The sequence below is a fragment of the Oreochromis niloticus genome, linkage group LG23 (genome assembly GCF_001858045.2).
Source record: "Oreochromis niloticus isolate F11D_XX linkage group LG23, O_niloticus_UMD_NMBU, whole genome shotgun sequence".
NCBI lineage: Eukaryota > Metazoa > Chordata > Actinopteri > Cichliformes > Cichlidae > Oreochromis > Oreochromis niloticus.
The window spans coordinates 28,575,678-28,694,175 of NC_031986.2; the positions used below are offsets into that span (position 1 = coordinate 28,575,678).

At 39.4% G+C, this 118,498-nt stretch overlaps 4 protein-coding genes, 1 long non-coding RNA gene and 1 pseudogene across 18 annotated transcripts; 2 read left to right on the forward strand and 4 right to left on the reverse strand.

Moving 5' to 3' along the window:
• Nucleotides 1-2,069: 2,069 nt before the first annotated feature.
• LOC106098149 (NACHT, LRR and PYD domains-containing protein 3) lies at nucleotides 2,070-23,145 on the forward strand (the record flags this gene model as incomplete). Its single annotated transcript, XM_025902888.1, has 11 exons — nucleotides 2,070-2,125; nucleotides 2,210-2,308; nucleotides 3,351-3,476; nucleotides 7,041-7,116; nucleotides 8,361-8,589; nucleotides 8,753-10,547; nucleotides 12,991-13,164; nucleotides 13,409-13,582; nucleotides 15,371-15,541; nucleotides 21,518-21,564; nucleotides 21,732-23,145. Coding segments are annotated over 11 exons (3,474 nt in total), but the record flags the coding sequence as incomplete, so codon positions are not given.
• Nucleotides 23,146-24,083: 938 nt separating this feature from the next.
• On the reverse strand, nucleotides 24,084-25,488 carry LOC102081432 (uncharacterized). Its single transcript, XR_266052.3, has 2 exons — nucleotides 25,369-25,488; nucleotides 24,084-24,361 (listed from the first exon to the last, which is right to left on the reverse strand). It is a non-coding gene; the product is annotated as an uncharacterized LOC102081432 (long non-coding RNA).
• A 130-nt stretch (nucleotides 25,489-25,618) lies between these two features.
• On the forward strand, nucleotides 25,619-50,617 carry lrrfip1b (leucine rich repeat (in FLII) interacting protein 1b). 9 transcript variants are annotated; one of them, XM_013270764.3, is made up of 19 exons: nucleotides 25,648-26,549; nucleotides 32,785-32,868; nucleotides 33,738-33,755; nucleotides 33,974-34,021; nucleotides 35,631-35,675; nucleotides 38,372-38,422; nucleotides 39,303-39,380; nucleotides 39,511-39,546; nucleotides 39,736-39,861; nucleotides 40,077-40,247; nucleotides 41,478-41,570; nucleotides 42,052-42,144; nucleotides 42,300-42,392; nucleotides 44,520-44,658; nucleotides 48,397-48,446; nucleotides 48,558-48,675; nucleotides 48,896-48,975; nucleotides 49,659-49,763; nucleotides 49,898-50,617. In XM_013270764.3, the coding sequence occupies exons 1-19, from the start codon at nucleotides 26,460-26,462 to the stop codon at nucleotides 50,006-50,008; spliced, it is 1,629 nt and encodes a 542-aa protein (XP_013126218.1). In that variant the 5' UTR covers nucleotides 25,648-26,459; the 3' UTR covers nucleotides 50,009-50,617. The 9 variants fall into 9 exon arrangements, with proteins under 9 accessions (XP_013126214.1, XP_013126216.1, XP_025758677.1 ...); XM_025902893.1 differs by lacking the exons at nucleotides 48,896-48,975; nucleotides 49,659-49,763; nucleotides 49,898-50,617 and adding an exon at nucleotides 45,757-46,037 and having other exon boundaries at nucleotides 25,637-26,549; nucleotides 48,558-48,674; XM_019351731.2 differs by lacking the exons at nucleotides 48,397-48,446; nucleotides 48,558-48,675; nucleotides 48,896-48,975; nucleotides 49,659-49,763; nucleotides 49,898-50,617 and adding an exon at nucleotides 45,757-48,390 and having other exon boundaries at nucleotides 25,622-26,549.
• A 5,422-nt stretch (nucleotides 50,618-56,039) lies between these two features.
• Nucleotides 56,040-74,616, reverse strand: LOC100700998 (NLR family CARD domain-containing protein 3). Of its 3 annotated transcripts, XM_019351661.1 has the most exons (15): nucleotides 74,518-74,616; nucleotides 73,656-73,750; nucleotides 72,875-73,018; nucleotides 72,690-72,791; nucleotides 71,253-71,366; nucleotides 70,075-70,191; nucleotides 64,920-64,998; nucleotides 64,532-64,757; nucleotides 62,592-64,395; nucleotides 61,397-61,570; nucleotides 60,728-60,901; nucleotides 60,278-60,451; nucleotides 58,218-58,391; nucleotides 57,643-57,689; nucleotides 56,040-57,467 (listed from the first exon to the last, which is right to left on the reverse strand). In XM_019351661.1, the coding sequence occupies exons 3-15, from the start codon at nucleotides 72,961-72,963 to the stop codon at nucleotides 56,899-56,901; spliced, it is 3,843 nt and encodes a 1,280-aa protein (XP_019207206.1). In that variant the 5' UTR covers nucleotides 72,964-73,018; nucleotides 73,656-73,750; nucleotides 74,518-74,616; the 3' UTR covers nucleotides 56,040-56,898. The 3 variants fall into 3 exon arrangements, with proteins under 3 accessions (XP_019207206.1, XP_019207207.1, XP_019207208.1); XM_019351662.1 differs by lacking the exon at nucleotides 71,253-71,366; XM_019351663.1 differs by lacking the exons at nucleotides 60,278-60,451; nucleotides 60,728-60,901; nucleotides 61,397-61,570.
• Nucleotides 74,617-85,959: 11,343 nt separating this feature from the next.
• LOC102081490 (protein NLRC3-like) lies at nucleotides 85,960-96,658 on the reverse strand (annotated as a pseudogene).
• A 2,114-nt stretch (nucleotides 96,659-98,772) lies between these two features.
• LOC112843811 (protein NLRC3) lies at nucleotides 98,773-117,712 on the reverse strand. 4 transcript variants are annotated; one of them, XM_025902885.1, is made up of 11 exons: nucleotides 117,392-117,556; nucleotides 116,560-116,672; nucleotides 114,069-115,388; nucleotides 112,461-112,598; nucleotides 109,081-109,159; nucleotides 108,690-108,918; nucleotides 106,704-108,528; nucleotides 105,852-106,025; nucleotides 103,615-103,788; nucleotides 101,042-101,088; nucleotides 98,773-100,866 (listed from the first exon to the last, which is right to left on the reverse strand). In XM_025902885.1, the coding sequence occupies exons 4-11, from the start codon at nucleotides 112,547-112,549 to the stop codon at nucleotides 100,334-100,336; spliced, it is 3,150 nt and encodes a 1,049-aa protein (XP_025758670.1). In that variant the 5' UTR covers nucleotides 112,550-112,598; nucleotides 114,069-115,388; nucleotides 116,560-116,672; nucleotides 117,392-117,556; the 3' UTR covers nucleotides 98,773-100,333. The 4 variants fall into 4 exon arrangements, with proteins under 4 accessions (XP_025758670.1, XP_025758671.1, XP_025758672.1 ...); XM_025902886.1 differs by lacking the exon at nucleotides 114,069-115,388 and having other exon boundaries at nucleotides 116,560-116,618; XM_025902887.1 differs by lacking the exons at nucleotides 114,069-115,388; nucleotides 116,560-116,672; nucleotides 117,392-117,556 and adding an exon at nucleotides 117,563-117,712.
• Between the last annotated feature and the right edge of the window lie 786 nt (nucleotides 117,713-118,498).

Here is a 118,498-nt window from a genome sequence, read left to right on the forward strand (position 1 = left end):
AGAGCCTTTTAAACAGAGTTTGCAGGTAGAGATTTGTTTTCCTCACATCACATCAGACTAACAGTCTGTGTGGGTATCTTCATGAGGAACGTTGTTGGTACCGACCTGCAGCACAAGTTGGTACCTCACATATCTGCCACTGTTTGATCCTCTTTGACAGAGGAAGTGCGTGATGTGTAGTCACACTCAGTGTTCATGTGGACTCTGAATAGGCTCACAGTCAAACTATCAAACTGGAGTACTGATATGGGAACCTGCTTCAGATGCTGACTCTGATGTTCAAATTTTTTTCTTTTGTTTTTTTTTTTAATGAAGGATCAGAGTTCACGTTTGTCTGTTAAATATTCTCCAGAATTCATGGAGAATATTTAAAAGCACTCAGTGAGCGCCCCCTGCTGGTTCCTTCTGAGTGCTGCTGTTATTCTTCAATGATCCTGTAGGATGGATTTATGGATGCTTTGAGGGATTCGCTGCAGTCCTGCTGTAGTTAACGTTATCTCATAAGTAATACAGAATAGTAATACAAAAATAACTCAACTCTATCCTTAACTTATCCGTACATGATTTTAACACAATATAAACATAAGAAATCAACAATACAAAATAACACAAAACACTGGGTCACAGACCCTGACACCAAGTCTGTCAGTCTGACCCTGTTTCATAATGGGACATCATAATGCTGGATAATGTCTGTGTGGTAGTGTGTGGCTCCACTGCAGAGCAGGGGTTGTGGCAGTACCCCCAAAGTTACTCTTCCACTCATATGTCATGTATCTTGTGTAAGACACCTATTTGTAACTGAGGTTGAGTCAGCTGCTGCTTAAATTTTCTTAAGCTCATTCTTGGTTTTGATGATAGTGCTTATTGTTCTTTGCTGATTATTGTTTATGTCTGTGATGCCAGAGAAAAGACCACTTTGTAATGAATTATTTTCATATTTAAACATACCTAATGTATTTCAGTATGACTACAATTGTGCCTTTTAATCTCATGCTTAGGTGTGTGAGAGAGACTGATTGTGATTGTACCCTTTCTTTCCATGCCTGTATCTCAGGAGTTAGAGCAGGTCACCTGCTAATCAAAAGGTTGGTGGTTTGATCCATGTCTCCTCCAATCTGCATGCCAGATGTCCTTGGGCAAGATACTAATACCATGTTGCTCTCTGATGTGTCCATCCGAGTATGAATGTTAGATAAAAAGTACTTACATGGAAAAAAGGGCTTGGGTGAATTAGGAAAGTTGTGTAAAGTGCTTTGAGTGCTCAGAGCAAAACATTTGTTATAAGAACTAGTCCATTTACCATTTACTTCTCATGGTTACACACAGAAGGTAGTATGTGCTAAAATAATCTAGCAAGGTTATAAAATAAATGAAAAACAAAAAGCAAAATAGAAAAGTTCTGCCTGCTCTGGTAATGAAACTGTAGGCCAGTAGACCGAGAAAGGCTCTTAAAATCAAAGGCTTATAAATAGCAGTTTTTCCAGGAGCCCTCCACAAAGTGGATTCTTCAGTTATGGTCAAGAGTAAATCTAACCTGGAGATGATTTATCAAACGGCCTCTTGATAAGTCCAGCAGTTGTCTTCAACTGCTGGACTTGAATTGAGCTCTCAGCAAACGGCTATGGGTGGAGAGAGAGGGGTTATCATGTGCCATGCAGTGTAAATGCACACATTCATATTTTAAACAGACAAAAAAAAAAGACAGGTTGGGGCCACAAGAAAGTGTGAAGATGGTGGTAGGATGGCAGTCAAAACTTATCAAAAAAGATCAAAGCTTAGTACAAATCATTTTGACAGATTAAAGCCAACCTCATTCCATAAAATAATTAGGTCACAAATAATCACATTTTGATACTTAGTCTCTTATTTGCTCTTCTGACACTGAGATAAAGCAGAAAAGAAAAGCTGATATTTGGACAGCACACATGATGGAAAGGAGGATTTGAGTTGATGTGCACATGAATGATTTGTGTTTCCTCTGCAGGTGAAGGTAGAAAGTGTGTGTGAGCTGATGTGGATGTGAATTCAGCAGCATGGATCAGTGTGAGGACAGAGAGGAGGGAGTCCCTCCCTCTAAAACCACTCTGTGTGGGGACCATGAGAGCCAGACCAAAGCTCAGAGGTGAGATGATCATCTCTAACTGTCCATGATTCTTCTCCATGTCACAGCTCAGCACTCACATCACTGCTCCATCATTATACACAGGAAGAAACCTGGACCTCAACCCAGCTGTCTGTCCTTAAAGAGTGAACAGTCTAAAAAACGCTTGATTGAATTTAAGGAACAACCCTCTGCTGCAGAGAGGTGAGCTGACAGGAACGTTAACTTTTTGATAGCTAAAAATTTGAAGTCTGATTTAAATGAACTACTTGATGGTGTTTAATGGTTGCCAAAGTGCTTGCTCCTGGGGGGCCATATGATTGTTGGGGTTTCTTTATGTTATTTGACACTATATAAATAAAATTGAATGGTTCTGTAGGTTCATAAAGTATTACTAGTCTGTATATGAAGTATAATTAATTTGATGTTGCTGTAATTGCATAATGAGAGGGGCTAACTGGGGGGTATTTCCTATTTTCTTTTTCCTCCTTTAGCTGATGCTAAGTTCCCTAGTTCGTTTTTTTATTTTGCTGGAGATACTTACATTGATTTATATAAACATGTAAAAATAATGTAAATACAGTATGCAAGGCAAAACAGAGTTTGTATAATTGTACTGACCATTTCTAATGAGATTTCGTCTCATTAGAAATGGTCTATGTTGGAGTTTTTGCTATTAAGAACATGACTTTCAGATTCTGATAATTTCCTGTAGATTGTGTTTAAATCTCTTGTTTATTGGTTTGTTTTCAATTTTTCAGCTAATACCTCTTCAAGAATCACTTCGTTGGTGCATAAATGCTATTTTATGTCTGTCAAACTGTGTTATCTCTGACAGTTCCATAGATTCAACTAAAGAAATGGGAACAAATGTGTTCTTACACCAGATCATTATGTGTAAACAGAACCCATGCAAACATGGAACATGCAAACTCCACACAGAAACGCCGCAGCCAGAATAAGTCATAGCTCCAGTTTTAAGAAGCTTAACAAACAAAAACATTATTCTGAAAATAATCAGATTCAGGTTCAGAGTGAACTGACAATGACTGACAAAGCAGCCTGTACCCAAATAAAAACTGTGAAAGACCTTCAGAAAGCCTGGAGAAATATTGTTCAGGACCAGTTAAAACAAAATAAGACAAGATTGTCTGGTTCTTTGAAAGGAAAAAGACTTGAATTTTACACAGAGCTGTATGTTATTACTGTTAATATACTCATATCACTGCTCAATCATTATTCACAGGAAAAAACATGGAATTAAACGCAAACAGCATCCTGGATCTGAACCCAGCTTAGTGTCCTTTAAGAGTGACCAGTCTAAAAAACGCTTGATTGAATTTAAGGAGCAACAACCCTCTGCTGCGGAGAGGTAAGCTGATAGTAACATGAACTCTTTGATACCTGTCAATTTGGTGTCTGATTTAAATGAACTACTTGATGGTGTTTTATGGTCACCAAAGTGCTTGCTCATAAGGGGTCATATGATTGTAAAGATTTCTCTGCATTAATGTGGGGTCTTTATCTTACAATACAAAGTGCCTTGAGGTGACTGTTGTTATGCTTTGATGCTTTATAAATTAAACTGAATTGAATTTGATTTGTCAGTAGCTCGCATCTCTCTTTAGGAGATCAAGTAGTCAAAGTTCTTAAAGTGTTTCTGGTCAGTATATGAAGTATAATAATTTAACATTAAGCTAAAGCTTAATGTTAAGCCTGCTTAATCCATTCCCAAACCATGTTTAATGTGTATTTGTTCCTGGGTTATTTCCATACATCCTAACCAATTTCCTTCAATCTGAGGGTGACCATCTGGGACTTCTTCCAGACCTTGGCACAGGGCTGACACATGATGATAACTTGTACTTATTTACAATTGCAAAGAACTGAAAGATTTTGGAATCTGCAGTGTTTTGAAATGGTTCCAGGAGACCATCCCAGTATAAATCTATAGTTCTTCTTAGATCTTCACTGAGTTCTTTGGACATTCCTGTTGTGCAGAGTATTGGTGAATCTAATGAGTGCTTTAAAACAAATCCTTTTTATGCTGCCAAAGACAAACTATCACAAATGTTCAGTTGTACCTGGCTGCAACAATGTGTTGGCTGTTTTAAAATCAAGGATATACTGTTCAGTTTCATACCGGTCTGTTCGGCAGTAAGTGGTTCCTTCTTGTTTGGCTAGATGCACTCCTACAGGAAATCCAGCTGTTAGCTGTAATATTCAGGTTTGTAAAGCACTTTAAAAATGAGGCCTTGCATTCACTTTGCTTTTCCTCACTTCTGATCCAACCTAATATCATGACAAAGCATGTAATAGCCATGCACTGTGTCCATTTTATGCTTTGCCTCTCAAAACATGAAATATACAGGCACGTAGAAGTTGCAATAAATTGCAGTAACAGCAGAATGGGATATTTTATCTCAAGCCAACATGAAAATTATATGCGGGAAAGTTTTTAAACAGACAATATAACACATTTACATGTATATACATAATAGCCCACTAGCTTAATTGATTCTGATGATTAAGGACCATGCAATGTACTCAATATGTTTTTTGCTGACTACCAACTTCGTGGCTTTAAATATATTATCTCCCCATGCTTCTTCATGCATGTCTATTTCATGTTTTGGAGAGGCAAAGCCACAAATGGACATGTTTACAACATGTTTGATACTGGGTTTGATACAGTGATACTGAGTTGTCTAATATGAAGTATTAGACAGTCAGTGAGATGACATGAAGAAAAAAAGGTCTCCAAAAAGTGTAGCACCTTTCATTCTTCTTGTCTTTAATAGTAAGTGGCTAGCTGGACTCAGTCAGAAAAAGCCAGCTGTTAGCTGTAATGTTCGGGTTTGTAAAGCACTTTATAAATGAGGATAGTGTGGAGGAGAGCCTGTTTAAGTAAAGTAAGAGGTGTTTCACCGGAGTCAAAAACTTGTTTGTTTCCTCCTCTGGTCGGTTGTACCGAGCTGTGCTTTCAGCAGCAATCAGTATTCTCCCTTTTCCAAAGCACATCCAAACTACAAAACTAGGTTTCTTAGCAAAGCACGAATGGGAATCCCATCACTACTATGTCTCCAAAAAAGCCAAAACAATTCAGAGACTCAGAGAAATAGATGCCACACTTTTTGGAGACCTTACTTTTCTCCTGTCATCTCACTGACTGGACTCCATAATATTATTTCATAGTACTTCCAAATCTAAGTGAAGGAGATTTTAATGTGGAGATTTCTTTTTTCTTTTTGCTGCAGATGTGCTGATGATAGGATTTCCAATTGTCTTCAGTAACAACAGTTATGTTTTCGGTGTGATATGCATGTAGTAACATGTTATGTAGTAAACTGTTTCATTGTGCTTGGGAAAGGTGAGAATATTTTTTTGCATAAAGTAGTGCTGATCGCATCGTGCAAATGTCTGCTTTCTCAAGTGATTGCATGGCCCAGTACAACTGGCCTGGCAGTCTGATGACTCAAACAGGCTCCACTGAGTCCTCATTTATAAAGTGCTTTATAAATGAGTCAATTTAGCTAAACAACAGAGAAAGATTTACTCCTGAAGAGACAGACAGTGAAAGTGGAGAGTACATCCTAGATCTCTTAACATAAAACTCTTGGAAAAGACTGTTGCAGCCAGGAACAGGCCAAAATTGATCTCCTTAAACGTTCTTAAAAATTAAAATTTGAAAAAAATTCAAATAGATGTAACAATGTTACATCTATTTGAATTTTTTTTAAAGCTGTGCTCCATCATGTAAATGAGCTTTTGTATGTGCATTGTTTTACATCCTCTTTAATTACTAAGCTAATATACTTCAACAAAGTTACCTTGGCTCATTTTGCTCAGTGGTTTTTAATCCAGCAAGGCGGACAGATAAGAGGAGGGAAAGGCAGGATCTCCTGCTTTCTGATTGGTTGAGCTCTTCCCCTACTCCCTCCACGCCTCCTCCAACTCTCCTGTCTCACATCATAGCTACAAGTGTACATGTGTTAGTTTTGTAACACATTTGCAACAAGCAAAACATACAAATTAACAAACTTGTGATTAGAGTGGCTGTAATTGAGCAGTTGTATTAACTGACTTGAGAGATTGTAATCACAGAATTGTGGTTGTAAGAAGTACCAAAATAAAGTAAAATTTGACTTACTAGATTTTTCTATACATTCTTATTCTTAGTCTACAAGTTCTCACTCATCTAAAAGCTGTTACATTTTGCAACATGTGAATTTGAAGATTCCCAAATGGATTCTAACATCGTGTTCTTAGAGTGACAAAGATCATTATAAGGCTCTGGTGGCTCTGGAGAATTTGGCTGATAATTCATTCATTTTAATTGTCTCACAGAAACTGCTTCATTTGTTTTCAGTATGTGAGACATTTACACAGGAATGAGCCAATCAAATCATGCTTTAAAAATCAGCCAAATTATTTTAACATTCAAAACATCAGTAAAGGGACTGTAAAACGGGCATAATGTGTTCTTTCCTTCTGCTCCTAGTGAGCACCCTCAATGCACAGCTATGGATCAGTTGTTGATTCATCACATACTGTAGGCCACGTAGCAAAATATTGCTGCAGTCAAGTCTGTACATTAGTTTCTCAGAGAGAAAAGACTTAAGGTGATTACAAATCATATGTAATGACAGACAACAAATTAACCCTGGGCTTAAAATATGAGTCAAGGACCACTCCCAGGTTTGTCGCTTGATGACTTGGGTTCAAGATAGCTGAGCACTGTGATGATATTGCTCTTGTCTGAGCTGCTTTTTTTTTGTCCAGATTTTAATATCTGGACAAATATTAATATCATTTTAATAAAAATGCACACATTTTTATTTATAGTATGTTGTTAAAGGTATTTGGATAGACAACAAAAACCTGGCCAAATGTTTTGTCTGTATTATTTTTACTCTTCTTCATGATTCCTCCACAGAGTGGACCAGAGCTCAGAGGCTCCCAGCGGTCAGTCTGCCCAGCAGCAACAAATACATCTGGACTCCATATTTATGGTCTGTACACGTACAACAATTATTTTATATTTATTCTGTTCACAGTCATGTTCGTGCTGGGTATGGGGTTGTAGCTCAGGAGGGAATTGGTAGTCTCTCATGTAGAAGGTTGATGGTCAGATCTCCACCTCCTTCCATCTACATGTCATAGTGTGATACATGTAGTTATTTTTATACCCCTTTCCACCAGTGACAAGGAGGGAGTTCATGCAAGACATTTACCTAAATAAAACGTAACCTAAACAAGACGCAAAGATCACCAATAAATTGATGTTGGATTGCATGAAAGACCTTGGCCACCTTTTATGAGGCTATACTCAAACTCAGTTGAACTTAGATAAGCATTTAGCAAACCACAAAATAAGTTGAAAATTAATACTGACTAATATCTTAAACAAGCCCCTTTGAGCCAGTTTGTTACAAACTGGCCCAAAGTAGGTGACAAGGAGGGAGTTTACACAAAAAGTTTACATAAATATAAAATCATTTATTAACCATAACCTAACCAAGACAAAAAGGTCACCAATAATTTGATGTCAGGTGCAGTGGAAGACCTAGGTCAGCTTTTATAGGCCATTGCTTTCACGAGTGTGAGAAGGTCATAACAGAGAGGAGCTGTTATATAGAAATATGTCTCAATTCCTTTAAATAGGCAACGGTTTGAATTTCATGGAGGGACCTAGTTCTTACTGCAAACAGAGTGATTTAATAATGTTCAACCCTGTGTTTGAAACTGGGATCACGGTATCTTATTTCTTCTTATCTCAAAAAAGCATGCTTCTCCCAGACTGCAGGCTTACTTCTGGTTCTTAGAGCTTTTAAAAGTAGAATGGGAGGAAGAACCTTCAACTGCAAGGCCCATCTTGTGTAGAACCAGCTCCCAGTTTGGTTTCAGAAAACAGAGACACTCTCTGGTTTTAGGATTAGACATTTAGTGTTACTTTGTGATAATGTTTTGAGTTAGGGCTTGATCATGTGAGCCTGAACCATCCCATAGTTATTTTGCTATAGGCTCAGGTTGCTGGGGGAATTTCATGATGCACTGAGTACTTCTCGACTCCCTGTTTTTACTGCCCAGGTATACACTACTGTATGTCATTAAACGTTGTCTTGTCTCACCTGTAGATAGTGTATTGTTCTGTTTGTTGCTTCTGGGTGTGTCTTTTCCTTCTGCTCTCCTCTTTACCCAGCACCCTATAGAGATTAAGGGGTGATTAGATCATTAATGCAGTAATGTTTTCCAGATGCTGGACGACCACATCATTACTTTTGTGAAGAATGAATTGAAGAAGATCCACAAGGTTTTGCGTCAAGATTACCCAGAATGGGCAGAGAGACAAATGGAAGATGAGGAAGTATTAGCAGGTGAGGATGAAGAGCGGAGGAGAAGCAGCAGAGATGCAGTTTTGAAGATCACATTGGACTTCCTCAGGGGAATGAAGCAGGAGGAGCTGGCTGACCGACTGCAGAGCAGTAAGAGGATTTTTCTAAAGATTTAAGCTAGATGAAAAAAACATTTACTAATGTGTCAAGAGATCTACAAAAATGTATTCAAAAACCTGTTTGTTGTAGAAATAAGTGGTATCTCTAGTTTATTAATACTTACTTGATATTTTTTGCCCTTTTGTGCCTTTAGGAACTCCCACTGTAGTTTGTCAGAACCAAAAATCTGTTTTAAAAAAGAAGTTCCAGCGTGTGTTTGAGGGGATTGCTAAAGCAGGAAATCCAGCACTTCTGAATCAGATCTACACAGAGCTCTACATCACAGAGGGAGGGACTGCAGAGGTCAATGATGAACATGAGGTCAGACAGATTGAAACAACATCCAGGAAACCAGAGAGACCAGAAAAAACAATCAGACAAGAAGACATCTTTAAAGCCTCACCTGGAAGAGATGAACCAATCAGAACAGTGCTGACAAAGGGAGTGGCTGGCATTGGGAAAACAGTCTTAACACAGAAATACACCCTCGACTGGGCTGAAGACAAAGCCAACCAGGACATCCAGTTCATATTTCCATTCACTTTCAGAGAGCTGAATGTGCTGAAAGAGGAAAAGTTCAGCTTGGTGGAACTTGTTCATCACTTCTTTACTGAAACCAAAGAAGCAGGAATCCGTAGCTTTGAAAACTTCCAGGTTGTGTTCATCTTTGATGGTCTGGATGAGTGTCGACTTCCTCTGGACTTCAACAAAACTGAGAACCTGACTGATGTTACGGTGTCCACCTCAGTGGATGTGCTGCTGATAAATCTCATCAGGGGGAAACTGCTTCCCTCTGCTCACCTCTGGATAACCACACGACCTGCAGCAGCTAATCAGATCCCTGCAGAATGCATTGACAGGGTAACAGAGATTAGAGGGTTCCCTGATACACAGAAGGAGGAGTACTTCAGAAAGAGATTCAGAAGTTGGTGGAAGGCACACAATATCATCTCCCACATCAGGACATCACCTAGCCTCCGCATCATGTGCCACATCCCAGTCTTCTGCTGGATCACTGCTACAGTTCTGGAGCATGTGCTGAAAACCAGAAAGTGGAACACAATGCCCAAGACCCTGACTGAGATGTACATCCACTTCCTGGTGGTTCAGGCCAAAGTGAAGAAGGTCAAGTATGATGGAGGAGCTGAGACAGATCCACACTGGTGTCCAGAGAGCAGGAAGATGATTGAGTCACTGGGAAAACTGGCTTTTGATCAGCTGCAGAAAGGAAACCTGATCTTCTATGAATCAGACCTGAGAGAGTGTGGCATCGATATCACAGCAGCCTCAGTGTACTCAGGAGTGTTCACACAGATCTTTAAAGAGGAGAGAGGACTGTACCAGGACAAGGTGTTCTGCTTCATCCATCTGAGTGTTCAGGAGTTTCTGGCTGCTCTTCATGTCCACCTGACCTTCATCGACTCTGAAGTCAATCTGCTGGAAGAGCAACAGACAGCCTCCAGGAAATTTGAAACAAGAGAATCTAACGAGAAATACTTCTACCAGACTGCTGTGGACAAGGCCTTAAAGAGTCCAAACGGACACCTGGACTTGTTCCTCCGCTTCCTCGTGGGTCTTTCACTGCAGACCAATCAGAATCTACTACAAGGTCTGCTGACACACACAGGAAGTAGCTCACAGACCAACCAAGAAACAGTCCAGTACATTAAAGTGAAAATTAGTGAGAGTCTGTCTGCAGAGAAAAGCATCAATCTGTTCCACTGTCTGAATGAACTGAATGATCGTTCGCTAGTGGAGGAGATCCAACAGTTCCTGAGTTCAGGAAGTCTCTTGACAAATAATCTGTCTCCTGCTCAGTGGTCAGCTCTGGTCTTCATCTTATTGGCATCGGAAGAAGATCTGGATGTGTTTGACTTGAAGAAATTCTCAGCTTCAGAGGAGGCTCTTCTGAGACTGCTACCAGTGATCAAAGCCTCCAACAAAGCTCTGTACGTAAATATGTGCTCACTTCTCTAATTTTAAAATGCTGATTATAGTTAACAAAATAGCAAATGCTCAATTGAAAGAAAAAACCCACAATATTTTAATAGGTTCTAGCCTCTAATAGAAACTCTTATAGAAACTCTAAAGCTATTGAATGTAATTTTCATCAGCATTCAGCATCCACGGTTAAGTATAATATACTTTCAATATATCACAGCATTAGAAAGTGTCAGAGTTTCTAAAACATTTGTAGGTGTAACACTTATCAGATGGAAGAAAAATGTCAGAATCAATATAAATTCTTGGCTGTTAAGAATTTCAGTGCTCGTCCCCTATGGCAGAACACTGGTTTACTAGTCTCAGTGGTCTGTGCTCTCCATTTCTAATTCATATTTTTTAGTCAGCAGACTTTAACTACATCATCTTCTTTTGTCAGTAATCATAGCTGAGATTTTACCTCACCTTCAGCACAGAAACTGTAGCAGAGCAGTATAAATCAAGTCCTACCGGACAAGAGCTCCTTTACAATTACATTTTCTCATACCTTTGCTTCCAGAGCACAAAAAATTTCATTTGAAGTCGGCATTTCAGTTCATTTCCATGTAAACTTTTTAACAGGGATACTGTTTTGTACTGCACTGTCTGAAAGACAAAATCCAGCATTATGTTCCACCGGTAAAAGCGTATAATAAGAAACATGCCCTCCTGTAATCTTTGTGCAGCATGTGATAAAGGTCATTTTAAAATGAAACACAGACGTAAAATGCTATATATTTTTCTGATATAACTTTTTTAGTTATCCATAAATTTTAGTCAAACACCTAGATATTTCCTTTTTGTCTGTTCCAACAAGTAAAATAATTTCTTGTGTGAACTCCATCCTTGTCACTGGTGGACAGGGATATAAGAATAACTACATGTATCACACTATGGCATGTAGACAGAAAGAAGTGGAGATCTGACCATCAACCTTCTACATGAGAGACAACCAGTTCCCTCCTGAGCTACAACCCCCATTCCCAGCATGAACATGACTGTGAACAGAATAAATATAAAACTAGTTGTTGTATGTGTACAGACCAAAAATAGTCCAGATGTGTTTGTTGCTGCTGGGCAGACTGACCGCTGGGAGCCTCTGAGATCTCCTGGTCCACTCTGTGGAGGAATCATGAAGAAGAGTAAAAATAATACAGACAAAACACTTGGCCAGGTTTTTGTTGTCTATCCAAATACCTTTAACAACATACTATAAATAAAAATGTGTGCACAGCTAAACAATGTGTGCACAGTGCAAGTTTATATATTAAAATCTGGACAAAAATAAAAAAAAAAAGCAGCTCAGACAAGAGAGATATCATCACAGTGCTCAGTTATGTTGAACCCAAGTCATCAAGCGACAAACCTGAGAGTGGTCCTTGACTCATATTTTAAGCACAGGGTTAATTTGTTGTCTGCCATTACATATGATTTGTAATCACCTTAAATCTTTTCTCTCTGAGAAACTAATGTACAGACTTGACTGCAGCAATGTTTTGCTATGTGGCCTACAGTATGTGATGAATCAACAAATGATCCATAACTGTGCATTCAGAGTGCTAACTAGGAGCAGAAGGAAAGAACACATTATGTTTCTCCAAAAGTTGAATCTGTTCATCTGGACATAGCGTTTTCAGTGGGAGAAACATTTTGTCACTCATCCAAGTGACTTCTTCGGTCTCAGCTGACTACAGATTACCCCAATCTTATAAACAGTACATTTGCATAATGACTGAAACCAGCCCACTGAAGGAACAATGGGCTGGGAAATTTACTTACCTGGATGACTGAACGTGCATCAACACATTATGGTTCTTTTACAGTCCCTGTACTGGTGTTTTGAATGTTAAAATAATTTTGATGATTTTTAAAGCATGATTTGATTAGGCTCATTCTGGTTATTTTTCAGTAGAACCAACCACAAAGAAAACTAACAAAACCTAGATCAAAACTGGGAAATCTAAACACAAAACACTATATGAAACAAAAAACTTAAAAACATGGAAAAAGAAACCTGAAACCTGGAAACAACAGGAAGAGAAGCAGACAAACTGAAAATAGACAGAGGAAAACAGAAGGTTAAATACACAAAAGGTCAATGAGGGAATGGGAACCAGGAGGGAAATACAGCTGGGACTAATCACACACACACACACACGATAATGGGATGAAGCGAAGCAGAATAGACTAACACAGGACACAGTAAAACAGGAAATAAACAAACAGAAAAAATGATGACTAGATGTAACACAAGGAACACAGGGGAGGCACAGTAACAAAACCTAAAGGCTAGAAACTATCAAATATATAACCAGAAATGAACTAAATCAAAGGATATTAATAATCAAAAACATAAATACTGGGTCATTAGACCCAGGACCATGACAAATAGAACTTTATTTTCTTTCCTAGACTAAGTGTCTGTAACCTTTCGGAGAGAAGCTGTCAAGCTCTGTCATCAGTTCTCACATCCCAGGCCTCTAGTTTGAAAGAGTTGGACCTAAGTAACAACAACCTGGGGGATTCAGGAGTGATTCTTCTGTCTGCCGCACTGACGAGTCCACATTGTGAACTGGATACTCTCAGGTCAGATCAAACAATATTGTTTTTCTCTTAAGTGACAGAATAAATTAGTTTAAAATTTTAAGAATAAAAGTCAACTTTTTCCATATGTTACTGTATAATAATGTTTTTCAGTATTTGAGAGTCACATTAAACATTAAGGATTTATTCAAGGCTAAGTATTGCTAAATCTAGTATATCTAGTAATTCCATAATGACAAATTAATATCAGTATTGTTATTGTCTGTGTTTGTTTATAATTTTTCAGACTGAGTGTCTGTAACCTCTCAGAGAAGAGCTGTGAAGCTTTATCCTCAGTTCTTGGCTCACAGTCCTCTAGTTTGAAAGAGCTGGACCTGAGTGACAACGATCTAAAGGATTCAGGAGTGAAGCATTTGTCTGTTTGCGTGAAGAGTTCCTATTGTAAACTGGAAACACTCAGGTCAGGATTAAGACTTTTCACTGACTGCCTTTAAAATGTGTAATTATACTATTGCAGAAACACCTAGTCCCAACATTTACCCTTTATTTACATTTGTCCCAAAAAATTATCATAATAAGATTCATAATTTATATATAAAATTTATTGTATATGTTTTATGTTATATATATATATTTTTTTAAACACACGGGTCAGTTTAGAGTTTTACAATTTGAACAATAACAATTTTCAAGAAAATGCCCCAAACACAAGTTTAATATAATTTAATGTATTTAATTAGGTACAGTATCATGTTATGGTACGGTATCTCTTCCTATTATCTCTGTAGTCCATTTCATTAAAACCCTTGGAAAACATCTTATTTCATTATGTAATCTGCAGCTCTCTTTTGGATCACCTGTTGATAGGGTTCATTCATTTGTTTTTAGGGAATTGCTAGCTTAGCTTAGCTCATAGCCAACTAGCTAGCAAACTGGCATGGACTTCACCTATCTCTCCTGAACTTTCTTGCTCAGTATGTCAGATGTTTAGTTATACCTCACCCTCCTTTAGTAATAATCGTAGTTATAATAAATGTAGCCCATATGCAACTATAGAGCTATGTGCAAGGAGAAGGATTTTTAATTCAATTCTAGATTTTTCTAGAGCATGTGCACCAAAATAAACTATTTCCAACAGTGCAATTTAAGTTCTAAGTGTCCCATTACCTACTCAGAAAGTCATAAAGTCAAAAAAATCTGCTTCCCACTTCTGGTTCTCGGAGGTAATGGTAGACATGTGGTAGTTCTTGCTGACAACATGATGACTTGTATTCCAACGTAGGAAGTGCTATGAACAGCTATGATCAGATTGGCAAAGTATGTTGCTGGATTATAATGTTTTGTTGTTTTGTGCGCTTTTTTATGCAATTTTTGCAAAGTCATTAGTGGAAGGAAACTGCAGCATAGAACAGGCTGAATGCATGATGCATGCAAGTATGAATCCTCCAGTTTCATAATCAGAAAAAAAAATATTGCTGTACTTTATTTGGTAGCAATTCTTCTGGGATTTAAAAATAATTACGTAAATGGGATAGCGGACACTCCTGTGGGTTTAGAAGGGAGAAAGCCCACACTGACTTTTGGATTCCAGTCAAAAACCTACAATTTCAAGAGAAAGTGCAGCTAAACATGTCACTCTTGGTCCATTGGGGAGGGGAGCAGAGAAAACTATAGAGTCCGACATTGTTTTGGGAAACATACAGACTGATTCAAAATTAATTTTAGTCATCTCCAATCTACATAACCGGGTGTCTTTACTGATGATATGAATTATAATTTTACCAAATCTAAATTTATCCTTAGCCGGTAGTTTCTTGTTTCCTTCAATGTTGCCTGCTTTGACCATGAAAGACAATTGACGATGGATGCTGGTGTGTCTACTTGAAGATGTTTAAAAACATAATCACCAGTAACCAGAGTTTGTTCCATGACAGTTGTTGTTGAGTAGGGAGAATGTTCTTTTCCTTCAGCTATCTTGGATGGCCCTGCTTTAAGCAGTTTCCATTGGAAGTATCTTTTTGGGATAAAGTAATTGTTCGTAGGACATCATCTGATTTCTGGGGTATTCGAAGAGGTCTTGTGTTGCTGGAGGTCCTATTGTCTGTTTGAAATAATCTCTTTATAAATAAAAGGGAAATTGAATTTAATAGATGAAAAGTATAGATGTAATTGTATCTGAAATAAGAAAAAAAAAAAAAGAAAGAAAAACCTCCAGTAACTTATGAATTGTTGTTTTATGTGTCTGCAGTCTGTCAGGCTGTCTGATCACAGAGGAAGGCTGTACTTCTCTGGCCTCAGCCTTGAGTTCCAACTCTCATATAAGAGAGTTGGACCTCAGCTACAACCATCCAGGAGACTCGGGAATAAAGCTGCTTTCGGCTGGAGTGAAGGATACAGGCCGGAAATTGGACACTCTCAGGTATGGAGAAAATGTCTAATAGAAAAATGTATTAAAAACGGACCAAATCACCAAATCAAAATAGATGTGTCATTAACAGACTAAAAGCACTAAATAATCTGCATATTAAAAATTTGCTATAAATTAGATGTGAAAAGATATCTTTAGTACTGTTACATCTGGGATAATAAAATCCAGCTCTAGCTGGGTTGTAAAACATTTAAAGTAAAGTTCTAGAGTAAGGATTTTCTAATTTTGTTAAACACCTCAGAACAAAAATAATTTATTTTATAAAACTAAAAACAGAATTTTTATTTTTTGCAAATCTCATAATCCCACATTTTATTCACAGTGGAACATAGAAAACAGAGGTGAGAAGTAACAAAGAACATGTTACGGTTCTGGGTCCGTTGGACCCAGTATTTTGAGTTTATTATGTTTTGGTTTACTTTTTGCATCATGGATTATTCTTTATGTTTCTCTGGTACTGTGTTTCAGTTATCTTGGTGTTTTGGTGATGGTGATGATGATTATTGTTATTAGAGTTTGAGGGGTCTGACTCAACTTCTCCCTCTTCGGCTACTTCCTCTTCATCGCCGTCCTCCTCTTCATCACTCCAGGAGACCTCGTCCTCTATTTTGTCCTTTGACCTGCCCTTAAGTATTGTCCGCCTCACCATTTCCAATGTGCTGAACACTTTCAGCAGTGCCTCAGGCTCCTCATACATACAACCATGCACTTCTCCTTCCCAGCGTTGCCCGTCTGGCGTTTTTTCTGCTCCACCCGATCTCCTCATCTGGGCCTGTCCTTCCTTCTGCGGACCTGGCGATCCCTTGTGCTTGGGCCGGGCTCCCAGCTCCGTCGTGGGCCGCCCATCCTCTCTGGTGGGCGTCCCCTCCACCTGTCTGTCCTGTCTGGGCTGTTCTATCAGGCGTTCCTCGGTCGGCGTCAGCTCATCACTCATGAGCCCCCTTTGTGGCGAGGTTGGGCCTTCATCTGCAGCTGAGGCCTCCAGTCTCCCACCTTCACTAAAGAGCTGACGCACCCCTGCTCTTACTTCTTCCTCCTGACTCCCTATGTGCCCACTAGTGTAATCAACATTCACCACTCCCCCCAGGACTGTTCCTCTTTGTCCTTCGGGCCCACGAACCTGTCCTCCATCCAGGGTCATCACCGGCATGACATAGGGTGGAGGTGGAGCACTTGGCGTTAAAGTGGCCCATGGGTATATTTTGGGTGTGGAGAGTCTAGCAGTTTCCTCTGTTTTTGTGGTCAAGTTCCTCATTTGATCCTCCAACTTCTTATTTTCCTCTTTCAGTTGTTTTACTGAGGCCATTATACTCACCATGTCCCCTGCTCTGGCCGTGTCATCCTCCTTCATCCAAGATTTTGCAGCATTCCACAAAAACAGCCACTTAGAGCACTTGTCATGCACTTCTCTGAGATCTTTCATTGCTGCTTTGGTCTTTCTATTCACTGAGTGACCCGCAGACTCCTCTTCCAGTTGCTTCAGTTGTCCTTCACATCTTTCTCCTTCAGTTTGGAACACCAAGCTCAGAGCTATTTCATCACTCAGTTTCTTTTGTTGAGATGTGATGAGCTTACTTACCTCAAGCTCCATAACCTGACATTCTCTTTCGGCCGCTTTTAATGCTGGGGCATGAACTCATGTTTTGTGTGAGTTCAGGTTCCATGTGTCATTCTGTCTGTCTCTCAGTGTCAGGTCTGCGTCTTGGTGTAGTGTGCTTGTTTCCTGTTTTATTGTGAAAGTCTGCGTCTCATGTGAGTGTGTTCAGTTTTACCTCTTGTCTCGTCTCATTAATTACTCCCAGCTGTGTCCACCACCTGTGTGCAATCTCCTTGTGTTTCTCTGTGTATTTAAGTCACGTCTTTAGTCATTGTAGTTGCTGGTCTGTCTGTGTATCCACCATGTCTCATCCGTGTGTTTCCCTGCTGCCAACCGTCATCTGTTTTCTGCTCGCTGTTATTCGTGTTCAGGTTTGTGTTCTTGTTCAGGCTCAGTATTTAGTTAACCCAGTATAGTTTAGTTCTCCGTTTGCTGTTTTGTCCATTTCTTTTGTGTTTAATAAACCACCCTCTCACCTGTACAAGTGCCTGCGTTTGGATCCTCCTTTATTTTCCACACGGCTCCCCTCACTCGCCGTGACAGAACAAATACTTTGTTGTACTTAAGTAGAATTTTTCAGGTATCTGTACTTTACTTCGACTTTTTTACTTTTACTCCCTACATTTTTAAGCAAATATTGTACTTTCTACTCACATTTTTAAGACTGACTTATTACTTTTGGTTTAACTTTTTTTTTTTTTTTTTGTGGAATTATTATTTCATCATTGCAAGACTCCAAACATCAAATGGGTTTGAGCCTAAATAGAAACACATCAAAGGCAATCCTGTCCTATTAATCACCAGCAGATGTCACATGTGGCAAAGTCTGGGGTTAAAGTGGGTGGGTGGTTTTTTTGTTTGTTGGTTTTTTGGCACACACCAGAATTGTATCGAGGTGCATAAACAATCTGAAACTCATCTCCAAAGTGACATCTGCTGGCCAATTTGGCTATCACCACATCTTGATAATGCTTTTCTTTGAAACAATGACGCAGACAAGCCCTGCACGATTCCAAATAAAACTACTTATTATACCAGACTGTTTGTAATAGGGATCAGCACATCTTTTAGAGAACTCTCTTTTCAAACAAGAAAAAGTATTGAGACTGTACTGTAATAACTACACAGGTTTATTGCTCTTTTGGGGCTTAGTCAACTTTGTTTTTTTTCTCACAGCCATCAAAGTTTGGGTGCGTTTGGTTGTTTTTTGGAGGCTCCTGTAATCAGGTTTGTTCTATGCACTGTTCAGCAATGCTAGAAGCTGGTATAGCATTAGCTTTGATTTTTAATCAGTTTAAAAATATATATTCAAATGGAAAAAAAAGACTAAAGGTGTTTTCCTTGTTTATAAAAAAAAAGGTAACATTTATTATATTTATATGGACTAAATCTGACCAATCGTAACAGTCAGTTTCACATACTTTGACCTTTACACCTTATAATCATCATCTGAACCATAAGGAAACTTTCCTGAACTTTAAACTGCTGTAAATGTTTTATCTTTCAACATGTTGTTTTACTGAGTCTGGAGTTTTGGTTATCGGGAACTTTCAGATATTTTAATAAGTTTGAAACAAGAGAGTGAATGGAGCTCACAGAGCAGTATCTCTCTTTCTCATCTATATGGCAGTAATCATTCGAATAACATATTTATATATTAATGCAATATTTTTTTGATTACAGTTTCGAGTCCAGTTTTAAGTGGTTGCATAGTCTATGTTGGTCTTCACAATATACAGCAAAAAAGAGTGTGTATTGTTTTCTTTTACACATGTGCATGTAATTAGCTCAGTGGTGTTTGATAAACTGGAAATGCGCAGTGGCTGTGGTTTCATGGTCAGATTAAAGTCATATTAAGCGTGACATCAGAATCAGAATACTTTATTAATCCCGAAGGAAATTAGGGTTATAGCAGGCAGCAGGCTAATGGCGCATGCGCACTTACAAAGGAACCTTCTGACCAAACTTACACAAACAACACATGTCAGAGAAGTAGGCTGATAGGAAAAGAACAACGAAAATACATAACATGAGGTGAGAGGAGGAGAAAAAAAAACACTCAGACTGAGCTCCTAATGGGAGAACAGTTTGAGAACAGAAAAAAACACCTCAGCACAAAAAGCACATGACTATCAATACACCATAGAAACACAAGACAAGCAACAGGGGCGGGTAAAAGGGTAAGAGAGAGCCGTTGTAGACAGCGCATCCGGTCCTGCAGCATGTCTGCGCTGGTCCAGTCGACCGCCATCTTCCCCGGGAGGGGACAAGCATTGAAGGCGTTTGGAAAGGGAGGGGGGATGAGTGTGTATCAGTGTATGTGTGTGTGTGTGTGTGTGTGTGTGTGTGTGTGTGTGTTCAGAGTTCAGCTGAGACAGTGTCCTTCGCCCTGCCAGGCTAAGTAAACAGTCTTCCAGCCAACCCAGGTGGCCTTGCGTAGGATAGGAAGAACAATCTAAGCACAGTCTGTTATCAGGGTGTTGTTGTTCAGCTCCAGCCTTGAAATCACAGCTGGTGCCGAAGTGGTATCCGCATGAAGTGATGGTGGTTTTTACTTTAGTGCGAACAACTCATGTGAATTTCAAAGCTGTTCTAACAGTCCGACACTGGTCTCTCAATCTCCTGTTGGAGAGCCGTGAGCTTCTCCATGATGTTATCAAACTTACGCTCCGTGATGTTGTCCTTCTTGTGCTCAAAGAGCAGATTCTGAGAACTCACGACCGCAGTGAGCTTCTCCAAGATATAATCAGTTTTCACTCAGAGGTCTTATTCTGAGTGCTTCTCCAAGATGTAATCCAATTTTCGCTCAGAGGTCTTATTCTGAGTGTTAACGGCAGCCGTAAGCTTCTCCAAGATCTTATCTGTGCTGCGCTCAATGAGCCCATTTTGAGAACTCACCACTTGTCCCATCGATTCGATCCCAGGGGGCAGCCTTGCGGGGTTTTGAACAGCCGATTCCGCTTTCTTTAATCTTCGATAAGCCAGGGCCAAGCCAGCTCCGATCAGCAAGAACCCTGTTATCATGGTTCCGAATAGGTAGATACCTTCAACACTCAGGCTCACCCGAGAAAAGGGTGTCAATTGTATTCAGGGACCAGTTGATCAAATCCATAATTCCTCTTTAGGTTTTAGAGAACAGACTGTGAGAGAGTGTTCCAGGGAAAAGTAATACAAAAATACATGAGACTAGACAAGGACACAAGAGGCTAAGCAGGGAAGATAAGGGGGAGAGGAGAGGAGAACAAGTGCGACCGCCTTTGCCAAGAGCCAAAGTGACAGAGCTCTATGTTACTGTTAAGTTATAATAGTTAGATTCATTCACTGAATTCCACCTTTATACCACCTTTAAACCATCTAGAAAAAAGACAGCATAAACTGGCATTCACTGTTGATTTTCACCTATTTCCCTTGCACATAGAGATTTCTCCAGATTCACAATCATTTTATGGTACTATGTATAGTAAATGATAAGACATTCAAAGTCTTCATAAATGAATATTGACCAATATTCTGAAACAGTTCCACAGTTTTTAGAAAGTTTTTTCCACCTTTTTATTGTGGTACCACTTACTTTTTGAGGTAATTTTGATTCTTAACCCAGCTTTTTTGAGGTGTGTTGCTATCAAAGTGAAAATGAGCTAAATTTGTTTTTCCTAAATTGGGGCACTTTTTTAGACTATAAATTTGATATGTTTTCTATGTTCCATTGTGATTAAAATATAGATCTATAAAAGTTATTAATTATTACATCGCTTTATTTCTATTTTAAAAAACTTTAAAGCTTTTTGGACAATCCAGTGTTTACTGCCAACTTACCATATAATTTCACACTGGCCTTTTATAAGCACACATCTACCCCACCTGAATGTCTACATTTTTGATCGGTAACTTTTTTTTTTTTTTTTTTTTTTAGAGGAACCCGATAAACATGTTTATTCTTAACGCCATTTCCATTGTAAATCTCAGTTAAAATAAGGGGGGGTAGTAACGTGCAGATTGGAGTTAAGTCGTAACATCATCAAGTATTTTTTCTTCCTCATTTTGTGTTGTCCAGTCAGGGGAAAGGATCATGATGATGACACAATATTTTCCCAATTTAAAAGGTTCTTATATGAATGCACCAATTATTACAATGGTGGACCCATGATTTGACTTTATGGATTTATCCAACAGCTGCTTCAAAGGACTGACAGATTCAGGATCAGTCCAAATCATCAGCACTTTGATCCACATATGGATTGAAGTGTATTTGAGAAAATGTTGGACTGTCCCTTTATCAGTGTCTAACAGTATGTGTATGAGAGCGATGTAATGTCCATGTGTGCATGCTGAAAGAGACTGTGCTGGTCTGACCCCCCTCCTCCTTTCAGGGTGGAGCCTGCTGGAGTCCGATGGTTGACACCAGGTCTGAGGAAGTGTAAGTGTGTTTTTAATGTGATTCATGAAAATACACATTCAACCATCTTCACATTGTCAAATCACTCATTCACATCTCTCATGTCAAGTGTCATCATTCAAGTGTCAATCAATGAACAGGTGATGGATCAATAACTGCAGCTGGATTGTGTTTTTTCTCTCCATCAGATTCCTGTAAACTCATAATCGACACAAACACAGTAAACAGAAAACTCCAACTGTCTGACAACAACAGGAAGGTGACACATGTGGAGGAGGTTCAGTCATATCCTGATCATCCAGACAGATTTGATGTTTGGTTTCAGCTGCTGTGTAGAGATGATCTGACTGGTCGCTGTTACTGGGAGGTCGAGTGGAGTGGAGAGGTTTGGATAACAGTGAGTTACAGACAAATCAGCAGGAAAGGAGGCAGTTATGACTCTGCATTTGGACACAACACTCAGTCCTGGAGTCTGCAGTGCACTAGCAATGGTCCTCATTTTGCCTGGCACAATGACAAAACAATATCCTCCTACTCAACCTCCTCTGTCTCTAACAGAGTAGCAGTGTATGTGGACTGTCCTGCTGGCACTCTGTCATTTTACAGAGTCTCCTCTGACACTCTGATCCATCTCCACACCTTCAACACCACATTCACTGACCGTCTCTATCCTGGATTTGGAATCTGTGCTGCTTCCTCAGTCTCCCTGTGTTGATTTTAGCATTGAGGTTTTGCAGAGACATAACATTAACCCAAAGATCTAAGGAACAGGTCAATAAGGCCCCAATCACAAGGCTTAGAAATTGGTTTGTGACCATCTGGCAGCTACCAATCAAGAACAAATTACTATTTGAGTTAGGAGTAGTTTCTGGAAGTTGACAGTTGCTGGGAAAATTATTGCTTGTGCCCCAGTCACACAAGCTTAGAGACCAGTCTTTGATCCCCCTTTGTAACCACCTGTCAGTAGGCAAAAACGTGTATTGCCTAACCGGTTGCTTTAATAACACATTGCTGTGGTTGTGGTTTTGAATGTGTCAGGTGTGGTGAATCTGGACACAGTTATTTTCTGTTATACTTAGGGTAGTAATGTGGGAACTTCAACATTTTGTGCTATTTGGATTAGACTGCCTACTGACATTTTTGTTTTTGTGGTGCATCCTGTCATATTTGTGCATTCCAACATGAAAGTTGAATGAAAATGGCATTTTAATCATTTTTGTGACTAAAACTTTTTGTTAAAAAGTATTCTATGTAACAGGAGTGCTCTGCTTTTTAAAAAAATTCTTTTTAAATCATATTTTTAATTAGCTGATATTTTGACCATTTTTGATGTGTTTGACCCAAATTTCAGATTCAGATTCATCTTGATTGTAAAAAAAACCAGGTTTTTTTTTATATATATATTAATGTTCAAACCTTGCTTCATATTTCAATGTGTGAAAAAAGGGCCTTATTGTGGCTAGTCGACCATTTGAAAAATATATATAAATCTTTAAAGAAATCTTCAAAAGTATTTGATATATGTAGCTAAAAATGTAAGCAATGATTGTAAATGTTAAAATCCTGCAGAATAAAATTTGTATACAAATCAGATAGCTGAGAGGATATGTTGTAAAAATTGACTGATTTCAGACGAAGTTACACTAAAAGATTCTACAACAGGACACCTAAACTGCTGACATGTCAAATCTGCATATAGACTAAGCCTTTAAATTCTGTTTGTACATTTAATCGTTACTCCCAGTCACCGCTGTGGCTGTAGCTAAGAGAAGAAGAGATAAAACCTGCACTTTATGCATTAATGAAGTACTCAATTGTAATCCATAGATTATTTCATGTTGCAATGATAGTTATGTCTAACTGACTAAACCCCTTAAATCACACACTTCTAACACTATATTACTCTACAGTGTTTTACCTTTCACACACACTCATACCTCTGCTTCACCTGTAGGAGTTGTGTTGATGAAGCTTGTGCGTAAGTTCAGTGAGGAAGCTCTGTGCTCACACATCTGGTTCCCAGGTGTTTGGTGGCTAATCTAAGATTTATATCATTTCCCCTTTCCCATGCTGTCAAACTCATTGTCACGATGGGCTAGTCCAATCATCTTTATGCCGGCTTTCTTCAGTTAACTTAAATTGTTCTCTGATGCATCCATCAGAGTATGAATGCGTGTGAATGTTAGTACGTACTTAAAAATCACTTAAAGCACTTAACTGATTGGATCAGTAAAGTGCTTTAAGTGCTCTGGGAGAGTAGAAAAGCACTATATAAGAATCAGCCCATTTAGTTGGTGCTCCCTTCCTTGGCCTAAGAAAAAGCATGGGATTAGTATGAATTATATTTATCTGGCAGTTTCCAATTTGGCAGTATCAGGCTGCTCTCCTTTGTCACCACTTCCCAGTTAATGAGGCGAGCCTGAACCATCCCTTAGATAGGCTGTTATAGATTTGGGCTTTCTTATGCACTGAGCATTTTTTTTACTTCACTTCTCACTTTCCATGCATTTACACACTACTACTGCATGTCACTCCTGAGCTTCATTCATCTTTCTCTGTATTCCTCTCACTTTTCTCCCAGTTGTCGTTCCTGGTCTCTCCACTTTTGTCTCTTCTTTTTTCCTCACCCTTTATCCATTCAAGGCAGATGTCTGCCCTTCCTTTAGCTTCTTTCTGTTGGAGATGTCTTGCTGTTCATAGTATAGTGGTTTGTCATAAGAAGTCTGGACGCTGGTGGTGGTGAAGATGAAGACTATACCTTGAATATAGCTCTGGCTGAGTTGGAGATGGGGAGGAGGTGGGATGCATGAAGGAGAGTCTTAAAGAAAGAATGATGGAAATCACAGATTTAAACCATGCAAAGTGAAGGCTAATTGGTTCAAAGAAGGCAGGCAAGAAGATGATTGGACTACAGTAATTCTAGGAACACATACAACTATTTAAAGATAAAAGTGTAAATCAATTGATTTTATTTTGAAAATCAGAGTTTGCTGAAGCTGTTTCCACTGTTTAAACTGACATCATGCAGTTTTTCTTCTCACCAGCAGAGGGCCACAAATCACCACCAATGAAGTTCAAGGGGACATTAGTGACATCAGAGCTGTACATCGGGGTAACATTGTGGTGAACATTGGGGCGGGGGTGTCAAGATCTCTGTCTAAATAAATAAATAAATCTGGGTAAATTCCCAGATGATTAAACATGCAACTATTTTGCTGGTAATGCCTGAAATGAGTAAAGAAAATCAACAGCCTATTTATGCAAGATAATGCATAATTTTATTGGGGGGGTTATATTGGTTGGGTCTGATGAATGGGGGGGGGGGGGGGGGGGGGTCATAACCCACCTAACCCCCCTGGAAATTACACCCCTGGAGCTGTACATATTGATCTCATCAACATGGAAGTTCATGCCTCTTTAATTGGATCAGTTTTTAAAAGCAGCTGTTTTTATAGAATGGCAGAAACATGAGAAATGCTGAATATCTTTAATATTTTATACACTGAGTACTATTGGGTGTCTGCTTATTCAGTCATGGAGCATCCAAGCATCCTGTCTGTTCTCAGGATTTGACAGCAAATTAAAGCAAAAACCATTCAAATGTGCTCTTAATATGAAAATCTGTTCCTATTGAGAGCGTCTTTCCTGTCCTGCTTAAATTAAACAGTTAGAGCATGTGGTGAGGTTGGAAAAATCGGTGTGGAAAAATGACGGTCTCAGATGTGTTTACACTGTGAGGTCTGAGCTGAACACTTCCTGTTTGTTAAACCTGATTTAAATACATTCCGATCACTTATCAATGGGAACATTTATAGAATCAATCACCTGTCAACGCTGCTTCCTGGAGTCCCTTTCTTTCATGCTTCCATGGTTTCGCTCAGTATCCCAGACTCTCCCTGCCTCCCCAAAAACTGAGGTCGGACTTTAAAGTCGTCATGATCACTGTCACCATGGAAACGTCACTTCTGAAAACACATAAAGCTGACTGATCGTTCATCAGCTTTTATTTTCTAGGGTCTCTTCCGGCGATGCGTAAATATGCATGTTTGATTCCTCCACAATAAAAGCCTCCTCCCTGTCACACTGCGGCGTGTCGTGATGCGTTCACTGTTAGGGAACGGCCCACCTGCGGCTCACCTGCCAGCCCGTCCCGTGCGTACATCAGGGTCCCGGAGTTAGCAGCGCCTTCTCCTCCTCGGGAGCTCCGATAAGATGGCGGATTAACGAGTTGACGTTTATGTCACCGACGCTGCAGTGACGGTTTGTCCCCGCGGAGGGGTGCGGGATCAGATGCGGGATATTTACGGTTTTCCGGCTGAGGTTTTCCGGTGGTGACGCCGGCCGAAGGCTAACTTCAGCTCTCTGCTGCGGCATCTCGGCCGAAGCCGCTCCGCACGTCCTCTGACCGCAAAACCGCAGGGGCAGGATCCCGGTTTTGACACCGACCCGGGTTTATCTGGGGTTTTATTGGTTCTAACTGTCAGGTGGGTGCACCGAGGACTAAAGGGGCCCTTTTTGGATAATTCGGCCGCAGGTATACCTCTGAGTGATGCGTACTGCGGGACTCTGATCCCGGAGAGTCTAACTGTAGAATCACATTACAATCGTCTTTTTTCTTTGAAGATAAATCGGTTTATTTTGGATCATCTCATTCTAAGCTTGAAGTGGGTAGATTCAGGACTAACGGGGACCTTTGTGGATAATTCGGCTCCAGGTAAAATCCTCCTGGGCTATGGAGACATGAGATACGGGCCGGACCAGGACCCCGACCCGAGAGAAGCGGAGCCTGTAGCGGAGCCTAGCATCAGGAAAATCAGTTTTTAGTCTCCATCCGGCTTATTCGGGATTTTTTTCAGCCGCAGATTTTGAGCCGCATGTCCCGGACCACGGGGGGTCTCTGAGGATCATCCGGAACTATGGGGACGCAGGGACCGGGCCGGAAGAGGATCCCGAACCGGGAGAAGCTGACCGGAGAGGACGATACTCTGAACCAGATCGCCCGGGAGGTGAGGATGTTTATTAATAGACCCGCTGGTGTCGATTTGATCGATCAGGAGGAGAAATTTACATCAGAGAAACGTTTCTGTGAGTCCCAGCTGGTCCCAGCTGTTTAGAGCCCAGGGCCGCACACTGCTCAGGGGCCCCTCTGGACCCCAGCCAAGACTTTATTTCACAGCAGAAGATCAGAAGCATTAAATTATTACAGTAAAATATTCATAGATCTGAATAAGGTCTAAAAAATTAACATTTTAAAATGTGTTTACATCAAAATATTAGGAACAAATCTTTAATTTTTTACTCAAATTTGAAAGTGAAATGATAAAATTAGAGTATAATTTGTGTTCCTATAGTTTGATACTTTAGAATATTATACAGTTTTACTTTCAGTATGTCACAGATCTGTAGCGGCGGATGTGGCTGCTCACTAACTGCTGATCTTTGGTTCCTCATATTTTCCATCTGACTGTGACGCCAGTCGATGGTGTATGGAGTCTAAATCGAGATTAAATCAGGAGATCTGCTGCAGGTCACGTTTGGTGTCACATCTGAGCGGTTTGTGGTAAAGACCTGATGATGATGATGATGATGATGATCGGGAGGAAAAAAAGTGTGTCATCCTGGGTGCTCAAGCTGGAAACTCAGACTGATGTTGTAGATTGACTGCTTTCTAACTCTGAGCCCTGACTATCATCTGTTTTTAGTAAACTGTCTGTTTCAGGTGATAGAACCTGGTACCAGACACTTTTTTAGTACCTACTTGACCTGGGTTTATAGTGACCAGAGGTGATCTGAAAATTACAGACTGCATATCACCGATTGGCTGCACAGTAACGTCACTTGATGAGTCATGAGAGCGCCTCCTTAACAAAAATCAAAACTGCCATTTTTGAAAGAAAGGACTTCACTGGAAGTCATTTGATGTAACAACTCGATTATAATGGAACAACGCCTGTAGTTCAGGGGTATCAAACGTAAGGCCTGGGGACCAGACTTGGCCCAGCGAGGACTCTAATCTGGCCAGTTGGATGAATTTGGAAGATGTGAAGGACAAAATGTTGGATTGGTAACTGTATTTTTTTTTTTTTAGTGCTGTCACAGTTAATCTTGTTAAAATGACGTTGGACGGCGGTAACGCATTAATGAGCTAACCGCGCTGACGTGTTGATGCCGTGCAGCCCCACGTACAGGACGATCCGCGATAACTCACTAACGGAAATTTGCCGCGTTAATGCGGTTATGGCATTAACGTCATTTTAACGAGACTAACCCTGACAGCACTAGTTTTTTTTATGATAAATTTGAAGTGTGGCAGCTGAAGTAGGAATGGTATGGATTTTCTTTCTCATTAAAGTGAGAAGTAGGGTCTGGAAATGAAAAGCTACATAGTCTCATCCATGTGTGTTAGTTTGTTTCGTTATGTTAGTAATTCCGTTAATATTCACTGTGTATGTACTGCAAACTTTAAAACACAGTGCAGGGTGTGTAGTTACAAATGTAACACATTTTTGGTTTTAGAAAAGAGAAGATGAATGGAAATGAAGACAACTAAAAACTGTGTGCAAGTGATCACCATCGTGACTGGTGATCTCACTAGTCTGTTGCAGCACTTGGATCCCATCACATTACAGGAAAACAGCATCTCTGCATATCTGCAGTACAAACCAGTTTAACTATGAGGGCAAGAACTCGTAAGTCATGATGTAGGTGAGATCCTGATTTGCTGTCATTGCCCGGTTCTGGTCAGAAGCTTTCATGGATGTGGAGTAAACATCCTTTCATCCAACTCAACACTCATCAGATTCAATGAAAACCCCCAGCATGTGTCACACCTCACTGTGGAGCTTGTTTTTGTTGTTGGTGCTGTTGCTCGGTGATAACACACAGACAGACAGGCTGATTTTCCTGTTCAGGTCGGGTCTTTAGCGACCTGAACTGTGCCAGCTCTCCTTTATAATCACTGCACATGTGAAGCCTGAGCTAACAGAGCCGGTCAACAACATCAGTCTAACCTTGCTGATTCCCCGCGTGCAGGGGAACGCTGAAGGGAGGCTTTTGGGGCGTCGGTCGAGCTGGCTCCGGTTGTGGTTCTTCTCTCAGCGGGTGGTGGCACTAGCTGTGGAGCCTCACCCTGAAACTGGTTTGGCCACATTCAGTGAGCCTGAAGCGTGCGCACGCACACACACACACACACACACACACACACACACACAGCCTTTAGGCTGTGCCTTTAGGCTGTGTGTGTGTGTGTGTTTCTAATCAGCAGTGTGGACACTGTTAAATCAGGGGGTTTTTTTCACTGGAGTCTGGTGTGACACAAATACCAACGTTTTCCCTCCCACTGACCTACTGGGAGAACAAACAAACACTCTGTACGTGTGTGTGTTTGTGTGTATATGTGCAACCTCTCTTAATCCCCTGCTGAAGCACAAACATTAATCTGCATTTCAGCAGTCACAACATGACGAGCCCACTCATCTTCATCACCAGCAGACTCATCATCACTGCAGCGTAAAGACAAAAAATCTTGTACATGTTTAACTATACCGTCAAATTCATGTTTGATAAAGTAAAATGTTTTTTAAAACCAGTAGAAGTGTAATATTCAGGAGTTTATAAGTACAAAAAACAAACTGGTGGTACTTTTTATTCTTTAAACACTAAACTAGTTTTTTTATTATTTAAAAAAAAATTAAAAAGATGAATTCAAATTATGAAAAATCTTTCAAAAAAATTAGGTACGTTTACAATAATGAATGTATAATATAATAAAATAACTGCATTAAAATATAAATATTAAAATTAGTTTGAAGTATTTAAAATTGTTTTTAAATTTGTTAAATTTGATGTTTTCAAATTGAAATAAAATCAGATGTGATGTCAGAGTTGAGTAGAGCTGCCACGATTCGTCGACTAGTCACGATTATAGTCGATGCATCGTTTGAAGCTTTGTAAGATCCTGAAAGACGCAGGAATAAATAGTAGGATTTAAGAGTATAGTAACTGACTGAAACAGAAGATGGGAGCAATGTATCTACAAGGATGCCAGCTGCCGTTAAACACCGAAGAAGAAGCAGTCTCCAGTATCGTAGCTGTGTCCAAATTCAGGGGCCGCATTTGTAGGCCAATTAACAACATGACAAAGGCTGTCCAAACTCGAAGACTTCTCCAAATGCGGCTGACAAATGCGTCCTTAATTTCCCCAGATTTGAAGGATGGGTCAGGTGTAGGGTTGCCGCAATTAGTCAACTAGTCACGATTATGTCGACTATCAAACTCGTCGATGACTAGTTTAATTGTTGATGCGTCGTTTGAAGCTTTGTAAGATCCCAAAAGACGCAGGAATAAGTAGTAGGATTTAAGAGTGTAATAACGGACGGAAACAGAAGATGGCAGCACTGCATGTACAAGGATGCCAGCTGCCGTTAAACCCAGAAGAAGAAGAAGCTGTGTCCGGTATCGTAGCTGTGTCCAAATTCAGGAACCGCATCCTTCTGTGCCCGCATTTGTCGGCCGATTACGTTACAGCGACACGACGAAGACTGTCCAAATTCGAAGACTCCGACAAATGCGGCCGACAAATGCACCCCTCATTTCCCCAGATTTGAAGGATGGGTCGATTCGTGGCCTAACCTATCCCAGAATTCATAGCGCGACCCTGCTCAGTTTCCAATAATGGCGGCAGCTAGTTAGTTTTAATATAACTCTTATTATTCTTTCTGGGTCACAAAACAAATGTTTAACATATTTTCAGGCAAGAATGTAGCTGTGTAAACTTCAAATATCAGTTTATCAAGATACCACATATTTTCAAAAGCGCTCCGACGTTTTGGGAGACGTCTGTTACCCACCAGCCCGATAGCTAGCCGGGGTTCAAGGTTCACTAGAGCCAGCGAGAACACCAGACTCCCGGCAAATCGTTTCCAAACCCACCACCGTCTTTCAGTATTTTATTTGTTCTTGAGTAAATCGGTTTGGCTGAGATTAAAGTTATAGTTTTTACACAGCTGAATAAACGTCAAGCAGACAACTGATTATCAGAAGTGTGAGATGCTCGAGAATATACTCCGGTGTCCTGTTATATTTTAGATAGCAAGGAGCAGACGGCTGAGTTTATTAAACTCCACCAAGACAATCTGCAAATTTCATTAAAAATTTAATAAACTATCATCTTATCTTTATTTTTGGTTATCACATACCTTAAACACTTCAAGCTGTAAGCTAATGATAGTTATATAAGAGCAGATGCATGCTGGTGCAATAAGCTGTATGTTTTACGTCCAATAGATACATGATCTGATTAGTTGACTAATTGCAAAAATAATCGGTGACTAGTCGACTATCAAAATAATCATTTGTGGCTCAGGTGGGTGCTGACAGTTAGATGGAGGGAGTGTCTCAGGTATGAAGAGAGGTGGATGAACCACATTCCTCCTGCAGTGACAGAACACACACAGCTTAAATGTTGACAGGTGTTTGCACACTCAGGTGTTTGCATACTCGGGTGTATTGTCCTTTTAAGTGGTGTCCTGGAAACAGCAGTTTTTCTTCTCTGGTAATTTAAGTCATTTCTGATGTTGTCACAAGTGTGGACACCTTTTCTTTTTAGACATACCTGAGCTGAGGTGTGTGTTATCAGGTGATTTGTGGCAGCCAATCACGTGACACTAGGGCTGTTCGATATAACGATATATATCGGCTGACGATATAAAAACATCTATTGTTTCATTTTACACTATCGTTTGTTTCATATTTTTTCATCGTTTTGATGGTCACTGTAGTGGCTATATTAATTCCTTAAAGTTCTCTCTTTCTCTTATATTTAATATAACCACACTACAGACGGACAAGCGCCTGTTTTTATGCGTTGTCTTTAGCAACAACGACGGTAAAACCATCGCATGTCCGCTTGTTTATTTTCCACATAAACCTTTCACAATAAAGCTCAAGATCCTGTTGAGACTTTTCAAAACAAACTGAATCACGTGAAAGAGTATGCAGAGTATTTATGGATGAGAAGCAAAAAAGAGCCGTCAGGTGCTAAAAAATAAACCTTAGACTCAAACGTTAGAACAGGCTTTTCCCCTCAGCACGCCGTGTAATAAATACTCACAATGAAAACGGCGGCCGTTACAACTTGTGTCTAAAAAATGTATAGTTTCATGCATCGATTAAAACACTCGACTCCAGGTACATGATGCCCAGCTGGAAACACTTCACGCAAGTCGAGCTGCCCGAGATTCACAGAATTTACAGAAAATGTTCAATTTTTGTGATTTATATCGTTATTGGGACGATAGATGTCTTATATCGGGATATGAGATTTTGGTCATATCGCACAGCCCTACGTGACACCTATAGATTGATTCAGTAATTAAGACGATGTCTCCTGTGGAGTAATTGATCAACTGGTGTCTGACTGTGATCACCTGTACTTTATAATAATGCTGTTGTTGTGCTGATAAATCTTTTTGAATTAACCTGAGAGACACACAGATGCCCCCTGCTGGACTCACCTGAGACTCACCTAAAGAATCAGACCTCAAACATTTACATCAGTTTCACACCAATATATTTACTGTTTTACATTTGCACAGTATTTTAGATTATTATTGCAAGTAAGATGTTGTTTTTAATAATTTTATTTTTTTCAGATAAAATATTTTTAGTTTACAAACTTTTTTTACTTGTATTTACATAATTATTTAATGCTTAAAATAAAAATGAAAGATTGTAAATAAGAAGTGTAAAAAAAAAAATGTTTCAAAACAAGCAACAAACTGTTTATTAAAATGTAATTTTCATGACATTTTTTTTATTTATTTTGGTGTGAATTTTTTTTTTTTTTAATTTAAGCTTTACTGTCATTACTTTTTATCAGCTTTAGTTTTACATTTAGAATTTAATTTAATAAAAGCGGGAAGTGGTTCAGGTTTATGGTCTCTAACAGTGACTGATGACATCACTGAGTGTATTGATTAAAACTGAGAGGAGTTTGATCAAGTTATTGATCAATGACGAACAGATGGCTGAATGAGGCTTTTATTTATTTATTTTATTTTAACTTACATTCTTATTAAAATTACATAACATTCATGTTTTATTATCAACCCTTTTTAAAAAAAAAAAAATTTTATTATAATTTTTTTTATTGCTGACTCTTAGCATTTGAAACCTGTGACCCGGTAATTGGTTATTAATCACAAAATTTTGGCTGATGTATTGATCTCCGTGTGTGTTCAGGCAGAGGCGCGGCTGGCAGCTAAGCGGGCCGCGAGAGCCGAGGCCCGAGAAATCCGCATGAAGGAGCTGGAGCGACAGAAAGAGGTTAGCAGACTTTTATTTTTTCACAGGGAAACAGTTTATTTTACAAGCTTGTGACAACAGTTTGATGCAAGGAGGAAAAACTGACTTCTTCAGGTATGTTTTAAAACCACGTAAATAAGAACAGTTAAATTTAAAAAAGCAGGCCATCTTATTGTTAATTCATTCATTCTAATGACCTTTGACCTCAGTAAACACTGTTCCTGTCCTCAAGTCTTATCTTATAAAATTTCAGGCTGTGCAGCAGGGCTGCATGCCGTAAAAAAAACTCAGTTTACTAAAGAGTAAGAATAAACAAAGACAGGAAGTCATCAAATTGTGTTTGTGTGAGGTCAAAGGCCAGTCTGACTGAGCCTTTAGTCACCGCTCGGTCTGAAGTATGGAGGTAACCCGGCCTCGTCCTGCTGTGGTGAGTCTCAGAACAACTTTATTAACAACAAATTATTACAGTGTGTCTGTTTACTGATTGTTTGTAATGATTAGTTTGTTTTCATCAGGTCTTCTGATTTTGCTTCTTATTCCAAAGATATAAAAAATAAGAAAGGGCTTTGAATGACGGGTCATTAATCAGTGATTGACTGATGAATGAGATTCAGAAAAGAGCTGAGCATCTTCAGCCTCTGACAAAGTAAAAAACTGCTTTTGCTGTGAAAGTCAGACAAGAAGTTAAATAGTTACATTTCTATAAATGTGTAGTTACTTTGAAATTGTTGGAGAAGCAGACTCTGGGTTTAAAGTCTCAGCTATTATCTCCCACTGAGCTGCAGTCTGTTTGTGTCCTCTGTCTTCATTATCTGACCCTGGACGCCCCTTTGACCTTTGACCTCTGGCTTCTCTGACCTGTTTTTTCTCTCCTCTCGTTCTTCCTTTAGCTGTTTCACAGTCATAAGGTATGAATAAGTCCTCCATTCAACCTTAACTCATTCTTTCTTTTAGTTTTATCTTTTTGGGGGCACCAGCTGGGTGGGGCTTTGCACTAACTCCACCCAGCTGGTGTCCCCAGAAGGACAAAGCAAACAGATTTCATATTTTGTCTTTGAATAGTTGAAACTTTGTCCTTTCCGCCTTTTGATCTTCTCCTCTTCCTCCTCTTCGTCCTCCTCTACAGAAGTATTACGGTGTGGATAATAAGTGGGGTCACATTGAGCAGTGGATGGTAGGACTCTGTGCGAGTGTCAGGCTGACACATGAAAGCTCCAGTGGACATAAAAGGCCGTTTCATCATATTACCTGTGCAACAGCTCGTAGTCAATCATATGACTCTAAAACAAGACTCGAGTAATAATAAAACACGGTCTAATAAAAAATACCCGTCGTGTAAGTACATAATGATTACATTTAGATAACAGTGTAGCATATTACATGAGCTGTATATGCAAAATGCAATCAATGCAATGCATCATTAGAAATGAAACAATGTACAGTGTAACAGAAATGAATTTAAATAGGCGTTGTATTAGAAGTCATTAAAAAATAGAAAAAAAAGAAAGAAAAAGTATCTGATTTTAGAGTTTTATAATTATAATCAATATTTTGAACAATGTAACAGAACCTGTTTTCTTTGTAACATAAAATAAACCAGCCCTTTGAAGCCTCCCATGTGACTCTAGGCTGTACACATTAACATGAGTTACATTTAAGAGTGTCACAGTTTGAAATAAAATACTAATAATGTCATTTGTTTGATATAAATATAAAAGAAAGAAAAATAAAATTGTATTGCAAATGCCATAATTTTATATTAAATGTTGAGTTCATATTACAGGACAGAGATCGTGACGATAATACATCAAATATTGAATTTAATTTTGTTAACACAATGTGATTCAACATAAATTAAAGTTGAATAAAAGTTTAAACTTTAATGCGATTTAATGGAACATGATGTAAGTAAAAGCAACACTGAGGTATCTTTTATATCATGTAACACAGCAGCATATTAAAATGTAATGAATATAAAAAATTAAAAAAAAAATAAAACAGTATTACCTTAATGTAAGCTACATGTATATGAGCACAGTTTAACGTTATGTTAAAAGTCAAATAAAACTGAGCCTGAATCCAGATGTTTGAGTGAAACCAGCTGATTTTTTGTCTCTGTTCAATCCTAAAGCCTGACCCCATTTACCCAGCTCTTTTTTTAAAAGCGCGTAACAGCAGGAGTTTTCATGTGTCAGCAGGACGCCACTGTCTGTTGTTGTTGTTGTTGTTGTCTGTTCTGCACGTGCTCAGACAGGCTCAGATTAACGGCCTGTTTAATCCTGTCTGATAGATTATCAGTTATCATCCTCCCAGTTACCATTCCTGCTCGCACGTCTCTGCAGCTGCCGCTGTTTCACACCTGCGTCTGATTTCTGTTTAATTCTAATTAATATTAATTTTTATATTTGTGTCAATTTTCATTTATTTTTAAATTAATAGAACATTACTTTTAACTGCTTTTTGTGTATCCACATTTTTTATTATTGTATTTATACTTTTACACTGTGTTTGACTCCCCTAAACAGACCTCTTTTATTATTTTTCTTTTCTTTTTCTTTTTTTAAAATAAGAACTACAAAATTTTTGTAGTATTTTGACAGGCTATGGTCTGTCATTTCTCCCCCCATGCTTCTTGTCTGCATGCAGCAGCCTTCATGTGTTTGTGCTTTATTAGACCGTGCCAATCATGCAATAACCTGCTGTTTAGCGTGTTCAGAGGACACCTGCCGCCTTATTCTTTGGTTTCAATCTTTTAACCTGCTTTCTACTTTGTGGCCTTTCAGGAGGATAGTGAGCGGTATTCTCGCCACTCTCGGAGGCACGCGTCGGTCTGTACCTCTTTCCTGTCATTTTCCTGTTTTTCTGTTTCTTTATTTCTTTAACAAATTAAAAATCACGCGTGTTACCTGTCCACTCTGAATATCACACCTCCAGTTACGACCTGTGTGGAAAGTTGTATTTGGGACACTATGACATCATTGTAGGCATGGTTAGTTTCCACTAACTCACCAGGAGGTCTAAGTGTTTGGTCCCCTAAAATTTAAACACAAAGCAACATCCTAAGGCTGGATCAACTTCTAAAGAACATTAGATCATCCAGTGAGCTCTGGATAGTTTACACTCAGGTCTAACTAGGGCTGCACAATTAATTGTTAGAAAATCGCAATCTCAATTCAGACTTATGTGCGATCTCATTTCCAAATGACAACGATTTAAAAAAAAATAAAAAATGAGATGACGATAGTATCGCATTTTGATCCGGGACATAATCTGCATAAAAACAAGCGCTCACTCTTCCTGCTCAATAAATGACAAGGGCGGAGCCTTATACCACGTGATACAGAAGCCAGCTGGCTGCTAAAATTGGCAGGGAAAAAACAACGGAGAGCACATGAGAGATGACGAAGCTGTAAAGGCCAAGAAAGTGACAGGAGAAAATCCGTCCCGGTCAACCACCCAAACATCAATAACGGGAACCTTATACAGCGCTTCCCCATACCCGTCGAACTCGCGCAGGCACAAAGAAATTACGGAGGCTATCACTTATCACCTGGCTAAAGATATGGCTCCCATCAACACTGTGCAAAACAAGGGATTTAGGAAAATGATCAACACCCTAGACAAACGCTACACAGTGCCATCCCGCAACTATTTTTCAAATGTTGCACTACCTGCTCTATACACGCAGTGTCGAGCAACGGTGGAGACGGAATTACAAGCAGTACAACATTTTGCAGCAACGACAAAATGTGAGACATTTATTGTTTTTATGTTCATTTATTGTTTTTATGTTCAGTCTCAACTGTTACGAAGTTGATGTGCAGTTAATAAGTGCAATAAATATTTATACTGGAAAAGAAAATCGTGGGAGAATCGTGATCTCAATTCTAAGCAAAAAAATCGTGATTCTCATTTTATGCAAAATCGTGCAGCCCTAGGTCTAACTCAGGTCTAGTAAACTGAATGGTTTTCTCAGACCGTTTGAGTGTTGTTGTGAAGATTTTTCAGCCTGGGGATGTCATTGGTTCAATTCAACTCAATTCATTTTAATTGGTTTTTATTTATATACCAAGGCTCGCAAAATTTCAAAATCTCTGGTAGCCCTTCGGGCAGGCACTCTTCAGTTTTTGGTAGCCCAAAATAAATTTAAGTAGCCCGAATAAAAAATAGAGCAATTTTTTAATGTTTTGTTTCCTTTACAATATTATACATTAAAGTATAATATTGTAACGGAAACAAAAATTAATCAGAAAGTTGTTAAAATACAAATCACAACAACTGTATAAAAATTACAATCATCAACTCAAATACTTGGTTCTAATTGAACAGAAATTTCTATGAACTTGTAAGAACTGTGTAGAACATGAATCAGTCTGTGTCAGATCCTGAATCTGAAATTTCCACTGAAGTCAAGGGTAAGAGGTAAGGGGAACCAAGATCGAGGCCATTTGCTTTTTGAAGTTTGCAAAGACTGCTAAATTTTGACAATGGTAGTTCACTCTTTGCAACATAGTACGCTTTTGAAAGATTTTTCAGGACTTCTTCTTGTGCTTGGTTTATTTTTAGTATGTTTTTTGCAATTGCTGTTTGTTCTTGGAAAGATATTGCAGACTAAGCAATAATGCATTTCTTGCATTTCTCGTGGGTTCTGATGGGGTCTTTCTTAAAATTACTGGTCCCAGTTACAAAGGCGCTTGTGGACTCAAATGAAATGAAACTCACAACACACCTGGCAGACCATGATGTTATTTAGCTTGTCATATTCCAGCCACAGAAATTCTTTTGTCCATGAAACCAAAAAAGCTGAGCTTTCTTTTTGCCTCATAGTCTGATTTGTCATAACTTTTCCGTTTTGTGGTAGGCTTTTATTTGGCTGCCCCTTCTTCACCCTGATCTGTCTTATTTGGCTCAGCAGAACTAATATACCGGCGTAAATCCTGCTGCTTTTACACACATACTTACATAACGGTCAGCGATTCTCTGCGCAATCAACCTCTCACATGTTTAAGCTTGCTGTGGGAGATTTCACTTGTCACGTTTGAATAGTAAGCTAATGAGTGATAAGACGATGTCAGAGGAATTGGTGCGCAATTAATCGTCACTCACCAATCAGTACTGTCGCTCTCTACACACCGTTCGCGCGATCGCAAAGTGAAAGTGAAAGCAAAAAACCAGGCACAAATTCAAACGCGATTTCAATATGTCACATATTGACAGTGGCTCATCGATGCCAATGAGATAATTACTCAGCTACATTTTCAAAAGAATGCAAAAGCATTGACATATATTTTCCCTTCCTATGATAGCCCGACGGGCAGGGCTGAGATAGATTTTGGTAGCCCGACTGGAAAAATCGCTAGCCCCGGGACGTCGGGCTAGCGATTTTGCGAGCCCTGTATAGCACCAAACCACAGCAGCAGTCACCTCACGATGCTTTATGTTGTAAGGTAAAGCCTGTGCAACGACAGAATCAGTGACGTGAAGAACTGTGCTGTCTGTTGATGCTCTGCTTGTTTGATTGCAGATCTCTGACGATGAGGAAAGGATGTCAGTGGGGAGTCGAGGCAGCCTCAGGGTGAGTTCACATCTCAGCATTTTAACCACAGAAGAGTTTACTCCATAAAAACTGGGTTTTTATGGACACTGCTCAGGTTCTGCTAATGGACTGCGGCTCGTTAAGCTGCTGTATGAAGCATTTTGATGGTAAATGACAGAGGTTGAACGTGAAGAGTAGATATGAGCAGCTCGTTCAGAGCTGCAGAGCTTCATGCTGATTACTGCAGGTTATGTATACACAGGGAAGCTGCTGCGGCAGCTGTAAGCAGGAAAGGGACAGGAGGCCGATTAATAATCACAGCAGGAGGTTGAGTCACATTGTGAGCTTGCTCATTGTGAGGTCACTTCTTGTGAAAATAAAGAGTCTGGTCATCTCCTCCTGTCTGCAGCCTTCAGCGTTTTTCTGTGATGCTCCTCGCTGCCACGGCTATAGGGTCTGACTCTCTGACATCACTTCCTGTGGTTGTGTGTAGCTCAGTAGAAGATCAAACTGAGTAGCAGTGAAGTTAGAGCAAACCTGTCTTATGATCAAACTCATTATTGACCTGCATGTTGATTCCATCCTGATTAATCAAAACATTTAAGTTCCATTGATCATTAATGAGTTTGATCAGTTTTCTAAAGATTTATTTTTACATCTTGATAAAGTGATAAACAACTGATGACACCAACTCTTTTCTTTCTTCTTTCCTTCCCTCTCTACCTCCTTCCTGTGTCTCCTTCACATTTAATTTTTGATCCTCATTTTCTCTCATCTCCTTTCTTTCTTCCTTCAATCCTAATTTTTCTCCCTCCATCCTTTTTCTCTCCTTTCTCTTATTTCCTTTTCACCTGCGTTCATTCCTTTTCACCCTTCCTCTTTTCCTACTTCCTCTGCACCCTCCTCCTCCTATGTCCAGCCTTCGGACTACAGCGGGTTTCTGGGTTCTGGTTCTCGGGCCTCTTCCAGGGCCAGTTCAGCTCGGGCAAGCCCAGTGGTGAGCTCTCATCTCTGGATGTCTAAGTCTGACTCTGTGGCTCCCCCTGCTGGCTGCTCGCAGCCTCACTCATTGAAGTTTACAGTAAAACTCAATCAGTCATATCAATAATCAGTGTTTCTGTGTTCAGGTGGAGGAGAGGACAGACAGAGAGTTCCCAGATAAAGTGAGCCCACTCTTGATTTTATTTTATCTTTTTAAAAACATCATATGTTTTTTAAACTTGTGTAAAATTTATGTTTAATTTTTATTTTTTAAAAACTAAAATGCTGTAATTTTACCAAGTAAATAAATTTTTTGTTATTAATTTATTTTAAAAGATCTGATATAAATTTGGTAATCATCTTTGTGTCAGGGCTCTAGGACGGCGTCGACGCTGTCAGCAGCCACTCTGGCCTCGCTGGGTGGAGCCTCATCTCGCAGAGGAAGCTGTGACACGTCGTTCTCCGTAGAAACCGAAGCGTCCATCAGAGAGATGAAGGTCACGTTTAAAAAACCATAAAACAGTTTCTTTAGTGTTTGAAACAAGTTGAATTCATTAAGACTTTAATAAATCTGTCTCAAGCACTCACCAGTTTTAGTGCTCATGTTGAATAATGAATTAATGAATAATAAATAATTAAATGTACAAAGTTTGTTTCGAGGGCTTTACTGTGATAAATATGAAAAAAATAAAAACCTATTTTGTGACTGTAGGACTCTCTGGCAGAGACGGAGGAGAAGTACCGTAAAGCGATGGTTTCTAACGCTCAACTGCACAATGAGAAGTCGACTCTGATGTATCAGGTGGAGACGCTGAGGGAGGAGCTCAACGACATGGAGGAGCTGCTGTGGGAGACGCGGCGCCGCTGCGACGATGCACACAAGGTCACATATTTGTATATATTTATATTTGCAACCACGTTTGATATGAATACAGTCAAAGAAAAAGAAAGTGTGTATCATCATTATATATCATCACTGTGTCTCATTTATTTGACAAAAACTGAACCCAAATATAGAACCACAAGTGTCTCAGTCGGGCTGAGGTTTGTACGTTTGCGGCACCTTGTTTCTAACGGAGATTTGCTGCCGTGCTTTGGATCATCGTGCTATTACCCAGTTTCAGCTGTGACACTAACGGCCTCAGATTTAACTCAAACTTTCAGTTCACTTTCTTGTCACAAGAAAGGAAAGTTGTTCAGTGCAGCAGCTTATATGATTTTGATTACAGCAGTGAAAAACATAAACATGAAATAAATACAAAAACCGAATTATTACAAAAAAAATTAAATATACCTAAAATTTCATCTGTGAAGGTTCTCAGTCATCCAGGTCATCGTAGTTATGGATCTTGGAAAGCAAAACGTCTGTGCTTCTTTAAGTTTCTTGAAGACGTTTTGTTTTTTTCTTTGAGAGCTTTAACCTCAAATGTAAAGGCTGAAATTCTTCTTACAGGCTGTGATACATTCAGCTTTCTGAAGCACCAACACCTCTGAGATTACAGCGTTCTCAGAGTATCTTACTTCCTTGTTTCACAGCAATCTGTAACCCAGAACGCACATTTCACAACATGTAATCAGTAAAAAGGATTCAATAAAAAAACATTATCATTTCTCTGAGACTTGCATGGTGTGATCTCGGGGTGAGTTTGGTGGGACGTCCTCTCCTGCGTTGAAGGTTTTCCACTTGTGAATAATCTCTCTCACCGTAGAATGATGGACCTCAGATTGTTTGAAATGAACTCATAACCTTTCCCAGATTGACACGAAGCAGCAGTTGCTTCTCTAAGATCATTGATTATGTCTTCCTTACCTCCATGTTAACAAACCTGAAACTTCAGAACTGCTCAAAATGCACCTTGGTGTTACCGACCCTCGTAGTTCCTTTGGAAGCAGTGAGGCTGGAGTTTGTTCTTCACGAACAGTTAAATAATGTGAAATAAAGACACGGTGTAATATTAGATGTGTATTACGTTTGGTACATAAAGCATAAGCAATTAAAGAGGGTCTTCTTTTTTTTTACCATGTCTGTAATTATCTTAACTGCAGATTTGAGGATTTATTTTTTTTCGTCTGCTGTTGTTGTTTATCAGTGTGTGTTCGTGTGTGTTTTCAGGAGTGGGAGCGTGAGCGTCATGCTCACAGCTTACTGCAGTTTCACTTCAAAGACATGAAAGAAACTCTGAGACAGACTGAGGAGCTGCTCACGGTTGGTTAACACGCACACACACACACTATATTACTTTTAATTACAGCGACGACATGTAGCAGAAACAGCTGAGCACACGAAGTCCAAAAAGTGAAGCGAAAAACAGAGATAGATATGACACCAAACAAACAAATCGGTTTGTAATTCATTTGACATTTTTGTAACAGTATATAAGGAAATTATCTGAAAACTTTGTACACCAGTGAATTCATACACTGCATAAAAAAAGGCTTACAGTATAAATAGGCAACATGTCTTTGACATCCCTACAATAATATGTATTTACATATATATATTTATAAGCCTGCTCATTAGAAAACTCGTATGACGGTTTGTGTTGACGGTTGACTGGGACGTCCAGGTGCTTGTATGGGCCGTGTGGCCATCCTATTCCTCCTCTTTTTCCTTCCTTCCTCCTTCTTCTGCTCTTTACTCATTTTTACTGCTTTCTGCTGCCCTCGTCTGGGTCTGTGGTGAACAGGAAGTGACTGACCTGCGTTTGAAGAGCAGCAGTTACTGTCAGGAAGTTTCTGACCTGCAGGAAGCGCTGCAGTGGAAAGACAAAAAAATCGGGGTATGGTTTCATTCAGTGCTTTACGATTTTCAAACTTAAGTCTGAAGCTTCACTTCTTCTTTCTTAGGGTTTTACTTTTCTTTCCTTCACTAACTCTTTTCTTTCTTCCTTACTTGCTTACTTCTTTCCTCTCCTCCCCGCTCGTTGTCGCTCAGGCGTTGGAACGGCACAGAGAAATCTCGGACATTGTTTGCATTGAGCGTGACCGGCTCAGAGACGAGGTGGTTCGACTGCGAGATTTACTAAAGGTATCAAACTCTGAAGAGCAGCAGGAAGAGCTCAGAGTTTAGACTACATCTGATTTCATCAGTTTATCATTTTAAAACTGAACATTAGTTCCATAAACTAACAACATATAAAAACCTTCTTTAAAAAACAATCTGAAAAACCTTTGAGTTTCATTTCACCTAAAATCTCATGCATTGCACTTACACAGGATTAATTGTTAAATTTTGTTCTTATTCTAATGAACCTTGTGTCAATTTAAAATTAACTTTTTTAGGTATGTAAACCCGTTAAAAAAGACTTAAATTTGGCCTTTTTTGTCAAATTACAGCTTTATTACACAAATTAACTTTTTAGATCCCTCATGTTTTATATTTTTATTACTGTTATTTCCCTGTATGTCCTATTTATTCACCACAGAACAGAGTTCCAATGAACTAATGAAACTTTTAATTTCCAGTGGGTTTTTTTTTTTTTTTTTTTTTTGCAAAATTGCTTCTTTACTCCTTTAAAACTATTTTTTAATTGATCAAATTGTTTAATGTTTCAAAAAAAAATTATCTAAATAAATGTAAGTGAATACATATATTTACATGAAAATGAAAAGCTTTCATCTAAATAGCCATAGTCCATTTTAGCATAAATTATATTGTTAAAATTAAAGTTAATTAAAATTAAAGTTAATTAAGTTTATAACTTTCTTAACATTTCGATTTGTGCCTCTAAATCATAGCTGGACTGGCCAGCGGGCCGATGACTTATTTATTTATTTATTTTGTAACGGCATGAACAATGAGAGGTGGTGTTGGCCAGATGCTGGCTGATGTGTAAAAATAACTCAGTTGTCCGAGTATCAGGTGAACTGAATTTCAGGTAAGAAGTTATGACCTGCAGTCTATCTGGGTCGGATATAAACTAAGTTTAGGTGTAGTTTATTTTCGTTGTGCTGACTTTTTACAGTCAGTTACAGTAACTCATACTGCGTGCGAGCTAGCATGACGGAGTTTCTACACAGCTGGGCGGGTGCTATGATGTTACTGATAGAGATATGATATCGGTTTGGTTATGTGGTGAGAGGGAAACATTAGGATGAAACCAGGAGATGTCCTTACTGAATCATCAGAGCTGAACAGGTGATGGAGAAACAGGTTTACCTTTTAGGTGACATGAATGAGTTGAAGGGAAGTTATGAACTGTTTCTGAGAGACTAATAACACCAGGATCCTTTTCTAAGTAGCTGACAGCTGGTAACTGTGCAGAGTCTAGCAAAGTTTTGCCAGGGGGCCAGGTAGGGCATTAACAGGGAAAGGGGGGCACAAAGAAGTACTTTTCTTTCTTATTCTCATTTAAAATGTCTAGCTTTTATTAAATAATTATCTGAATCTTACGACCAACATTTTTATCTGACGTAAAATGTATAGAAATCATACATATACCAACAAGACAGTGTACATCACTGTCACAAAAGCATTTCTTTTCATTCAAAGGCTTTATGTCTTTAATACCTGGTGGGCCGGTCTCTAGTCAAAATGCCCAGGCCGGTTTTTTGTCCCAGTCCAGCCCTGCTCTAAATGTGAAAGTTTATTTTGAAACATGTTTTGCTAAATTACAGATTATTCTCTCTGCACTTTAACCACTTAAATTTATACTTGCAAAAAAGTTTCTTTTAGGGTTTTTTTGTTTATTTGTTTGCTTTTCTTTTGTAGGCACTCATTCCTTTTGAAACTGTGTCAGTATCTAAACTCTTTTTCAACATTTTTCAGCATCTTTAAACTAACTTTTTGAAAAATTAAACTAATTCAGAATTTATTCTCTAAAACTTTCATTACTTTCTTTAGTAAAATTACGATGTTCCTTTTAAAGCATTTAAAAGAGGGGTTTATGTTATTAGAATATTTATTTTAGTTTGCTGTTTTTAAATTTTATGGCAAGCTTATAAAAATAATTTCTAAATCTTATGCAAATACATCGTGACATCTGTTAACTGTCACAGGACAGTTAATGTGAACATCTGTGCAGCTGTTTAAGATTTTTAAAAAGAACTGTAGGCTTTCTGTCTAAATACAAGAACCAACGTTCACACACAGAGGGCGACTGGTATTGATCATGTTGCTGACTGATTACTGATTTTATGAATTTCTGCTGGACAGAAAAACGGGGTGGCCATCTCTCCTGACATTACCACCAATGGGGATGCAGAACTCGGTGGGAACGAGGACGATATAAGTGCAGAATCTGCCTCTCGACTTGCTCAGGAGTCTCCTCAAGGTGGCAGAGAGAGCATGCTTGGTAGGACCCAAATAAACCTTTCATAAGAATTAGTGCTGTGAGCGTTAATCTCGTTAAAATGATGTTAACGCCATAACCGCATTAATGCAGCAAATCCATGTTAGCGAGTTACCGCAGATCGCCCTGTGCGTGGGGCTGGACAGCGTCAACACGTTAACGAGCTAATCATGCTAATGCGTTGACACCGTGCAGCCCCATGCAGTTCTTTTAATTATTTACACATTTATTATAAATATTAACTATTTTTTTGTTATTGTTTTTATTATTTTATTTTTTTTGCTGTATGTCCAACTTATAATTTATGATTATGCAAGTGTACATGTAGAAGAATAGGTGCTAACTTTACAGTAGTTAATGTGAATGCAAATAAAGCATTAACTTATCAACACCATATTATAGTTTTAATACCAAAACATTTATTTTTAATGTTAACATTTTGAAATTACAATTGTCGGAATTGCTACGATGTTTTAAAAGGTGTAATTCAGTGTGTTCATTTTTAAAATCAAGAGTACATATTTTTATTCAGGATATTAGTTTGTAAATTACAATTTTGACTTTTAAAGTCAAACAAATTGTAACTTTTAAAAGTTGTTATATTTTAAGTCATTATTGTTAGTTACACAAGTTTGAGGCAGGAATATGACATATGAAATTTAGAGATATGTTAGCATAAAACTGGAGTAGTTTATTTTCACTTGGCATTGGTAATTTCATTTTTGTAATGTTTCATCTCCTTTTACTTTACTGAACCATTTTCTTTTTTGTTTGTTTTTGTTTCCCTTTTTTTAAAATATTGCATGATGTGCATGTCTGAATGAGTCTCTAACAAAAACATGCTTGTGTAATCTTTCTTTAATTTTGATAAAAATCTCAAATGGTTTCAATCGCTTCAGCATCGTATCTGGATTTTTAAAATCAGCTCTTCGATTTCTTGCTACAGAAGATTAATTCAAGAATCGACGTTTAATCCCTCTGATCGCCTCCTTCCTTCATCACCACAAGCCAGTTAATTCTCTTCTAGACAGTTAATTTATGTTTTACTTCTCTAAGAGTCAGCTGTGTTTGGTCCTCCAATGTTTCTTCCTGGTCTTTCAGGAAAAACTAAAGAGTGGGAGAGAAAAGAAGGCAACAGACCACCTGAGAACAACAAGAAAAACTACCTCTGGAAGGTTCTTAAACGGTCAAAGTCATTAAATGACATTTCCACCATCAGCAAAAGCAAGTCGATCAAACAGCCCATAAAAAGACGAAACACAGCTGACAAACATCTAGGAGGAAACAAGACTGCAAGAACCAAGCAACCAAGACCCAAGACAATCAAGAAAATGCAGAGCAGGCAACATGGACGTCTTCTGCATAGAAAGAAAGGAGCCAAAGTACGTATGAATAAAGAAAGGCCAGGGGCTGCTTGTAAGATATATGAACCAAAAATTGCAACCAAAGCTAAAAATGAATTTGGGCTGGTTTCAACAGCACCAGCAAACCAGGATCCAACAGAAGAGACACACTCCTTTAGTGAACAGATCAGCAAAACTAGGAACAAGGAAAATTCAGAAAAATGCCCCAAGGTTGTTTCACCTGTTCTCAAATCAAAACTTTTTCATCATCCTACTGAACATGTCATTCAGGATAGCAAAGTGGTCCTGCTTAATGTATCAAGTCAAAAGTGTGATATTTCTGGTAGACTGGAAGAGATTCAGGTGGATAAAGACACATTTCACGAAAGAGCTCGATCACCCAAAGAACTTAAAGACCAGAGGATTCATGAACCAGCTAGACAAAGTTCCTCCGAATGTGCAGAACGTAACATTCAAACATCAACATCATTTGCCCCGCTGGACATCTGTGCTGGTTTGGAAAAGATGACTCAAAATATCCACCAAGGATTTGCTGGAAATCAAGTTTTTCTAGTTGAAATCTCGCAAATCTTCTCAGAAATCCTGGGATCTCTTCAAAAGTGGACTTCAGATGTGGAAAATATATTAAAGAACAAGCCTAGTCAGCACAACAAAGAGCAAACTGGCCACATGATGGATCCTACACTCAATAAACATGTGGCAAAATGTCTGACCCGACCTTTAGGCCTACTGAGAGACCATTCAGCTTCAAGGATGTTGGAAGTAGCCTCCACAAGTAAACTGTATGCAGATACTCTGGGTCCTATGAATGCTGACCAAAAGGCACAAAGGACCATGTCTAAAACCCATGAGATGGAAGTGGTAGAATTGTTTGTAGGAAATCCTGCTGATATAGATGAAACAACTGTAACAAGCTGCTCGGAGCCTTTTGTTTTTATCGACTCCTACTTCACTAAACCTCAAGAGGCCACAGGAAAGGTGTCTGGGTCAAATCTTGGTTCGTCAACAAGTTCAAAGAGATTCAAGAGTCAAAGCTGTCACGTAGTAGCTGCCAAAAATTCAAAGGAGTTGGCTGGAGACACTGACAGTTGTGAGGAGATCAACGAGGAGCGGGATGACCAGCAGATGGAGATGGAGACTCTTGCTGAAGATGGAAAGTTTATTTCTGTGGCGACTAGCATGAAATACGGCAGAAGACAAAGAGAGTCATGTTCAGGCTGCAGGAAAAATAAAAAATCTGAGTGCAGCATTTCTTAAATCACAAGAATGAAGGAAATGATGATTTAGTAGTCACAGTGTTGGAGCTTTAGATTCTAAATTATTAGACTGAAATATCAATGAAGCATCAGTACTGTTATCAGTACTTAAGTATTTGAACTGATCAAATAAATAAAGTGAATATTTAATTCATTCACCTATAAATCTGTTCTTTACTGACATGTTTTTATAAGCTGACTGCTTGAAAATTGTTTTCTTGACAGTTAATTGCAACACTGTGCAAGGGTAAGCAGCTGTAAACTTTAACTGCCTGACTTATAAGTGATGTTTCAAAATATGTAATCAGTCTCCTTCTATCATTTGAGGAAATTTTACCAGTTAGATATGTTAATAATGGTAATTGTGTGTGTGTGTGTGTGTGTGTGTGTGTGTGTGTGTGTGTGTGTGTGTGTGTGTCAAATTGTGGGAAATAATTCGGTGTACCATTCAGGTCTTATTTTTGTGAGTAAACTTGTTTTGTTTTGTTTTTTGTCCTAATAAAATGAATTTGGAATCAAAACAATTACATGAAATCAATTCTTTATTTCTGTTAAATGGGTTGATGGTATTTTTTCAGATTAATAAAACGCACTTGTTTGAAAAGAATATTTGTCTGTATTTTACATTTGACATTTTCCATAATGAATAAATTAAAAGTTTTATTAAGTAATTTTTGACTTGAGGAAGCAGAAAGGCTTCAAATTGGTGCCCAGTACACTTAAAGAACTTAAAGAACTGATAACTTCAGAGTTAGAGTTTTAGATTAGTTTTTCAAGGATCTACATTGGGTCCTTTTATATTTTCTATCATGTTTCAGCTGCTCAGACACAACACATGCAAAGTGTGTTTGAAAAACCACAACTAGTCAAAGGACTTTACTTAATGGAGCTTTCAACTTCCATGTACAGGATTTATTATTATTCTCACATAATGCATCACTCATAATGTTCTCAGGAAGGATCGGCACAGATCTTTTCCAACACGATTAAAGGGGCACTGTACTCACAATCAATAAAGCTATAATGAAAGGCAGATGTACCGAATCAGTGTTAAACCATAAAAAGATTCAGGCTACAATAATATGACTGTTTCCTGGACTTATTTTTTTCTGCTGTTTCAGAGTTTCGGCTGAAAAAACTTTTTGAAGAAAGAGAGAGTTTACAGGATCAGGTGAGTTGCCTGTATTATAAAATTGGCTCTCATGGAAATCACCTCCACTGCAGATTTGTTTAATCAGATGTTAGCCAAGTATATGAAATGTGCTTCTGAATGTGTGAACAGGTGAGGCTACTGCAGTCTCAGCTGGATCAGAGACAGAAGATCGTCACAGAAGGAGTTCAGAATACAGAGAACGATGGTCTGGAGAACGGGATGGACTCTCATCTGCTAGAACTGCAGAGTGAGTCTTGATCATTTTCGGCCTTTTTAATCTTTCATCCTGTTTAATCTTCCTCATCTACCCCTTGCAATTCTTCAGTTTCATTTTTTCTGTTTATTTTTGTTGTTGTAGTATTCACAAATGGATTTGTGAAAATTCTGTGAATTTGTTGTCAGTAAAGTTGCATAATAATTAAAATGATCATTAAGTTTCTTTGGTCGTTTGATTTTCTTTTCTGTAGGAGATGCCAACAGACAAATCAGTGACCTTAAATTCAAATTAGTGAAATCTGAACAGGAAGTCACCACGCTTGAACAAAATGTAAGTACTGACATGCTTAAGTGTTTCCCTCCCAAATTGGTTCAATCTCAGAAATATTCAAACAAGATAAATCTTTGGAGCGCCTTTATCATAGGTGCACTGCATTGACAGAAGTGTTTGACCACACCAACTGTAAATCCCTGTTTATCTAGGCCTCTCAGTTCCACTGAAGGAAAATGTTCATGCTTCAGCTTACTGTCACATTTTGGAAAATTCTCTACTTCCAGCTTTGCGCAAACCGTTTTGGGGAAGGTTCTTTTCTCTTCTAGCAATCTGTGCCACTGTGCACAAAGCGAGGTCCATAAAGGCTAGAATGAATGAGTTTGCTGTGGAAGAAATTAACCGCCCTGCACACAGCCCTAATATCTGCTCCATCACATACCTTTGATATGAAGTAAAATGGAGACTGCAAATGTCAAAACATCATTGTCTGACCATAAGCCTTCCCAGAAGAGCAGGAGCTGTTTTAGCTGCAATGAGGGGATCAGTCAAGATGTGTGGGATGTCATAAAAGCTCCTGTAGGTCTTTCTTGTAGCTTGGCCAGAAAACACAACAAAACTTTCAATCTGTTTAGTTGTACTCGCTCCCTCCCTAAAAGTCCACTTTCATCTGACTTCATCAAGAAGTTTGAAACTTTATCTGCCTTAAATAAGACGGTTCATGTTGCTGTTGATGTCCTCAGGTAATCCGTCTGGAGGGTCAGGTGAGTCGCTATAAAGGGGCGTCGGAGAACGCAGAGAAGATCGAAGATGAGCTGAAGGTAGAGAAACGAAAGCTGCAGAGAGAGGTGAGAGCACCACCTTGTTTCTGGGACATGACTTTCCCTGCTTTGTGTTTTCTGGTTTCTTGGGCATGTATTCTGTTTTCACTGTTTTCTATGTGAGCACTAAGGAACATTTGTTGTTTCCATGTTTCTCGCAGCTCCGCTCAGCACTGGATCGGATTGATGAGCTGGAGGCCAGTAACAGCCACCTCTCCAAGCGCCTGGAGAAGATGAAGGCCAACCGTAATGCTCTGCTGGCCCAGCAGTGATTGCTCTTCCCATCTTCATCTCCAGAGACAATCAGACTTGAACAGAATGTCTTTGCAAGTGCTTGATTTTACTCTAAATAAGCACCAGATATGTGGAGTTTGCTGAGTCAGTGAAAACAAACCAAAACCAGAATCTGAGAAAATGAAATGTGATCTTTAATGTAGCTCTGTGAACACATGCCATCCATAGTCATGGCAGGATTTACCACATCGGACTTCAGACTGTAGCATTGTCCATCCATCAAGCCTCAGAGGACAAAAAAACAGAGCATATCGAGGCAGGAGACACAAAAACCTCCACTGCATTAAAGCAATGTATTCTAGTTCAACATCCACATATTTTAGTTCCAGAGGTTGGAGCAAAAATCAGCATGTTGGCTCAACACTCTTTACGCCCCAGCAGAAGCTATGAAATTCTGGTTCCACTCAGTATGTCTTTACTAGAGCCATTTGTAGAAGCTTCATAGTACATCCATGGTTATCTTTAGGGATGGGTATCATTTAGGTTTTATCCGATACCGGTGCCAAACCGGTACTTTTGAAACGGTGCCGGTGCTTAAACGGTGCTCAAACCGGTGCTTAAAGAATGGAGAATACAAAATTGTCCAAAAACCTCTCATGTTCAGCTGTTTTTTTTTGTAAAAAGATAACAATGTTAGCCTTTTCTGCAGCTATAGGGCATATATGGTCTCACTCTTGGCTGGAAGCAGTGCTTAAACAATGGAAAAAACACAAACTTTGTCCAAAAACCTCTCATGTTTAACTGTTTTCCACTTTTTCTTTGGTCATTTTAGCCTTTTTGGCCAGGGTGAAGGGAGTATCTGCCATCAAACAAGAAGACAGCCGCATGTAACTACAACGGTGTTTGCTAGTTCACCTTACATGCATTAATGTAATAATGTGGTTAGCGTACTCAACGTTAATTACACACGAACAACATGAAGCTACTCACGCAGAGGAGAACGGCTGCTGCTGCCATCATCATCCGTCATCATTTCTGCTACGCTGACAGGGCTAGGGGCCAGGACTCTCCTCTTCGGGTTTTTGGGGGATGTTGCTAACTCCGGGTCCGATAACAGGCACCACACCCACAGTAGATGTGCACGGTGTGAGGTCTCGCAGCAAGCTATCAAACACGGCGCATTTCTCGGCTTTAAAAAAACCCGCTATGCGTCGCCAGGTGTTTCATCAGATTTGAGGAGTTACCTCCTTTGACAGTATCAGCTTAAAGCACTTGTTGCAGGCTGCTGAGTTTGCATCTTTTGCTGTGAAGTACAGCCAGACTTTTGACCGCTTCGCCTTGGGCATTTTTAATCTGTAGCTCTGCTCTAAAAGAACGTACGTACCTGGCCCCGCCTACTATCCTCGGAAACATAAAATGATTGGCTAGAATTGGCTCAGGAAAAAAAAGGCACCGAAATAAAGCACCGAAATGTGCGCTGCTTTTCGGTCTGGTTACTACCGTTTATGTCAGAACCGGGGCCATCATGGCACCGGACACCGGTACCCATCCCTAGTTATCTTGCTTAAACAATCCAATATCGAGCATTATCTGTGGACATGGAAGTCCATATCCAGGCCATCTTTCTTGTAGAAGCTTTACAGTCTTTCATCAAATAGTTTACACATGATAGGTGATGAAAAAGGAGTGATCACTTCTTAATGCTTGTGGCCAGTTTAGTCAGTGACTGGAAGTGATTTATTTGGTCACCAGCCTCACTGTGCTTTTATCAATCCCTAAAGGCCGAGCGATGCTACCTGTACTCTGTATTTTATTGTTTTTCCTTTTCTTTTTAGAAAAGCCTCAACCTTAAGCAGCCTCAAATGGATATACATGAATAGTTGTGGCTTTTGAAAAATGTTCTTGTTCATGTTAGTGAGATCTGTTGGAACAAAACCAAACCAAATATATTTATGCGGCATGACTGCAGCACGTTTTCTCACACTATATAGGTTGCCTTGAAGACAATATGTTTCAGTAGTCCATATATCATAGGGTAAAGGTTTCATGAGCATTTTTAAACAAGAGCTGAAGCAGGAAAGTGCCTATGAAATCACCCCAAATTCAGTGTTCTATCATCATATCCAACCTCTCCCCTGATTTTGTATTTATTTAGCTATTATCCAATTATGCACATTACAGAATGTGCAGATTTAAAAACGAAACTAAGCTAACAGAATGTAACCATTTCTCTGTGTTTTTACCCTCTGACGCTCCTAATGCACATTAAAAACCATCAGAGCTGCAGTCGTGGTGTCCCAGTGTGGGTAAACATCGCCCACCTGGCCCTCCAGGTGTGTTAAAACAAACTCTACATCTGCCTCATCAGCATCCATCTGTGTGCAGTGTGGCACTACCTCTTCACCAACACTTGGGGGCGCAGTTTCCCTCAGAGACTTGACCGGTTTTGGTCAGATTGATAGAAATTATATTTTTATTTTTTTTATTTTGTTGGTAATGGATTTCTTTTCTTTCTTTCTGTTTTCAGATAGCACCAGACTCCTTGTTTGGTCTTTGTAATATCTTAAGTCAGATTTTTTTTGTTCAGTTTGGTGGGGCCAGATGGTGTTGGACAGGAACCTGACCCAGGTAGCAGTGCCCAGCCCCACCCAGTATGTTTTATTGATGGAACCAGGTAACAGAAGGAGGTGTGGCCATAGTGGAGGAGGTCATCTTGTGTCTCTGTGTTGGATTTTGGGACTTTTCTTGGCACTTGGGATGTTAAATCACCAGCTTGTAAATGTAATTAATCAATGAATGAATGAATGGATGAAGAGTTTGAATTGCTGTTTTGATCAGGTGAAAGGGATTTTCTAAGGCAGCACCTATGTTTGTCTCTCTGGGTGTTGAAGGATGTTTGGATCAAACTCTTCAAGTGTTAATCTGATAATCAATAATCTCTGATGTTTTTGTGAATGTACGGGTCGCTGCCTGCTGAGCAGAAATCATCAATACAAGCTGATCCTGTTCATTCAGTGTGCAATATTGTATCTCATGTTTGGGGAAACTTTCATCTATTTTATTGTATCGACTGTCCTATTGATTAGGATGAGGGGTGTCAATATATCAGTCCGTGGGGTTTTATTGATTTTATTGATCAGTGTGATGGAGTATTCAATTAAACTCATGCAATATCTCATTGTGTTTGTGGTTTCTCTGAATGAACAAGCCTTCTCAGTTAAAATCCACCATCCAATTGCCTGTAGTACTAAACTGGATCGGCTTGAGGGACGTGACCTTCTGCTGTTTGTCATCTCACTGTAAGGTGACTCATAACACTAATGGACAGGTCGCTTCCAGGCCGCTGACTGGACTTCTTTGCCGGCGCAAACGGCCTCCGGACCGGTTTTGTCGACGCCGCTGCCTTCCCCACAGCTGGCCTCCGGACCCGTTCTGTCTCTGTCGTCGGCCTCCGGGTCGGCCACCTGAACTGCTCAGACTTGTGTGTTGTTGGCCCCCGGGTCGGCCTCCTGAACTGTCTCAGTGGAGTCTGTTTTGGGTATGCTTCGATAAAATTCAGTTAAAATGACTAACAGTCTAATGGGAACAGTTGCATGTTATGGACTTGCGCATCAGAAGCGCATGAGCAAACATGTTTACATTCTTATTTCTAAAGCTGCGTCCACAAGAAGCGATTTGGTCATTGCACATCACTTTGCAGCTGATAACTGGTTACTTGCAGACATGACAGGTGACTCTCTAAAATATTTACCAGAGCCATTGAATGGAGAGTCGCACCATGTAAATGGACTTGTTCTTATATAGCGCTTTTCTACTCTGTCTGAGCACTCAAAGCGCTTACACAATTAATTCATTCACACCAGCACTTCTTCTAAGCTCTTAAGTGCTAAGTATCTAACATTCATGCACATTCACACTCCGATGGTTAGTATTTTGCCCAAGGATACTTGGCATGCAGACTGGAGCAGCCTGGGATCAAACCACCGACCTTCTGGTTAGTGGTTGACCTGCTCTGCCACCTGAGCTACAGCCGCCCCATTCACACCAATGGACATTTCTTTTCTTTTTTTTATAGAGATGGGGTATGACATAGCCTGGCAATACTTCCAGGAAGTTAGCAGCAGACACAAAAATTTGAGATGCACTTTTAAATGGAAAGGTTTTAAAGAACTATATGTTATCAACACAGAGAAATCAGAATGACTTGTAAAATAGATTATAGAGTTATTCACCCATCAATTGGTAGAATTTTGACATGCTAACAGAAAACATAATCTTAACCAGGAACAACAATATAAATTACTTTATATTTGTTATTTCATGCGACATTATGAAATCAGAAGAAAATATATGTTTTACTGGACTGAGTGAAATATTATGAACATTATGAAGTTGTCTGCTCTGCGTAAACGTATTTATCCAGTGATATATATGACCTGCCATGTTATAGGATGTAGGATTATAACGGCACAAAAATTAATGATAAAGCTTCTACTTATGTGAAACATGGCTATAAATAAAGATTCAAGCATATCTGATAAGTTTCATTAACAGTTTTGAGTCTTTGTGCCATGCTGACAGTTAACATCTGTGTTACGTCACAGCTCAGCTGATGGCAGAGGACTCAAAGTGAGACTAAAAATATAGGGTTAATTTAAAATTTAACACCAGCTCTGAAAACATAATCACCCAAGATTAAATGGGGAACTATACTAAATACTTTTTATGCTTTATTTAGCTGTGTTAACAAAACTAATCCTGTTTCTTTATTACACACACTGATAGGAAACAATGACAGACTTTATATAACATCAGCAATTAATTGATTTAAGAAGGCTAATAAAAACATAAAAATCAGTTTAATGTCTCGATGCATTTACCTGTCTAGTTTAAGATGACTTCTGGTATGAATTAGTGTCAGATTATTGTTTGACAACTTAAGGAAGAAGAATTGACAACACTGTTCCTTGAATATTTTACTTATATTTACACAAAAGATTATGCTACATGCACGGAGGTATAAAAACTATTGTAGATCAATACATTTATTAACTAGTAATGTCTAAAAAACACAGCTCTGTCTCCCTATGCTCAAATATTCCAGATGTCCTTGATGTCTACATAAACCACGTGACTATCCCACTTTCTGGTGTTTACTACTCTAAACACAGCGTTTTAATCTGCCATTGAATTAATATTTGAATCTAATTATAACCCCAGTGTACTGCTGAGTTCAGCCACTTTCAGTAATCTGAAAGACAGAGTGTTTTCCTTCGTAAGGACCACATTATATTATTATCGTATTACTCTCTTTTAGTTTTAACATGATTTTATCTGTAATTTAAAAAAAAAAAAACGTGGACAATTTATTTATTTGCAGATGGTGGCCTGTATATTCCTTTCATAGCGGAGGATTTGTGGGCTGAGAGTGTTAATCTGAGGCCTGTGCATCCTATTAATAAACAACCACCGGATTTGTTTCCAGCTCAGACTGTTTCTGGCATAGAGAGTCACACCTGGCACCAACCACCTGTTCTGACTCATCTGAACATTTTATAGCAGCTGGAGAGTTTTCATAGAGGGATAAGTCTAATTGTCCTATAAAGTTCAATTTTTTAAAGGATTTTGGAGATGTTCAACTTATAGATGTGTGCTTATTTGTTTAAGTGTTTAAATGTCCACCAAATAACCTGCTGGATTCAGCTCGAGTAGCCCACAAACGATGGAACTGGTTCAGTATTACTCAAACTTTTAATTGTTGTTGTTTCAACACTATAAGGTTAATCTTGTGGTTTTACTTGGAGCATGATTATGGACACACTGTGACCAAGCTGGAGTCCACCTGCATGGCAGAATGAATCCAAAACAGATAAGGATCACAGAAAACAAAATTAAACCCCCCCAAAACTGACATCATGTAGTTCATCTTCTCACCAGCAGAGGGTGATAAAAACTCTGAGGAGTTATTGATATCAGAACTGTATATATTGATCTGATCAGTACGGAAGTTCATGTTTCTTTGACTGGATCAGTTTTTAAAGGAGATATTTTTATAGAACAACAGAAACATGAGAGATGCTGAATGTCTTTAATGATTTATACACTGAGTACTATTGTATGTCCACTTATTCAGTCGTGGAGCATCCATCCAGTCTCTCTGTTCTTAGGATTTGACAGTAAATGAAAGCAAGAACCATGCAAATGTGCTCTTAATATGAAAATCTGTTCCTGTTGAGAGCTTCCTTCCTGTCCTACTTCCATCACAGCTTCCAAAAATGAGTGGAACAGTAAAAGCATGTGGAGAGGTTGGAAAAATCACATTAAGAGAAATCAAACATTTGGATTCATTTTAACAAGCTCAGACTTGTTGAAAATACAGAGGAGCTGGTTGTGAACTGTGCTTCAAAGAAACACAACATACTGGTTGCGGTGGAGGTGTGGTCCCTGGCTCAGCTGCAGGGGAGGAGTGGTGCAGTGAGCTGAAGAGGGCGGTGCCACGGAGGCAGGTGAGAACACAGCGTGTGGCATTTGGACTGATGACGGCCTTTTCCCTTCTTAGTGATAGAAGAGAGATAAAAAAGCTGAGACCAGCGCTGGCCAGAGTGTGTGGTAAATAAACCTGACATGTGTGAGCACACCCATTGTGTGCGTGGAGTCCATTCAACACTGTGATACTCACTGTGAAGCTTTAAAGGGAAAAAATACAGAAAAACAAAACGTGGATCCTGGAATAATCATAGCTTCCATCTTTAAAAGCACTGGAGAGGAAGAAGTTTGCAAGGAATCATTTAGAAAAGTTTAAAACATCAACTGATTGAATCCATGAATCTGAAAACGTGTTTCTGAGTGAGAGAGACAGACATGTACAGACTGAACTGTTCAACAGTCAGAGTGTTTCTCTAACAGGAGGACACTCTTTACACTCAACTCAGCACAAAGACACTGAGGAACCACGGTAGTATGAAAATCCCCACGAATCATCCATGAGCCCTGCGCCAAACCCAGGATAAAGAGTTTCATTGAATGTGGTGTTGAAGGTGTGGAGGTGGATCAGAGTGTCAGAGGAGACTCTGTAGAAGGACAGAGTGCCAGCAGGACAGTCCACATACACTGCTACTCTTGTAGAGGGGGAGGAAGAGGAGGAGATGGTTGGTATTTGGCTTTTATTGTGCCAGACAGAAAGAGGATCATCATCCGTGCACTTCAGACTCCAGGACTGATCATTCCATCCAAACACACAGTCATTAACCTTTCCTTTCCTTCTGATTCCTCTGTAACTCACTGATATCCAAACCTTTCCACTCCACTCGACTTCCCAGTAACAGCGACCACTCAGACCATCTCTACACAGCAGCTGAGGACACCGGTCAATAAATCTGTCCATATGATCAGGATATGATTGAACCTTTTCCAACACATATGTCACCTTCCTGTTGTCGTCAGACAGTTTGAGGTTTTTATTTACTGTGTTTGTGTCGATTGTGAGTTGACAGGAATCTGATGGAGAGAACAAACACAATCCAGTTGCAGTTATTGATCCATCATCTATTTATTGATTGACACTTTGATGATGACTCCTGACATCAGAGATGTGAATCAGTGATGTGACAGTTTGAAGATGGTTGAATGTGTGCTGCTTTGTTTTCATGAATCACATTAAAAACACACTTACACTTCCTCAGACCTGGTGTCAACCATCGGACTCCAGCAGGCTCCACCCTGAAAGGAGGAGGGGGGTCAGACCAGCACAGTTTCTTTCAGCATGCACACATGGACATTACATGTTATCATGTTATCGCTATGGCTGAAACTGCTGATCATTTGGACTGATCCTGGCTCTGCCAGTTTTTTGAATCAGTTGTTGGATTGGTTGTCACAGCAATACATTTATATAGTGAAAGCATGGCTCCACCATTTTACTGATTGGTGTATTGATAATAAGAAGAGTGCTTCAAGTGAAGAGAATATAAATGATTCTCTTCATGAGCCCTTGTTTTATAGTAGGAGAAGTTTTCTTTGGGAGAGAGAGAGAGGTTTCTTTCTGATATATATTCTATGAATTTATTGTAAAACAGCTGTCTGACATCATTTTAAAAAACTTGTAAATTCTACAGTAAACCCATCAATTTCTGCTGTTTTCACTTTAGACACAGAGAGCTGTGTCATTGTTCATCTCAGAGTCACACAAACAGGCAAGAAGCAAAGTGTTTTCAGCTCTTCCTCCTCTATCAGGCATTCTCTCCATACCTGAGAGTGTCCAGTCTCCATTGTGGATCCTTCAGTCCAGCTGAGAGCATCTTCATTCCTGAGTCTCCTGGATGATTGTAGCTCAGATCCAACTCCTTCAAATGAGACGGGTTAGAGCTCAGAGCTGAAGCCAGAGAAGTACAACCTTCCTCTGTGATCAGACAGCCTGACAGCCTGTGAACACACAAAACAGAAATTAATCTGTGAACTGTTCCCTGAAGGTTTTATTTTTAAATATTGAGATACAATGTCATCCATAAGCCACAATCCACAAGAGATGAAAACAGTAGCCTAAAATTGATTTATAAAGCAAAATCCTACAATATTAAGCATTGACTTTCAACATTTACATAGTCCCCTGTGAGCAGCACTTGATGACAGTGAAGAACACCCTTTAGGACATGACTTTCAACAGAACCAGACTGAGGGACGGGCAGCTATCTGCTTTGACCAGTTGTAGAGTAATTAGAAAGGAGAAAAGAAAGAAAGAAGTCTTGAGAGATCAAAAATAACAAACAGGACAAAACACAAGCTACAGGAGAGGACAAAGTTCTTTCTAGTTTAGTATCAACAATTTCAAGATTCACAGTGTTACTGTAATGTTGATTTAATGTCATCCAAAGGAAGTATCTGGTGAGACGCCATGTTTCTAAGATTTTCATTGTTGAGTACAATAACCTCCGTTGTAACTATATTTAGAACCAGCTATTAGAGGTCATCAAGGTGTTTATGTCCTTAAGACATCCCTGCAGTTTAATTAACTGGTGTGTGGCATTTGGCTCAGTGGATATATAAAGTTGGGTATCATCTCCAAAGCAATTAAAATGTATGCTATGCCTTCTAATAATATTGCCAAAAGGAAAGATGTATAAATTAAAACTGGCTCCAGTATGCAACCCTGTGGAACTACATACTTTCACAGGGTTCAAACCATTTCTGTTAATACCAGTGATGTATTCTATGTGTCTGTAGTAAAATGTAATGATCAAGGGCACTAAATGCTGCACTTTGGTATAGCAAGACAAACACAGTAAAGGTTATTATCTGAGGCCATAAGAAGATCAATAGTAACCTTCAATAGTGCTGTTTCTGTGCAATTATGAACTATAAATCCACACCCATTTTACAGCATCTCTTATAATCATAGAAAACAAGTTGTGATTTGTTGCAAATAGTGCAAATTATCTAACTTATATAATTATAACAAAATAATTGTCTATAATTGTTTATAACTGGGAATAGGTGTCATTTGAATTTTTACAATATTGAAATTCTGAGAAATGGATTCTGTAAGGTGAAATTGATTAACATTTTTCCAGCTATACCAAAGTCATTAACTCTTTATTACATACACAATCAAGAAGTTGCACAAAGGTTGTTCATATTCTTAAATGGCTCTATTTGTTGTTATTTAATCCAATAATCCTACAAGTGTAATTGTATTGTTTAATGGAGTGTAGAATGTGGAAAAGGCAGACACTAAAACAGACATTCACAGTAGTGAAGTGCCAGTGAGTAGTGAGGCCATTTTCTAGGGCTCTGGTGGTGTTAATCTTGATCTTCCTTGCACAAAGGAAGGTTCCTAGTCCTGGTGGAATTGGGCTTCTATTGGGTTAATTTGAAAAAAAAAAAAAAGACATCACTTGATTGGAAATGACAGGGAATAAAAGGAAAAGACCATATTTCACCCATATTGTCTCCCTGTGAAATCCATAAATGATTTTAAAATCCTTCTCTTTACACATGACACTGCCCACTTCTCTCTTTGACAGCAGACTTATTTTCTAGAGTTTCTGAAAGTAGAAGAGGAGGCACACCCTCTCTCAGTTATGCTGTAATAGGGTTAGGATCCTAGGAGCTTTTCATGATGTACTAATCCTCTTCTTTACTCAATCCATTTTATGCTCTGTGAACAGCTCTATAACATTTAATTATTAGTAAACATTTAAAAAATGGTTTTCTCTTGCCAAGTGTGTCTTTGTCCCCACTCTCTCTGCTCTCTTCTTCTTTCCCCTTTTCATATGTGAAATGATCATCAGTTGAAAAGTCTGAATCCTGACCTGAGAGTTTCCACAGTACAATCTGGACTCTCCAGTCCAGCAGATAGAAGCTTCAGCCCTGAATCCTGCAGGTCATTGTTACTTAGGTCCAGTTGTCTCAGGCTAGAGAACTGGGAACTGCGAAATAAGGACAGCACTTCACAGGTTCTCTCGGACAGATTACATATATTCAGTCTGAAAAATTATGAACAAGAACATAATAGCACTGGTGTTAAAGCATATTCAAGGTACAACAAGAAGACAATAGATTTGGCAATATTTCAGGACCAGCTGAAATCTTCATTGCCTTATGTTAAAATAAACAGAAATGTGGCAGTTTTCTGTGACTTAAAAAAAAATACTAAAACTGCAAAGCCACAAGAGAAGATAGGTTAAGTTCAATAATTTAGCCACAATAACTATTGGCAATTTTGGTCTGTTGATGAAAAACAAAATGTCTCTTGATGTGACCTGAGAGTTTCCAGCATACAGTGTGGACTCTTTAGTCCAGCGGACAGAAGCTTCACTCCTGAATCCTGCAGGTCATTGTTACTCAGGTCCAGCTCTCTCAGGCTACAGGACTGTGAGTTGAAAACTGAGGAGAGAGCTTCACAGCTTTTCTCTGTGAGGTTACAGCCTCTCAATCTGAAAAATTATACAAAAGAAGGCTTTAATTAAAGTGTGTCTATGGTAGCCAAAAGAGTTACTATATTTAGCAATATTTATTCTGTTTTGTTTTGTCAGTGGGGTTAGATTAATTGGTAATTCTACATTGTGAATGTGAGTGTGAATGGTTGTCTATATGTGTTTGTCCTGTGACAGACTGGTGACCAGTATAGGGTGTATTCTGCCTCTTGCTCTATGGTAGCTGGAATAGGCTCCAACACCCCCTGACAAGTATAATCAGAAGAGAATGAATGGATGGATGGATGGATGGATATTTTGTTTTAGGACTAAGTGAAATCCTTATTGTCTTGTGGCCTTATGTTAAATAAGTTAGAAATCTTAAGTGTGAAATTGATCCTGACCTAGACTGAAATGCTAAAAATATAAAGATGCAAAAATATGTAAGTTAAACTTAATTAGCTATGTTTAATATTGTATATTTTTCTCCCATAAAAACAAATCACCTGAGCTAACCTGATAGTTTCTAGTTTACAGTGTGGACTCTCCATTCCAACAGACAGAAGCTTTACACCAGAATCCATTAGGTTATTGTTACTCATGTCCAACTCTGTCAAACTAGAGGACTGGGATCTGAGAACTAAGGACAGAGCTTCACAGCCTTTCTCTGAGAGGTTACACACACTCAGTCTACAAAAAAGAAGAGAAAGAACATCTGATTAGATAAATTCAAATGATGAATACAGATGAGCCAAACAGCACAATTCGCCAGTTAATTAAATGCTATCCTGGGACAAATCTTAAATAATTTGAATTTGTTTAGAGAAAACTAAATTCTTTCTTTCTGTCTAAATGGAAACCATTGAGTGAAAGATACATTTATTGATATTAGTTCAGCACCAAATGGCAAAGGCATACAGCCCTGTCATTGGTGTTTAAAGGACTGGAACCATGTTTTTTTTGGGGAACATTTATGTAGTAGGTGCTTGTTGTTCACATTCAAATTGTTTTTGAGAGACTAAAGAGGGATAGAATTTCTCCTGTGAGAACCGCAATGATTAAGTTTCTCAACAAATTGTCTAACAAATGTATACTAATATGACTAAGTAAAGATACAAAGATCGCCAGAAGAGCTTTTGCTACATTCAGGCAATGTAAACGCACAAGCAATGTAAACACTGTGATTCAGTTTTAAGCTTGTTTGTTTTTGTCTTCATTTTCCTGATATTTAAGTAAATTAATATTTTAAAAAAACTGAGATTAAATCATTTGTTGGATTTTTTAATGTTGCTAATATCACAGTTAGGCATGCATAGACTCAACCTCAAAGTGTGTGGACAAACCAGTGGCTACAACTTGAGGAAGAACATTTTGGAGAATTGAGCAGAGACTCCCGTGTTAGTAGGATTTTCTTGTGCTCAGGTTTAGTGTGTTGGAAGTAGGTTGTTGTGTCCAAATGTGTTGAGCTCCTTAAATGTTTTTCTTTTTTCTTCAAAGGTAATAGAGGATTTAGTATATGTTTATCAGAGTAAAACTCAAATTTTAGTGTCCACAATAATAAAAAGCTTATCAAAAATACATAAACGACTTCAGGCTGTACCAAAATTAATAAAAGTAATTTGATAATATGGTAGGATATGGACTTGTGATGAAAGAAATCACTGACTCAACCATATTTTGTAACAAAAGGGATGAGCACAAATATACTTACAGAGCTTTGTTGGACGCTTTTACCACTGGAAGCAGCTTCAGAAGAGCCTCCTCTGAAGCAGAGTATTTCTTCAAGTCAAACATGTCCAGATCTTTTTCTGATGACAGTAAGATGAAGGCCAGAGCTGACCACTGTGCAGGAGACAGTTTATCTGTGGAGAGACGCCCTGATTTCAGGGACTGTTGGATCTCCTCCACTAGAGAACAATCATTCAGTTCATTCAGACAGTGGAAAAGATTGATGCTTTTCTCTGCAGACAGATTCTTTCTAATTTTCTTCTTGATGTACTGGACTGTTACCTGATTGTTTGACCACTTACTTCCTGCTTCTGTCAACAGACCTCGTAGAAGAGTCTGATTGGTCTGCAGTGAAAGACCCAGGAGGAAGCGGAGGAACAAGTCCAGGTGTCCATTTGGACTCTGTAAGGCCTTCTCCACAGCACTCTGGTGGATATACTGGAGTTTTGGTTTGCTAAATAATTTAGACAACATGGTTGTTGTTGGTTGTTCCTCTTCCAGCAGATTGACTCCAGAGTTGATGAAGGTCAGATGGACATGAAGAGCAGCCAGAAACTCCTGAACGCTCAGATGGATGAAGCAGTACACCTTGTACTGGTACAGTCCTCTCTCCTCTTTAAAGATCTGTGTGAACACTCCTGAGTACACTGAGGCTGCTCTGATATTGATGCCACACTCTGTCAGGTCTGATTCATAGAAGATCAGGTTTCCTTTCTGCAGCTGATCAAAAGCCAGTTTTCCCAGAGACTCAATCATCTTCCTGCTCTCTGGACTCCAGTGTGGATCTGTCTCAGCTCCTCCGTCATACTTGACATTCTTCACTTTGGCCTGAACCACCAGGAAGTGGATGTACATCTCAGTCAGGGTTGTGGGTAGCTCTCCTCCCTCTCTGGTTTTCAGCACATCCTCCAGAACTGTAGCAGTGATCCAGCAGAAGACTGGGATGTGGCACATGATGTGGAGGCTTCTTGATGTCTTGATGTGGGAAATGATCCTGCTGGCTTGCTCCTCATCACTGAATCTCTTCCTGAAGTACTCCTCCTTCTGTGGATCAGTAAACCCTCTGACCTCTGTCACCAAATCAACACATTGTGGAGGGATCTGATTGGCTGCTGCAGGTCGTGTGGTTATCCAGAGGCGAGCAGAGGGAAGCAGATTCCCCCTGATGAGGTTTATCAGCAGCACATCCACTGAGGTGGACTTTCTAGGGTCACTCAGAAGTTTATTTTTGTTGAAGTCCAGAGGAGGTCGACACTCATCCAGACCATCAAAGATGAACACAACCTGGAAGTCTTCAAAGCTGCAGATTCCTGATTCTTTGGTTTCTGTAAAGAAGTGATGAACAAGCTCCACCAAGCTGAACTTTTCCTCTTTCAGCACATTCAGCTCTCTGAAAGTGAATGGAAATATGAACTGGATATCCTGGTTGGCTTTGTCTTCAGCCCAGTCTAGAGTGAACTTCTGTGTTAAGATTGTTTTCCCAATGCCAGCCACTCCCTTTGTCAGCACTGTTCTTACTGTTTGATTACTTGCAGTTGAGGCTTTAAATATGTCTTCTTGTCTGATTGTTGTTTCTGGTCTGTCTGATTTCCTGGATGCTGTTTCAATCTGTCTGACCTCATGCTCATCACTGACCTCTGCAGTCCCTCCCTCTGTGATGAAGAGCTCTGTGTAGATCTGATTCAGAAGGGTTGGGTTTCCTGCTTTAGCGATCCCCTCAAACACACACTGGAACTTCTTCTTCAGGTTCAATTTAAGCTCACATTCACAAAGTGGAGAAAGCACTTCTGAAAAAATACAAGTAATAAATTCAAGTAACGAGTTGTGCATAACTATCCAAAAATTCCAATTGCCTGAAGACTAAGTATAAATGTTCTATTTATCCACCGAAATTTTTTGAAATTTTAAGAGAAATCCCCTTACGATTCCATAGACGCTCAGCTAGATCCTCCTGCTTCATTTTCTTCAGGAACTGCACTGCAATCTTCAGAATAGCCCCTCTCCCACTCCTCATCTGCTCTTCATCTTTACTGTCCAAGGTCCCATCTCCCTGCTGTTTCACTGAACATTCTGGGTTATCTGGACTCAAAAGTCTCTGGATTTTCTTCAGCTCCATCTTCACAAAAGTGATGATGTTGTCCTCCAGCCGCTGTAACAGAATACTATACAAATGACCCAATCAGACCCAATCATGGAGCCAAAAAGCAGAGCTATGTTGAAGATTTAGGATAATCCAGAAATCCACAAAGAGCAGCATGGTGATATCTGTGACCAGCATAGCTGTAAAAGTAGTTGTTATATATGTACAGACCATAAATATATTTTCCAGACATGTTTGATGCTGCTGGGCAGACTGACCACTGGGAACCTCTGAGCTCTCCCAGTCCACTCTGTGGAGAAATCACGAAAAATTAGATCAAGCACTGAATTAAGGTCCAGGAAATTCCACTTTGACAAAGACAGTTATCCAGAGGACTCCTGTAATTGTAAAAGTTTACTACTCTTGCTGATGCGACTAAGAAGCAACAGCTCAGTTTAGTGTTTTTCTTTGAGTTTAAGTTCTTGCAGTGTTCTGATAAGCTTTAATGCTCAGCAAAGTTCAAGTTTGAAACGTTAAACTGTATGTCAGATTCTGGAAATATCAGTCAATCTTGGTTTTAATCTTGTTCAATCTTGTTTAAATCCTTACTCTTGTCCAAGAAGTTGAGTCTTTTCCTTGAATTTAAAGTACCACTTACAGGGAGTGCAGAATTATTAGGCAAGTTGTATTTTTGAGGAATAATTTTATTATTGAACAACAACCATGTTCTCAATGAACCCAAAAAACTCATTAATATCAAAGCTGAATGTTTTTGGAAGTAGTTTTTAGTTTGTTTTTAGTTTTAGCTATTTTAGGGGGATATCTGTGTGTGCGGGTGACTATTACTGTGCATAATTATTAGGCAACTTAACAAAAAACAAATATATACCCATTTCAATTATTTATTTTTACCAGTGAAACCAATATAACATCTCCACATTCACAAATATACATTTCTGACATTCAAAAACAAAACAAAAACAAATCAGCGACCAATATAGCCACCTTTCTTTGCAAGGACACTCAAAAGCCTGCCATCCATGGATTCTGTCAGTGTTTTGATCTGTTCACCATCAACATTGCGTGCAGCAGCAACCACAGCCTCCCAGACACTGTTCAGAGAGGTGTACTGTTTTCCCTCCTTGTAAATCTCACGTTTGATGATGGACCACAGGTTCTCAATGGGGTTCAGATCAGGTGAACAAGGAGGCCATGTCATTAGTTTTTCTTCTTTTATACTCTTTCTTGCCAGCCATGCTGTGGAGTACTTGGATGCGTGTGATGGAGCATTGTCCTGCATGAAAATCATGTTTTTCTTGAAGGATGCAGACTTCTTCCTGTACCACTGCTCGAAGAAGGTGTCTTCCAGAAACTGGCAGTAGGACTGGGAGTTGAGCTTGACTCCATCCTCAACCCGAAAAGGCCCCACAAGCTCATCTTTGATGATACCAGCCCAAACCAGTACTCCACCTCCACCTTGCTGGCGTCTGAGTCAGACTGGAGCTCTCTGCCCTTTACCAATCCAGCCACGGGCCCATCCATCTGGCCCATCAAGACTCACTCTCATTTCATCAGTCCATAAAACCTTAGAAAAATCAGTCTTGAGATATTTCTTGGCCCAGTCTTGACGTTTCAGCTTGTGTGTCTTGTTCAGTGGTGGTCGTCTTTCAGCCTTTCTTACCTTGGCCATGTCTCTGAGTATTGCACACCTTGTGCTTTTGGGCACTCCAGTGATGTTGCAGCTCTGAAATATGGCCAAACTGGTGGCAAGTGGCATCTTGGCAGCTGCACGCTTGACTTTTCTCAGTTCATGGGCAGTTATTTTGCGTCTTGGTTTTTCCACACGCTTCTTGCGACCCTGTTGACTATTTTGAATGAAACGCTTGATTGTTCGATGATCACGTTTCAGAAGCTTTGCAATTTTAAGACTGCTGCATCCCTCTGCAAGATATCTCACTATTTTTGACTTTTCTGAGCCTGTCAAGTCCTTCTTTTGAGCCATTTTGCCAAAGGAAAGGAAGTTGCCTAATAATTATGCACACCTGATATAGGGTGTTGATGTCATTAGACCACACCCCTTCTCATTACAGAGATGCACATCACCTAATATGCTCAATTGGTAGTAGGCTTTCGAGCCTATACAGCTTGGAGTAAGACAACATGCATGAAGAGGATGATGTGGACAAAATACTCATTTGCCTAATAATTCTGCACTCCCTGTAGAGATTGATCCTTAATTCTAGTCAGAATATAATCAAATAAAGGTCTAATCAATATGATGAATAAGAAAAAAATGGCCAACCATTGAAATGATTCCAATACCTGACTTTTAACTGAGATTTTGTGCGGAGTGGTATGTTTAGTACTAATGCTGATATTGGTCTCAGAGAGTCTCTTTGTGTAAGGGGTGATAGGAATGAGAGGGAGGAATAAGTGAGACACTAAGAAGGCTGAAGAATCTCAGAGAATCTCTTATTTTACAATGTATGATTTAAAAAACAAGTCATTGAGAGAAAAAGTATTCCTATATAACTGAAATAAAAAGGGATAATGTTGAAATCATAAAGAGTGATGATATGCATGTGTGACTGAGCTAATGAGAAATTATGTTGAAGTACCCTCAGCATGTTGGGGCTTTCTCTGTATTCTTGTAGGGTTTATTACCTCACAATATGAAGCAGCAGAGTAAATAAAACTGAATTGAAATTATTATTATAATAACTAGTGAAAACAGTCCACAATACTGTTTTCACAGATCAAAAAAGACTTCTGTAGAGACTATGGCATTGTTAATGTCAAATGAAGTCTACACAACCCCCAAGGAAATGTTGTTGCAAAGCATGCTTTTCAGATTGACAAACTTATTCTGATAAAAAGAGGATCCACTGCTAGAACTGATATGCTACAGAGCAACAGCTATAATACCTACTGGCAATAACCCGGCTGAACTATTCATGGGACTTAAAATCTATCTACTCTCCTGTCACACAAAGGGAACCTGATTCCAAAATGGCCAGATAAAACTCTAATCAGATGCAGAAATTATGATACAAAACAACAAGCATTTTAATTCAACAGGAGACATGGAGTGAAAGACCTGCCTCCACTTCACTTCTCAGCAAGAAATTAGACATAACAACAGAGTTCTTGTCAGAAACACTTTAGGATCGGTGATGGACATAACAAAACACTTCAAGGAAATAGAATAATCTGTAAACCTGGTGTCAGATCTTTATGTTACAGTCATTTTTATAAGAAGTTACTGTTTTTTAAAACAGAAAAGTTTAACTAATTAAGGTTACACATTAATATCAGAATGCTACTGTTTAGTAAATGATAACTCAGTTTTGTATAAGTAACTCAGGTCAGTTTAAAGGGAGTCAAGGAGGCACATAAAAGAGTTAGAGTTAATCATGCATGTGAATAAGATGTGCATAGAACTAATAAAGTGAGGTAGTGAGTACAAAAAACTATATTATTCTCTTTTCCTTTTTTCTGTTTTTTTAGCAACTTCACAGGTCCTTTTTGCTTGTATGCTTGAAGTCTGTATGGACATCCTTATCTAGAACTATTGTACAGATTAGAGATGGCACGATACCACGATACCACTTTTTTATGTCCGATACCAATATCATAAATTTGGATATCTGCCGATACCGATATGAATCCGATATAGTGTGTTTTTTAATCAATAAAACTGTTTTTTTAATATCTTGCTGCATTTTGTATAAGTTCATACTCAAGTTTAAATAAACAACAACACTAAAGCTATTTTGTTATACTTGTATGTAAAAAATACACTGCGCCCAAAATATTTCATAGTTCAGCAATACTGATCAGTCTAATAAACTTAAACCTACTCCATCCTCCCTATTCTGGTATTTTAAAGAGTACTTAGCAGAAATATTAAGCAACCTAACTAATAGGGTTGCAAACTCCCAGCAAAAAAAAATAGGGAACCACCCCCCACCCTCCACCTCATGATGCTTAATCGATGTAATCAACTTTAATTTGATGCAGGGTGAAAAAAAATGCACAGAAATAAATTATTTTTCAAGAATAATTAAATAGATTCAACATCTTTCTTCAACAGAATTGCAGAATTCACAGATGGTACCTTCCCAAAGGAAAAAGTAGTATAGCTTACTAGGGTATATTAGACTTAACAGTTACTATATACAGTAATGGACTTCTATACATTTTACATCAGATTAAAACTTTGGGTGTAAGATTCAGATAATTATTTATTAAAAGCTAGACATTTTAAATGAGAATAAGAAAGAAAAGTATGTCTTTGTGCCCCCTTTTCCCTGTTCATGCCCTATCGGCCCCCCTGGCTAAACTTTGCTAGATCCGCCCCTGCACAGTTACCAGCCCTCAGCTACGTAGAAAAGGATCCTGGTGTAGAAAGTAATATTAAATAAATTCTAACAACAGCTTATCAAGCGTAAAGGTGCTGCTGTTGTTCAGCCGCTGGTTTCCTCTTTCTGGTGCAAAGTGGGCCAAAAACAAAGAAGAGAGACAGACTCCCGACAGAAAAGCCGATCAGCTGATCATTAAGCAGTTTCACGATTGAAGTAGCGGCAGGAGAGGGAGGGAGAGGCAGTCGCTCTATATATCGGTTGTTAAGCTTAACATGGGAACGCTTTACAAACATTCAGAGATGAACTTACACACTTGCTTTACTTCTCTCTGGGATAACTTCCTCGGAGATGAAATGCCGGATTGCTCGAGGCTACAAATACACACAGCCGCTCTATCACGTGAGGCATACTGCTCTGACGTGCTACGGTTACACCATGTCGCAAGTTTTGTGAGGTGTCTTTCTGATATTTAATGGATCGGATTACATTTTTTATTTCTCGCCGATATCCGATCCAGTAATTTAGGTCAGTATCGGACCGATACCGATACATAATATCGGATCGGTCCATCTCTAGTACAGATACAGTAGTTCTTTTTCAGATACAGTAGCAATTTGTATGAAAACTAGATTTCAGTGGATACTTCTTGATAGTTCAGGGTAAAATCAATAAGGATATCTTACATTATACAGTATACAACACAACATAAATTATAGAAGAAAAAATGAGGATAAACATTATTCTATGTTTGCTGAAGTGGAATTTCAGTTAACAAAAGCTTTTAAGAGACGATTTATATGGTATTAGAGAGAATGATGTGTTTGGACTAAAATTTGTATACGATAACAATGACAGGAGTTTATGTGTACATGTTAGACATGGTTATTAAAATAAAAGAATCCCTTGCTCACTGACTTCCATTGAGATGTAGTTTAGAGACCATGACACAACATCACACAGTTTATTCAAATCAGAAAACCAAACTGGAGTTCATTAAAGAGTTCATGTAGCTAACAGATTACCTCTCTGCAGCAGATGGTTGATGTCCTTTAAAGTGAATGAGGCGCTCTTCAGACCAGTCACTCTTTAAAGACACACAGCTGGGTTCAGCTCCAGGTTCAGCAGGTCTCCCATAGATCCTGTTAAACAGAGAAGAAAAGTATACTTTTCTTTTCCTGCTATAGAAGCTGATGAAGACTTAGAAAACCTTCATCATCCAAAAGAAACAATGATTTGCAGGCTGAGCATGAGGAGAAGGGAACTCCAAACTAGTGTTGACAGTGTAACAATAGGACAACAGGTGACAGACAAATAGTCATTTACAGTATGCAGAATAATTGATAATCTTACTACGAGCAGTTTGAGTTTAAATATAAAGTGTGTAAAATCTGGCTGCTGTTCACTTCTCCAGTGATAATGATACTGAAATGAGTTGTTGAGGGTATCCAACTTTTCTGTTGGTTAGTGCTGATGGTTTTGCCTAGTTTGCTCTTAGCCAGTGTTAGTGAAACTTTTTTTTTAAGTAGATCTAACATTCTTGGATTCTGAAACTTGGCGAAGAAAATCTGATAGCTCATGAGACTATTATTAAAATGTTTATCAGAGGGAAATTGTGATGTGTTCAAAACTCGAGCCTAACATTAGCTGACATAACAAGTTGGCTTATAACAAGTAGCTGTCGCTTAGCTGGCTCATGGTCAACTGTCCAGAGAAAAGAGGGTTGCATGTTTAATCTGTTCATACATATTTTTGTTTATTAGAGCCCTAACTTCAGTTCAGGAGATGAGAGTTGATGTCAGGAGGAAGAGGATGGCATTTTATCCAAATGCAAGTTGCACCGTCTTTGTCCTTCACATTTCTGCTTCTTTGGTGAATGGGACACCTCCTCAGATGATAAAATATAGGTGTGATCCATCATATCTTGAGTCTGAAGATGCAGACACAAGTTAAAATGTGTCTCCATGGCATATGAATGCCTTTAAATTCTCTTAAATTCTCTCTGTCTCTGTCTATTAAATAACATAAAAAATGACTGTCTGGACCTTTAAATGTACATGTTGAACATGGTCTATGGAATTAAGGAATTACTCACTCATTAACTTCCATTGAAATGCAATTTAGAGACCAAAACAACATCTAGACGTTCATTTAAATCAGGAAACCAAACTGACAGGTATCAAAGAGTTCATGTTACTGACACCTCTCTTCAGCAGATGGTTGGTGTTCTTTAAAGTGAATGAGGCGCTCTTCAGACCAGTCACTCTTTAAAGACACACAGCTGGGTTCAGCTCTGGATTCAGGTCTCTCATAGATCCTGTTAAACAGAGAAGAAAGGAGTCTTTTTTAAATTTCCTGTTACAGAAACTGATGAAGACTGAGAATACCTTCATCATCTCAAAAACTGATTTAGATGTTGAGCATGAGCAGAAGGAAACTCCAAACTAGTGTTGGCAGTGTAACAGAGTGTTACCCACAGTAAACACCACCATTTGCACAATTGCAGAACTACTGATGGTCTTACTATAAGCAGCGCAATTTCAAAGTTATAGTTTTTATAACTTTCCCACCACATGTCAGTAGATTGCACATTAATGTCAACTGATTTCTGTTTTTTTACATCTCAAAATCGTACACGTGCATGATCCTAAGTATGGTGGCAGCTGTTGGGCAAACAACTCCGGCTGCCATTCATCTGTACGTAGGCTGCTTGTAGGCTGTTAGTCTGCTGTTTATCTCATCCACGTATATTTACTCAGATACGAGTCAATGAGTCAGTGAAGGTCACTTCTGTCCAATGACAGTGATGCTGAGGTGAATTAAGGGTATTCTTAAAATTCCTATTGGTAAATGCTGCTGTTTTTGCTGCTGTTAGCCAGCATTGGTGGAACTTTCTTTAAAGTGAATATTACTGTTGCTGTTAAATGTAGCACCATGGTCTTGGAGAAACACCGTCTCGTTTCACTTTATACTGTGCCCACTGTTTAGGTTGAAATGACAATAAAGCCACTTGACTTAACTTGAGTTGACAAATATTGTTGAATTTAGGCTCTTATTGAATAAACTGTCAAATGATGTGAGAATGTAAACTGCTTATCAGAAGTGGGACCTTTAGGACACTGAAGCCTAACATTAGCTGGCATAACATTAGATTATAGCTAACTTTTTTTGTTGTTTCCCAGCCTGTTGTCCGCTATACAGAGATGGAAGGGTTGATGGAAGGAATAAATGAGCATGTTTGTGCTGTTTCTTGTGTGTTAGAACCTGATATCTGTTCAGGAATTTTATTTAGATGTCACTAACATCTTACTAAAATGTTTTGCTTTTCCTTCTCACCTTAGTTCTCATCTCCTGAACTGACGTCAGGGCTCTAACACGCCTTCATGTTTTCATTTCTAATTCTAATTACTTCTAAGTTTATGAGAATGCATTACTTTTTCATAAGAACTAATAACACACAAATCAATGTATATTTTTGAGTACAATAGTCTGTTTTTATATTAACTGGAAAAGACTAACTAGACATTTAAAGCACATGTTATACGTGTACATATTGGACACGTTTTATAGAATAAAGCGATTCCTCGTTCAGTGACTTCCTTTGAGCTATCAAAGAATTCATGTTACTAACAGCTCTCACCTCTCTGCAGCAGACCGCTGGTTTCCTTTAAAATGAATGAGGCGCTCTTCAGACCAGTCACTCCTTAAGGACACACAGCTGGGTTCAGGTCCAGGTTGGTTCCTGTGAATAATGATGGATCAGGGATGTGAGTGCTGAGCTGTGACATGGAGAAGAGTCATGGACAGTTAGAGATGTCATCTCACCTCTGAGCTTTGGTCTGGCGCTCATGTTCCACACACAGAGTGGTTTTAGAGGGAGGGCCTCCCTCCTCTCTGTCCTCACACTGATCCATGCTGCTGAATTCACATCCACATCACCCGAGGTGGCAAAAGTACAAACTTTCTTTACTAAAAGTAGAAGTACAGATACCTGGGTTAAAAAATACTCCAGTAAATGTTGAAGCACTGAAGCAGCTCCATCAAGGACAATCCTATTAACATTTTTTTGTACAAAGGTAACTGAACCTTGTGCTGTGTCAATATGATAATAAGCTCATATTTGTACAAAAGAATACATACATTAATCCAAATAAATCCAAATTAAGTATAATGAATATACTTAGCTTGAATCTGTTATTCAGGACACCTGCAGTGAAAAAGGTTTAAAAAAACCAAACTAACAAACAAACAAACAAACAAAAAGAAACAATATGTATGCTATATTTATGCAATTAAGTGAATAAATCTAAGCATCATCAGCTTAAATGCAAATTCATCTCTACTACACTGGATGCAACGTAACTTTAACACTGAGCACCAAAGGCCACCATGCACCAGTCCAACGCAGTGCTTTACTAAAAATTCACCACATTAATGTGAGCTAACCTGTTTGTTCTGCACAAAACTAGGACTTTCATGCAACATCTGAATAACAAAAGTTCGTATAGCTTTGTTTGTTTTGCAGGACATATTCCCAAATGAAAATACATAATTCATCAAAACATATTGTAAGCATTAAATCTGCAGTTTATCAAGCAGTCCTTACCTTTAAATATAACCTTCTTTCTTCCTCTTCTGTCCTGTATTTTCTTACATCTTTCTCCATTTCTGAGTGAAGTTATCTTGTACTCTTTTCTCTTCCTGTGAAATACAGCAGCTAGACCTTTAGCTAGCAACACACTGTGCGACAAACTGCACACAAACAGTTTTTGTGTTTGCTGATGTTTGTTCATCTGATAGAAAATTTGAATTTGAAATGAGCTGCCACTAAAAAATGTACTGTTCTTCCATCCAGTAACGTTCAGGATTAATGTGAACATCTAACCACAGATGCTACTGAACATTGGTTACATCAGCTAGCTTCCAATTAGCATCTAGATTTATTGTTTTTCCATCAAGTATCAGTTAGAAGCTCCAGCAGCTAAAGGTCCTATCATGAAAAACAAAGAAATCTATCAAACCCTTACAGCAGATATTTTCACAATGATACTTTAAAACAGAAATGATCACTAATTACCTGAATATTTAGGATTTGTTTAGTGTTACTCAATTATTCAGTTTATAACACATTACAACTAACATTTATTTTATTTTGTTTTGAAAGGACTGAAGGTAAAACAGCAGCACACTGCTGTGTGTGACTTTAATGGAGAGACAACAGTTTTCTTCCAGGAAACAAAAACACACAGAGTTTGTTTTGTGACGAAATGAATCAAACATCAGCTGTTCATCAAACTGTTTGATTCCAGTCAATCAATATATATCTATAATCATGTGGCTTAGTCTTCAAATACAAGAGTGATCCAAAGTCTGCCCTGAAATAAGAGCTAAACAAACATTAAAGAGCAGAAACAAACAGTAAAGTTCCTAAAGACAAACTGTTAAAGGAGGAAACAAAGCAAACTTACAATTTCTTCAAATAGAGACACGAACAAGAAGCTTCTGGACACTAAACACGAAGAGATAGGTGAGATGCTTCCTGGAAGGAGTTGGGACTCCACCTGAAGCTCAGGTATGCATGTGTGTGCATGTATTGATTTTTAAATCCCTCCTCCTGTCTGAACTTGAGATTTTGTCGTTTGCTGTCAGTTGCGCAATATTATAAATGTTTGTTCGCTATCAGTTTTACTGATGATGCATCAGGAATGTCCTCACGAGCCCAGACTTGTTACAATAATGAACACAATACATGGAGTGAGGAAAAATACAGCACAGATAGAAATAATACTATATAGTTGGGAGGAAACCAGAGTTAGCAATGTTGCCAAGAATATTTCTCTAGAGCAGAGGTTCCCAAAGTGTGGGGCCCGCCCCCTAGGGGGGCGCAGAGCCATTGCAGGGGGGGGCGCGGTATGAAAAGAAAAAAAAATAAAAGAGCGCTTGGACACTGTGGACAGGTTTTTGACGGGGCTCCCACACAAACGCAAAGCAGGAGATGAAGCATCGCCAAATATGTTTCCAAACCAACTTCCTTCCAAGCCAAAGACAGGAAAATATGGTGAAGCATATCTTCCCTTTGGCTTCACCTGCACAAGTGCCAAGGTAGGTCTCCCCTGCAAAATTAGTTTCCCTGCGTCGGGAGCAGCGCTGGGCTCTCCAAATCACGGACAAACAGTATCCCACATTCTTGATTTTTAGTTCACAAACACTTCTTGTAATAACTACTCCTGACATTTTGGAGATGTTAGCTCTTTATACAGTAAAGTTACAGTGGGATACAAATAATATCAGGCTGATCCTGCCGTAATTTGTTCCCCCTGTTCAAATCACGGACAAACAGTATCCCACAGCTGTTTATGTGTTTAAACTCATTTTGCACAGAGAGGCATTTTTTGAAAAATGTATTGATAGCAATGTTGAATATTATTACACAGGGAAAAAAAACAACTAAATGGAGGGAAAGTAACTGCGTGTGTGTAATGTAAGCGTGTAAAACCTGAAGATAGTCAGATTAACAGTAACAGTATTTTGTCTCTATCTGCCATTCTGCAATTCATCTCATGTAAACAATAACGTGGCGCACAGCGTGACGTGAAAAGAGGCACATACCTTTGACGTTGCGTGATGAACTCTGTAATCCTCGTCCACACGTAAACGCAAAAAAGGAGTTTTAAATAATCTCCGTTTTCGGTGAATCGCAACGCCGTTTACGTGTTGACGAAAAGCCCAAACGCATAGAAACAGCTGAAAACTCGAGTTTTCAAAAATACCCGTGTAGGTGTGGACGTAGCGTAAAAGAGTTAGTAGTACTACTACCTGTAATTTATTGCCGTTTACTTGTATTTGCTTAATTGTTTACTAAATGTTTGAGGTGTGAAATAAACCGCAATGGAGTTTGTAAACAAAATATGGGTGTGTGTGTTTGGAGGATGTGTTTGTGCGGGGGGGGGGGGGGCGCGAACATTTTTCTTGTAAAAAAGGCAAAAAAAGTTTGGGAACCACTGCTCTAGAGTTTAGATTTTTGTTTAATCCTGTAATGCCCTTTGAATCATATTTGATACAAGAGTTTCTAAAATTAACATTGCTGTTAACAAAAAGTTGCAAAAAACGACCAATGGATCAAATGCTATACAAAAAAATATATAATAAATATATAATTAAAATATATCATACACAACACGATATAGCAAAAAACAAATCTGTGGATTTTGTTATAGGGGTTAATAAACATCTCAGTTCCAAAAAATCATAATTTTCTGACTATTTTTTTGATGGGTTGGGTCTTACAGGATTAAGCTGAATGTGAAAAATAAATAAAATTATAAAAATAAATTAATGAGGAGCTCTAAATCCAAAAAGTACTTGAAAGAGAACTAAAATAAAACTGATGAGAAAATGGCCAGGTCGACTTTGCACAGTTACAGAAATTCTTGCCTCTTGTTGGAAGAAAGCTGCCCCTCTGTGTTTCATGTCTGTGACACCTGAACAGCATCTGTTCAGTAGTCAGTCTTTTAGTTCAGCCACCCTTTGGACTCTGTACTCTGTGTTGGTGGTTGTGAAATTAAGACACTGTGATGATGATGTGCACACATTTAATGTTTTGTGAGTGACGTCTTGATGCATTCTTAACCATCCAGGTAAGTAAATCTTCCGTCACTTGTCTAAGTGACTTCTTTAGTCTCAGCTGATCACCTTTATCATAATTATGCAAATTCTCATGACCAATTCTCAGTGGTCTTTAATCTGTGGGCCTTGATCAGTGGTTGTTGATCAATGGTCATGAGAATTTGCATAATTATGATAAAGGTGATCTCCCGGCCCATTGTTCCTTCAGTGGGCTGGTTTCAGTCATTATGAAAATGTACTGTTTCTAAGATTGGGGAAACCTGCAGTCAGCTGAGACTGAAGAAGTCACTTGGATGAGTGACGAAAAGTTTCTCCCACTGAAAACGCTACGTCCAGATGAACAGAGTTTTGTGAGTGAGTGAGAGGGATGTTACGTGTAGTTTCAGACATTTGTGTGCACACAAAGGTATTTGAAATAGAAAATGATCTGATTTGTAAAGCTGAACTTAATAAATTTTGTATAAATAATTACTATCTTTTCCTATTTGGATGCAAAATAGGATTGTAAAATAGTTTTACGTGTGGTCAAATTGTTTTCTAATTGTGCATGGACTGGAGCACACATTTGTGAGTCCTCAAAAGTTACAAATCATTTCATTTGTAAATCTTCTTTACTCTTGAAATGTGTCTCTTTGAGACACATTTCTCTCCATATGTTAGCATCTAATCTAGTTATCTAGCAATGGCAGAAATAATTAAAATAAATTCTCTGTTTTAAAAAAGTGGTTGCTAAATTTTATCAGTGGAGTGAAGTTTTCCTGGATAATTATTTAAACAATGAAATGGTCATAAACTACAGCAAAAATATATTTATATTTGACTTGAGTGCAGATTATTTCTGTATTGGTAGCTAGTATCACAGGTCCTACAGTAATTTGAGTCTGATTTTCACTGTATCTTCTGTAACACACAGAACCTCTTGCCAAATAATTTCAGGCACAATAAAGATTCCTGTCAAACCAGCTCCCAATGATAACAATTATTACATTTAAGAGACAAAAGAAACTTGTTTTTCTTCAAATTAGCTGATCTGAGGAGCCAAACAACGTCCCCCAAATCTGACACTTGATTCATCTTTATTTCACCTTTTCAAAGTCAAACTCCCTCAAATCTGCAGCTGTATTCATGAATGTGAATATTTCATGGGTTTCTCAGACTTCAGTGACAGGAAATGCTTGATTGCTGGGACAAAAATTAATCTGTGACAACATCAGTGAACTCTGGGAAACTGAGTTTTGACACTTAGATATTAAAGTCATGAACGCTTCATTTAAAGAGCTGTGAAAACATCACAGTGAGTCTGTGATTTCAGTCTATTTTTGATCCTTATTGTGTGGAGCTGAACTAAACAGCGGGTAAGTTTTATCCCACACTAAGTTTTCATTTCAATTTCTTTGACGTTTCACTTTGGATTGTTTTAAATTGATTATCATGTCTCACTGTTTGTTTGAGAACAGTTTGTTATGTCTTATGGGAGTGTTAGTGATCTGTGGAGCACTCTGAACCTGCATGAAAGCTGCTATTGAATTATATTACTGATGCACACTGGAACAAATTTGATCATCAGGTTTAATTATATTTATATTTTTGACTGAAACACAGTGTGAAAGGCTGTGTACCCCCTGGTCTGTAATCTCATACAAAGAACAACTAACAGTTTCTGATTTGTGATGGAGACTGAAAGCAGCAGTGTGTTTAGTAAGAAGCTGGGATAGTTCGTTTGGAGCATGCTGTTTAGTGCTCTGTATGTGAGGACACAAGTTTGAAAATCAAAGCTAAAATCTACTGGGAACCAGTGGAAGGAGTATAAAATAGGAATCATGTGACCTCGCTTTGGATGCATTAGGAGGCTGGCTCCAGCGTTGTGTATTGCTTGGAAGCTTGAAAGACGTGAAAACTGTACATGAACTCTGATCTCTAAGTGAGTCCAGCATCCCCAAGCAGCACAGCACACAGCACAGCACACAGCAGCATGTGTTGTTAACATTGTATACAAAGGACACAAAGGACAAAGGGGTCAGACAAAGGACACAAAAACCGTGACATGCTTTTTATTTTCATAGAGTATTAAAGATTTACATCATGAAATAATTTGGGAAACTAAGTGTAGATAAAAGAAGAAAACCTCAGAAATCAAATGTTTCTATATGTACAAAAACCGAAACATGTTAAACAACAAATACACATTTAATAATGACTGTTCAATTACGTGGATGTGAAGACTTCATTATTGGTGTCAGTAAGTATAATGCAGTTCATCTTCTCACCAGCAGATGGTTGCAAATCACCATTAAGAAAGAGTTCAAGGAGATGCTAGCTACATCAGAGCTGTACTACTGATCTGATCAATATGGAAGGTCTTCCTGTCCTGCATTCATCAAAGCATTCAAAAATAAGTGAAATAGAGCATGGGGAGAGGCATTTGATCCGGGTTACCCCTGTACACGAGGTCTGCACCCGCTCTCGGTCTAAAGGGTTAGAGTCCCTGTACCTATGAGTATTGCCTAGTAGGTTGACAGAAACTAATCTAAGCCCATGGTGGGGTGATTCACTTAGCTAAATACTACCTCCATCTGAGTGCCTATCCTGCTAACTCTGATGAAACCCCCTTAACTAGCAACCCAGAGCTGAGTGAAATTAGCAGCCACATCCATTACATATAGCTGCCCAAACGATGAATCGCAGTTGAAAAGTTGCTAGGTTTTACTTCAGTGACCTAGAAAATAGGTCCCAGGACAGAACAATCAAAAGATGTATACAGTCACAAGTCTTACCTCTACTGTTAAAAAGAACCCAAGAAGGGAATGTCCACAAAATTCACTTAAATGGAAATAGGATATTTTAGTTAAGCAGTATTAACATGGGACAAAGCAAACAGCTCAATGAGATGACAATAATCACACAAATTATTTTTAAATAAGAAAAATAAAAGTGGAAAAAAATGTAAAAACAAAAAATAATCAATGAATCAAATTCCTAAATATCTACTACTAGGTTTAGGCGAGGCTGTACATGAATTTGTCCTCCTGGCCAGTGTTGGGAATAACGGCATAGTACTGGCGTTAACAGTGTTGTGAACTTGTTGTGAACTGAGTTTTAGAGAAACACAACATACTGATATTCAATGTGAAGCTTTAAATGTGTTAAATTATTGAAGAGGAAGAAGTTTACAAGGAATCATTTAGAACAGTTTAAAACATCAACTGATTGAATCCATGAATTTTAAAACATGTTTCTGAGTGAAAGAGACAGATATGTACAGACTGAACTATCTGTCCAACGGTCAGTGTTTCTCTAACAGGAGGACACTCTTTACACTCAACTCAGCACAGACACACTGAGGAACCAGACCAGACTAAAAATCCAGGATAAACAGGTTCAGTGAATGTGGTGTTGAAGGTGTGGAGGTGGATCAGAGTGTGAGAGGTGACGGTGTAGAAGGACAGAGTGCCAGCAGGACAGTCCACATACACTGCTACTTTGTTAGAGACGGAAGAGGAGATGGATGTTACTTTGTTATTGTGCCCTACAGAACGAGGACCATCATCATAGCACCTTAGATTCCAAGATTGATCATTGTTTCCAAACATACAGTCATCACCGTCTCCTTTCCTTGTGATTGTTCTGTAACTCACTGATATATAAACCTGTCCTCTCCACTCGACCTCCCAGTAACAGCGACCACTCAGACCATTACTACACAGCAGCTGAGGAAAGACATCAAATCTGTCTGGATGATCAGGGTATGACTGAACTTCGGGCACGCGTGCCACCTTTCTGTTGTTGTCAGACAGTTTGAGGTTTGTGTGTAGTGTGTTTGTGTTGATTGTGAGCTGACAGGAATCTGATGGAGAGAACAAACACAATCCAGCTACAGTCAATGATCCATCATCTGTTCATTGATTGACACTTTGATGATGACTCCTGACATCAGAGATGTGAATGAGTGATGTGACAGTTTGAATCACATTAAAACACACTTACACTTCCTCAGACCTGGTGTCAACCATCGGACTCCAGCAGGCTCCACCCTGAAAGGAGGAGGCGGGTCAGACCAGCAGAGTCTCTTTCAGCATGCACACATGGACATTACATCACTCTCATACACATACTGCTAGACACTGATAAAGGAACAGTCCAACATTTTCACAAATACACTGCAATCCAAATGTGGATCAATTCAATTCAATTTTATTTATATAGCGTCAAATCACAACAACAGTTGCCTCAAGGCGCTTTATATTGTAAGGTAAACCCTTCAATAATACATAAACTGCTGATGATTTGGACTGATCCTGGATCTGTCAGTACTTTGAAGCAGTTGTTGGACTGGTTGTCGCAGCAATAAATCTATAAAGCCCAAGCATGCTCCACCATTTTGCGATCAGTGTCTTAGTAATGATAAGAGCATTCCAAGTAAAGAAAATATTGTGTGATAATCATAATCCTTTTTCTCCCCTTACTTATTACTGAAGGAGCACTCCCCTGAAGAGGTGCTCCTTCAGCTATGAGGGAATAATGCACACATCCAGAGTAAAATCTGTTTTTACTAGGTTTTACAAATTTTCTACACTTTTCTTGCCATTAAACACATAACTAATACATTCCTTAGTGTTTAATGTGTAGTCTAGTCATTTTTTGTTGTTGCTTGTTTTCTGTGTAAAAATAATGTTGCGACTATTGTCACAGATGCTGCCCAAAAAGCTACCAAAGATAGACTGAAATGTAAAAGTGGTCTCCAGGTGGACAACAGGAGGAGTGATACACCCTGAAGTTGTCAGACCTATGATGTGCTGCACTGCCCTGTGATGCACAGGATATTTTGGAGTTGTACAAATAATTTCTGTGGCATCTTATTGCAAGACCTGAGGATTTTATAAATAGTTAGTGCTGGAACAGGTGACCTTGAATGCTACCTTAGTTATGCTGCAATACGCTGGCAGGCGATTCTCATGATGCACTGCGTATTTCTTCTTCATTCACCCAATATGTGTTTATACACCTCTCTGCATTTAATTGTGAATTATTATTATTAATCTTTGGCTCTCTTCCACAGCATGTCATTTTTCCTGTCTTCCTCCCCTCACTCCAACCAGTCATGGCAGATGGCCTGAGCTTGGTTCTGCTGGAAGTTTCTTCCTGTTAAAAGGGATTTTTTCTTCCCAACTTTCACCAAAGCACTTACTCATAGGGGGTCATATGATTTTTGTGGTTTTCTCTTTTGTATAAATATAAGTTATAATATAAAGCACCTTAAGGCAACTGCTGTTGTGATTTGGCGTTTTATAAAGAAAACTGAATTGAATTGTAACTTTTGTAAATACTCTTTAAAAACACCACCTCAGGCAAGGTAATCTAGCTATTTTAATAAAAATAGCTGGATTACCTTTGTTGTTTGCTTAATTTGAACAAAAGTTTGTCAAAATTATAATTTCTATTTGCATTTCAATCATGTTACTTAGGTGTTCAGAGGTTTTTGTCATGTTGTGTTTTAATAACACTGACTTTTGAACCTTCTTTTCTCCCTTTATTACCTCTTGTAATACATGGTCCACTAGGACAACTCTTTATGAAAGTAATTAATAAAATTTTGTCCCATAATTCACAGTGAGGCAGCATCAAATCATTCAGGAATTCAATAAACAAAACCAATATTCTGGCACACGTCATGGAAAGGATAATTATAACTGCATTTCTATTCCATGCAACAACTTGCTAAAATGTTTGAAATTTTTAAATTTTCAACAACATACTGTTAAACCTGAATGTAACTATACTAATTGATTAAACATTTGGAGTTGGTAAGGAGGGGTTGAAATGTTGATAAAAGCATGTCTAAAGTTCTGTATATTTCAATTTGCATTAGTAATGTTGAGAGGATGAGGATGCGACTTACACTCTTTTACATGCCAAAGGTGAAAACATTTAAAGTATAAATTCTGTATCATTTTCAAGTCCATCAGTCTGCTGCTGAGTTACCTCCACTTCCAAAAACTGTGCTAAGCTATACTAAATAAATTCTATCCCTATACCAAGATTAACATGAATTAGAATCACAGGGAGAAACTTAATTTTCTAAAAATTACTGTGCCATTTTAAAGGGGATTTCTCTCGGTGGCCCTCGTCCTCATTTTAGGTTTGACAGCGTTTTAGTAGAGAAAATTGACTGCCAGGCCTGGGGGCTCCTGGGCCTGGCAGTCAATGAAGAGAAACTAGCAGTTTGGAGGTAGGAAGCTTGCTGATGCATTTGCAAATGACGGATAGGGAAGAACCTGGCATCCCCATGCCAACTTGCTTGTGCACTTAGCGAAAGGAGGGATGGAAAACATCAAAACTGGCATCCTTTGGCTAGCAGAGATAAACGGTGATGGAGAACAGTAGAGCATGGAACGAGCAACAAATTTCCAGCTTCGCATTAAATGGTGTTAGGAAGCAGATGCACAGAACCGAGCTTGTCCCTACTACCTGGTGCTGACAAGTGAGTGGAGCTACGAAGTATGCTGTAGCTTTTGCTGTTGGTGCTGCAATTTTGCTTCTGCACGGAAGAAGACTTTAGATGACATTTGGATGTGTGAGGACAAGAAGCAGTAGACTTGGCTATGGTCCAGTCTGAATTCTTAACAAAAGGATATTCTTGAGATCTTATGGAAGCGTGTGTACAGCGTGGCTTCTGGGTTCGGCACTGATGTCCATCTGCTTTTTGGCTAACTCGTCTGGCCTGTGGGCCTGTTTCAGAGCAACCTGAGTGGAGCTGTGAGTGAGAACTCCACTGAGTTTAGAGGAAGTGGCGAGTGGCTGGATTTAGTGGAGAGAAGATGACTGGATGGACTGACATAGCAGACCGTATGTTGGGTGGTGAGAAAACTGCTAGAAAGTTTTTCCTGGACGGCCATCGGCATTCGGTTTCTCAGAAGCACTGCCGTGGCGTTCAGTGTGTTTGAGTTTTTGGGATTGCAGGAGGGAAAAGAGATGAAGCAGAGCTGAATAGGTTTTCATCTGATGCGCTTCTTGAAAGGTATTCGCTGAGAATGAACCTTGTTTGCACGAAAATGAGAATGAACAGCTTGTAGAACTGAGGGAACATATATAGATAAGAACCGGAAGGAGGTGTGGTCCCGCTCCTGACATTCAGATACTTTATCTCCAATTATCAAAATGGTGAATAAATGGTGACAAATGGCAGTTTGTAACAAATATGACAAAGAGGAACTGAGTGAAGGATGCATAAGATATTACAACTTCTACATCCTTTATTAGAGATTCTCTCCATACCTGAGGATGTCGAGTCTCCAACGTGGATCCTTCAGTCCGGCTAAGAGCAGCTTCATTCCTGCATCTCCTGGATGATTGTAGCTCAGGTCCAGCTCTCTCAGATGGGAGGGATTAGAATTTAGAGCTGAGGCCAGAGAAGTGCAGCCTTCCTCTGTGATCAGACAGCCTGACAGACTGCAGACACACAAAAACACAATCCATCTGTCAACAATTCACTGAAGTTTTTTGGCCGTGTGTGTGTGTGTGTGTGGGGGGGGGGGGTTAAGCTTTATTTATCATGTGACAGTTGTGTCAGTATATCTACTTTTGAAAACTCCAGAGCCACAGAGCCTATGCTTTGAGAGCAAAGTGGGTAATATGGAAAAATATGAGACAGTTGGTATGTCATGAGGGCAAAATACCTCTAAACTGACCAATGTATTTTCTTTAAACAAACCTAACATGTAAATATGAAGACTTCTCAGACATAAATTAAGAAATTAAAAATATACAAAAACTTAAATAAAAGATGAAATGACAGTTCTATGAAATGCAACTGTCTGTGCAATAATAAAATTCAGATTTAAACAGTCTGAAGAACTTCAAAGAAACAGTGGAAAAGTCTGAATCCTAACCTGAGAGTTTCCAGTGTACAATTTTGACTTTTCAGTCCAACAGACAGAAGCTTCACTCCCGAATCCTGCAAGTCATTGTCACTCAGGATGAGCTCTTTCAGATTAAAGGACTGCAAGAAGAGAACTGAAGACAATGCTTCACAGCTTCTCCCTGAGAGGTTACACCCACTCAGTCTGAAAAGCAATATTTGTGATCAAATGAAATCACTTTAGATATTGAACACACACAAAAACTCAAAACAAAAAACTTTCATATGTATTTCATGGTTAAAAATTTACTTCAAATTTAAGTTAGAATAAATAAAAAACACTTTAAATTTGATTAGTGAAAGCAAACATAAGTAAGAGTAGAGAATTTTATTTTTCATGGTCTGAGAATCATTTGGGTGCCTTTTGGCAAACTCCAGGGCTTTCATGTGCCTTTTTCTGAGGAATGCCTTCTGTCTCCCCAAGGCCGATGTGTGAGGTAGCATCTCACTCACTGGAAAAACAATGTGTGTCATCATTGCAGGTGATATCATTGCAGAGAACTAGAGATTAGATTCTACAACCAGTGGCAACAAACATTTCTCTTCCGTGCTGGACTGAACTTTATCCAACAACCACATTGGTTGATTAGTGACAATTGCTAGTTGAAGAATGGAATGCCATCTCACAGTAGTGTTACTAATCTGGTGAAAAGCATGAGGAAGAAATGCCAGGCTGTTGTAGCTGTGTATGGTTCTGCCATATGCTACAGAAGCCGCATATGACTTGTTTCTTCAGACCCTGATCATCCAGTCCAATAAACGGCATCAAACAGTATTCAATAGCAGACTAAGTTTAGCATTGGTAGAGAAGATTTGACAAGTTTTTATTGAGGGCAACACACATACTCAGCTCTGCTGCTCAGCCCACAAATGCCTTTTCCTTACAAATACAACACCATGTAAGAAGAAAAAAAGAGGTTAATTTTCTCTTAAAGATTTATTGAAAAGATTTACTGAAAAAGAATAACACTGTCACAACCAGTGTTGGGCAAGTTACTTTGAAAAAGTAATTAATTATAGTTTCTAGTTATTTCTTCAAAAAAGTAACTGAGTTAGTTACTGAGTTACAAGATTCTAAAAGTAATTAATTACTTTAAAAGTAACTATTGCGTTACTTTTAAAAAAAATGTTTAACCTCTCTGCATTTAACCCATTCACTCAGTGAAGCAGTGGGCAGCCATTGGGCGCCCAGGGAGCAGTGTGTAGGGACAGTTCCTTTCTCAGGGGTACCTCAGGGTAGCCGTTCAGTGGATTTGAACCCACGACCTTCCGATCATGGGGCCACCACTCTACCCACTGTCCAGATAAAATAATAATAATAATGAATAATAATTGTGCCACAAAAAACAACTACAACAAAACCCCCAAAACAAAACAAATGAAATGAAATCATGGAGACAAAATAAAGGTAATCTCTACTTAGTGGGTAGAGAAAGAATTTTTTCATGCAAAAATCAGTAAGTAAGCTTTTTCTTAGATCTGACAACAGGAGCCCAATAAACAACATGGAGAAACTGATTCCCATCACCAAGGATAGAATTCAAAAAGCTAAACCACATCTTTGAATTAAAAGTGAACTGATGCAGATAATTTTGTCGAGAAGAGGAAAAATTTGATAGAACTGTAGAGAAAAAGTGCCGTAACAGAACATTAGGTTGTTCCATGTGCTTTTTGAGAAGATAGGTATTATCAGCTATCAGCTGTAGGCTGCATCTGGATGGTACTTTGAGAAAGATTACACCCACAAATATTTCAGAAACCCTAACTCTTTTTTTCTTTTTGAAAGACTAGAAAGATCAGATACTTAATTGTGATTTTTCTGGTTTCCTGCCTGCTTTCATTATTAAGCAAAACAGACATGAACAAATAATAAAAACATAAAGCATGAAAAACAAATTTACTTACAGAGCTTTGTTGGAAGCTTTGACCACTGGCAGCATCCTTAGAAGAGCCTCCTCTGAGCCAGAGTATTTCTTCAGGTCAAACACATCAAGACCTTCTTCTGAAGACTCTGATGACAGTAAAATGAAGACCAGAGCTGACCACTGAGCAGGAGACAGTTTATCTGTGGAGAGACGCCCTGATCTCAGGGACTGTTGGATCTCCTCTACTAGAGAACGATCATTCAGTTCATTCAGACAGTGGAACAGATTGATGTTTTTCTCTGTAGACAGATTCTCACTTAGCTTCTTCTTGATGTACTGGACTGTTTCTTGCTTGGTCTGTGAGCTACTTCCTGTCTGTGTCAGCAGGTCCCGTAGGAGAGTCTGATTGGTCTGCAGTGAAAGACCCAGGAGGAAGCGGAGGAACAAGTCCAGGTGTCCATTTGGACTCTGTAAGGCCTTGTCCACAGCACTTTTGAACAAAACTAGCATCTCAGAACAGTTTCTGCTATTAAACTTCTCTGATGTCGTTTCTGGCACTTCCAGCACATTTACTCCAGATTTGATGAAGGTCAGATGAACATGAAGAGCAGCCAGAAATTCCTGAACACTCAGATGGATGAAGCAGTACACCTTGTCCTGGTACAGTCCTCTCTCCTCTTTAAAGATCTGTGTGAACACTCCTGAGTACACTGAGGCTGCTCTGATATCGATGCCACACTCTGTCAGGTCTGATTCATAGAAGATCAGGTTTCCTTCCTGCAGCTGATCAAAAGCCAGTTTTCCCAGAGACTCAATCATCTTCCTGCTCTCTGGACTCCAGTGTGGATCTGTCTCAGCTCCTCCATCATACTTGACATTCTTGACTTTGGCCTGAACCACCAGGAAGTGGATGTACATCTCAGTCAGGGTCTTGGGCATCTCTCCTCCCTCTCTGGTTTTCAGCACATCCTCCAGAACTGTAGCAGTGATCCAGCAGAAGATTGGGATGTGACACATGATGTGGAGACTTCGTGATGTCTTGATGTGGGAGATGATCATCTTGGCCTGCTTTTTATCCCTGAATTTCTTTTTGAAGTACTCCTCCTTCTGTGGGTCAGTGAACCCTCGGATCTCTGTCACCAAATCAACACATTGTGGACGGATCTGATTGGCTGCTGCAGGTCGTGTGGTTATCCAGAGGCGAGCAGAGGGAAGCAGTTTCCCCCTGATGAGGTTTGTCAACAGCACACCCACTGAGGTGGACTTTCTAGGGTCAGTTAGGATTTTAGTTTTGTGGAAGTCCAGAGGAAGCCGACACTCATCCAGACCATCAAAGATGAACACAACCTGGAAGTCTTCAAAGCTGCAGATTCCTGCTTCTTTGGTTTCAGTAAAGAAGTGATGAACAAGTTCCACCAAGCTGAACTTTTCCTCTTTCAGCACATTCAGCTCTCTGAAAGTGAATGGAAATATGAACTGGATGTCCTGGTTGGCTTTGTCTTCAGCCCAGTCGAGGGTGTATTTCTGAGTTAAGACTGTTTTCCCAATGCCAGCCACTCCCTTTGTCAGCACTGTTCTGATTGGTTGATCTCTTCCAGTTGAGGCTTTAAAGATGTCTTCTTGTTCAATTGTAATTTCTAGACTATCCAGTTTCCTGGATGCTGTTTCAATCTGTCTGATTTCATGTTCATCATTGACCTCTGCAGTCCCTCCCTCTATGATGTAGAGCTCAGTGTAGATCTGATTCAGAAGGGTTGAGTTTCCTGCTTTAGCAATCCCCTCAAACACACACTGGAACTTCTTTTTCAGCTTAGATTTAAGTTCAGCCTGACTCCAGTGGGAGTCCCTAATGGTAGTCCCTAGAATAACCAGAGTGCAAATTTTGAATAGATGTTGGTATATTAGTTGAAACAGTAAGCATCCAATTTATCCATCAGCTTATCTCTGTAGAGAAATTGTCTTACTGTTCTGCAGACGGTCAGCCAGCTTTTCCTGATTCATTCTCCTCAGGTAGTTCAGTGTGATCTTCACAAATGCCTCACTGCTACTCCTCCTCTGCTCTTCATCCTAACCCTTAATCTCATCACACCCCCTCTGACTCTCCAAGCATTCTGGGTAATCTGAGCTCAGAACCTTCTGGATCCTCTTCAGTTCATTCTTCACAAAAATGACAATGTTTTCTTCGAGGAGCTGCAATAGAATACTATATGAATGCCTCAGTCACTCAACAATCTGTACTGGTTGGATAATGAAAGAAGAGAAGAAAAAATATTCATCAAAAAGCTGGTAGTCTAATCCTAAATGTAGAGAGGGTATTGTTTTTCCTGAAATGAAACTGGTAGCTGGTCTTACAGGAGAGGAGCACGGTTGTCGATGTCTCTGCCCACTCTAATTTTACAGACTTTAGGAACCACAACTAAGCCTGCAGTCTGAGAGCAAAGCACTTTGTTGATATAATAAGATGCCGTGAGCTTTGATGTCTGGGTGTTAAAGGTCATGTTTCGGTATACCTGTGCAACATTTCTTTACACTGCAGTACAAACATTTCTGAAATTCAACTGTAACTGAGCATCTTACATACTATGGCATGCAGATTAACCCTAGAACACTGTCGCTGGGTGATTTTCACCCGAGCAAATACATTTACATGATTTCTCTCTCCTGCAGCTGTTAGTGTGTCGAGGAGATTGTGCCTTCACCAGGGAAGTCTCAAATGTCCCAGGAATGGGTGTATCAAAGACCAGCTTTCCAGCGTCATTTTTTTTTTTTTTTTTTTTAGGAATTTTTTGTTCTTCAATTCCAGATTTTTCTGTAATTTTGGAGCATTATTTTAGCATCCCCCCATGACACTTTTTTTCATTTTGTTAGACATGGCACAGTTGAAAGTAAAAGCTGACCACTCTGATTTGTCATGTGTTTGATATATTTTGATGAAAAGTAGTTTTTGTTGGTCATATTATATCAGGTAAAAATCACCCGGCATTAGTGATTGTGTTACTATTTATAGCGATAGTGTTCTAGGGTTAAAGAAGGCAAAAGTCTGACCACACACGGTGTGTTTAAAGCACAAATGGCTTTCATAGCTGAGCCACAACATTCAAATGACTGTGAACACAGTTACTGTACATGTACAGACCATGAATATGGAGTCCAGCTGTGTTTGATGCTGCTGAAAAGAATGAACACTGGAAAACTCTGAGCTCTCATCGTCCACTCTGTGGAGAAATCATGAAGAATACAAATAAGACTACAAAACATTTTACCTAAGATGCTCCTGGTCCTCCAGGTACTCACATCTGCTAATGCCTGAAGTTGTGAAGGTGCCCTGTGGCAAGAAGACATTTATAACAAAGAAGGTTATTAGCTTCCTGTATTCCTGCCACCAGCAACACAGCTTCAATCACAGAGTCTGTCCAAACCCCCAGAATAAAACCTAACCAGCTAACAGCTAAAACTTCAATGCTGTCAGTATTAACCTTTTAGTGTTTAAATATTGAATCCATTTTAGAAATTACCCCAAGGATGTTTTTTTTTTGTTTATTTATTTATTTTTTTTACAATTCAGGCAAGTCATAGTTTTAATGTGCAGAAGGAGAAACTGATTACAGAAGTGTGCTCCTCTGAAGTGAAGACAAAATAAGAAACCTCTGTAGCACTTTGTGATAATGTCACCATATAACGTAGTAAGTACTTGCTTGATCATTTATAAAGCATTATTCAGCCTTCATGTGTAATTGAAAAATACACATAAATGTTTATTCTTGACCAATAACTTCATATACAACATATTCAAGGTTTCATTTATAACTTCTTAATAAATGATACGTATTTAAAAGCCCATTTATGTATATAATTATTAATTTACAAGCTCATTGTCTGTGAGTGTTTTAATAGAGGTTTTATTGATACTTATTTTACATTGTAATTCAGGCACTTACTAGTTGTTAGATATTTTGTGTGAGCTTGTGTAAAGTGACGAGTGTTATGCCTTATAAAGCATTTATTAATGAAAATGAAAGTAGCTCTAGAATCCAACAAGTCTCAGCTATCTTTACAACAGAAAAATGATGCAGACAAGGCACAAAGACATACAGAAAATACAAACATTTATTGCCAGATACAAAGATAACCCACCTGAGGTTTACAGAGTACTTAGCTTGTAAGTGGGGTTTTAAGTGAGGAAGATACACTGAGCATTGGGAGCCACAGTATAGCTTAACGTAAATATACAGAAGCTTTATCAGCCATTTAAACTTTCTAAATGATGGCATACAAACTGTTAATTATGAATTAATCAAGAATAAATATTTATTTATTTTTATTTGTATTTATAAATTGCATAGTAAGGAGTAATGTCTTATAAATGATGAATTAAGCACTTACTAATACCTTACTAATGCTAATAGTCTGTCATTATAAGTAGTGTTGGGGAGTAATGGAATACATGTACCGGTGTTACGTATTTAAAATACAAAATGTCAGTAACTGTATTGGGTTGCAGTTACTGTTTAAATAGGTGGTATTCAGAATACAGTTACATTGTTGAAATAAATGGAATACATGGCTGTCTTTTCCTGTTTCATATGCTAGGCTATGCCCTCTCTATTTTTGGTAATTCCACGCATTAAGAGGCTCTAATGCCTGGGTCTCAATCTCGCGGCTCATGTCACCTCTACTGCAGCCTGCATAATGACGTGAAGAAATATTATTTAAATTATTATTCAAAAAATGATTTAATATGAAGGCAATAGGCAGAGTGTTACAGCCATAGCCCTAAAGAATGTAGCCTCATAGGCAGTGTAGTCCGTGCTGCAGGGAGAATGCACTGCCATCCCCTTTATGTGTCTGTGAGTGAGGGAGGGAGAAAAAGAGTCAAAAAGTACGAGTTATCACCCCCTAGAAATGGGAGATGGAAGCATGTAAATATAATAATAACCACTGCAGCCAAAAAGAGTGCCTGACGAGCCCAGTTGTAAGTAAGCTATTAAGACTCGACTGTGCACTGTGTTTGTGTTTTCCTCTGAAACAATAAGTTCCACTGGAGCAGCATTTCAACGCCTCTTTCTGTATCTCGCTAGCAAAGTTGACCCAGACAACAAAGTAAAGCTAGTTTTCAGCTACGAGCCGCCACAGAACCCGACATATTAGCCAGAGGTCCCTTTACTACGGTTCGGAGCCGTGAACCCGTTTAGTTAGTTTTCTATGCGAGATCGCTGCAAAAAGTGCAGCCTTACCTAATGTCCATCCTACTGTTACTCATTTTATATTAAGATTTAAAAATCTAGTTGGTATTGGTATGGCGAGTAACCTTCAGTAATAGTAATAAATCACACAGCAATAGTACATTCATGTAGTTGTAAAAAGCATGATAATATATTAAGTAATTTAAAGTATTCAGAACACATTAGTCTCATTGAGTAACGTAACAGAATCTGTTAAAAAATACATTTTGGGGCATGTATTCTGTAATCTGTAGTGGAATACATTTTAAAAGTAACCTTCCCAGCACTGATTATAAGTGGTACCACTCACAGAGAAACTACAGAACTGAACAAACTGTTGCCAGACAACAAAGAGAAATCTCTCAACTTCACAAAACAAAAACATTAAAAAAGCATGTCCAAATTGAATGATGTCCATTCAATTTCATGTCTAGAAAAATTAGATAATGCTGATCAAAGCAGCATTTATATGGCCTCATTGACTAAACTGTTTGTCCTCTTCCATCCAGCAACACCTGAAACACCTGAGTGGAAGCTCCTACCTACACTGTGTTTGAAGCAAAGCACAAAGGAGACACCTGCTGGAGCAGCTGGAGTCCTACAGACACTCAGCCTCTTCACTACAGAAACACCTCCTACAACATCCATTCTTTACACTCTGACTGCTGTGTTTGTGGAAACACTCCAACACACACTGCTTCACATATGAACATAGAAATGTGTGTGAAAAAGAGCTGAGCTGACATTAAACATGATGGAGGATTTATTTACAAACACTGAGTCACCAATAACATTTACACACACATTACCTCTCTGCAGGAGAACAGCAGCCTTCTTTAAAATTAATATAATCAGGCTTTGACTCATCACTCCTTAAGGACACACAGCTGGGTTCAGGTTCGTATTTGCGTTTTGTTCCTCGTTTCTTCCTGTGAATAATGATGGAGCAGTGATGTGAGTGCTGAGCTGTGACATGGAGAAGAGTCATGGACAGTTAGAGATGGTCATCTCACCTCTGAGCTTTGGTCTGGCTCTCTTGTTCCCCACACAGAGTGGTTTTAGAGGGAGGGACTCCCTCCTCTCTGTCCTCACACTGATCCATGTTGCTGAATTTACATCCAGATCAGCTCACACACATTTTCTACCTTTACCTGCAGAGGAAACAAAACATCAGCTGAAATCCTCCTTTCCATCATGTGTATTGTCCAAATATCAGCTGCTTCTTTTCTGCTTCATCTCAGTGTCAGCTGAATGCAGTCAGACAGCAGTGTGAGGCAGAGGAAGCTGCCATCAGCTGCTCTACTTCTACTATCAGTCATGAAGCTCCAGCACAGCAAAAATGACAGCAACTGAAATTCTGTGAATGCACTGGAATCCAAGAAATCTATTCACACAAGAAAACAAAATAGAAAAGCAGAATAGACAAGCTGGTCTTCTGTGGAAGTCCACAGAAGTTCTGGGACAGGAACACACAAAACAGGGACTGCTTTAACTCTACTCTTTTTTTCCACTATATTCCTTCTGGCATTGCACTCATTTATAACAACTGGTGCAAAATATGAGACCAAACTGTTTCTACAGTTGCTGCAGCAATGGAATTGCTGACAGACAGACCAAAAGTACATCATAATACCATCAGATTTAATAATCTAGACTTTATTGGTAGAACATGTGCTGATGGTAAATGGTGCTTTACTTAATAGCACTTTACTTAGTCCATATGGACCCCAAAGCGCTTTACACTACATTCAGTCATCCACCCATTCACACACACATTAACACACTGGTGATGGCAAGCTACATTGTAGCAACAGCTGCCCTGGGGCGCACTGACAGTGTTCTTAAAAATAAGTTCTTAAAAATACAGAATCAAATGACTCCAGAATTCCTGACATAAAGAAATACCTTAAACGTTTTATAGGTATAAATATTATAGAGACCCCTGAACACAATGAGGTCAGTAGAAGTGGGTCCCAAGATGTTCATAAGTCACTATTAGCTCTTTATTCTCTTACATTAAATTCATGAGAAACAGAGGAGTTTTGTATGACGGGTGTTTTAAGCCAAGAAAGTTTCCACCACCAAACTAGAAAAACTAGTAACTGCATGCAGCATAGTTTCAGCTAGTGCAGGGGTCTGCAACCTTTAACATCCAAAGAGCCACTTGGACCCGGTTTCCACGCAAAAGAAAACACTGGGAGCCGCAAATACTTTTTGACATCTAAAATGAAGATAACACTGTATATATTGTTTTTTTTACCTTTATGCTTTCTGTGAACAACTAAGGTGTGTTGCTTATGAAATCCATGAAGTGCTACAGAGAAAATTACATTTTATTTATGTAATTAACACATTTTAAACTCTTAAAGAAATATAACAAAAAGGAAATACACTCAGTTGAAGGTCTCTTAAATGAATTTAAAAGCTGAACTTAAATGATCCATGTAGCAAAGAAAAACTGTTGTGAGCCGCCACCCTTATATCGCCTTTGGGCTTTTGGAACATAGCGGAGCCTTGACCTGAATTTTAAAAAAATAATTAAAAAAAAATCCCTATGCTACGAAAAAATGAAAAATAAATATCTGCAAAATTCTGCATAAATATGTGTTTTACCTGGTTAATGTGTGTGGCGGGGCGTGGTCTGCAGTGCCGCTGCATGGGAGTCGGACGCCCCTGAGCGGCACCCGCAATCGCGCCTCGCTGCCTTAAAGTCTGTGCTCTCTCTGCTGTTGTGTTGTCAGGCTGTGAGCTGAAAAGCTACAGCCGGCTGTATGCGTACAGCAACTGTGTATGAAAAGTGGTCAATAAAGAGATGCTGAAAAGCATGTTCATGGAAACATCGTCGGGTCTGCCATGATGTGTTTACAATGGGACTTCTGCTCCTGAACCTCTGCACACAGCGTCTGCAAATCGGGGCTGTACGAAGTCACTTTCATCTTTACACAGGACTGTAAGCTGTCATCTGTGAGGCGTGAGCGGTGTTTGTTTTTAACATAGTTCACAGTGTAGAACAGCTGCTGACATAATGTGGACCCAAAGATCCATAATTGGCCAACCTGGGGTTGAAGGTCTCAATAAATACACGGCGTTTCTGCGGGTATACCGGCTTCTCCGAGTGTGACGCTTATTTTGAACGACGAAAAATAATAAAATATAATTTTATTTTTATATTTCAATATCACAATAATCTTCCAATTTAGAACTACAAGTTAAAAAAGAACTAAACACAAATAAAATACACTTTAGCTAAATACTTCTAATTTATTTTCCCAAACCACCCGGAGCCGCAGTATAAGGACTAAAGAGCCGCATGCGGCTCCGGAGCCGCAGGTTGCCGACCCCTGAGCTAGTGGCACATGTGATCTTTGTGATGGATCAGCTGTAACAAAACATAATTTAACAGATAGACACAACATAATTGTGGAGACTGATGCCAGTGTTTTAAGAAGCATGGATTTTATTTTAAATTATTTAATAGGTTAAAAAAGCTACTACCCAAAGAGCATAAAAGCAAGAAGTGATGTCTCCCCAAAGTCAGTCTCAGACATGCCTTTATTCATGCCTCTACTTTGCTTCTGATAAGTTTTCTCATGTGTCTAAAGTTTCATAAAGACTCATGTGAGTTAACTAGTTTTTGTCATGGAAAAACAAATCTTTGAGTGCAGAGGAACTCACAACCTGACTGCTGTTTCAAAGTCAAGAGTTAAGAGTATATTTATTCATAGCTGAGGATGAGTATCTTTGTGCTGAACTGATGACCGATTGAATATAAGAGCTTAATGCCTACGGTTGTGTAGAGTCAGATATGTGATGTAATCTGGACTGCATGAACGAGGAAGTGAAGAATGAGGACGTTTTTCAGGCTCATCAGGAGGGGAGGAGACAGAGGGTGATGAAGAAAAGCTGCCAGCAGGTCAGCTGCCATGTAAGGCAGTGATCATGTGAGCTGTGACTGTGTGGAGGGCAGCTTTGTGCTTTCACAGTCAGACAGATATGTGTTTGGACAAACACTGAAATCCTAGAAGGATCCACAGCATCAGGCTGTTTGTGTCCAGCTTCACTGTGTTCGTGTTTAATGTGGGTGTCACTGTGAAGCAGTCTGATGGAGCCCTGATGAACAAACACATAATTTTCTCTCACACACTGTCTAACTTACACCTGAACAAGGTGAACATACCTGCCCTGCAGATAAACCGCTCCTTTGAGCTTCAGTTTGAGTCCAAAAGGAAATGCACTCCCATGACGACAAGCGTGTTCCTCGTCTGCGTTCATCCATGTGGAACTAACTTCTCCTTGTTATCAGATTTTGAGGAGCAGCTGAAACTGCTACATGGATGAATGTTTGTGCACAGACGACACTGAACTGTGTGTGTAGCTGTGAGGGACTCACTACAGCCACCGTAAATCCATCCTACAAGGATCACTGCAAACTGGCAGCAGCACTTGGCAGAAACCATCTGAGGTTACTGCTCACACTCCTGACTGTTGGCTGATTCTCTGATGAGAATCAAATAGCGACAGGAGTGGATTCAATGATCCATCAGGGAAATATGAACTTAATAATCTGACTGCAATTAAACACATTACAAGTAACCTTACAGTTATTTTATTTCGAAAGGTCTGACAGGAAACAGCAGCACACTACTGTGTGTGGCTTTAATGGAGAGGCGACGGTTTTCTTCCAGAAAATAAAAACACAACACAGTTTGTTTTTTAAAGAGATCAATGAAACAGCAGCTGTTCAGGAAACTGTTTGACTCCAGTCAATCAATATTCTATAACCATGTGGATTTGTCTTCAAACACAAGATTGATCCTGAAATAAGAGCTGAGCATCTACAAACATTACAGAGCAGAAACAAACATCAAATTTCATAAAGACAAAGTGTTAAAAGAGGAAACAAAGCAAACTTACAGTTTCTTCAAACAGAGACACGAACAACAAGCTCCACTCCACACCTGGACACTAAACACGGATACACAGGTGAGCTGCTTCCTGGAAGGAGTTGGGATTTCACCTGAAAACTGTCAGAGGGCCACACCTTCATGTGCTGATTTCAAAATATGCCGTTTGACTGCTCAGATTGAGTTTAAATTAGTTCTGGCCCTGACCCAAATATTTCAAGTGTGTCACTGGCATCAAAATTCAAAAAGAACTTTTCAAAAATAAGAAGAATTTACAGTTTGAACATTTGATCTATTGACTTTGAACTATTTTCATTAAATATCAGACTGAAGTGATTTATGATCATTTCATTCTGTTTTATGGACATTTTCCACAGTGTTCAGACTTTCGTTTCATGCAGGAGGAGCAACAGGCAAACAGGTGTGCTGATGGAGAGGGGACAGGTGACTGGAAACACTAGGAAAACCCTGAGGCCACCTACCGGGCAGGTGGAGAACATCAGGGACGTGAAACCATGAGATGTTTGTGAGTGTGAAGTGAGAAAAAACGGACTTAAAATGGCTGTAAGTGATAAAGGTTGATCTAAAACAGAAGATAAATCCACTGATTCTTTGTAAAGTCCATCTGGTGCTCACATGAATCTTGTGATGAAAGCTTTTATTCCACTGAATGTTTCTTCAAAGCTCATTTCAACATGTTGAAGTCATGAATGAAAGTGCAGCCTGAGAGTGGATCACATGATTTTTAAGGTGTGTCATGTGACATGTTCAGTATTGTCACACGTGTCTAGATTGCCCCTGATATCATAACTGCTCAAACACTGAAGATTATATTTGAAGAATTATTACTGATGGACCTTTACTTTTTCAAAATTTCTTGTGGAAACCATTAAGGAACCAGTGTATTTCCACAGCAAACACCTTTATCCTCATGTTAGTGGACTTCATTATGCTTGCTTTCTCCTACTGTAATGCCTAGTTGATACACACAACACAAAACAATGTGGAGCTGGGCTCACATAACCATGATACTCAACGGCTAATGAGTTGAGTAATTTGAATTATATAAATCTGATGGGCTTGAATTTCCTCTCTCTTTCTTTGTGGGTGTGACAGACCACAACTCTGCCCCCTCACTTCTATCTGAAAACATTATGTTAATTGTTCTGCTGTGGATGATTATCAGCAAACCATATTTTGTCCAACAAAAACCACTCTTAACTTGACTGTAGGATTTATTTAAAGTGTTCTCAGGGCTAAGGTTACTGTGGGACAGCTCTTTTGGGGCTATTAGCAGATGAAACTGCTCTAGTTAACCCTGTTAGCAACTAATGCTAATCGAGTTGTTGTTTCTCTTGCTTTTTAGCAGGGTGAGCAGCTAATGTTAGGTCAGCCACTGTGCTCCACTCTGAACTTTCTCAAGTACATATTTATCACATATTGTTGTCAAACAACTGAAAGAGAATGAAGAGGGTCCATTTAACATGGCCCATAAACAGCATGAGCTTAGCAGCATTAGCTGGCGCTGCTAAATGGACTATATTTCACCTGATGTAGCTTATCCAACCTATTATCAGTGTTCCTGGCTGTCTGTGTTTCTAAGTATGAACACACAGCATGGGAAACACATACACAGTGGCCACTATCTCAGGTACAGCACACTAGTGGCCTAATAAAGTAGCCATCCACTTGATTATGAGTCATCTTCCTTCAGCCTTTGGCTTTACCTTCAACTTTTTATTGGCAGTACCGAGCCACAGACAGAGTCCTGCAGTAGCAAAAATCTCATCAAAACTCCTCCAGAAATGACATTGCATACTTTCTCTGAGATCTTTTTTCCCACACAGAACAGTCTGTTATCATGACACATAAATCACATTAAATTGTGAATTAAAACATGTTATTGCATTATCACTAATAACTGGGTAGATTTTGGACATGTTATAAAATGAAGGATTTGACCTAGCAGTAAAAACATTTTCGGGTTTCTGCAACAGTGGTGGTATGATGGGAGCCTTTAGGGGAGCAGTTTTTCAGGCTTATCAAACCTAGTGTATTACTCACAGGAGATAAGAGAACACTCTTATGTGTCCGAGCAAACTCATCCGCTTGTACAATAGTAGCATTTAGCACAGTAACAGTTTGCTCCTTTAAATAAGTTAGGATCCTCTCTGGTAGTTGTTTTTTAACTAAACAAGCTTATTAGCCTGACACCGTTTGTCAAAAAAAATTATCATTTTCTCCCTCGCAAACTCCACATGAGGCTGGTGGTTTTGTTCAAAATTGTAAACTTTTACCTATATGCCTCTGCCACTAACTCATATGCACACAGAACAGCGGCTTTCACAATATTATAGTTTAAGCTGTCATCAATCGACAGCGCTGTGCATACTTCTTGAGCTTTCCCCAATAGCCTGTATAACCTGGATCAGGTTACCCTGAACTCTCTCATAGTCATCCTGGAATAGTCCTATTATTATTGTTGTTACTGTTAATCTCTGGTTCTCTTCCACAGCATGTCTTTGTTCAGTCTTTCTCCTACACCCCCGGCTTGTTGTGGCAGATAGCCACCACTTCCTGAGTCTGGTTCTGCTGGAGGTTCTTCCTGTTAAAAGGGAGTTTTTCATTTCCACTGTTGCCAAAGTGTTATTTAAAGATATTGGCATACACCTAAAGTGGCACTTCAGTCATGCCATCTACACACCAGAGAGAAGCAACTGAACTATCTACCCTAGAAAATACCTGTACCTTGTAATGTTTCGTTCAATACATGAACATAATTTACAGTGACTTGAAGTGCACTTTATAAACTCAGTGATTTATACTCCAACAGACACAAGGTTGCTTCAAAGACATTTTTCTGTAATTTTCCTTTGTTTACATCTGATATCACTTCCTCATAGTTTTTCATACAACATTTTATTAAATTTAAAGTTGAAATCATAACAGTGATTTTAAAATTTCTCTGTTAAAAATAAATTTTATGTCTACCACCAAATTCCACAAGATTCTTCACCAGGACCCTTTGTGACAGTTTTCATTTTTAATAGAAGCTACAGTGATACACAAGATATGCAATGCAATACAGGCATATTTACATATTTCTAAGAAAATTAGAAACAAGCGCTTACCAACATACTGCACCATATTCTTATTGAAAATTTGTCTGAAAACATAAAACTAGTTTAAAATGGTTAATGCAGCCATTGCTATGTATTTAGTCACATGCATTATGATCCTTCAATACAATCATATTATGGTTATAATAGGATAAAAAAAGCTATTGACTCAGTATTTTCAACTTATATGGCTGGGCCATTGTGAAATGATTGGCTTCAAAAAATGAGTCAACAGAAAGAGTATGGGGAGAGTTTGGAGAAATTTAATTAAGAAAGAGAACTCAAACATCTGGATTCATTTTAATGAGTTCAGACCTGTTGAAAATGCAGAGGAGCTGGTTGTAAACTGAGCATCAGAGAAACACAACATACTAATATTCACTGTGAAGCTTTGAGTGAAAAAAGACAGAAAAACAACATGCAGATCCTGGAATCATCGTAGCTTCCATCTTTAAAGGACTGAAGAGGAAGAAGTTTACAAGTAATCATTTATAACAGTTTAAAACATCAACTGATTGAATCCATGAATTTGGAAATGTGTTTCTGAGTGAAAGAGACAGACATGTACACACTGAACTATCCGTTCAACAGTCAGAGTGTTTCTCTAACAAGAGGACCTTCTTTACACTCAACTCAGCACAGGCACACTGAGGAACCAGACCAGACAAAAAATCCAGGATGAAGAGTTTCAGTGAATGTGGTGTTGAAGGTGTGGAGGTGGATCAGGGTGTCAGAGGAGACTCTGTAGAAGGACAGAGTGCCAGCAGGACAGTCCACATACACTACTACTCTGTTAGAGACAGAAGAGGAGGAGGAGGAGGAGATGAGCGTGTTTCTGTTATTATGCCATACAGAACGAGGACCATCATCAGTGCAGTACAGACTCCATGACTGCTCGTTGTATCCAAACAAACAGTCATCACTGTATCCTTTTCTTCTGATTCCTCTGTAACTCACTGATATTTGAACCTCTCCTCTCCACTCGACCTCCCAGTAACAGCGACCACTCAGACCATCTCTACACAGCAGCTGAGGCTCATAGTCAAATCTGTCTGGATGATCAGGATATGACTGCTCCTCTGTCACACGTGTCACCTTTCTGTTGTTGTCAGACAGTTTGAGGTTTGTGTGTACTGTGTTTGTGTCGATTGTGAGTTGGCAGGAATCTGACGGAGAGAACAAACACAATCCAGCTGCAGTTACTGATCCATCATCTGTTCATTGATTGACACTTTGATGATGACTCCTGACATCAGAGATGTGAATGAGTGATGTGACAGTTTGAAGATGGTTGAATGTGAGCTGCTTTGTTTTCATGAATCACATTAAAAACACACTTACACTTCCTCAGACCTGGTGTCAACCATTGGACTCCAGCAGGCTCCACCCTGAAAGGAGGAGGGGGGTCAGACCAGCACAGTCTCTTTCAGCATGTACACATGGATATCACATCGCTCTCACACACATACTGTTTGACACTGATAAAGGAACAGTCCAACATTTTCACAAATACACATCAATCCATATGTGGATCAACGTGCTGATGATCTGGACTGGATTTTTGGATTGCTTGTTACAGCAATAAAATCTGGTTTGACCTCCTTTGACTGTCCCCCACTTGAAATGCTCTCCTTACTGTCAATGCAGTGATTATCAATCCATCTTCGAATGACAAAAGATTTTTTTTTGAGTTGCCTAGTCAAAGTCTAGAATGAATTTCTATTTAGATACTTTGGCTTGATCATTAATGTTCATAAACCTGACAATATGTTGGAGAATTAAAACAATTCTACAAAGAACAGTGAGCCAAAAATCCTCCATATCAATGTGATCAATAATTATTGGAAATGCTTATCTTTAGTTTTTGCTCATAAGGGTGGCAAAAACAGTTACCTGATTAAGTGGGCAATTACTTTTTTGCTTTTCTAAATCTGGTCTACCTGCCCCTATCTCTAAGCTCTGCACAGTCTGTGGTGGTGTTTAAGGTCTCTTAAAGACATGTTTGTTTTGGCGAGGAATTTTGGTAATATGGATAAAACATGGTAGCCTTTCTGAGTTATGAATTTTAAATTCTCAAGTCTTCCCACTGTTTTAATCTCAGTTTTTATTATTATTTATTATAAATGAACCTGATGAAGCTAACAGAACCACATCATCTAAAAAAAGCATATATAAGATTTTGAGGCCATCAAAGTGGAAGCCTTCCACCACATAGCTACACTTAGAATTCTGTCGATGAAAATAATTAATAGAATCAGTAGCCCTGGTGGAGTCAACAACCCACCAATAATGAATCTGACTCTCTGGTGGCAAGGTGGGCCAAGCTCCTGCAACAGCTTTACAGAGATGGCTCTGGCCAGACACCCCATATTCCTAAAGGACCCCCCACAAAAAAGACATGGTTGAAAGCCTTCTCTATGTCCAAGTCAGTCTACATGTCAAAATACATATAGACTGGTTGAACAAACTCCCATGGACCCTCAAATATACTTGAGAGGATAAAGAGCTGGCAGTATAGGGGTGCAGTGGTTAGTACTGTTGCCTCACAGCCAGAGTGTTTTGAGTTAGACTCATCTAGCCGGGACGTTTCTGTGTGGAGTTTGCATGTTCTCCCTGTATTTTCATTTATTGTCTCTGGTTACGCTGGCTTCCTCCCACAGTCCAAAGACATGTAGTAAGTGGGGTTAGATTAATTGGTAATTATAAATTGCCCATAGGTGTGAATGTGAGTGCACATGGTTGCGACACACTGGCAACCTGTCCAGGGTATAACCCGCATCTTGACTTATGGACTCCTTTCCAGCAACCTTGCATAGACTTTCCCAAGGAAGCTGGGGATTGTGATGCTCTGTAGTTGGTGCACATCCTCTAGACCAGGGGTGGGCAATCTCAGTCCATGAGGGCCGGTGTCCCTGCAGGTTTTAGATCTCACCTTGGGTCAACACACCTGAATCACATGATTAGTTCGTTACCAGGCCTCTGGAGAACTTCAGGACATGTTGAGGAGCTAATTTAGCCATTTAAATCAGCTGTGTTGGTTCGAGGACACATCTAAAACCTGCAGGGACACCGGCCTTCGTGGACTGAGATTGCCCACCCCTGCTCTAGACCAAGGTTTGCCAGTTCTGCTCAGCATCCTGCAGTGCTAGCCGATCCAACTCACCAGGTGGTGATCAGTTCACAGTTGACTTCTCGTCACCCAAGTGTCCAGACTATATGGCCACGGGCCCAATTATCTGATTACAAAATAAATAATCTATTTATTTATTTTCTAAGGTGTCCTGTCCTGATTTATTTATTTTCTAAGGTGTCCTAATCCCACATGCCACTTATGGACATACATAACTTTAAACAAGCAACCCTCTCATCCACTGGCAAAAAGTCCAACCTACAGCAAGCAAGGTGAAGGTTTGCAGGACGATATGACTGACAGCTCTCTCCCAGATGATCCAGAGGAAATTAAATAAACGGTTAAATTACCAATAATAGAAAATATTTCTTTAGACTTCAGTACAATAAATAAACAATACAAACAAAAAACACCAAACAAGAATCAATAACTGAATAACTGCTTGGCAGTGGCAGACAAGATCTGGCAAGTTTTTCCATGAGAGCAACCCGCATACTCATCTGTGTTGTTCAACCCACAAATGCATTTTCCTTGCAAATATTGGAATTTTAAGGGGAAGTAAACAAGCTTTCATTATTATCATTATTGTTCTGCTTGGAGGCACCTACATATATTTTGCTTGTTATTTTTCAACTAGACTAGCATTTCTATTGTAAGAAAAGGAAAAATATGTCCCTGTACATGCGACTCCTCATGTCACATCTGCATGAAAGACACATGAACTAAGTGAAGGATACAAAATGTTTCCAGCTCTTCCTCCTTTATTAGAAATTCTCCTCCATACCTGAGAGTGTCCAGTCTCCAACTTGGATCTTTAAGTCCAGCCAACAGCAGTTTCATTCCTGAGCCTCTTGGATGATTGTAGCTCAGGTCCAGCTCTCTCAAACAGGAGGGATTGGAGCTCAGAGCTGAAGCCAAATAAATGCAGCCTTGCTCTGTGATCAGACAGCCTGACACACTGCAGAAACACAAAACAGACTTCACATACAAGATCTTGAATAATTAGGCCCTTCAGTCCTTTCAGTACCATATCACCCCAATAAAGCACTTTGTTTTCACACTGCTAGTTTACTTGTGGTTGAGTACCGAAAGGAAGCCTTCAGGCTCCTCATCCTTGGAGCCAGCTCCCAGTTTTGAGAATCTCTACTTTCATCATTAGGCTTAAAAGTTTCCTTTTTGATAAAGCATATAATTAGCTCTGGATCAGGTGACCGTGATTCCTCCCTTTGTGCATCATGGGAAGGCCCCAGCAGCATAAGACTATTGCAGGATAACTGTAAAGAAATGGATTGTCATACACTCCGCAAAACACAAGTTCTTGCAGTTCTGGACCGTTAATAGTACCTCCCCTCTAGATTGGTGCACTTGGTAACTAGTGTCTTCCCATCAACTAGTGCAGTTGATGGGAAGACAAATTTTAGACTTTAATTGCAATATATTGGAATTTAGCTGGAGCAAAGCAAAATCAAATAAAATTAAAAATTGAAAAAATAACTTGAATGATCTAATTAACCTACTCTGAGCTAATGCGGATTTTCTTATTTTTGAGAGGAGAGAGGTTAGAGAGAATAAGCACAACTGGAGGTGAAGATGCACCTTTCTCTGTGTTCACTTTTAAAAAAGACAAACAAATACAAAAACAATGTGTAAGTCCACAGTTTTGGGCAGTGGCTGCTCCTCTGACCTTACTGACTATACCTGTGGACTCTCCAGGCCAAATCCTCAGATGATGACTAATTTGCCCTTCTCTCTCCTTCTCTCCTGACATCACATCTTCTGAGATGAGAGTCTCACACCAAAATGTGATTATCATGAACAACACAGTATCCTTAACAGCACCAAAGAGTAAAACAATGAAATGTGGATTATTTAACATTAGGTCTCTGTTAGTACATGAATTAATAATCCATCCATCCATCTGCTTATCTGGAGCCAGGTTGTGGGGGAAGCAGCCTAAGAAGAGAAGCCCAAACCTCCCTCTCCCCAGCCACCTTCTCCAGCTTGTCCAGGGGAACAGGCCAGCTGAGAGACATAATGTCTCCGGCATGTTATGGGTCTGCCCTGAGGTCTCCTCCTGATGGGACATGCCTGGACCACCTCACCCAGGAGGTGCCCAGGAGGCATCCTTGTCAGATGCCCGAACCGCCTCAACTGGCTCCTTTTGATGTGGAGGAGCAGGGGCTCTGCTCTGAACCCCTCCCAGATGGCCGAACCTCTCACCGCATCTCTAAGGGAGAGGCCAGTCACCCTTTAGAGAAAGCCCATTTCCGCTGCTGTATGTATTATTGTAGTGGCTACCTTACAACATAGCACCTGAGGCGACTGTTGTTGGTGCTATATAAATAAAATTGAATTGATTCTTCCTCCACACTGACATCTCTGTGAGGTCCAGTGAATAGCATTGTATTTTTCTAACTGCTTCAGACAGGTCTATCACCTTTTTTCTGTAACCACTTCCTGGGTCTCATTTCAGGGGTTCAAAAACTTTTTTTGTCACTGAGTGGTGATAAAAATTTCTCATGGTACTCTTTCTGGTTTACCAAAACCGTTCACCTACCATTGTGTGCCGGAGGGATGATAATGTTGTTGTCATTACTAAGCAAGTTAGTAATGACTGGATCTTATGCTTGTTCAGTATATGTGTAAATCACTATATTATAGAGCCATGTATTTAACATGTTCAATATGCAGTCATTTTTAGTAATGCCTATTAGGCACCTAATAGGCATGGATTCTGGACACTTTCTTTCTTCCAGTAAGAAAAGAAAGTGAAAGTAGATTTAAAAGCACATTTCTAACCTGAACAGCACATGAAAAATTATTAGAGAGATTTTTTTCCTCCAGTGTCATGTTCATGAGTCATTTTTACAAAGCAAAAACAAAAAAAATGTGAATATGGAAAAGTTTTCCAGGCAGAAATTGAGATACAAATAATTCACACATACTTGGCAATTCTGTGAAAAATAGTCTTTTTAGGCAATAGGATTAATATTACCAAAAGTGGAACGTCTGAATCCTGACCTGAGAGTTTCCAGTGTACAGTGTGAATTTTTCAGTCCAGCAGATAGAAGCTTTACTCCTGAATTCTGGAGATCGCTGTTACTCAGGTCCAGCTCTCTGATACTAGAAGACTGGGAGCTGAGAACTGAGGACAGAGCTTCACAGCTTCTCTCTGAGAGGTTACAGAGACTCATTCTGAAGAAAAAAAAAGATATTTGTTGTCAGATTAAATGATGTCTAATGATGAATGATTAGCACTGATCCACTGCAATTTATGACAACTGGTTGCCCAGCTGAAAATAAACCCAGTGGCACAGGAGCTTCTGTAGCATTTCTTTCCTCTCTAACTGCAATACCATCATTGCAGAAAAAAAAAAAAGACACACCTGAGCTGTGCGCACTAACAACAGACGAAGATGTAGTAACAGTTTGCTCCACCAAAGAAAGAACAAAAAAACACCAATTATAAATGTTTTCAGAGAAAAACTTAAAGTTGTGGAGGAGGTGGAGAAAGAATCAGTGAGAGAGAATTTTCTTAGATCTGGCAACAGAAACTGACTCGCAACATAACGAATGTAATTTGCTTGGTCAGTCTGCTGAGTTGAAGCCAGCATGTGTGTAAATATTAGACTGAAAGAACTTACTGAAAAAGGGCATAAAAAAGTGCATGTGCAAAACTGGTGTGAATGGGTGAAAGAGGCAAGTTGTATAAAGCACTTTGAGTGCTCAGAATAGAGTAGCACTATATAAGAACCAGTCCATTTACCATCACGCTGTTCAGGTTTTTGAATTATTCATGGAAGCTTTTTTATAATTAGAATCAACATTAGGAAGAATTTAAAAAAATTAAAGGATGAGCACAAATATACTTACATGATTTTGTTGGAAGCTTTGACCACTGGCAGCAGCCTCAGAAGAGCCTCCTCTGAATCAGAGTATTTCTTCAGGTCAAACACATCCAGATCTTTTCCTGATGAGAGTAAGATGAAGACCAGAGTTGACCACTGAGCAGGAGACAGTTTATCTGTGGAAAGACTTCCTGAACTCATGTACCGTGGGATCTCATCCACTAGAGAATGATCATTCAGTTCATTCAGACAGTGAAACAGATTGATGTTTTTCTCTGCAGACAGAGCCTCACTGAGCTTCTCCTTGATGTACTGGACAGTTTCCTGATGAGAATGTGAGTTACTTCCTGTCTGTGTCAGCAGACCTTGTAAGGGAGTCTGATTGGTTTGCAGTGAAAGACCAAGAAGGAAGCGGAGGAACAAGTCCAGGTGTCCATTTGGGCTCTGTAAGGCCTTGTCCACAGCACTGTGGTAGAAAAATTTCACTGCAGATTCTACTTCTCTTAACTCTTGTTTTGCAAACAATTTAGACCATATGGAGGTCTTCTGTTGTCCTTCCAGCAGATTGACCCCAGACTTTATGAAGGTCAGATGGACATGAAGAGCAGCCAGAAACTCCTGAACACTCAGATGGATGAAGCAGTACACCTTGTCCTGGTACAGTCCTCTCTCCTCTTTAAAGATCTGTTTGAACACTCCTGAGTACACTGAGGCTGCTCTGATATCAATGCCACACTCTGTCAGGTCTGATTCATAGAAGATCAGGTTTCCTTCCTGCAGTTGATCAAAAGCCAGTTTTCCCAGAGACTCAATCATCTTTCTGCTCTCTGGACTCCAGTGTGGATCTGTCTCAGCTCCTCCATCGTACTTGACCTTCTTCACTTTGGCCTGAACCACCAGGAAGTGGATGTACATCTCAGTCAGGGTTGTGGGAAGCTTGCCTCCTGGTCTGGTTTTCAGCACATCCTCCAGAACTGTAGCAGTGATCCAGCAGAAGACTGGGATGTGGCACATGATGTGGAGGCCTCGTGATGTCTTGATGTGGGAGATGATCCTGCTGGCCTGCTTTTTTTCTTTGAATCTCTTCCTAAAGTACTTCTTCATCTGATGGTCAGTGAACCCTCGGATCTCTGTCACCGAGTCAACATATTCAGGAGGGATCTGATTGGCTGCTGCAGGTCGTGTGGTTATCCAGAGGTGAGCAGAGGGAAGCAGGTTCCCCCTGATGAGGTCTGTCAGAAGCACACCCACTGAGGTGGACTTTTTAGGATCAGTTAGGATTTCAGTTTTGTGGAAGTCCAGAGGAAGTCGACACTCATCCAGACCATCTAAGATGAACACAACCTGGAAGTCTTCAAAGCTGCAGATTCCTGCTTCTTTGATTTCAGTAAAGAAGTGATGAACAAGTTCCACCAAGCTGAACTTTTTCTCTTTCAACATATTCAGCTCTCTGAAAGTAAATGGAAATATGAACTGGATGTCCTGGTTGGCTCTGTTTTCTGCCCAGCCAAGACTGAACTTTTGTGTTAAGACTGTTTTCCCAATGCCAGCCACTCCCTTTGTCAACACTGTTCTGATTGGTTTATCTCTTCCAGGCTTCCCAGCTTTGAATATATCTTCTTTTCTGATTCTTGTTTTCTGTCTGTACTGTTTCCTGGATGCTGTTTCAATCTGTCTGACCTCATGTTCATCATTGACCTCTGCAGTTCCTCCCTCTGTGATGTAGAGCTCTGTGTGGATCTGATTCAGAAGGGTTGGATTTTCTACTCTAGCAGTCCCCTCTAAAACACACTGGAACTTCTTCTTCACATTAGATTTAAGTTTGCGTTGACAAACTGAAGCAAGATATTCTGAAAAGAAAAGCAGATTATCAGTTCACGTTTTGTAAAGGGACGGTCCAGTTTCCTTTCTCTAAGACATGTCCAATTGAATACATGTTGGTCCATCTCTTGAGACATTATTAAATGTCCCATTCATTCAGCAGTTTAGATTTTTAGAGAAATCCTCTTACTGTTCTGCAGACGGTCAGCCAACTTCTCCTGCTTCATTCTCCTCAGTAAGTTCAGTGCGATCGTCACAAATGCCTCTGTGCTTCTCCACCTCTGCTCTTCATCCTCATCCTCCAACCGCTCCTCTTCCTCCCTCTCACTCTCAAAATATGTTGGGTAATCTTGGCTCAGAACTTTGTGAATCATCTTCACCTCATTCTTCACAAAAGTGATGATGTTGTCCTCCAGCAGCTGGAACAGAATAATTTATGAATGACCCAATCAGACTGAAGTCAAGGAGCCAAACATCAGATCCATGTTTGAGACACTGACAATCCACTGGTCTACAAAGAGCAGCATGGAAATGACTGTGAACAGAATAGATGTAAAAGTAGTTGTTGTACATGTACAGACCGTAATTATGGAGTCCAGGTGTGTCTGACTCTGCTGGGCAGACTGATCACTGGGAACCTCTGAGCTCACCTGGTCCACTCTGTGGAGGAATCATCAAGAATTCGTTCAAGCACAGAGTAAAAATTCAGTAAGTGACCTTTTAAGACAGTGGCCGTTTATCAATGCCCAAGTACGCGAGTACGTACTCCCGTTCTCGGTGAGTACATACTCGCCGAGAACGCACGGGAGTACGTACCCGCCAAGAACGCGAGCACGGACTCGCGATATGTACAATTGGAACACCTGCGTACGTGATGATGTCACAGGTCCGGAGTTTTTACTGCCGTCCCCTCTTAATTTAACTGTGAGTAACATGTGATGAAGCTTAACTGTAATCACAGCCAAACCGGTTTACTCAGGAACAAATAAAACACTGAAATAAACCAAACATTAACATTTAGAAGTGATCTAAGTGACTTATATATCATTTTTAACCTCAGTAGTGAAACCTCTATTAATAAAAAATAGTGTACATGTACATACGTGTACATACCTTAATAAAAACAAGCAGGTGAGATCTTAGAACGCTTTTATTTCTATTGTAGTGGACACTCAATACTATAGACAGCTGCTGGAGTTTCTTTAACCTGAGTAGTGAGAAGTCCGCGAGCGGGGGGGGGGGGGGGGTTGAAAACGATGTGCCGGGAGTCCGCTGTTGAGTTTTGGACGAAATGCATTCTGGGATATATAGCTGTCCCAAGTCCACACCGATGCATGCTCGATAAAACGGGTGGATCGAGAACACATCCGGGACTTTTTCGCGTTCTCGGCTTGATGCGTACTTCGAATTGGAACAGTACTTGGTCTCCGACTGATGACGTATCACGAGTACACGAGAACGCAAGTACGCACAAGTACACATATTGATAAACGCCCAACGATTCAGATGATTCCCTATAGTTATAAAAGTTTACTAGTCCGTCTGAATCCACTGAGAATCAACAGCTCAGATTAGTATTTTGTAATTCAAAATATATATCCTGGGTAAACTTCAAAGCAGGGGTCAGAAACACCTGGCTCACATAGAGTTGACAGAAGAGTTGCTGAGTTTGTGTTGCATGTTTGGCCAAACCAAAGCTAAAAGTTATATTTTTGCAGCTGTTCTTTGCAATTGAGCAGCTAGGTGTGTTTTGGAACACAGCGCTATCCATGACAGGTAAACACTACGGACTAGTAGCACTGGTAAAGAGAAAGTTAGCGGATGAAAATGCAGTGGCTCTGCACTGCCGTTTACATCAACATGCACTGTGCAGAAAATGCTTGAAGTCATGTCTCTAAATCCTAAAATGCATAAATTACATCAGGTCCGGAGGTTTACAACACTGTAGGTTCAGGGTGTTTTTGGAGGAAATTGAGGGATTTTATGGTACTTTACTGAGGTGCATTAGCACAGGAGGGGGCATGTGTTGTTGTTTGTAGAACCCTTCTCAGCTATGTGGAGTCTCCCCACCATGCTGCAAACTGAACTCACTGCAGTGCAATAGTGAACTGAATACTATGTTCGGGGAGGCACAGGGGAAAGCTATCAAGACTGCAAAGTTTCTAAGAGAGTTGCCTCCATAATTCCCGAAGCTGTGGAATATGCCTTTTTGGAAGCTCATATCTGTGTAAGAAACTGTACAAAAAATTCAGATTTCCATTTCCAGATTTTCCATTAGTCAGAGCCCAGGTTAACAACAAGCACAATTGATGCTGTTGCCCACAGGTTGCCAGTCAAAACTGCAACTGCTGGCTGAAGACAAAGGAATAGCAGACAGGGGAGGCATGTTAGGAGGCAGCGAGAGAGAAGGAAAGGCCGGAAGGTGGACGTGAGAGTGTTGTGGAAATTTTAACAATAACCTGCAACACACCCAGTGAGCTCAATTTGAAGTGGTTTAATTAATACATTGCAATGTGGAGAGAACCACCCCAGTCAAACACCAGGGTGATCTCTGAATCATGGCCACTGCCCTTGCACGTTATATACAGAGACAGAAAAAGACATTCCACAAACTCTTACATGTTGGCCCCTGTCACGGGGAGGCTATGCCATCAGCCCCATCCTAAAAACCTCTTCACTCACAGAGAGAATTATGACCTTGTTTTCTGCTTGGCCATCATCTCCCTAAGAGCAGGATGTCTGGAGATCTTCAAGTCTATAATAGACCCTCTGTGAAGGTACAATAAACCCTGGGGCCCAGTTGTGATAACATTCTACGTGCATGCAAACTGGAGGGATCTTGCTATACTAAAGTGATATAATTAAATATGTGATTAATACATGAGAAAAGAAATCTGCCACCACAAGAGTAAGGACTTTAAATGTATTAACTATGATTGGTAAAAAAAAAATGAAGGAAGATATATTGTGTGGGCAGGAGACCAGATGGAAGAAAAGCAAAGCAAGGAGGTAATCTCAGCGCATATGCTCCACAAGTAGATATAAGTCAGAAAATAAAGACAAAGTCTGGAGTAAGCTGGATGAAATGGTAAATAGTATCTCCAGGCTAAATAGAGTTGTGATTGGAACAGACTTTAATGGACATGTAGATGAAACTGTCAATTTTGTTTGATTTTCAGGATGGAGTAAAATTGAGAGTGCCTGGTTGGGACTAGTTTTTGCTTTGTAATGTCTAGAAATGATCAAGAATCACTTCAGATAAAATCTGGATCACACTTTTGTTTGTCAAATGTTTATATAGACTATTGATTGACTGGAAAAGCTCATGTTTGATTTCTCTAGAAAACAAACCATGTTCTGTTTCTATTTCCTGAAAGAAAACCATTACCATTAAAGTCATAGACAGCACTGTGCTGTTGTTTCCTGTGAAAACTAGATTTGAAAGAATGTTGCCAGAGTTTAGAGTGTAATCAATCATGAGAATTTTTTTTTACTTTTTTTCAGAAGATTAAAAGAAAAAACCCACTAACAATGATGTTCACACTGTTTTTTAAGTAAGTCATTTCTGCGCAGGAAACTTAGTGTTTTCTTTCACTTAAGTGGAGAATTAACCCCTCTCTGACTTTCTATAACATACAGTACAACATGATTAATGAAAAAAATGCATGAGCATCACTTTCTGTTTGCCAAAGTGGGTTTTCAGTTCTTTGGAAACAAAGAGCTACTTTTAAAGAGTCAGTTTAAATGGGATTGAGGGAATTACATGTTTGCACTGCAGTTTATATCCAACAACATCAAGGTGTTAATTTGTTCAAAGTCACTAATAGCAGAGAGTTGGTGTGTTCTAAATTCACTGGACTGAAGTCCAGGTTGGTTCCTGTGAATAATGATGGAGCAGTGATGTGAGTGCTGAGCTGTGACATGGAGAAGAATCATGGACAGTTAGAGATGGTCATCTCACCTCTGAGCTTTGCTCTGGCTCTCATGGTCCCCACACAGAGTGGTTTTAGAGGGAGGGACTCCCTCCTCTCTGTCCTCACACTGATCCATGCTGCTGAATTCACATCCACATCAGCTCACGCACACTTTCTTCCTTCACCTGCAGAGGAAACACAAATCATTCATGTGCACATCATCTGAAATCCTCCTTTCCATAATATGTGCTGTCCAAATATCAACTGCTTCTTTTCCACTTCATCTGAGTGTCAGCTGAATGAAGTCAGACAGCAGTGTCAGGCAGAGGAAGCTGCCATCAGCTGCTCTACTTCTACTATCAGTCCACTAGATGGAGCCATGAAGGAGCAGCCCAGCACACACAAAAACACACAGACAGACGCACACAATACATTTAATGGCAGACACTGATTCACTCTGACTCGAAGCTTCTGTCAATTAACATTAAGTCAATTCAACATGTGTGAACAACATTTTCAAACTGATCCAGGACTCAAAGAGGATCCACTGTCTAAACATATTGGAGAATTTAATGTGACTAAAGAAGAGAAACTTTCCTCTTTCCTTTTTGAATCTCTGCACAGATGCAGTAGAGAGCAGCATCAAGTGCTTTTAATGACCATGTCCCAATTAAACAGAGTTACAGTTTTAACAAGATATTTCAATAAAACTCATTCTAAGAACCTCATATTCATCTATAATTGTGGACTGAATGTTAACTCATTACTACTACCCACTTGGTACATTTTCAAGTTAAAGTACATTTTGGAAGATTCAGTTTCATAGAAGATTTTTTGTGTATTGTGTGTGTTGTAGAAAGTAAAAGATCAGACCACTCTGATCGAAACCCACAAAGACAAGAGGAAAGCCATCTCTACATACTTGCCTGTGTCAACACAAGAGGTGCGCGCTTTCATCAAAATGCTGCACTTCCTGTGGTTACAGCCATGTTTCTCTTAGTGGTTAGTTAGTTAGTGGTTTAGCATTTGTCCCATACGTGAGCTCAGAGAAGTGGAAATGACAGGAAATGTAGTTGCTATGCTGTTGCTATGTGCACTTAATGTCACAGACTAGAATGGAGTATAAAACAGAGTAACCTCAGACTGTTCTTCTTGCTCAGGTCATCTTTCTGTGAGCTTAATACCTAATAGAATTTATGCAGCTAAACATGTCACTCCTGATCCAACTGGGGAGGTGGTCGGAAAAAAACTAAAGAGTCCAGGATTGTTTTGGGAAAAGTTATACACCAATTCAATATTAATTTTAGCTAACTCCAATTGACTTAACTATTAGGCTACTGCCGATGTGATTTTAATTTGACCAAATACCTAATACATTTTATCTTTCCATTTCTAATCTTTCAGATATTTACAGTGTTTGAATTAAAAATATTTTCAAGCTTTTTTCTCCATCCTCTCACCCCTAACCAGTCCAAACAGATGGTTTCCACTGAACCCTGTGGAACTCCATAATTAGCCTTAGTGTATGAAGGGAGGAGCCGTGCTGCTCTCTGGCAGGAAGCACCATGCCCTCCTGTGTTTTAAATGCACTTTAGAACAGCACGCAGCAACACTACATATGAGCGGGCGGAGGGAGGTTTGGGGTCTTCACTCACCCCCGTTCTGTTAACCGTCAGGGCTGGGGGGCTGGGAGGAGGTGCTGGCTGTCAAATTGGGGTCTGGGATGCGGGGCCTCCCTGCTACTGCAGATAAGGAGGCGGTCTGCTTGCCTCCACCCCAGAGAGAAGGGTTACATCTCCTGGGTCTAGGTACGGTTTGCCCCTCTGGCGGCAGGGGTACCTGGACCTGGGATATAGAGTATGTTTGGGGAGTGTGAATGTGTGTACAGTGTCTATTTGTGTCTTTCTCCACGTCGGGTGTGTGCCGAGTATTTGTTTGTGTATATGGGGGTGGGAATGCACGTTTGTGTCTGCGTGTGCCTGTTCGTCTGTGTCTATATGTCAGGTTGGGTCTTAGACTCCACCTCTATGGGAACACATTCAGGCTCTCCGAGGTATGGAGGCCTATCTCCCCCCACCACACTCCCTGCTGCTGGCTGATGCCCTCAGACGTTGGTGTGTTGGTGGTTCTTGGTGTCTGGGGCTGGGCGCTCATGTATGTACCAACTCACTCCTGGTGGCCGATTGGCGGGGCCTGGCGCCTGTGGCCCGGCTGGCTACAGAGCCCGATATGGTTTTGGCAAAGTTACACACCAATTCAATATTAATTTTAGCAAACTCCAATTGACTTAGCCATTACTGCTGATGTGAATTTTAATTTTACCAAATTTACATTTATCATTAGCCACCACTCTAGCTTCACGTCTCAGAACAAAATTGCCAATAACCAGAGATTGTTCCCTGGCAGGTGTGTTACTGAGTGGGGAAAAACGATTTGAAACCTGTACCTGTACTGAAGGGCTTCTGTTTAGGACTACACTTCACTACCATCACCCAGCCATCCTGTTTTTCCAGCTGCTCGGGACAATCTGCTGCTAACAGTGGTGATGCTACCTTTAGCTTCACTGGCTACCACACAAAACCAAGAACAGAAACTGCCTCTTTTGTGTTACACGGCACTCTGGGATGTAACTGCACATTTCTCTATCCTTCTATTTGATGAGTAGAATTTGTACCCTTTCTTCTTATTGTGTTCTGTTAAAAATGCCGAATTACACTGTTTCAGTTTCAAAGCTCTTCAATATTTCAGTGGACAAAAACTGTTCATTTTATAACAATGCTTTTATTGTGAAACATTTTCCGGACAATCATCTGTAGGCAAAAAAGATGTTTGCCTGTTACATAAAAGAGTGCATAGAAATATCTTTAAAAATTTATTTGGGTATCATTATTCGACCGCCAGTCCAATTTGTGTGTGTGTGTGTGTGTGTGTGTGTGTGTGTGTGTGTAAGATGGAAATAGAGAGTAACCACTCCACTGTAAAATAAAGGGGAAAAGAGAACAGAACAGATCCAAGGAGATGTTAAACACATGTAATGTTTGACAGCAATGAGAGGCAGAAATGGAACGTTTCACTGTGGTAAAGTCAGTCTAACATTTGATTATGTGCTCAGTTAACTGAAGTATTTAAACCTGACACATTACAAGCCTTTAACTCTACTGAAGATGTGCATGTACATGCACTATTGTGTGCTCCAGTACTTACAAAGTACTGGAGCACACAGCCAAGCCATCCAAACAGCCAAGCCATCAACCGCAAATGCCGGAACAGATCATGATATCCGGAAAGTGCCACAGTAAGGTAAGGTTTGAGTCAGTGCTGCAAACTTTCACCCCCAAAAAGCTGATACCTTTATCTGCAAAATGTCCTGTATTCTGAGCCACAAAAACCACCATGTGCTAAAAACTAAAAATGACCTTCATTGTTATTTCTTTACAAGTAATCGCTGAATACTTTCAGGCTGACTCTTCAAACTCTGTAAAACACAGGCGGTTCTAGAATTTACATTTTTCTGGGCTTTTTGTGGTTCGAATATTTTTTAAGCATATTCCAAAATGCATTTTGAGTATTTTGCAGGCAAATGTATTCAGTCCTTTATAACTCTGCAAACCTCAGTTCAGTTAGGTACATTTTACAGTGCTACTTTCAAAAGCCATGATTTTGAAGCTGATTGTAGTGTCAAAGGATAATTCAGAATGGATACTCACAGGTCTAGTTGAATGCACCTGTTTTAGAGTGGACCTAACCTGAGGCAAAGGCTCGTCACATTTGCCAGAATTTTCCAAAGAAAGTTAAAAAACATCATAGAAAAATTATGCAGAGTATTGCTTTAGCCTCTTAACCACATGAGGACAGTCCACCAACTCATCAAGAAACTCAAGTAGCATTGTTCAGGACAGACACTGGAAAAACAGTCTGCCATTCCATACACCCGAGCAAGAAACAAACTGGGGAGAGATTTTTTAAATACCATCACCTCTATTTTAAATACCCAGCTCTATTTTAAATACTCATTATACATCAAGTATGATGTACCCTAATTTAAGTGTGCTACTGAAATGCACACAAAGCCTTGTGCATGCATGTAAATATTTGGCTTATTTTTGGCTTATTGTTACTTATTGTTTTCCACTTAACATTGCTCACCTAGTTCTTCCAGATCTTGTAAAATCCTCTTTCTCCACACTCCTCGCGCTCTCTTTTCACTGGCAATTACATAAACATGTTGTTTCCAGCTTAAAAATTATGGTATGATGTCACTAAAACAAAATGAAGTAATTTTAACAAGTTATTCTACAAGGATGCTGGAAAAAAAAGGATGCTGCAGATTCCATGACCGTATAATGCACTACTTAGTCACGTGAAACTATCATCAATGAATCATTTTATTGTTATCACATCACTGTTATAAAACCAGTTGGCTTTATGACAATGATGTTGACTTGTTTCTCTCTCTCTCCTCCTCCTCTTTCAAGCTTTGTGCTTTTATCCATAATAAAAATGTAAGAATGTTATGGATGAAAAATAACATCCACAACATTATGCTAATCTCTTCAAGCTACTGCAGATACTAGTTAAAAATATATAAATACCAATATAACATACAAAGTCACAGCAACGACTGGCATTATCAGAAGAATTTGGACTCTTGCTTTCAAGTGTTTCATGAAAATGAAAATAATAATTCAGTGCATAGTTATTACTAAAACTATTACTGTAGTTAAACCAACAACTGAAACTTCCATAAAACGATGATAGGATACTGAACTCCAGGCTTCAACATAGAAAAAAATTGTAACTAGTTTTACTTCTTATGTTCTTATGTTGTTTAGCGTTTAGCGCTCAGCCTCGGTGGTCCAGCTGTGAGTCCGTTACCGTGATATAGAGCGGCAGATTTCTGCTGTTTGTGCTGAAACTAAGCTGCGCACAGCTGATGTTAGCCATGAAAAAAAGAAACATTACAGATTACTAACATTACCTTCAGGTGGAGCTTCACACTGAGACGATTATATGCGACACAAAGTTCATGAATCTGAGAAAGAAGGAAACGCAAAAAGAGGGGTCCACAAACCACGGTCCTGTGACAAAAACACTGCGGTCTCTATATCTACACTTCAGAGAGAAGGATCGACGCTGCATTCAGGTGTACCTCGGAAATCCCCAAATCGTTCCTCAAACAGCTGGAAGGCTGCCTAAGGGAGATTTATTTCTCCTAATTTTCCAGCTTTTTTGAAACAAACATCTGTGATGACGCTTTTGTTCTGCTTCCTGCAGCGTTTCAACACTGGAACACAGTGTCTTTTTAGAGTATAAATATGTTTTTTTTTTAACCTATGGCAGCCCAGTGAGTAACGTGTTACAGTGAGGAAGAAGCCACTTCATGCCGCAAACAAAAATTTCTGTTGAAAACCAAAGTGAATCAGAGCTGAGTGACAGCTATTTTCTCCGTGAAAGCAGAGAGGATGTTTTTATTGAGATATTTTAACGAGTTTACAGCAAAGTGTGAGTGAATGGAGCTCATCCATCAGTCTCTGTGATATAAAAACAAAAGGCTTGGAAAGAAAAGCTACTGGACTTCTTGAAGACATTTCACCTTTCATCCGAGATGCTTCTTCAGTTCAAAGAACAATTGATGAAGAGTCCCTGATTAAGGCCTTAGTGGCAGTTGTCCCTTTTAAGGGTCATTGCCCCATTATTGATCATCTGCCTAATCACATGACCCTTGTAAGGGACAACTACCATTAGGGCTTAAATCTGGTAAAACTCCACACTGTTTGGAAACACTAGTCTAAAGTGGGCTTCAAAACACCCAGGTCACCATGGTGACCATGAAATTACTAGAAAACATGAATTACCAAACAGTTCCCCCATAGAAGGAAGCCAAAATATCTCTATTACCCCCTGGTGTCTGGCTGCAGTACAGGTCATAAACAGCACATACGAGTATTATACTGTAAGAACAACAGTTTGGGCTTTCCTTCAGCTCCTGTGCAAAGCTGATTTCAGTCACTATTATAGAAAAGTATCACTATATTTATTAGTATTATTATTTGAAGGTTACAGATAATTTGCATTTTTTGCAAAA

What these genes read in the sequence shown, in the direction of transcription:
- LOC112843811 (XM_025902887.1), bottom strand. Translation starts at nt 112,549, where the DNA reads ATGGATCAGTGTGAGGACAGAGAGGAGGGAGTCCCTCCCTCTAAAACC. An exon ending in ACCTGGACTCCATAATTACG is followed by an intron (nt 108,919 to 109,080) that starts GTCTGTACATGT and finishes ATTCTGTTCCAG; the next exon opens with CTGCTGGAGGACAACATCAT. An exon ending in AAAGCTTCCAACAAAATCAT is followed by an intron (nt 106,026 to 106,703) that starts GTAAGTATATTT and finishes TTTTTTCTTCAG; the next exon opens with AATGAGTCTCTGTAACCTCT.
- lrrfip1b (XM_019351731.2), top strand. Translation starts at nt 26,460, where the DNA reads ATGGGGACGCAGGGACCGGGCCGGAAGAGGATCCCGAACCGGGAGAAG. An exon ending in ACTCTCGGAGGCACGCGTCG is followed by an intron (nt 35,676 to 38,371) that starts GTCTGTACCTCT and finishes GTTTGATTGCAG; the next exon opens with ATCTCTGACGATGAGGAAAG. An exon ending in CAGCTCGGGCAAGCCCAGTG is followed by an intron (nt 39,381 to 39,510) that starts GTGAGCTCTCAT and finishes TTCTGTGTTCAG; the next exon opens with GTGGAGGAGAGGACAGACAG.
- LOC100700998 (XM_019351661.1), bottom strand. Translation starts at nt 72,963, where the DNA reads ATGGATCAGTGTGAGGACAGAGAGGAGGGAGGCCCTCCCTCTAAAACC. An exon ending in CGCCAGACCAAAGCTCAGAG is followed by an intron (nt 72,792 to 72,874) that starts GTGAGATGACAT and finishes CATTATTCACAG; the next exon opens with GAACCAACCTGGACCTGAAC. An exon ending in AAAGCGTCCAACAAAGCTCT is followed by an intron (nt 61,571 to 62,591) that starts GTAAGTATATTT and finishes TCTTTTTTGTAG; the next exon opens with ACTGAGTGTGTGTAACCTCT.